At 42.3% G+C, this 107,439-nt stretch overlaps 1 protein-coding gene across 2 annotated transcripts; it reads right to left on the bottom strand.

Moving 5' to 3' along the window:
* Positions 1-31,836: 31,836 nt before the first annotated feature.
* Positions 31,837-103,537, bottom strand: CENPC (centromere protein C). 2 transcript variants are annotated; one of them, XM_039542080.1, is made up of 19 exons: positions 103,268-103,537; positions 96,832-96,878; positions 95,231-95,295; positions 94,803-94,900; positions 90,722-90,812; positions 90,330-90,612; positions 89,708-89,896; positions 83,640-84,049; positions 81,624-82,479; positions 80,323-80,361; positions 78,063-78,145; positions 77,641-77,709; positions 75,188-75,292; positions 67,380-67,466; positions 63,138-63,230; positions 62,605-62,759; positions 61,894-61,984; positions 56,839-56,911; positions 31,837-32,101 (listed from the first exon to the last, which is right to left on the bottom strand). In XM_039542080.1, exons 1-19 carry the CDS (start codon positions 103,280-103,282, stop codon positions 32,059-32,061), a joined length of 2,892 nt encoding a protein of 963 aa, XP_039398014.1. In that variant the 5' UTR covers positions 103,283-103,537; the 3' UTR covers positions 31,837-32,058. The 2 variants fall into 2 exon arrangements, with proteins under 2 accessions (XP_039398014.1, XP_039398013.1); XM_039542079.1 differs by having other exon boundaries at positions 81,624-82,482; positions 103,268-103,534.
* Positions 103,538-107,439: the final 3,902 nt, after the last annotated feature.

Raw genomic sequence — 107,439 nt, forward strand, 5'->3', positions numbered from 1 at the left:
TCCATTCTCCTCGTTCTTAAAAATGGCCGTGACTGAGTTTTTGTTTGGGAATTTTGCCCAGAGGCTAGGTTCAGTTCAGCCTCTTCAGTGAGAGTTCCAGAAAGTTCCAACACAGCAGCTTAGAACTGAAATGCTCAGGCAGCCTCAACACCACTAGGACTAACTCTTCTGCTATCACGATACTTCCCACTCAGGGGAACTTCTTGGGTCAAGTGCAGCCCTGGCGTAAGGCGATGTCATGCTTTAGCGCACTGCCTTCTACAGAGAGATGAAGCAAAGCAGAGAAGTTAAAGTCGACATTTTCAAAAGCATTCACCAATTCTGAGTGCCCAACTTGCCATGTAGGACTTGATCTTAGCATCCGCTAGGCCTGCTGGAGCTGTGGGAGAAATTTGTTTTTTTGTTGGTGGTGCAATTTACTATTATTATTATTTATCTATTTTATTATTTATCTATTGCAGAAGCTAATAACGAAATGACAGTCCCAGTGCTAAAGAGCTACAGTCTAAGCAGTGATAGGTCAATACAACAGAGAGATGGGGGAACATAAGGTAACACTGATTATAATTAGCAAAATAGGGAGCAGTCACCACTCACCAGCTGCCTATCCACTGTCAAGTGTTTTGCAGTTACCTTGTCTCCACGCAGGAATAAGAATCAATTATTGTTTAGTTGTATTACAATGGAAACCAGCCATGAACCAGGACCCATTTGGGCCAAGCACTGTACAAAGAGAACAAAAAGACAGTCCCTGCCCCAAAGACCTTACAATCTAAGTAATCAACATTACCCAACGTCAGGTATCTCAATGCAGGGCCAGTATGGATGCATTCTGCTGCCATGTGCAATTAGTCACCACAGACAAACTGCCAGAATGCAACACCTCAGGAATTCTGGGATACCTACCCAGAAAGCAATGCACTACACCTATGGCTGCACAGGAACAGTATGGACACACAAGCCAAAAACTTCACACCAGTGCAGCATTAACACTGTAAAGTCACTCAGAGTTAGACCAACTGGGTTAGTAGCATTGACTGATACTCATAACACAAGAACAAGGGGAACATGCAGTGAAACTGAAAGTAGAAAATTCAAAACAGAGAAAAGGAAATGTTCTGACAGTGCACAATTAACTGGTCAGACTGATTGCCACAAGATATAATTGAGGTCAAGAGCATAGCAAGATTTTAAAAAATGCACAGTCAACCTGTGGAACTCCTTGCCAGAGGATGTTGTGAAGGCCAAGACCATAACAGGGTTCAAAAAAGAACTAGATAAATTCATGGAGGATAGGTCCATCAATGGCTATTAACCAGGATGGGCAGGAATGGTGTCCCTAGCCTCTGTTTGCCAGAAGCTGAGAATGAGCAATAGGGGATGGATCACTTGATGATTACCTGTTCTGTTCATTCCCTCTGGGGCATCTGGCACTGGCCACTGTTGGAAGACAGGATTCTGGGCTAGATGACCCAGTAGGGCCATTCTTATGTTTTTATGGATTAGACATTTATATGGCTAGCAAGAATATCCAGAGTTATAATAATAAATACTACAAAAATTAAACACCAGCTTCAGAAGGATCTAACTCCTCAAGCTTCAGGGCAGGAGCCGACTTCTAACTAATGGGGGCCAGGAGGAAACTTCCTTGGACAGATTATCCCATAAATCCCTATGGCTGAATTTCTTGCACATTCTCATAAACAGCTGGTACTGGCTACTGTCACAGAGAGGATACCAGAGTAGGTGAATCTTGGGTCTGATCCAGACTGGCAAGTCCTGTGTAGACCAATAGATTTTTTTTAATATAGACAGAGTCTAAGTCTGCAAAGCACTTGGGGACCCTTTAGAATGAAGAGCTGGCCTGATATTGGACAGCCTGTTCCGTGATAAATTCTGAAATTAAAAAAAAAAAATTCAATCCGACACAGAGTGAAAACAGAAATTTTGGAATTTCCTGCACACGGATAATTGCAAAATTTCATTGTGATTTTTCGAAACATTTCTGAGGCTCCCCGAGCTGGCAGGCTGCTGCAGAGCCCCCGCTCTCAGGGCTTTGAGGATCTTGGCTCCCTGTGAGTCTGTCAAGTTGCTGGGAGCCTGGAAGCTTGGGATCCACAGTCCCGGGGGCCTTCGAAGGAGCGGCGAGGGAACCAGGCAGAGCTCCACTGAAAACCTGCCTGGTTTCCATCACCATTTTCTTAAAATCAAGATTTTCCCACTGAATGTTTCAGTTTTCACAAATCGACATTTCCAATGGGAAAACGTTGCGTTGAAAAATTTCTGACCAGCTCTCGTGCTACATAAACGTTGGCCACTCTCATTTTTGGACTGGTTGGTTGTTTGCTTTTTCAAGCAGGATTGTTGTCTCACATCTTTCCCCTTATATTCTCAGACATCCACATTTATTGCTTCTGCACAAAAATCTCTTTTTCACAGTTAATGCCTCCTTTGTGTGCTTTCAACGAGGTTGACTTTAAAATGTTCTACTCCAAGGCTTTCAAGGTATTTTGAGATTAAAAGTACTATTTCCTTTTAGATCCAACAAGGTAAAGAACCCAGGGAGAGTACTGAGATAGAAGAAAAACATTTCAAAAGCTGAAAGGAATTCAGGAGATTTAACCACTCCCCATCCAGCTTAAAATGAAGTTGCAGTTCTGTCCTTTCTAATGGCAACAGACATAAATAAAGCTAGAGAGAAAGAGAAAGATCACTGGTGGTTCTGAATCAGTGAAACTTGAGAAACAAGAAAACAGTGCCAAGGTATTTCTCTCAGTTCCGAATCCTGTCTCAGCTTCCTCTCCATTCCCTGTCACTCTCTGCAGAGAATGTAAATATACAGCTAATGGGAATCCATGTAAACGGGGGAGGAGAAAATGAGGAGATCTAGCTGGTGCATCTTGCTTGTGACCGCAGTCACACCACCCTCACACAGGTGCTTTCCGTCCCTAGTCATCAGTGAACTCAACACAGCTGTCTGGTCATGGGCCATACAGAGGTAGGCATGTTAAAGCCAGAACTTGCTTAGATGTTTTAACTCTTTGAACACTGCAGACAGATTCATTTGCTTTCAGACCGTTTACCAGCAGAAGCCTAGATGATGACCTTCTCCAGCACCTTCCTGAACAAGAGTCTCCTTCTGCTTCCCCGAACGTCTGACAACTGTCATCCAGCCAATAAACCCTCTGCTGTTCCCTGGCCACCTCCTTCCTCAATCCCCTAATCTGTGGTTCCCGCCCCGCCCCGTAGGTTTCTGGCCTAAGAGTTGGATGGAGAACCAGGAGCAGAGGGTGCATAACCCATCAGCAGCCTAGACCAGGGGTGAGATTGGACCTGAGGCAGCTGAGAAGTGGAAAGAGCCAGTGCTTGCTCCAGACAAGAGCCCTCACTTGCTTCGCTTCCCAGCTGCCAGACTACTCTGCCTTTTCCGCGATATGCTGTCGCCAGAAGATTCATAAACCCTCCCAATGAAACCCCTGCAGACTCCGGTGGGCACCAAGCACGTGCATGCAAGGCCATCACTGGGTCTATAGGAAAGAGCCATGTAGCACTCATGTGGATTGGACTCTAGAGTCGCCCAGGAGCTCACCAGCAACGCTCCCTCCTTGTGATAATATCAAACATGGCAGCCTCTCCTCTCTAATCCCTTCCTTTGGCCTTATTCCCTGGACATGTGCATGTGAGGGCGACCTGGACCGGTCGATTCAAATGCTCCCATTCCTGTTCCATTCTCCTTTCGCGCCACGCAGCACGCGTTCAGAGAAATAAAGACAATGTCAGCTGCAACCAGCCTTCGTAGATTACCCAGACACAGTTTGCTCTCGTAACGGCTCTCTTAAGGCTGCACCTCCACGATACATATTTAAGTTGCTCCCCAGCGCCGGGCTGCCTGTGTGAAAGAAACCTAGAAACTATTACTGTGAAATTGCCTCGAGCTCTCAAGCACAGGAGGCGGCAACTGGCTAATAGTTTCTTTAGACAGCATTGGCAGATGTGTCAGGTTTCTTCGCAACTGTGCACCTCGTGTGAGAGCGATGCTTGCAACGCTCCCTTTTTATTAATGTGCCCAGCTGTACTTAATCCATAATGTCAGGCGAGAGCGTCGGCAGCGCCATATGGACCAAGGAACATTCTGAAGGACTAACCATAGAGAAATAAGGACTCCAGGGAGATGGCAATTGTGGGCCTGATTATTCCCTAGGGTCACACATTATTTTATCAAGGGATTCTGGGAGTAGGGAGGGTTCTTCAAGTGACTTGGGTCTAGCAACCTGAAGTTTCCCAGCAAAGGTGCATGTTTAGTTTTTTGTCGGCAGAATACACCAGCTACATTCCCCCAGCAGAGTACCCCAACAGCTGCCCTGCTCAATCAGTACCAAGGTGCCGGTCGTAGGAAGCCTTCACTTGTAAGAATATTGCATTGCTGCCATCTGAAGCCCTTTACAGAGGAAGGATGGTCTCAGAGTTAAAGGCACAGGCAGGAGATTCAGGAGACCTGAGTTAAGTTCCTGACTTTGCTACAGACTTCCTGTGTGACCTTGGGCAAGTTCCTTAAATCAGCGGAGCTGTGCGGCTTTTCACCAGCTTGGGGAGCTAGCCCTGAACTGCTTACATCTCAGTTACCATTCGGCCGCCCAGGGTAACACCACTTCCTTTCCCTGCCCTTTTGCCTGTCTTCTCTAGTTAGATTTTAAGCTTTGCCAGGCAGGGACTTTTATTCCTATGTGCACATTCACACACAGCACGACGGAGCTGCAATCTTGGGCTCAGGCCCTGAAGTACTGCTGTCATACAAATCAGAATAATAAACCACGGTCGCCTCCCATTGTTTTAAACACACATGTCAATACAAGTCCACACGGTGCTGTTTAAACCCAGCTCTATGAGGAGAAAGAAATGTATTTAACGCACGCTCCTGAGGAACAGCAGCATTCAGAGATTTTGAGGTCAGAAGAATTCCACCTACCAATGCCTGCATCAAGCCCATATCATGTGGCTGAGCTAGTGTCCTGGAGAATGGCGCTAGAACAGGGAAAGGGGACGGGGGGAATCGGAAAGAAATGTTGGCTTAAACAAATTGTCCAAGAGCCTGCTTCCATTGTTGCTGTATTTTATAAGGCGATCACTCACCTACAATGCTTCCCAAAGTGGGATTCAGCTCAGCTAAAGTAGTGGGTGATTATGTGTCACTGGATCTGCAGTCAACTAAAAAGAATGGAGGGGAAACAAAGTTTCCATTGTCAGCAGAGCACATCCCAGATGAAAACCATTCTGTTATCAGTCCATCCAAAGCTCGCACAGTATTAGGAAGCAGCAGTGATCTGTTTTCCTCTATAATATTGTATTTTCAAGAAAAAGAATAAATTATGTGCAAAACCATGATGCGATCATAGCAAACATTCCAAATATCCTTGGAGAACAGCTGGTGACAATCTTTTCCCCCCACAAGGCGGCAAAACAGCATGAAATATCTCCCCTCTTGCTTTTATTACATCCTGTTATCTGACTTGACGCTTGTGTGTTTTATACAAGAGCATCAGCTGCTTATGCATCAACTTATGGATGCTGTTTGCTCATTTTTAATAACAGTGTCAGCCTGTGGCTTTATTCTATTTGTCAGGACAGCTGGAGATTGAAAATATGTTCATGCTGCACCAGTCCTTCCTCTTATGGATCATTTACATGAAGACTCTCTTCATGTAGACATCTAGATGGATTACAGCAGGTTAGTCACTGACTATACCTATGCTTAGAACAATAATATGCACTTCAACGGATCCATATATTCAAGGGAGTTACTTGCCAAAAATTGAAAGAGACAAGTTAGTGCCAATCACGGCACTGCATTGTTCATGAAGGTCCATATTGTTTACTGTGTGTATAGCAGGTTGAAAGTTTTGGGCTGAAAAAAAATTCCCATTCAAAAAACTGGAATTTCCCTGGGGAAACCGTTGGTTTTGACTAACTTTTTCTGATCAGAAAATTTGAAATAAAGAATTTCTAAATCAAATTTCATTTAGTTTGAACTTAAAATTTGGTGTGGTTTGATTTTCCATTTTGTACCAATTTTCCCACTTTTTCCATTTGAAGGAAAGTGCTTTTTTCCCACATTTTCACATGCAGTCTTACCTTTTCACTCGTTTTTCCAGAGGAAAAAAGGAGTCTGGAGTAAAAATCAGACAGGAAAAGAAAGAGAAGCCCCAACAATCGAAAACTGGAATTTTTCTGTTTCCAAAAACTAGAACGAAACAGCATTTAAGTCAAAAAACAAAACAAAACATTAATTTAGTTTCAAAATGTTAATTGGAAATTCATATTTTTGTTTTGTTTTAAAATGAAAATTCCTGTGGAAAACCTGCATGCGGGGGGTTTAAATGGTAAAAAGGGGATTTTCCTGGAAATTTCCTGTGGAGAAATTTTTTTTCTGACCAGCTCTAATTTTGCATAAATGCTGTAGATAGGGCCAATGTACATGACTCGCCGTTCCATAAAATCTGCTTGCCCAGCTTCCAATGACAGAATTCGGGCCACAGAAACCTTCATATGTTTCCAATGTATCATCTCTCACTTAGTCTTTCTATCCACTGCACCTTTATTGTCTGCATACATTAAGCCAGCATCTCATGTGGTATAACCCTAGATGTTCTATCGCACTGGTTTCAAACACCCCTTGGTAATCTTGGTCCCAGAAGCAAACCAACCAGAAAACGCCCTCAACGTGTTTTGCATCATGCAGTACATACTGAGCACGTCTCCTCTAACGATTCAGGCTAAGGTTTTCAAAGGCGCCTAAGGGAGGCAGGCACCCAAGTCCAATTGAAATTCAGACTTGGTGGTGCCTAACTCCCTTAGGTTTCTTAGAAAAAACTGATCCTAAAAAATGTTTGTATCTTTCACTTTCTGTACTGAGAAACACAGATGGACAAATAAACCCTTAGAATTAAACTTTTTGCCTAATTAACATTAACTAGTAGTATTTATTTGTATTGCTGTAGCACCTAAGGGGCCCCACTCACAAAGATAAGGGCCCCATTGTGATAGGTGCTGCACACACATGTAATTACAGAGATAGTCTCTGCATCTAGGAGTTTACAATCTAAACAAACGTTCTCCGTATAACTGTATTAGTACCATGATTTCAATCTTTCAGCCTCACTTCTTATTAGTCCACAAAGAACAGTGTGATCTTTAGTTGATGTCAAGCTGATTTATGATAGCATATAACTGAACATGATTTAGCGATATTGGTTTGCCTGTGATCTCAGTGTTCCAACAACATATATCCAGCATTAAACAGAAACATTTCAGAACTGTAAAGAAGATAAAAAAACTGGCACACATTTATTCTCACATGCCGCCTGCCCCAGAGCGGGGTACGAAACCGTCACATGTTGAACATGGAGCCCCTACTCTGTTCATTACAGCAGCTCCCATTGTAACATCGAGTTCAGTGGCACAGGAATCCTCTGGATGTGCTGCTCAATAAGCGCTCGCTCCATTTCCTGCACACTAATATTAGTGGGGGAGAGGGATAGCTCAGTGGTTTGAGCATTGACCTGCTAAACGCAGGGTTGTGAGTTCAATCCTTGAGGGGGCCATTTAGGGAACTGGGGTAAAAATCTGTCTGGGGATTGGTCCTGCTTTGAGCAGGGGTTGGACTAGATGATCTTCTGAGGTCCCTTCCAACCCTAATCTTCTATGATTTGCATTACAGTAGCATCTAGGAGCCCTAGGCACAGACCAGGACCTCTGGTGTTAGGCGCTATACAAACAGAACAAAAAGATACTTAAATTGTAACTTAAGACAAACACAGCACAAGAAAACAATGAGACAATATTGGTCAGCGTAGTAGGCTGAGGTCTCAGCACACTAGCAGTCTAATCATTGTCAAGTTTTTTTGTAGGCATCATGGCAAAGGAGAGTGTTGAGGGATTTGAAGGACAACACGTTAGCTGAGCTTATTCCATGAACGGACACCAAAAGTACATTCCTCCCTCATCCTTGCATTGTTCAACACAAACAAGAGGCTAATTGCCAAAGGAGACTTGTAACTGAGAAAGGAATCAGGTCTCCAGACACTGAGCATTACACTGGTGGGAGGGCTGGCTTGGCTTCTGGGGAACACAAGGCAATATTTCATGCCCCCAGTGGTGGTCAATAAAACAGGGTCAGCATCAGCTTTCCTGGAGTAGGATTGTGAGCAGGTGTGAAGAATATAAATGAGTGTTTCAAAGGGGGGGGAAAGCTACAAAAACAAATAAACAATACATTTTATTTTTTCTAATTTTAAACCTTGCCAGGAATTGTATTGTCAGTTCAGTACGGAAAAGGGGCGTTTATAATCCTTAAAAAAAAATTGCTTGTATTACACTATGTCTTTTAGAGTCGGTTGAAATAAAGCAGCTATAATCTCTGTGACAGTTGCTACCATTAATGCCTATCATAAAAGCCGGTAAGGAGGCAGATATGTTGATTTATCATGCACTGCTGCTCCCATATATCCACTTTCTAATAAAAAAAATCAGTGAAATTATTACTGACTGTGGGCTTAGTGCGCCCACATTTGTATTTTAACGTCAGCTACTGTAAGGTTTTAAAGCTTTATTTATGCTTTTTTGTGCGGGGGGGAGGGACGAAGTGCTAGCAATCGGAGTGTGCCCCATGTCAGCACCATGCTGTGTTAAAGCTTCAGACAAACTGATTCTTTGCTGGAGAGCCAAGTCCTTTTAACCGAGACCTAATTCAGGCTTAGAATCCACGTGCTACTGGACCTTGTACACAAGAGGTGCCATGACCCAGTGGGTGGTGTACAGGAGCCCGGAGACCTGAGTTCTGTTCCCAGCTCTTCCACTCATCTCATGTGTGGCCTTGGGCGAGTCATTCACTTCTTTGCACATCTGTTTCCCCTCCTACTCTGGCGATTCAGAAGTATGGTCTCTTTGGGGCAGCAGCTGTCTTATGTTATGTACATGTACAGTGCCTAACACGCCGGGTAGGGCGCCTGGAGGTGCCACTGCAATACCAAATATAACGCATCGCTCTCTATACATTCACCCAGGTAGGGTTTTCCCCAGCCTGATTAAGTGTCATTGGTCAGAGCCTCAACGTAGCTCCCTTACAGTCCCTGCAGCAGCTATGACGGCATACACCAGGGGTTCTCAAACTGGGGGTCAGGACCCCTCAGGGGGTCGCGAGCTGTCAGCCTCCACACCAAACCCCACTTTGACTCCAGCATTTATAATGGTGCTAAATTATATTAAAAAGTGTTAATTTATAAGGGGGTCACAGTCAGAGGCTTGCTGTGTGAAAGGGGTCACCAGTAAGAAAGTTTGAGAGCAACTGGCATACACCCACTGAGGATCGGGCCCTGTGTCTGTTCTTTCACATTTATTTTTCCCAACACATTATTTTATTGAGTCCATAAGTACAGCACACGCTGAGAAGATGGATACATAATTCTGAGCGGGGCCTCCACTTGCTAAACCATTTAGAATTGTTTTGATTCATCGCCACTTCACGCTTTTTCAGGGGTTGTAAATACATTCCATCAGCATTAGGCACCACATGAAGCGTTCTGAGTGTTATGAGGAAGCACTACAAGGAGCTGATACTGAGGGTTAAGCGTCATTGGGAGATCATACAGATGCCTTATATCAAAGACCTTTACGGGGGAGGGAGTGCGTTTCACCAGTATTAAAGGTCATGTAATTATGACCACATGGGGTGTGATTCTTGTGCAATATAATGCAGGCCAAGTACTGTAGGACAGGGTGAGTCACAGCAACATTTCCCTACCTGACAGGCAAAGGAAGCAAACAACTGCCAGGGAGTGTCTGCTGTGGGAGGCTTCCCAAATCGGAACAAGGCAGTAGAGCTGGTCAAAGATTTTCCGATGGAACCGGTGTCCATCGGAAAATGCTGATTCCAGGGAACTGACATTCTGCGGGAATGATTTGATTGAGTCAAAACATTTAATAGAAACCAAGCAGGTGAGACAGTGCCCAGCCTGCCAACCCATCCTCTGGTGGGTGGCCCACCTCCCAAAGTTTTTCATGAAAAGGATCCAGTTTTTCACCCATCTCTACAAGAGAGCAAGGTAGCATTCACCCTTCCTGAGGGCCCTCTGTGGCTCAAAGTACTGATAATAGAATTTCAGGGCAATGGCTTTAGATTGTAACTACTGGTTTTTTATTGGTTGATCAGTTGTGACAGGCAGCATCTTGTGACACGGGCCTGTACAAGTCAAAATCTGGGCTCTCTCTGGATCTTTAAACTGGGATTTGCCCAAGGATGTGGGGCACCTCATTCCCTTATACTTATTTCAAAATGCCACTCCTAACTCATACAACTGCTCTCTTTCAGGAAATGCAAAGGAGAACCTGCCAATACGTGTCAATAGTTTTTAGCCAGAGTTTCAAAATGGCTCAGCATGCAGTTTCTCTAAAGTGATGGATTTTCAAAACAGGTGCTGAGCACTTTATTTAGCTGCTTAAATGGGAGCAAAGCTCAGTTGAAAATCTTGCCCCAATTGTGCATGCTGCGCACTTTTGAAAATCTGGTCTATGACATAGGATGATAGGAATACACATTGGCACTGGAAAGCCAACCTTTCATCAAAAGCAGATCAGCACTTGGATCAGCGCTAGAACAGGAAAAGAACAAACATAAGAACAGCCGTACTGGGTCAGACCAAAGGTCCATCTAGCCCAGTATCCTGTCTTCTGACAGTGGCCAATGCCAGGTTTCCCAGAGGGAATGAACAGAACAGGTAAATCATCAAGTGATCCATCCCCTGTCACCCATTCCCAGCTTCTGGCAAACAGGCTAGGGACACCATCCCTGCCCATCCTGGCTAATAGGTCCATCAATAACTATCCTCCATGAACTTATCTAGTTCTTTTTTGAACCCCGTTATAGTCTTAACAGAAACAAGCAACCAGCATAGAACACTCGTTAATCTAAAGCAAAACAAGAAGCAAGCACATTGTTGTAATGTACGATGATTCCAACCACGGTCTTTCCAATATGATCGTATCGATGGTTGGACCTGCCGAGTGCAGGCTGGAAGCACTGAGCTTATAAATGCTAGGAAGAGAATGATGAGCAGGGAGCTCCAGGATCTGGCATGACGAGCACTAGTGGGATGTCACCACATTGCAGCTGCCTGGCATGAAGATTGAGGCTTAGGACGACCATATGTACCTTATGTGCACTGAGAAGCATGCCAGAGGAGCACTTTGGCCTGGTACAGCCCCGGGGCTGGAGGAGATCTCAGCCTTCCTCACTACAACGAACCCCTGGCTTGGCTCCCCAGGAATTCATTATAGCAAGGGGGTACTGTATAAATGACGATGCTGGCAGTACATGCTCTGACACACTAGCTGACCGCGTGCATTCCTCAAAGAGTGACTTTCCATTGCCCCAGTGATAAAACGCCAAAAGGAAACAAAGCAAGAGCAGCGGTGAAAGAGAATTTAATTTAAGTCCTTATTACGGTGCTATAGTAACAGGTATGATTTCTAGTCTCACCAGGCCCCTCCCTTTCACTAAGGTTGAAGCCTGGAGATTATTTTCCAAATGAGTATCATCTTCTGCTCCATTTCATGATCCAAAACCAAGCCACATGCCTCCCGTGGCTGCTGTTTCGTACACGAAAAGGGGAGGAGATCATTGCCAGCTAGGGGCACATAATACCCAAGACAAAACAAAACTATCCTTGGATCTAAAACCCATTAGCACTGGCTAATTAATTGTAAGTGCTACCCAGGTGAATTTTTCAAACCACTGACAAAAACAACACAGAACAAACTTGAATGGTGCTTGCTGGCTGAAATTAATAATGGAATCTAGGAATTAGAAATGCTTGGATGTTCCCAGGTAACCACAAGCCCAACGGTTACCCAAAGGTGAGATGTAAGAGGATAGTGACAAAGTTAAATTTGAGTCAAACTTTCTTAACTTAGCACCTGTGTTTGGTAAGGAGACTCGCTCTTCCTTGTTCCCACGAAACATGTTCTGGGATCGAAGGCTTGGGAAGAGGTTGCAGTCCCTTGATGAGGCCAGGGTACTGGGAATCGGGACCTGTCCATTCCTTTCTTGCCTCTGCCCTTGATTCTTGTGACTTTGGGCAAGTGTCTTACCCACTGTGCAGTTCATCTGTAGAATGACTATAACAATATTTAGCTGCCTTCATGCTTGTGTTTCCAGACCAGTTAGGTGTGAAGCTTGCAGCACGTATAAACTGCTCTGAGATCTTCAGACAGGGGCTATGTAAGTGTCCACCAGTAGTTTCTAAGAACATTTCTGATTAGAAAATGCTGGTAGCTGATTTGTTTCTTGTTATTTTTTAAAAAAGAAAAACACCTAACGATGCTAAAAATATTATTTAAATGATGGTAGCACCTACAGGTGACAACCCAGGTCAGAGCCCCATTGTGCTAGGTGCTGTACGTAATAAGAGCATCTCTGCCCTGAATATCAGACAATCTAAATAGACAACACACACAAAGGGGGGGAGGGGAAGTAGAGGCAGAGAGAAGGGAAGTTACTTGCTCAAGGGCACAGAGCAGGTCAGTGGTAGACCAGGAACAGAGCCCAGATTTTGATTTATTTCTTTTTAAATCAAGGTTACAGAATGCAATCCTGCCTGGTTTTGTCGTCAGATTAGAGCCAGCCAGCAGAGAACGAGAAAGGAACCAACATCCTTAATCCTCTTCCAAATGATGTGCATTAGTGGCCTAACAGTGCAATTGATGTGGAGGAAAAAGCTACCCAGTTGTTAAACAACAGGTATAAATTAGAGCTTTCTATGCCAAAGGCACAAAAACTGACTGTGTGCTTCTGCAGAAACTGTATAGAGTTCATGAACAGAAAAAGACCTGCTCCAAAGCCAAAAAAAAGCACAAGAACACAGCGCTGCCAAAACTCATTCAAATGAGACCTGGGCAGAAGAAGCAGGTTGTCACGTTAGGCAACAGAAGTTTGAGCTGGGGGCTTCTGTTTGGTCCATGAACCTGGAAAAATTTGTAAACCACATTAGTCACTGGTGTGTTCCCGCGAAACCAGAGCAGGGTTTGAAATTGGCCATGGTGTCTGACACATGCAAGAGGAAAGGAGAGGAGGTAGAAGGCATGCCAGTCCACCCTGAACGGCGAAATAGCCCTGTCAATTCACATTTAACATTTGCATCCCAGAATCCCAAAGAATTTAGCAAACTCAGGAACCACCCACCCCACCCTTCAAACACTTCCACCTCTGGGGTGGGGAATGCAGGAAGGAGAGATCAGCATCCCCCCACAGCACTTAGGATAGGAAATGAAGGATAGTGTATCCTTTTGAAACCAAAGAGTTTTAGGTACTCAGAGTTGGTCAGAAAGTGATTTTTTTCCTCCATGAAAAATTTCTATTGAAATGTTTTTTCTTCATTTTCATCACTATTTTTCCTTGAAATTTTGGAGGGGGGGCGGTTATTGAAAAAACTCCAAATTGAGTTTTTTGGGGGGTTGTTTGTTGGTGGTGGTCAAAATCTATTGCAATCTGAATGGGAAAAATTCCGTTTAGTCAAAAAGCCATTTTTCATTTAAAAAAAAACAAAAAACATCTTGGACTAGGGTGACCAGATGTCCCAATAAAATCAGGACTGTCCCGATATTTAACCCTTTGTCCCGCGTCCCAATCAATGTACGATCAGGACGCTATTTGTCCCGATATTCAGGAGGCGAGCGGGAGGGAAGCGCCAACTCCGTGGGTGCTCCAGGTTTGGAGCACCCATGGGGAAAAATTGTAGCCAAGCTCCCACCTCCTTGCCTCCTTCTCCCCCTCCAGCGCGCCACATCCCCACTCCTCCCCCCTCACGTCGCTTCCTGCCACCTAACAGCTGTTTGGCGGCACTTAGTGCTTTCCAGGTGGGAGGGAGGGAGGGAGGAGCGGGGATGCAGTGTGCTCAGGGGAGGAGGTGGAGAAGAGGCAGGGCAGGAGTGGGGACTTGGGGGAAGGGGGTGGAATGGGGCGGATGCTTGGGCGGGAAGAGGTGGGGGCTGGGTGAGCACCCACCCGGCAGAGGGGAAGTCGGCGCCATAGGGGTGAGCGGGGAGGGTGAAGAGGCAAGCAAGCAAGCGAGCGGCGGGTGGGCGGAGGAGGTGAGCGGTGGGTGGGGGACTGAGGAGGGACACAGCAAGCCAGTAGGGGGCCGGGGGATGAGGAAGGGTGCGGGGGGGCGGGATCTGGGGCAGAGTGGGGGCGGAGCCTAGGCAGAGTAGGGGTGGACTGTGGGCGGGGCTGATGGCACCCCAATGTGTCCTGATATTTTAGTGTTGTGATCTGGTCACCCTATCTTGGACACAAAGTTGAGTGTAATTGCCCAAACTGCAATTCAGAGTTCACATTCTTGCGGCAGATACTTAGGATCTCAGCATGATGGGGGTCTTAAGGCACGGGGAGAAAACTGGGTTCTATTCCTGCCTCTACCCAAGAAGACAGTGGGGAAGTCATCTAACCTGCCTAGGTCTCAGCACGAGCTCTGTGGTAAACCACATAAGTGTGTGCCCTGGAATAAACATTTCTAGAGAGCATGTACCAATGTATTAGCAATCAGTTAACTCAAGTTAAAAATCTCTAGTGCAGACAAGTGAGGATGGGAATTGTCTCCTACTATGCATATGTACCTTACCTAGCGCAACTGGGCCCTGATCTCAGGTGAGGCCTCTGCCCCTTACTATAATACCAATAAGTCTCAGATCTTTTGGAGAAGATGTTTTTATTGTGTGGGTGCCTATGAGCTGACAGGTAGAGGCAGTACACACATCCTAATGAAATATACGACTGAAGATAGCATACCTAGAGAACTCTACTCCATGGATTTTAGCCATTCAGTATAGTGGCCTACTTCCCCATCTTCCATGTGTCTAATGTGACTCTTTCAGGAGAAAGATAGGGGCAGCGAATGGGACGAAAATGTGTCTCTCTGCCATTTAACATGCTGATAGTGGATCACAGAAAAGCCAAACTACATAAGGAACCTCACACAAAACTCAAGTAAGTTACAAGCCTAAGGGCATCTCAAACTGGGGCCCTGGAAAAATTAAAGCACCAAGGATGAAATCCTGGCTTTGTTGAAATTAATGGGGCTAGGATTTCACCTCAAGTCATTTTGACAGTACACTTCACCTGCAACCCATTCTGTACTAGAAACTAGTACTGATGCCTTCCTGGTCTTTGAATCAGGACCTTGAATTTGAAATTTAGTCTGGAATTAAGTAGAGCTGGTCAAAAAATTGGCATTTTTCCCTGTGAAAAACGTGACATGAAGAATCTCAAAGAGAAATTAAATGAAAATTTCTTCTGTCAGTTTTCAAAATGCAAATCAATTCAAAAATTCTTTTGTTTTAAAATTTCCTACAGAAAAATGGAATCAAAAATGACATTTTTCCTGAGACATTTTCATTTTTGATTAAACCCATTTTTTCAAACAGCTCTAGGGTGAAGAGGATCATGTCTATGAAAAAGATGGGAAAACAACTTCCAAAAGTAAGCAAGGTTCGTAACGACCTTCCTTTATTACAGGCTAGTGAAGGCAAATGGTATGCTAAAAATGGGGAAGTGTTATTGCACAACAAGGAACATGCTATCAACAGCAAAGGGGGAAACTGAAATGTCCAGGTTTTACAGAGGGACACACTGCAGGGACATGAAGGGCTTGTATTAAAAATGCATAATTTAATCAAGAGAAAGCCACTAATTAGGTGGAAATAGGCAGACCTGATATTGGCTCTTTAATATTATAGTGTTCTTAGATTCTGCAGTGATTTTGTACAGAACCACCAAATGTAAATTAATATCAAAAGAAACAGTTAACAAAATTAAGGGATGAGATCAAACATTGCTGACTTGTGATATTAAGTACAGCGTAAAATGCTGAGAATAAAACACAACATGCATTCAGGCTTGTATTTTGCCCCTGGTCACAGTACCTTGAAATGAACACGGACGCACTTGTTCACCTAGTTAGTAAAAGAGGAGTTAGGGAGCCCATTACAATTGCCACAATGATGCAACGCTCTCAATCTCCCAGCTAAGATTAAGTGTTCACATGTGATTTGCACCACGTTCTATACTCCCCTTCTCCTCCCTCCCTCTTATTTTCCAAATTAAGATGAATAGGATGTTAGGACTTGGGGTAATGCCAGCTCTGTACTAATTGGACATTACCTCCAGGGTACCAGTAGTTTCCTGCTTGAGGTTTGTGGTGGGAGGGGTTCCTTAGCAGGCAGGCAAACATACTGACATGCAGCATAATAGATGTTTTACTCTGCCATAGACAACGGGTGGACTCATGGGCTCCTGTTCCTCACCAGTGGGCAGCTTTCCAGGTGCTTTTAGACTTACTGACAGCTATTTAAAACATTGTCTGCCCTTCTGCAGCATGTCCCCTGAGGAGCTCAATGCTTTTTATCTGTGTTAATTATGCCTCATAATTAGCTATCATCTGCATTTCACAAATGGGTAAAACGAGGTTAAGCGATGGTTCCAAGGTCACCCAGCTGTCATACAGGAGTCCCGGCTCCTAGCCCTCTGCTCCAGCCACTGGGCTCCATCCCTTACGCATACAATAGAAGGAAACCCTGGTAAGATCCATATGTTTCCAACCGGAACATTTTCTAAATCCAAGACATTAAAAATGTCCAGACTAACTGGTACTTAAACATAGATGAGCCATCCCATAATAAAAATGTAACCATGTCAGGGATGGTCTTCTAGGTGACACAGCAGGTCCCTGGCAGAGCTGGGACTAGAACCGGGCCTGATTTCCATTTCTAGTCTAGTGAGATTGTGCACGCAGGCAGTCGGCACTAGGAAAAACTGGAATGTACATTATATACTTCCAAAAAGCTGTCTTGGGGAAAACATCTAACTCAACTAGTCTCAAATACTGAAAATAGCCCACTCCCTTCCCCTCTGTCTAACTCACCATCCCAATTTAATATTTCCGATGTGACGACCAATATCAGAAGAAGGATGCGCTTGTTGTTAAGGCACTAGGCTAGGACTCAGGAGACCTGACACGTCAGCCCCTCCTCTGCCTCAGGCTGTCTGTGAGACCTTGGGCAAGTCACTTGACCTCCCTGTTCCTCACATTCCCATCTGCACAATGAGGGTCATATAGTTATTTTGCAATAGTGCCCTATTGTACCAGGCACTGTATAAACACTCAACGAAAAGACAACAATACTTTACTGCCCCTACCCATTTAGAGTGAAAGCACTTCAGGGAGGGAGTATTTCTCACCATGTTCGTACAGTACCTTGCACCATGATGTCCTGATCTCAGCTGGGGCCTCTACATGCAGCTGGAACACAAACAATAATAAAAATGGGAAAGAATAAGGAGAGTCTCAGAACTAGCAGAATTTGCACTTTACTATCTATATATAGAGAGAGAGAGAGAGAGAGAGAGGGAGAGAGTTAAATAGACCAACCTAAGTTAAAAGAAATGGAAAAAACAAAATTACAATATCAATCCTCTGCCTATGCAAAGGGGTACTCAGGTATTTTCTCAAACAAAACAAAATATTTTATTTACTTTTTGCATTATTTTCCTTTTTTATTTTTATTTTATTTCATTTTCTACATTAAGATTAAAGATTCATTATTTCTAAAAACACTCCGTTAAGATTCCCTCTCCTGCCTCTCTATTTTCTTCAGTCTCGGTCATCAGATACCTGCATCCGCACTTAAAGGGCTCGATAAATGTAACATTATTATATTACATACATATCAGCCATTGATAGTGTTATATAAGTGCTTGAGAGCAGTTATGGTTTCACATACACAGAGCCAGATTCTGCTATCAGTATACTCCAAATTTACACTGGTGTAAATGTGATCGTTATTTTCTTCTGTTTACAAAAAAACATTCAAATTTCGCTGCAGTTAGAGACAGCGAAGGAAAGATTTCCAGGGAGCATTTGCCGCATCCCCCAGTTGGTCAATGTTCAGTCCAGCAATTTACATATTCTTGCCTTAAAGATTCAGAGCATCACACCGTGCCGGTTGTTGAGGTGATGACATCATTTCCAGGTGGCACTCCTGAGAATGGTTTAATAGGGAGCCCAGCACATTTCTGAGTCACTTCTAACCTAATCGTTGCCGTGTATTTGAGGGAGACAGGAGACTTTCCAAGCTCTTGGTAAGGCCAGTCTCCTGCAATGTCAGTTGCGTGGCCAAAACTTGGAAGCAGCTCAAGTGAAACGACGGGAGAGTTTATACGCTCGCACAGTTGTTGATCTCGCCAGAGGGGCTTGGTAGATAGGAACTAAGAGCTCAAATAACGTTCTGTGTTCCTCCTGTGCAGAGGCACTAAGGAATGGGTCTGACAAGCTACAAAACACCTTTCAACTTTCAAAACCTTCCCATCAACCATATTGTGTCCCTTGATGACTGGTGACAGGAAACAGGGGTTCAATCCTCAGTTGTTTAGAACCTTTCCATGCCTCAGTCTCCTCCTCTAGCTATGGTACTTATATGGCCCCAATCACCATAGTAACTGAGCACTTCCTTTCTCTTCATAACATCCCGGTGAGGGAGGGCAGAGCTATTACCCCATTGTACAGATAGGGAACTGAGGCACAGAGTGACTAAGTGACTTGCCCAGGCTCCCACAAAAAGCCTGTGGCATCGCAGGGAATTGAACCCTGGTTTCCCAAGTGCCAGGCGACCATCCTTCCTTTCCGGATAGGCCTCTGTGAATGGGGATGGTAATGCCTGCACACTGAGCCCTATAAAGGGCCATTAAGTACTATTAATATTGAACAACAATCAAGATTTACACACACAATCCCACCTTTTCACCACCCAAACCATTTTCAGCTCAAGAAATCCAGACAGCTTGGCCGCTCCATGATGTTGCTCAGCAGCAGCAATGATGCAGGATGAGTCATCCCCAGAGAAGCTTGCCCAGCACCGTGCTGAAGGCAGCATGATCACGTCTCTTTCCTAAGCCCTAAATTCCCACACCATTTTGCCAAAAGACTAAAATCAGGCCGACAACAGAGAACCCGTGGATTGTCCTCACACCTGGAAATCAATCCCCCTTTCTTCATAACGACAGACCATTGTGCATATCGAGATGCACGACTGTGAACAGAGAATATGAAGCAAGGAAAATTACACCCAAACCACTGCTGCTTTGCTTACATTACGCTTATAACATTCTCCTGAATGTATGGAGATTATTCTAAAATGGCATTTATATCTAGTTATTACAAACAATGGGGATTTGGGAGGAAACCATGCATCGCCCCGAGCAACTGGAGAAAAGATTCTTTAGTTCATCAGAACTTGTTGCCCTAGGAAATCCTGAATGGGAGCATTGGCAATTGAATTGCACTTCATTGGAGTGTGAGGCATTTCCAAAAGAATAAAGAAACTCTTTCACTACCAAGGTGGAAATTGAACGTGTAAGCAACAGGTCTAGGAGGAAAGAAAGGACTTTTCTGCAGTAAGACCTCATTAGTTCCCTTACATCTTACTGACCTCTAGTGGTGATTTAGCAGAGTGGAAAATATACTTCTATATACACAAAAAGAACAGGAGTACTTGTGGCACCTTAGAGACTAACAAATTTATTTGAGCATAAGCTTTCGTGGGCTACAGCCCACCCCGAAGAAGTGGGCTGTAGCCCACGAAAGCTTATGCTCAAATAAATGTGTTCGTCTGTATCCGCAAAAAGAACAGGAGTACTTGTGGCACCTTAGAGACTAACACGGCTGCTATTCTGAAATCTATATACACAGTATATGCATGAGTGTACGCACACAAGGAATATGGGTCCAATATTCTGTATTAGACACGTGAGGAGTTTATCCACTACTGCCAATGGACAAGCCACGCTTGTAGGCAAGGTGGGGACTTGCCACTTATAGTGAAGAGGAGATTTTTGCCCTTCCTGGTAATAGAAGAAACAGCACCATCTCTCTGTCTGTACCCTTGACATTGAGACGCACTCATGAGGAGCGGAAACAGTATAAAAGCCAACACGTTCTTCCAAAAAACAAAACTGCAATCTAGTCTGGGAAGGAGTTTGCAGCTGACATTCAGAGCCGCCTTTCATAGAATCATAGAATAGCAGGGTTGGAAGGGACCTCAGGAAGTCATCTAGTCCTAAAATGCTCTTTTCTATCCACGTATCCCTTTGTTCCCATATACGTTTTCTTACTAACTGCTCTCCACAGAGGGGAGAGAGAAACTTTCCCTGTAAGGCGACCCCCTGGGTTTGATTATATTTGTATTGCTGACTGCATAGCCACTGGAGCTGTGTGCTCTAAATGCTAATGCCTTCACTGCTTGGGTCCCAGCAGCTTAGCTACTCACACGGCGAGTTAGCGTGTGGCAATGGCAAGCCAGTGTGAATCTACAGCACATTAGTATGCCGTGCATCAGCTTGACATGTGGACCCTGCTCCTGTGCATTAAAGGTTCTGCGGTGTACTTTGACGTACTCCGGTTTCGAACAGCAGTACGTCAAAATGCACTACAGAACTTTTGGCGCCCAGTATCAGAGTCAACACAGCGAGTTAGTGTGCGGCGACCTAGTGCACTGTAGATTCATGCTGGTTTTCTGTGCACTAATTGCTATGTTGACAAGCCCTGAGAGGACACCAAAATCAAGACATTAGTGTCTATCTGGTATCAACGCTCACCTAGTATCTAGAATTGGCAAACAGATGGGATAGAGATATATTTTTAAAACACTACACTCAGGGGCTGATGCGCACGTCAGGCCAACTTTACACAGTGTAGCATCGCTGACTTCAATGCAATTACTCCTGTTTGTACTGGTGGAGGTGAGTAAAGAATCAGGTCCAACTGATTAACTACTGGAAATAAGGGAGAACAAAACAGCACCTTAACAGGAACTAAGGAAGTGACCCCCAGAAAGAGAACCACGAAGTCAACCTGAGGAAGTCAGTCCAAGGCTTACAGGGGGTTTGAGAGATGTCAGGTTAAAATGAAATGAGCAGACCACGCATGGCTTTTTGGATAGAAAATCTCTCTCTCGAATGGAATTGGTTCAAGTAAAGACCCTATCCATCAGAACTCAGCCAGCCTCTGACACGTTGTCAGAAGATATAGCAGGAACTACATGGGGCCTCTCTAATAAAGAATCAGTGATGGTCACTGAGAAGTGCAGGCTTCTTAAAATTGTCTGCACTTTAGTTTGTGTATTGCCAGCAGTCCTAAAACAACGTTTGGTTTCATTGCCTCCTGTAAATTCTGGTGTACCAGAGTTAAAGCGCGTTGTCTCTAGCCCTGCTGAGGATTTTGCCTTGCTTAGCACCCCTAAGGTGGGCAAAGTAATCCTCACTTATAGCCCCAAATGGTGGAAGACGGGACATGTGCTCTGCAGCTTCTGGCTTTGTTCTGTGCAACTGAAGTGCGAGACCCGTCCCCAGGCCACAGAAAGAGCTGCGAGGAAGGACGTCATACCCTATGCCATCCGTAGAAACATCTCACGGGGTGGACTCATACACCTGGTAACCAGAACAAGAAGGAAATGGCAGATGGTACGTTGTTCACATGAACACCGAGAGAAAAATAGCAATGCAAAGCATCACAAAATGGCAATACACATTGTGGAACCAGCAAGCTATTTCCTGACTATGACTTTGTTCTGTTGCATCTCTTTTCCACCCTTTGTGTTTTGTTGATTTAGCCCTGGGTGCAGGGACCTGTCAATACAAGCTTGTGAAGAGCCTAGTGCGCCAATGAGAGCTGAAGAATAATAGTTGCCAACACGATGCACAGCTACTAATTAATTACACATCAGGTTAATGGACTTGCCTGGCAGGCACGGAGACCTAGGGGGTTAGGCTTAGGCCTGGGTGCCAGGTGACTTGGTGTCAAGTCCTGGATCTGACTTATTTGCTGTAATCTTGGTCAAATCACTTACCTTCCCCCTCTGCGCCATGGGGATTTCAGCACTCGCATACTTATTTCACAGGGATGCTGTTAGGATTCATTAGGAATATTTGTAGCCAGATTTTCTGAAGCACTAAGCAGCTCCCATTGTTTTCAAACATATTCCCTGCCAGCTGGTTGTGTTCGCAACTGGTGGGTGCAGGGCACTTTCCAAAATCTGTTAGATGCCCAAATGGGAGCAGAGCTGTTTTGAAAACCTGGCCCCCAAACTCTCTGTTTATTTATTAGTTTCTGCCCCTTCCCTCGGCCCTGAGCCTGGAGATTTTCAGGCCATAGAAGGTAAGGAATGGAAAGGATAATATGAAGCAATGTTTGGCACAAACCATCCCCTCGGTGAGAGAAGCCAATTTAAAAGGAAAATGAGAAAGTTCCTTGAGCAGCAATTAAGCATTTTGAACTGTATTGAGGGGAGGGAACAGCAGCAAAAGGAATAACCAATAAGGCCAATCAATCTCCACCCACATTACCCAGCAAGAAAGACAATTGTTTCCTGGTACCTCTCACAATTCTTCCCAGCGACCCTGAGGCCTCAAGTCAGGACACCAGAGTTTCTGCTAAATGGGTGCACAGCTAGCAATTTTAGGTATTCCCTGTGAAAATCTCTGGCCCTGGATGGTTCCATAACCAAAAACGCAGCTGCTGTGACAGTAACAGAAATATTTACCACACAAGACTGGGCACAAAGGTAAAGTCTGCCTGAGATGGACCAGACACACCACAGGTATCGGGCGCTGTCTGTGGCAATGGAGAAAGTACTGAGGCACCGGGGTGCGGGGAAGATTTACATACCCTGCAGCACCAAACATTCAACAGGGCGAGGAGATGCTTGTTCACCCCAATGGACATGGCTTAACACCAGGGGTGCCTCACAAGTGGGAATCCCTACAGGACCTTGTAAAGATTCAGACTGATCACCAAATCAAGTCAATGGCCGCAGCAAGCAGAGTCCCACCTCCTAGGGCTCATCTCCTGAGGTAACAAACTAGCTACTAACCTAAACTACACTTGCAATGAGCTCCTGAACGCAGCAATCTGGCAGTGGGTGTCCCAGCCTGGTGTCTTCCTCATTGCTGGTGGGACAGGCTAGAACACAACTCAGCTTACAGAATGCTCCAGCTGCAAGTAACCACTCTCACACCAGGGCTCTCGAGTTCCTCGTGGAAATCAGCTCCTCAGTTTTAAGCCATCCGAGGGCAGACAGCTGGGAGCAGCAGCCCTGCTCTCTTCCTTTTTCCTGGAGAGAGACTGCTGGGCTGTGGGGTCTATTGCTCTTCTTTGCCCTCCCAGGTGAGGAAAGTGTTGGAGCAATGATCTGCTCAAAGGCCAGCCGAGGGACCCAGGAGCCCTGCAGGCACTCATGCTCTCTGGGTCTTACTGGTGTTTGTTTTCCATCCTCTTTTTGTGGGGAGTCTCTGAAACCTGCAGTTAACAGCCCTGAGTCTCTGCATTATAAATACCAGGCTGTCGGTCCCTCACAACTTGATTTCCTTAGGCTCTGTATTGGTCCAAGACCACCTTCTACTGGAATAATGTTAAATGTGCTGAGAAGAGGCTAAAAGACACTTATTTTCATGTCATAAGTTTGCCAATAGTCAACCACGGGAGCTCCTGACCCGTTGTTACAAAGTGCTTGCCATACCGCCACCTGCAGATCTTATGCACTAAGTTATAGTATGTTTGTTTCTCTCATACAGGGCAAGCGAGAAAGACAGCAAGGAGGAGCAGAATCTGAGATCACTACACTGAGCAGGGACAACTCTCCTGCAAGACCAGTATAAATGCAATGCTCCTCAGACAATATTATAAGCTGTCTCCCTGGTCACGCTGTCAAACCAGAGCTGGGCTCTGTTTGGGCCCCTGTAAGGATGTTAGCTGTCAGAGGACGATCGCTCTTGGGTATAAGGCGAAGTCTGGCCCATACGCCCTGCCTGCCAGTTTTGGCACGGCTCTACTGTCCCATTGTCAGCTGCAGATTGTTAGGTTATCAAAGAGGAAGACTAGTGGGGAGAGAGTGCCCCTCAAATACAGGTGTGTGTGTGTATTCCAGCACATGCTTCATTACCAACAGCACAGGCAGGTGAAAGGCCTGGAGTCAGAATGGAGGATAAGGGAAAGTCTGACACAATACCAAAGGAGAAAGCCATCAAACTGTAATTGTGTCCACCTAGTCCTATCACTCTGCCTACACACAATAAAAAAACTCCCCCATCCTCTCAATTCCTCACATTATCAAGCCTGTGGTCTTGGTGTCCTGTGCATTCCAGCTAGGTGTGTCACACACAGACAGGGTACAAAAGCCAATTCAGAATAGTTAGCCAAGGAATATCTTTCACATGATACCCAATAATTATTTCATTAAAACTGCTTATTATCCATGAAACACGAATCTTGTTTTTGCGAGAGCTGAGTCCCACGAGAAAGCAATCAGACCATAGCGCTCCAGTGTACTTCAATCCAGTAAAAACGATATAGTGGCCTACGGGAGTGGGCAGATCTGATTTAAAACCAGATTAGACAACAGCCCTGGAAAAAACATACGGGATTGGCCAATCCCAAACTGCAAGGTGCATGGTTAAATGTGATCTCAAGTAATAAATCTCTTCCTTCTCTATCGGACAACAGAGCAGTCCCGAAGTCTTGCCTAGTGTGCTAAAAGGAGTGAAGTGTTTATCACACTGCAGCGTGCCTCAGAGAAGTGCAGCTTCTCCAACAAACATGTTCTGATGGCTCCTCTAGGGATGGCCAATGGCCATTATAGCCCTGTACTATAATTAAGTCTCCTGTGTGCACATGTACAAAGCAAGGTAAAGCGTTGGTCATAGTCTTGTTTAAACTAAGGCCCTTTTACTCTACTCTGCCAGTGTAAAGGGGCATTTGTGTGAATCAGAATCAGGCCCATTGTCTTTTCTGTGTAATATTACTCAAGAAAATATGCAATGCTTTTAACCAGGGGGAGAATTTCTCTCACTCTGCTAAACACTGCTAAATCTGAAACCAATTCAGCCTTCTACCCTTTTGAGCCCTGTGAAGAGCATTCCTTTGGGCTCCTTACCACTTCTCAATCCCTGCTCGGTCTAGTGGTTTCCAACCTTTCCATGGGTGACAAGAAAAACATGAAGCAACAGGATTGTGATCACTTGAACAACGCTGGAACCAGATACTGGAGGAAGGGCCAAGATGGGCTCCCTGCTTCCTAAATGAAGCAGCCATACCTTGTACTTTAGTTCAATGCATTGATTTGCCCCAAGTAATAGAGAATCTGTTTTCTCTTTTAAGAGTTGCTATCCATGGAAGAGATTTTCAAAAGTGCCTAAGGGATTCAGAAGCACAAGTCCCATTGACCTTCAATGGCCTAAGCCCATAAATACCACTGAAAGAGCCTTACGCTCTTTGGAAAATCTTCCCCTAAAATGTACAGAAATGTAGAAAACCCTTGTCTATTGCACTTAGAAAAACGTTTAGATGTTTGTGTTTGCAGTTCCTTAGTGCGAGCACAGTCGTGACGAGGATAGACAGAAGGCAGGCATTCCTGCTGCTTGGCTCCTTTGGATCTGCCATCAGAGAAGAATGGTCAGGACAACGCCTCATTCTGTCAGCAATTAAGTGCATAGTTCGCACCAGTTCTGAGATCTCTAGTCAGCTACCAAGGAAAGGGCACTGGGCTGTATCCATGCCACTGCTCAACTAGTAGTTCCTTTTCAGCCGAAAAAGAAGAAAAACCTAATTGCTTTCTGCACTGCAACAGGACTAAGAATATCACATTGCAATGAACAGCAAAGCCCATTAATAAACATGCAATGCTGGGGGGAAATTCCACTGAACCTCCTCCAGCTCATTAAATCCGTAGTTGTTTGATGGGCATTAAACAAAAGTGGGAGGCCGAGTGCAGTGCTGGTGTGGCTGGCAAACAAACAGACAGACCTCACAGCATCCACCAAGGAAAAGAAAAGCAATTACATATGACATTTAAAAAATAGATCATTAAAATATTTCATGAATAATTGGTTCGGAATAAAACAAAGGGAACACAGCACTCACTTCTTCACAGAATGGAACTAAGAGGAAAATTTTTATCAGTGAGGGTAATTAAACACTGGAACAGATTACCAAGAGATGGGACAGGTTCTTCATCATTTGGAGTCTTTAAATCAAAAGTAGATGGTCTTGCTCAAAAACATGCTCTAGTTCAACCACAAGTTATGAGCCCCACACAGGAATCACTGACTGAAAATCCATAGCCTACATTATGCAGGAAGTCAGATTAGATCAAGTGTTCACCACCGGGGGGTTGGGGCCAAACAGGTGTCAAGGGAGGCAAGCACTCTGCCCTTCCCATACTGCTAAGTTGGAGGTGGTACCATAATACAGTGTCCATAGTGGGACAGCCAAAGGTTGAAAACCCCTCTACTAGATAATCATAAGCTTTAAAAAAGGAAATAGTTACTAACCTTTCCATAACTGTTGTTCTTCGAGTTGTGTTGTACATGTCCATTCCATTGTAGGTGTGCGCGCTCCAGTGCACCGTTGTCGGAGAGTTTTTCCCTTAGGGGTACCCGTCAGGGCATCACAAGCACCTTCGGCTGCCTCACACACCATGCAAAGGCATAAAGGGGAGAGCTGCTCCTGACCCCTCTCAGTTCCTTCCTACCAGCAAGACCCCGATAGATAGGGGAAGGAAGGGGGTCATGGAATGGGCATGCACAACACACCTCGAAGAACAACAGTTATGGAAAGGTTAATAACAGTTTCTTCTTCAAGTGATTGCACACATCCGTTCCACTGTGACTCACAAACAGTCCCAGCCGGAGCAGGGGCTCGGAATCCATTTGAACAGATACGACAAGTCCATCAGTCCAAATTTAGCATTGTCTCTAGCTTATTAGGAGATAGAGTAGTGAAAAGTAAACGTATGACACGATGACCAGGTCGCCACTTTGCAAACATTTAATATGGGAACATGACCCAGACAGGACACAGAGGCTGCTTGGGACCTAGTCAAATGACCCCAACCTCCATCCAGACACTTCACATTAGCCAATTGGTAACATAGCTGAATACAACTGGATATCTAAGACAAACTCCTTTAAGTGGATACAGAACAGCCCTTCATTCTGTCTGCAAATGCAATGAACAATTGAGTCAAAGATCTGAAAGGTTTAATACGGTCTAAATAAAAGCTAAAGTTCTTCTAATATATTGCGTATGCAGCCTCTCCTCACCTTTATGAGCATGAGGCCTTGGGAAGAAGGTCAGCAAGATTGTTCGATTAATATGAAAACTGGAAAACACCTTGGTAAGAAACTTTGGGTGACGACGAAGGTAAACTTGGTCTGTGTAGAAAACGGTGTATGGAGGATTTGATACTAATGACCTCAATTTCCCCACTCTCCTGGCCAATATGCTGGCCACCACAAATGCCACTTTCATAGAAAGGTGCACCAGAGAGCAGGTCACTAGAGACTCAAAGGAGGGGGGAGAGAGGAGAGAATGGCGGCAGGGAAGCGGGACCCACCAACATCATCAGGACTAGATTCAGGCTCCATGGGGGAATAGGATTCTGCACCTGTGGAAATAGTCTGCCCAGGCCTCTTGGAACAGCAAGGCCAGAGAAGCCCTGTTAACTGATGCTGCAGCACTCAGGACCTGGGCCAAGGAGGACAGTTTTGATGGATGTTGTAGTGCAGATTCCAGATGCAGATACTTAAGCCTGGCTACCCTGTCCTCCTTCGAATGGGGCTTAAAGCCCTTACAGAAGCTGCATCTGTCATTTACCTGAGCCTGCCCCAAGAACTTAAGGCAGCTGGGATGCAGGTCACTAATAGGCATTGCCTTAACACAAGAGTGGAAGGGCTTGAAGCCTGGAGAGCACGGCGTATCTCCAGTACCAAGACTGGACGCACCATTTTTTTTTTTTAAACTAAGCTGTACTAACTAAACTACTCTAACTACACAGAATCTTTTACAGCACTAGAAGAGAATTGCAGAAGCAAGAATGGGAGCTCCAACCACCATCCCAGGAGACAGAAAGACACTAAGAGAGCTCAGGAGCAGCTTGACTCTTTATGCGTGCACATGGTGTACAAGGCAGCAGAGGGTGCTTGTGCCACCCCAACAGGCAGGGGCAGCTCCAGGCCCCTCCACGCCCCAGCACGTGCTTGGGGCGGCAAGCCGCGGGGGGCGCTCTGCCGGTCGCCAGGAGGATGGCAGGCGGCTCCGGTGGACCTCCCGCAGGCGTCCCTGCGGAGGGTCCGCTGGTCCCGCGACTCCGGTGGAGCATCCGCAGGCACGCCTGCGGGAGGTCCACCGGAGCCACGGGACCAGCGCACCCTCCGCAGGCATGTCTGCGGGAGGTCCACTGGAGCCGCGGGACCGGCGACTGGCACAGTGCCCCCCGCGGCGTGCCGCCGTGCTTGGGGCGGCGAAATGGCTAGAGCCGCCCCTGCCAACAGGTACTGCTAAGGGAAAAACTCTCCAACAACTGGCATTGGAGCACAAACACCTACAGTGGAATGGACATGTGCAATCACTCAAAGAAGAATCTATGCATCTAGATCCCAGATAGCTTTTAGTAAACCTGATTAACTCTGCTCTCTAATTAGAAACCACTACACCAAGGAGCTATCGTGCAGATTTGAAAGGGACAAATTGAGCAGTTAAGTTCCATGTTAGCAGAACATTGCAAGCGCCTTGATTTTGCTGAGTGATCAGTGCTATTTTAGTTAGTTAGTTTGTTGCTTTTAATAAAATGCTATTTAGGAAAGTTGGATCTGCTTGTATGCCCACTGTATTAGGACAAGAATATCTGCTTCCAGTAACTAAGCACACACAGCACTGATGTAGAATGATCATAAAATGTGAGAACATACGTCTTTGCAAAGGTTAATCCTCAATAGTATCTAAAAGGGAGGGAGGGGAGATGAAACCAAATGCAGAAAGATGTTAGACAGGGGAAGAGCCAGACCAAGGTTATAATATTCTGTTAAGGCAGCTGATCCATATCTGAGATGGATGTCTGAAAAAATGTGAGAAGTACAGGAGATCAGCATGCACAATACTGGATCACAAGATCAATTTTGTTGGACTGAAGTCGGTCGTACTGTGAGATTTATGACTGGATCTAATCAGCATAGGAAATGCATGTTCAGATTTTTCAGATCATAGTAGAGAGCAGAGACCTGCATATGAGATCTTGTAGTCCATCCCCCTACAGTGCAGGACTGTTCCCTGGAGTATATTTCCCAGTGCTTTGAACAAGCCTTGATAATTAGACACTAGATAATGGACAAAATTTTCAAACATGCCTATATGACATTCCATTTTCAGATATGATTTAGGGGTCGTCTTCAGGGCAGTGTCAGTTTGAGCTATAATTCAAATTTTGCCCTTAACCTGACTCCCGTTCACACACAAAAGTCTCTAGCTCAAGTTAAGTGGTGCTTTAAGCTCAAGCTAGCTATCTCATCCAAGGGGATTCAGCAGGGATTGGATGGAGCTCCAATGCTGCGGAAGCTTGAGCTAGTAATGCAGTGTGGATGTTATAATAATTCGCCAGCTGCTAATCCAATCACTGTGTCGCTCCACTGTTGTTTTGCAGTGTAGTTACTGACTCCCCTATCACTTGAGCTTGGTTAGATCCAGTGGAGTAACTTGAGTGCACTAACTGAACTGCTGCGGTGAATTGCAATGTGATTTAGGGAGACAAGGTGGGTGAGGTAACATCTTTTGGTTTCCCTGACCTGAAAAAGATCTCTGTGTAAGCGTGAAAGTTTGTCTCTCTCACCAACAGAAACTGATCCAATAAAAGATATTACCTCCCCTACCTTGTCTCTCTAATATCCTGGGATTAACAGGGCTACAACAACATTGCATACAAGGAGACTTAGGCTAATTTTGGAACTGGGAATTAAACGCTTTTGAAAATGCTACCCTATGGGAGTAAGTTAACCCCTTAGTGAACGGACTGATTTATTGTGATTTGATTTAGTCAGCTTTGAAAACACCATCACGTATCCTTATTTTACTTTCCATAATTCCTTGGTTTTTATTTCTATTTTGATCAAAAAACATCAGAATTCTTGATTCTGTACGTTGGATAAGCAACCCAAAATTCAGCGAATTCATCAGAACACAGTACTTGTAACTGGTCTATTAAAATTACTTCAGCTCCTGGGTGCTGTATATTTTCACACGAGGAAATCACTCCAGCTCTTTCTCCAATTTTCTATAAGGTGTATACTTACTTTAAGCAAGGAGTCAATTCTCCACCTGTGAGAGAGATCCATAGCACAAAGCTAGGCTTTAAGAAATAAAGCACATCCTCAAGTAGGCGTGATTCTTCACCACTGGCAATTACTTCAGTGGGCATGAGATCAGGATCTAACAGCACTGGAACAGCCTTAGCCAGAATTATGCATTGAGATTCTAGCTGGTCGGATGCCAACACGGATTTTCCTGCACAGTGTGAATGGAGGTGATCTGGGTACTAAACTAGTTAGAAAACCTTGCCAAAGGCCACAAGCTTCTCTACACCAATTTTATATAGTGGTGTGTAGCAGAGATCACCCTGTTCAGGGAAACTTTCCTCTCTTTTCCCCCCATTCCAAAAGCTCTAAGGTTTCTCTCTCTCTCCCCCCCATCCCCACGGTACATCTACACTGCAATCCTGGGCTGTGACTGCAGCTCGCACAGACATACCGACGCTAACTTGGATTAAGTTAGAGCAAGTACCAAAGCAGTGAAGCTGCGGCAGTATGGGTTTCAGCACAGGCTGTACAAGCCCACCCAGAATCCTATGTAATTATTTCGGTGACTAGTATGCCCTGAATGCTGCTGTGGTACCTGAGCTCACGCAATAAAAGCTAACTCAGGTATAGCCACACGAGCTGCAATCACATTCCTGACTGCAGTGTACAGACCCCTAGTTTGTCAGTGCTGCTCTAGACTCCCAGCTCGAATCACCTGACAACACTGCCTCAGCCAAGAGCACCCTCTTCTTATAAACTCAGAACTGTAAGGATGTTTTGTTTAAAAAACACAGCAGTATTCACAGTTTACCTGAATCCAATTCCGATTTTAAATGGCTCTGGGGAGACCTACTTTTATGACCTATAGTAAAGAGTTCTGAGAAGCTGAGCTTCTTGCTGTGGTATTAATAATAGATCTATGCAGATTGATATTCCTAGGAGATAAAAGGAAAGGAAAAATATTAAAAACTGATGCTTCTGGCAAATGAAAAACTAATGGACCATATTTTCCTGAGGGGATGGGAGGTGCTTTCGTTTTATTTCACTCTGATAACTGTCGGAGACCTGCCATAGTGGGTAATGCTCAGAGATCACTGTCTCCAGCTAACAGAGAATGTCTTGAAAACAAAAGGATGCTGAAGGAGATGCAGGTGACCTGTCAGATATTTCAAGATGAGAGTAGTGAATGCACGGGATTATGCAGCAGGCTCTAACTAAATTTGTAACCCAGATCAGCAATGGGAAGAATCCTATGAAGCTCACCTTTCTGTGTGGGACTCTGGGCTGCTTGTAAAACACACAAGACCACCTGGATTTCAATGGCAATTCAGCTCAAAACTAAAATCACAACAATTACAGGCAGGATTTACAAAAGCCCTCTCATTGAAGTCAACAATCAAACTCCCTTTGGCTTCAATGGGAGCAGACAGACCAGTGATGAGCACTTTTGATGAGACCCCTGAAAAGTTTCACCGGTGTAGCTCATATTTTAATGAATGTTACAAGTGAGACACTGCCTGTTGTCATACAAACATCTGGATTTTTCTGAAGAAACCCCATGAAGTGCCAGAAAACACATTCTTAAATGTGCTATAAGAGTGAAGAATTTAAGGCTCTGATTTACACTATTTACTCTTTATTGATACAAAACCAGAAATGACTTGTGTGACCACAAATGGTTACATAAATTTACAACTTACAGCTGACAAAGAGATCTGTTTCAATGTCCATGAAACAATATATTCCCAGACCTGAAGAGAATTCCAGCTGAAAAGTAACTATGGACTTCTTTAGAATCCCCCAATATCCAACGTAAGATGATCTCCAATTTACTGGACAGGTTATGGTGAAGAGGACTCATTTAATGAATGTTCTATAATTGGCCTGAAATACAAAAAAGGATGGAAGTTAGTTTATTCAAACTAGCAGATAAATCTTACAGCAAAAATTTACTGCTCACCCACTTGCCCATACCATGACCTAAAACCAGCCAGTGGACAGTAAGGCAAATTTTATTCATAACAGCAAGGAAATATATTGTCCAGATCAGGGGTCAGCAACCTTTCAGAAGTGGTGTGCTGAGTCTTCATTTATTCACTCTAATTTAAGGTTTCGCGTGCCAGTAATATATTTGAACGTTTTTAGAAGGTCTCTTTCTATAAGTCTATATTATATAACTAAACTATTGTTGTATGTAAAGTAAATAAGGTTTTTAAAATGTTTAAGAAGCTTCATTTAAAATTAAAATGCAGAGCCCCCTGGACTGGTGGCCAGGACCCAGGTAGTGAGAGTGCCACTGAATATCAGCTCGTATGCCATCTTCGGCACGCGTGCCATAGGTTGCCTACCCCGAATCCAGATACAACAGTGATTTTCACAAAAAGCAACAACCCCATTTACACTAAAAAAGCAGATTAGCCTCTACCAGATTAATGAAATCTGTTAAACCTATTCGATTTGACAGCTCCAAGATTTTATGGTTCCCTCAATCACTGTCAGTTGTCAGTACAAAATCACTCCTTGCTATGACATTGCATTTTATCTATAAATGTTGTTCATTTTATGCTTTATTTTGTTGATTATTGTGACTATATATTTTGTTTAGTCACAACAAAAATTATTTGAAGTGCAGAAATTACTGTTAGAACTTTTAGTACACATTTTAATGCACACACTATTCACTCTAGATGTACCATGTTATGTGGGAGTTGCAATGGGGTGCTGAATTTTCAAACTGCTCTAAAATCCACATATATAATCAGACTGAAAACTGCTATACTAGTTCTAGGCCTGGGGTAGAGTTTGTGGAGCAAGTTTGGAGGCATTTAATCAAAGCGTTCCTAAGATAAAATGACTTAAACATTTTAATTTTCTGCTAGTGCTTTTTCGCATAGAGATCAGGGGAGGGATTTACAGGCATTAGCCACAAAACATTTAATTGAACTTCCCCTGCTGAGATCTTGAGTCCAGAACCAAGAACCAGCACCAAAACATAACAACCTAAAATGTATTAGATTTTCTTTTTAGTTCTGCAAAGTTGCACTGGGTTTCTATGGGATACGTATGAGCTCTGTTCACCACCATGGTTTCATATGCCTACTGTAGCGGGAGGCAACATACATTTAGCTTGCTTTGCAAACGGGAGTTGCAGAGTCACTTCTAAAGCAGCTGGGATTAGAATCCAGGACTCTAATATGAAAGACCCAAGACACTTCAAAAAAATTATGGCTGAATGTGCCAGAGCTGAATTACCCTATAGCAAGAGGATGTGAGTCTGTGTATTAAAGAATTCAGGATGTTCAAGAAATTAAATATGGCCCATGTCCCTGTGGCTGAAACAATGGAGTGAGTGTGGGGACAGAGGATTCTGTTCAGTGGTCTACTCCAGACTTCGTTTGTGATGTCAGGAAGTCACCTGAACCAGAATATTTAAGAGGTGGTGGAAATCTCCCTCTGAGGTCTGTATGGAAAACACCACTCCGCACCCCATGAGAGGCAGGAAAGACAGTCTTGTGTTTAACACACTGGCCTGGGACTCAGGACTTCTCAATTCAGTTCCTGGCTTAGCTTTAGTCAATTCACAGTCTCAGTGCCTCAGTTTCCAAACCAGAAGGCTATTTTGGCTCTTCAGGGGACTGACCATTTTGGCTCATTTGGTACAAGGAGCCTTCCAAAGCTGTACAGAGCTTCTACATTAGGAATCACCCCCTACTCTAAGGCCTGGTCTACACTAAGGGGGGGGGGGGGTCAAACTAGGGTACGCAAGTTCAGCTAAGCGAATAGCGCAGCTGAACTCGAAGTACCCTAGTTCGACTGACTTACCCGTCCAGACGCGGCGGGGTCGAACTCTGCGGCTCCAAGGTCGACTCCACCACTGCCGTTCGGTGGTGGTGGAGTTCCGGAGTCGACCGGAGCGCACGGGGAGTTTGAACTATCGCGTCTTGATTAGACGCGACAGTTCGAACTCCGAGAAGTCGAACTCACCGCGTCGACCCGGACCGTGAGTACAGACCTACCCTAAGTGAGGAGCACTCTTTAGAGGTCCTGGAGGGCACCAGGAAGACATAGGAGGGCACCAAGACAGTGCTGTGCTTGGTGTAACATTTTTAGATTAGCCGTGGTTACTAGGATCTGTCTTTTGATGAAATGGTGGCACTTAGAGACCCATTGTCTTTGCAAGCTCTCCTCAGCATGGGCACTGTTTAAAGCTGATTCTGCAACTTCTCTAAAATCCATAGAGGTCTGGCCAACTGTCCCCTCTCCCTCCCCTTCAGTAGTGCATTTCATTTCCAATTCCCCTTCCCACAAATTCCTCCCTCCAGGCACAGCCTCCTCACATGCCCTCCTGAAGTTCACTGTTACTAGCAGGAACAGACCTACTAATTGTGACAGGTGGAGAAGAGACTCAGGACTTCCATTTCCTCTAGGAACAGGGAAGGGGAGAGCCATACCGCCCTGTCCCTCTATCAGGAAACCCCTGAGGTATGCAGCTGCACAGTTCCCAATGAGAAGGGATTCCAGGGCTCCTCTCTTCTGCCACTACTGGGGAAAGGAGAGTGCAGACGACCCACCCCCAGCTCAACTGGGAGGTGAAGTAGGCACGGCACAGCTCCTCTCCCTCCCAGTGTTGTATCCAGCTTGTAACTGAACTCCTTGCAGCTCCTCCACCACGAGCTTCCTTTCTCCTATTGGTCACTCAACCCCACCGGGTGGGCATGGAGAGGCCAGGAGAAGAGGAGGTGGTGACAGATGAAGAGAACTAGGGAAGAACCTTCTCCTCCGCAGTCATGCCCTCCCTCACTACCTCTGCTTTCTGGAGGGGCAGAGGGAGGAACAGAGGGAGGGTGTAAATTCGCTTGCTAAAATGCTTGTTGACATGGAGTTACAATTGCAGGGACAAAACAGGGCACTGTGCTCTTCCAGAATGTCAGAGTCTGGGTCCCAGAACCCAAACAACCTAGAAAAGCTGCAAGGAAATGCAGACTTAAGGTGACACAACACAATCACATAACTTAACTCATAGGAATACAAAGAGAAATTGGGAAGGTCACAGTACTTTACTGTCCCTGCACACAACCCCAAACCAAGACAATTATTCATAGTCCAATTGATCCTCAAAGTGCTCTGTGCATCAACACTCTGAGAAGTATTTGCTGCTTATTGGCAGAGACAACACAAATGGGCAAAAGATGCTAAGGGAAACATAAGATGCTGTGACCTTCCTAAGGACACCTCAGGGCAGGGACTACAGGGGTCAGAGCTAAGGTTGGGTAATAATTGGAGATATACCAATCTCCTAGAACTGGAAGGGAACTTGAAAGGTCATCGAGTCCAGCCCCCTGCCTTCACTAGCAGGACCAATTTTTGCCCCAGATCCCTAAGTGCCCCCCCCAAGGATTGAACTCACAACCCTAGGTTTAGCAGGCAATGCTCAAACCACTGAGCTATCCCTCCCCACAAATGGGCAAAAGATGCTAAGGGAAACATAAGATGCTGTGACCTTCCTAAGGACACCTCAGGGCAGGGACCATAGGGGTCAGAGCTAAGGTTGTGTGAGAACTGTCACCTTGGCACTGCATTTCTTGATTTTTCTAAAGTTTGTTTTCTGATTTTATAATGTTAACACTGTTGGTAAGGCATAGGTAGAGAGACCATATCTTTGCATTCTCTTGTTTTCTAACTTTTGGAACATGATGTTCTGGAAAGGCATAATTTACTCAAATTCTGCATATGAATATTTATAATAAACAAACTGCATATTCACTTGATTCTATTACTTAGAAAAATACTCTAAAAATATATTATATCTAGATATGTCAGAATGACAGTCTTTGGAGAGGGGTTTTTTTAACCCCAAAAATGCCTATATGATTTAGGAGCTGGCCTGTGCCCAAATCCCACAAATTTCTGCACAAGCTTAACTTTGCACAAGTGAAGAAGTTTAATGCCATCAATGGAACTATTTATGTATGTAATACTAAGCATATATTTACGTGTCTGTAGGACGAGGGCCCCTAGTTTGTTGTTGTAAAACAGAATATAACAAATTACAAATTAGACTAAGCAAATCCAAGAGATTTAAAATCAAGTTTGGCACTTTGTCGTACACTTACCTAAAATACAGAAAGGTAATGACATTGAGGCAGTAATTCTGATCCCCCCCAAGTGGATAAATTACAAAACCAGAATTGGATTGTTTTGAGGAAAACTGAGATGCAAACTGTATTATTGCTATAGTACAAATTTAATTGTATTTTTTTCTTCATTTTCTGTCAGGTTCAGAAAGCAAAACAGGTTCTTCATTTTGTATCTGGAGAGTGTGGTTAGTCTGGCCATTCAATGACCAAGTCATTTTACTGAAGCAGAAGACTAAATTAATGAGAGTAAAATGACATCTAGCCTAGACTGTGATTGGATGAGACTGATCCACCTACACTTTTCATTTGGTTTATTTGGTTTAACCAGGACGAATCAGACTAGATCACAATGGTCCATTCCTGGCCTTGGAATCTATGAGCTCTAAGGAGATCCTGAGTCAAAAAAACAAAAACAAAATAGGAACAAATAGTAAAACATAAAAGTAAATATTAAACATGATCAAAACTTTTAGCCCTTAAAATATACTGAGCCTCATTCATAAGTTAAAATATTTGTTCAGCTATGACAGATGGGTATTAACTTATTCCTACAACAGCCACTGCGCCTTAGCTATGAATTTTCATAAAAGTGTACAACAAATTCTAGTTACTCAAAAAGCAAGTGTTTGCATTTACCAATATTAGTCAAAGCAGCTACACTAATAATGAGGGTACATTTGCTGGGTGCAGCATGACCTCTGCAATTATCACTTAATTGTACTTTATGGGCCAATACTGGGAGCCTCAGACTTTCTTCTCAAGGTTTGTCCTTCCTTCAGCACTTTTTCCCTGCCAGGCTATATAATTAGTCCTATTTCATAAGCTTAATTGTAAATTTGTTTTGATTAATTAGCCCCAGAGCTGACTTGGCACTTACTGAGACATAAGGGAGGGTTCTTGGTTTATTCAATATACGGACTACTGCACCCTAGGGGAGTCTCCCCATCAGCAATAAAATTTCACAAATTGTGTTTGAAAAACTTTTCTATATTTAATTAACTTTAATTTCTTTAAATTGCCCATTTTGTGCTATAATGAAGGTGAGGTTAGCAAAAAGGAAGGATATAATGTATCAAGTTCAGGTATCGCATTCTGTTGCTTTTATGGAATAATTACCAGTTGACCACTGCCTTTTGGGTTGTTGATGAAAAAACTCAGTGCTCCTACATGAGTAATATAAGAAACCCAGTATAGGGATTTAAGTTACCATGGTGGCTATGTTCTGTTGAAAATGGCAAATATTGCACTTGCACAATCAAACTGTGTTCTGCTCTTCCATTTCAATAGACAAAGTTCCATTCAATGGCATATTTGACTTTGAAGCATCTAAAGAAACTGCTTTTCTGCAATCTTACCATAAAACCTTCTACCACGTTACTTAACTCTCGATGGGGTGACCAGATGTCCCGATTTTATACGGACAGTCTGGATTTTGGGGTCTTTTTCTTATATAGGCTTCCATTACCCCCCACCCCCGTCCCGATTTTTCACACCTGCCGTCTGGTCATCCTAACTCTTGACAATGTTTGTACTTTAACAAAAAAACCACCACACCCTATTTGTGACCTTGGCCCATTCAACTGCTTCTTTTCTATCACTCCCTTTGATTTTAGGCATGTTGGTTTAGGTAGGTTCATATACGGATAGCTGATAATCCCTAAACTCTCTTCATACAATTGCAGTATTGAACAGGAGCTTTCATGTTTACTACAGTTAGAACAAGAAACCACCAACTACTGAATTCCCAAACTTACTTTATTCAGACACCACCTTCTTAAAAAAACTGTTGTGAAATCAACAGAACATTCAGAGGACATACAACCAATGGTAATATGTGCCATAAAAATACTTTTATAACTTGTCTCCTATTAGGCAGAAAGAACTGTGATGTTATCACCTCCATTTTAATTTTTTACAGTTAAAGTTTTCATTTCATTTGAAATTAAAACCTAATGTTTCTAGTATCAAAAGCTCTCAGATGTGTCATATTTCTGTAAATATTTCAGAGTAACATGTTCAAAATAAAAAGAAAATTGGGCATGGTTATAGTATAAGGCTGTATTAAGACTATCAGAAAATACTGTGTAAATCTAAAGAAAAGTGACCAAGAATTAAGTCAAAGAGTTAAGTCAGATGTTAAGATGCCTTTCTGTGTTTTAAAGTATTTTAGAATTCCATTTAAATCATTCTAATGTTCCTTCATCTGACTCCTTCCAACTTGCAGAATCTGTACAGACCCAACATTGCACAAGGTCATGAGAGTAACGTGGAGTCTTTCAGGAGATGTATCTTTTAAATAAAAACCTACTCAGAAGAAAATCTTCAACTTTATAGTAGAAATTTTGTGCTCAGGCAGATCAGAGAGCATTTCAGTTGGCTGCCCTCAGACCTAACAAAGGACCACCACACCAGATGAAGTGTACACACACAAGAGATTTTACTCAGTGTTCTTTTACAATCAACCAACAAAGTGTCTTTGACAACAGGCAAGTGTCTGGTTCAATGGATCAGGAACGAACAAGGATCAATCTCTGTTGCCACACTAGTCCATAAACTGGGCCATACTTTGCTTCAGGGAGTAACAGAGACTTTCGATCCTTGATCTCTCTGCTAAGCCTACCAGAAGTATGGTAACTATGATATGCATGTGCCCAGGAAAAAGTAAAGTGATGTCACTATTTTATCTCATACCTCAAAAAGTACAACTAACAGAAAAACATTGATCTTGTTCAATACTAACCTAGCTCAGATCTGAACAAGTAACTTACTAGATAAAATGCTCTGTATTCTATTATCTAACTAGTCATCCAACCTCACTTTTATATAGCATTATACAATAGGTATCATTATGGTCTATCAAGTAAATAAAATGACAGGTTATTTCCCTGGATAAAGTTATTGTATCATGTAAATTATGTGCATTATATAAACCTCCTAAAATAGCCAAATACAGATGCTGAACTAAAAAATAACTGTGCTTAGAGTTCCACCTAGTGGAGTATATCGGAAACATTTCTAGTAATAGACTAGACAAGATTTATAAATGTAGGACTACATTTTTTAAAAAAGTGTTTGATTTTCACAACTACACCTCTACCTCGATATAACGCCGTCCTTGGGAGCCAAAAAATCTCACCGCGTTATCGGTGAAACCGCGTTATATTGAACTTGTTCTGATCCACCAGAGTGCGCAGCCCCACCCTCCGGAACACTGCTTTACCGCATTATATCCAAATTCGTGTTATATCGGGTGGCATTATATCAAGGTAGCGGTGTACCAGTATGTTTTTCTCTTCTGCCTTTCCTTCTCCCCTAGCGAAAATTTTCCATAGACTCTATGTCCTTAGAGCCAGTTTTATGTGCATTGCACTTCCTGTTTTAGGAAGTCAGACTCCCTTTTCATGGCATACAGCGGGACCAAGGAAAAGCCTACTGCTCTACTATCATCAGTTGGTTTAATAATGTATTCCATTATTTATCTCAGAATGAAGTCTGTCCAAAGAAGATTAAATTAAGTCTGTGGGCAGAACAAGAAGGTACAGATGTCCACTGAAGAGGCAAGGCACCTATTAGGAGATATCTGCACACCTTCTCCAAACTCTACACACTAGCCATAGCAGCTTTGGCTGGGACTGCATTTGAATATAACAGCTAGCACCAGGATCATAAGCAGGCACTGCTACTTAAACAAATAAAAACCAGAGCTTCTGAGACCTAACTTAGCTCAGATTTTTTTCTTTACAAGCTTAAATGCCTTTGTTGCTTGTATTATCTCAAGAACATTTGGGCTTTCTTGTTAAGGAAGCTACCAGAAAGAAGCTACCAACTTCTCCACTCCAAACCCCCTCTTTCAAAGGAATGATATTGTCGGAACATCCAAGCACTTTTGCAGATAGCTTTGAAGTTAGTTAGCAGCTAACGAACCAAATACAAGGTACTGCGAAGCCAATTCATCTTCTCTATTTTCATGTGTGCCAGAAGTTTAGCATAACAATCACTACCAAGACTTTCTACGAAGTGATTCACAGGTAGTGAGTGGATCATCAAACAGCTTTCAACTCCTATTCAGCTTTTTCTACTTCCTCCTTTTCCTGTGCAATGGCAGAGGTAATTCAGAGAAGGGGGCCTATTCAAATAGTTGTGGTTTATCCTCATCTTAGGCCATAATGAAATTTGACTAGCCTGGGAGGCTAACGTTATCCACACCATCTGCTGTCTAGACACTTGGCTTCAGGAGTACACTGTAAGTTCATGATTTTCCCAGAGGTCCTCATTACTATCCAGGAATTCATGGAGCATAGCAGAGGTAAACGTTAACAATTCTAATGCGGCTGGCAGTTGCCATACTATCAAGGTAAAAGGTGCAAGGTAAAATAAAATACCCACATATTCAGAACTAACCATACACTCATTCTGTAGTCTTCATATTGTCAGGGAAAAGTGACCCCCCCTCCAAGGCCTTAGGCCTACTTGGCTAAGCTGTAAAACTCTAGAGTAACAGCTAAGCTTGTTTTTCTGTATAAAGGGCATGTGGGGGCAGAAAGATGTGGTTGGGGCCCCGAAAAGAGGAACTGAAACTGGGAAAACGGGGAACCCGGGGATAGAACAGAAGGCCCCAGAACATGCCAAATTGCAACAGCTGCCCTTGCATAACCAGACCGCAAGAACAGGGTGTTAGAACAGTCAAACCACCAACTTGACAATAACAGGAAAAACCCTAAATGGAAAAAGCAATTGATCAGCTTGCTTATGATTAGCATTGTATCCCAAATAAGGTAATTATAGTGTGTAACGAGCGTGCTACGTTTTGCGGTTTTAACCTTTATAAGCTTGGTAAAATTTGTTGAGAGCAGAGCAGCTTGCCTCTTGCGTGGGGCCATGCTGTCTCTCCCTGCATATATGCCTGTATGAAATAAAGGAACCTCAGGCTGTCTGAACTAAAATCAATTGTGTGGTCCATTTTCCACAACAATATATATCTAAATGCATAGGATGAACTCGGGACACTGACAACCAGTCCAGCAGTTCAACTATCTTTGGTTTATTTAAGATGACAGCACATTCTCTGAAGGGCAGGCAGCAAGGCTACACATTTAAATAGAGATTATTTTGAGAACCTTGCTTGGTATCAGGTTAATAAATATTCTACATTCTAAGAAGTATTTTATTTGAAGATCTCAAAACACTTTTCAGATATTAAACTTCACAATTCTCCTGTGAGGTAGTTAAGTATTTTACCCATTGTATACGTGAGAAAGCTGATGGGTGGGAAGGGGGAGGAGAAGAGTGATTTGCCCAAGGTTTCACAGCAAGAAAATGGTAGAGGCAGGAATAAAAACCTGGAGCCCTGATTCCCAGTTCTCTTCTCAAGACACTAAAAAATATCCCCCCGTATACTTGGGAAATAGTTCTGGTGCTGAAAACATGGAAGTCTCTCCTCAAGAAATTGCTGACATTTTATACTGCCCTTGTCAAACAGGGTGATGTGCCTATCGAAAAGATCAGATATCCAGAGTGTGAAACAGGGACTTCCACAATCCTTTGGAAGCCGACTGTATTAGTAGAAACGTATATTCAAAAAAATATATAGCACATTCGGACACAAGGCTTAATATTGCACAGGAAGTGATATGCTCTATTTATGGCTCAAAGAAAATATTCCAGCTACTTGAATGGCAAGAAGTATGGTCAAAGAACTAGTGAAATCATTATTTTTTATTGAAAATCATGGGACCATTGAACACGCTCCAACATCTGACCCAAGACAAAGTTCCAAACCTATGGAACTCATTACCAGATAAGAATGACTGCTAACCTTGCAGCATTCAGAAGCAAATGCAAAATCCACCTTTCTATTCAAGCTTTCATGCAATATTATCTTTAATCATACCACCATTCTACGATAAAAGCCAAGCCTGCCCTCCTATCAACAGGAAAAGAAGAGACATGTCATTTGTACTCTTTGGAGATGCTCCAACTACGCTGATGAGCATTAGCATAGGGGAGGAGAGATTTATTTTACTTTAAAAACAGAGACTGACTTTTGTGGTTAAAGTGTGTTTTTTAGTAAGGCTGCTGAACTATTCTAATTTATGAACGGGTAGCTGTACTTTAAATGCAGGCTGTTCCCTTGCCATGCCTTCTGCTTTGTCAAAGCGAGTCTCTGCGCCAGTCCTAAACCAGGCACATCTCTTCCTTCCTAAGCATCTGTCTTTGCTTTCAACACCGCTCTTTCCCTGGGTTCAGCTCTAGCCCCTCAGGGGCTCTGCTCAGTCTCTCTGTCTGCCCATTCTTCACCCCTTGCCTTAGCCTGCCCTATTTCTCCTTCCCAGGGCCTCTTCCTACGCTGCCTCAGACTTTCTGGCTGCTCTCCCACTCCTTTATAGAGCACTGACTCCCATGGATGTTCTCCCTGGAATTCCTCCCTGCCTGTCTCTCCCACAGGCTGGTCTCAGTCCCCACCCCAAGCAGGCCTGGTTTATTCACATGACCCACCTGTGACCTGACTTCACTCTTTTCTGCCACACAGGGAGGCAAGTCAAGTGTGGCACAGGTGCAGCTGAGCCCCAACACTCAAAGGGCCAGCTCGCCCTGTGACACCAACGCAGCTGTGTCTGTCCCAGTCAGCAGACAGCCTGAAATGCTAGCTCTGAGAAGCATGAACTACTCCTACCATCTCAACCACACCACCACTGAAACAACTTACAAGGTCAATACTTAACCGTTTCACTACTGATTGAGGCCCGCAAAAAAGGGGAAGGATGATCGCTTCATGACTATATGAACAGTCTACTGCAAATGGCATCCCTATTAAGGGAGCAAGTCTTGAGAGCCCATGAAGTCCAGCAGAGGCATCTCATTACAGCACCACAGGTGGGAACAACTCAGAAGAATATGACATCCTTTTCCAGTTTAATTCTTGGATGCCATGGAGCTAAAAAAGGTGCCTCTAGAAGTAAACTGTAAAGCACAGCCGATCCTTAAAGTCACCAGAACCTCTCAGTCAAACCTGAACGCTGCTGCTTCTACAGAAATCACTCAGGGACAGCATTACAACACCTTTCATAAGAAAGAAATGTTTTTAAACAAATGTATAGCTTGGCTAAATGATGAATAAGATGCAATAGATATGTTAACTTTCTACTACAAGTTTCTGAAACCTGTAAACTCCAAGGATTAGGTTAATTAAGTGTAAATGAAGTTAATGGAAAACATATGCTTAATATTAGAACACTTCAGAGATGTGAAGGCTGAAGAGAAGGAAGGTAGAGCATGCCCTTTGCTTGTCTCATCAACAGGGTTGAAAGCTAGGACCTTTAGACCCACAACGTGAACTTATCATCAGTTGAGCTAATGGAGTAGCTGGTAACAATAGTAGGCTGTTACTCTCTCTGTGGACCAACCACAAGAGGGAGACAGTGACTTACCCAACTAGTTGCTATATAGTGGAGCAGGGGTCGGCAGCCTTTCAGAAGTGTGTGCCGAGTCTTCATTTATTCACTCTAATTTAAGGTTTCGCGCGCCGGTAATACATTTTAACATTTTTAGAAGGTATCTTTCTATAAATCTATAATATATAACTAAACTATTGTTGTATGTAAAGTAAATAAGGTTTTTAAAATGTTTAAGAAGCTTCATTTAAAATTAAATTAAAATGCAGAGCCCCCTGGACCAGTGGCCAGGACCCGGGCAGTGTGAGTGCCACTGAAAATCAGTTTGTGTGCCACCTTTGGCACATTTGCCATAGGCTGCCTACCCCTGTAGTAGAGGAAAGGTGGGAATCCAAACGCCTGAGTTCTATTTCTGGCTCAGAAAGGGAGTGTGTTTTAGTGATTAGAAACACAGATTTGTCACATTCATTCTGAAAATCAGCATGGCAAAGTGGAAGGGTAGGGTTTGTCACATTAGAGAGCTGCTACCTATTCCTAGCTCTGTCAGTTGTGTGAAAGTAGAATGAATTATAGTGTAAAAATAAGAATGGATTAAAGAAATGTTGTATGTACCTTTAAGCAGAAATAAGAAATGTTGAAATACAGGTGCCAGGAAAAGAAACATTAGGCATAAACAAGGGTGCTAATGGCAAAACATTAACTGAAGATCGGGAATAGTTAGTAAGGAAATAAGCTATGCATGTCTAGCCCAGGTAAATTTACCAGATTCTGCTTCCTTTGTTATCTTGTTAAGTGCTCGCCCTTTTATCTGTATAAATGAGATCGTTTGTGTCTTGCATGGTGCTCACATTATCTGGGTGTTATTAGCAGAGCGCTGTGCTAATAAAACAGAGTGGTCTGACAAACAGAGTCCTGAGTCTAACTTTGACAATTTGGAGGTCCCACCGAGATGGCAACCGTCTTCACTGGGGCTGTGTGATTCCTGACCATTTCTGTAGGGCGACTGTGGCAGCCGGCACCTGGGCATTTGGCCCGAGCGGTCCTCCACCAGAACGGAAAGGCACACGACCACAGTGAAGTCTACGCCATCTAACCTGTTGGTTCCCACTCTGTTTTGGTAGGGATCCCGGGATCCGACATCAGGAACCTGGTCAGGTAATTATTTCTGTGTTTTGTCCGGACTGAGGACTGTCCTGTCTCTGTGTCTATCCGTTCTCCTGTGGAGTGTTTGAGTCTGGGTGCCGTCTCCGTCTGGGGATCGGCCGACCAACGGGTTCCTGTCCCTGCGGTCTGAGTGAGTGGAATCTGCACAATCGCAGCCGCACCACACTTTGGGTAAAACCCTTGGTGTGAAAGCAAGGGCGATTGAGGCAGTAGCCTGTGGGCTCCTTTTGTGTGTTGCACCGGGCATCGCTCTGACAAACCCGAATTTCCTTCTTGTGCAATTGGTGTGTGAAGTCCTCCTGTATGGGTAACCAGACGTCTAAGTCGGGAGAGTTCCCTAAATGAATGCCGGCTCATTTATGTATTTTAGGATGGGTCCGGACTCTTGTAAAAAGGGTCCGGACTCCTGTAAATTTCTGGAAAAATGGTCTAGGCTAACTCAGGGGGATCCCAAAACTCAGTGGCCACTGTTAAAATCTTGGAACAAAGACCGAGTGGATGTCTTAAAGGACAAACTCGGCCAACCTAAAACTAAATTGGCTAAAGGAGAGGTTAATTGTTTCATGCAGTGGTGGGAAGAGGCAAATCGTAGGTGGACAAAATCAAAACTCGCCTCTCTCAAATATTCAAATAATTTAAAAGCTTTATTAAAAGCCTCCTCTCCCACCACCAGACCGAGCGCTCCCCTTTACCCCGTTCTCCAAACCCCGGATCGATCCAAACCCCTTATAATACTCCCATCTCATTGTAAAAAGGACAAAAGTCCCCTTGTTCTGTTCCCCTTTGTTGTCTGCCTCAGAAACTCATTCTTAATTCAGCAAAGGGGGTGGGGGGGTTTCCTCAACTAGTCCCCACCCTTCCTGGTCCCTTTCCTTGAACATTTCTTTCAAAATTGTGAAGTGACCACAATATCACTCACAAACGGTTCATTGGAAAAAAGCAGGATCGGGCCCAGAAAAGCAGGCAAGCAACAGATAAAGAAACTGAAAAACAGGTTGGAAGCCCTAAGGGCATAGTGTCAGGAGTAAGAAAAGCAGTAAGTGCCGGCATGAACCCCTGGAACAATACTTAAAATGGTGAAATCTGAGGTGATAAAGGTGTCATTTTGGGAGATAAACAAGTGATTTAAGAAAAAAAGAGTAAAAAGTTAACGCTACAGGCTGGAAAGAATTACGCAGTTAAACTTTGTGAAAATGTTAAAAAGGACCATGTTAAAGAGAGAGAATTCTTGGTTTCTTTGCAGCCAGTCTGAAGGGAAAATGGGCCCTTTTCCAGAAGAAAGCTTGTAAATAATCCAAATATATATACAGCTATGTAAAAACAAAGCAGTGTAAAGGAAAGTTAAGGAAAAGAAAATGTGTATGTATCTATTTGTCTGTGAAAATATGTAAAGTTCTAAGAATCTAAACCAGCACATCTGGTTTGTAAAACTCCTGTTTTGTAGGTGTAAGATAAATTGGTTTTGTTTTTGTTTTTAATGCCACTAAAAATTCATTTGACTCGTTAATTCAAAGTTGCAAAACTGACAGACCTTTTTGCAAGACACAGGTGATTAGTGTTGTTTGGCTTTGGGATTTAGCATTTAACCCTTAAGGGGTAACTTTATTTAAAAACATTTTAAATTTTGCAAAGAATCAAGACCAAGTCATGGCTGCAATAGGGCAGTCAAAATCAGGATAAAAGGGAGAGATTCTAGAGTCTTTTTGTTTAGTTGGTTGTTTTTTGGTAACGAGCAGATAAAAGCTGTAGTAAAAGAATAAAAAATTAACAGTGACCCTCTGAGGCAACAGCAGAGGTAAGGTGCACAAAACAAAAAGAAGCAATGTTAAAAACACTGAGCCTTAAAATGGCTCTGTGTAATTGATAAGGGTACATGAAAACTCTGTAAGAACAAAAGAAACAGTTACACCTTATGTAAAAATTAATATGGCTAATGTTTGAAAAAATTGTAGTATAAAAGGAATGTGCATTTTCCCTAGGACATGTGCAGTGTACATTGTAGAAAGGGATAAAAGAAATGCAAATGAAACGTGCTATTGGAATTAAAATCCTATTAGGGCTCCAAAAAGAGCAGCAATAGACTGTTTTTTCTTTTTCAGATCTGTGTGTTTTGTAAGCAGAAGTTAAAAGTGGAAAAAAATCAAAACTCTGGTGGAAGTTAATTGTGTCCCTTTTAAAACAGAGTCCCTGAGCTCTGCTGATGGCTTTGAATCCAAACCTGTGTTGATGCAAATTACCTAACTGATAAAGGAAGGTAAAAACTGCCAGCACAAAAGAAATTGCCTAAATAAAAGACCTGGTATAACAAGATCCCTTTAAGAGATTTGATGCTAAATGTTATTGTTAATATTAAACATTGAAATAAATTTAACGTATAGTGTGTATGATTTTTGAAAAAAATCCTTGAAGGTAATATGGTAATAATGCTTCTCAGCTATTACCTGTGAATAAACTTAAAGCTTAACACAGCAGAAAAAAACATTACAAACTTGGTCTGCTATATAAGAAGAAAAACTTAAAGTACACCACCTCATGAATTTAATAACTAAACAGTGGAATAATTTTCCCATAACCCTTAAAAAGTAAAACCCATTAAAATCTGGCCTGCCTATAAAACAAAAAACACAGGAAAATATGGGAATAATTCCTCTTTTTTGCCTGCAATCAGCAAGGGTACTTGTAAAAGAAATAAATCTTTTAAGCAATAATCAATGCCACCCTGAAAGGGGTAGAAAAATGTTATTTTTGTCTTTCAGAAAATCAGAAAAAGCTAATACCAGCTACAGAACAACCTATTACAAAAATAAATGAAAGTAAAAAAACATACTGCAATAGCTATAAAATGTACTGAAATGCAGATATTTAGAACATAAAATGTTTTGGGTAATATCAAAAAATATTAAGGTTTTGATGCATCTGTAAAAGCAAAGGAAAAATCATTGTTTGATACCTATCAATATAAATAAATGCAGTATGTCTCCAATACGGTGAGACAAAATTTGTTAAGTAAAGAAATTGTTGTTAAAATCGCACACCAACAGGCTCTGGAAGCAAAGATATGGAAGGTTAGCCCATTCCCCAGATTGCACCTGGGATCTTTCTGGCTGTCCTGGACCTCAAGCCAGTGGGCTGGGGAGAAAGGGAAACTATTGGACATCAGAGGCTGTACCAAGTGGACTCCTCAAAAGTGGGTATGCTTATCCATGCCTGTTGCTCCAAAGCCCTGTAGTAAAAACATCTCACTAGAATCCTGTATGTAAAATAAAATTAATAATAAGACCACAGTACTGTATAATGGGCTCTGTGTATGTGTTAATTCTTGGAAAAAAGTGTTTAAAAAGTGTTAGTAACCCACCAGAAGACAAATGTAAATGTAATATAAGTACTGTGTTTACCAATAATCACATTTACTATTTGCCACAACAACAACAAAAAAGTCTCAGCTTACTGTAAGCCCTGATTTAGTTAAGTTCTCTATCAATCTTGGCATTGAATGGCAAACAGTTACCAATCATCTGTTAAAAGGTAAAAAGGTAACATAGTTCCTAAAAAAAAAACTAAAAAAAAAACCAAAAACAAAAAAAAACAATGTGAAAAATGGGACCATTCATATTATACACGCAAATGGGGACATGTTAAAAATTGCCACTGCAGAAAAACATAACAGTTTACCATTGGTATAACATTTTCTGAATGGTCTCCCACAACTACTGGCATACTGATGTTACTACCCCTAATTGTTTTTTATTTTAAATTGTATGTGTTTAATTAAAATGTTTAAAATGTGCTGGTGGATAAAACAAATGTATGCAAAGCTAAAGCCACAGGCCCAAATCACCTCCCAGTACTTTCTATTACGTGGACTAAATAAGAAGTAACACTGGCGATTAATAATCTTAGTGTCAAAAGGGGGATATGTAGGAGCAGGATTTTATAATGTCCCATAAGAATTAAAGTATAATTTGATTTCATTCTGCTAGCCACCCTTTTTAAAGAGCAGAAAGGAATGACCCTCTGGGACTATAAGATTCTGTTTTCCCATATGCATTACAAATTGGGCCCTCTCTAACTCTTTGTTTTAAGATTTAGTTAGTAAGAGTCAGGATTCTCTATTGTGTCTATGTTAAGTAAATTAGAGAAACATTGAAGGCCTGGGTCTCAATGTAAATTGTCTTGGTTATTAATTGTAAAACTTAGCAAGGTTTAATTTGCAATGCCTTTTTGCTCGATATAAAATACTACAGTTTGTATTCTCAATCTGTTTGTGTAAATGAGAAATGCATGCATCAGGAAAAGATAAGGTGTAAAGGCCATTGTTATAGCCAGAGTCAAGGAAGAAGTAGTAAAGAGACTTAAAGAACATCAAAGAATCATCAGGCACTGCTTACTAGCCAGATGGCTGTTAAACTGCCTGGCATCGCAGAGTGGATACATGCTTCGCACTGTAAGAATGCACCACCCCCCAGCAAACCAATCATCACCTCAGGACCACGCAGAGTCAATTTTGACTCCAGAAAAAGACGTAGAGGAACAGCCTGCAATACCTTACAATCTACGTTCTCCTAAGGGTTGCCAGAAGCAGACAACAACCTAAAGCAAGGCCCAAGAAGCAGCAGTAGCGAGCCTAGCGCCTGCTGCCTGGTGGACGTAAAACCGTGACTGCAGTTTCCTCAGTTAAGGTTGTCAGAACCAAAAGGGCCCTGCCTCCAACATGCGCCTCTGGTGGCGCTTGTTCCTCGGCTGCTGGTGTCTTAAGGTCTGGGGAGTCCACAATGACAATTCTTTTATCCAGCAGCAAGTGTGGATAGCTCAGACCCTTATTATTTCTAAATGCTAGGTCTGCAGCCACATCCCAGCCCACTCTCAAACTGATGTTCCTGTCCTGGCTATCCCACTCAATTCCCCAGACCTCACTGGAGGACCTTGTCCGTTTAACACAATATGGAACAGTAATGACACCTGGGAAGAGGCTATTGGCAGTTCCTTTATCCCACTTGGGGGAGTAATACACCAGGCAAAAAGGCTCCTGAGGTCACAAGCAGTAGTTAAAATAATGGCAAATAAAACTGGAAAAAGTTTAAGAGCCCTGGCCAAAGAAACAGGGGCGATCCGACAGGTGGCCCTCCAAAACCGTCAGGCATTGGACATAGTGCTGGCGGCCAAAGGAGGGACCCGTGCACTCATTGGAAAACAATGTTGTGTGTTTATACCTGACAATACCAATGAGGTAATAGATCGCTCTAGCCACTTAGAACAAATCTCATATCTTCCCCATGAAGAGCCAAGTTCTTTATGGAAGTGGCTAAGTAACCTGTTCAATTTCTCTGGCATAGAAAACTGGTTGTTTCAGGGAGCCCTGACTATCCTGTTTGGAATCCTAATAATTTTTGTATGTTTTCAGTTAGTCTCCGGTTGTATCCAAAATTGTGTAAGGCATGCCACCCAGGTGACTGCCCCAAAACAGGGTGCTAATATGATGATTTTGAATATCGCTGATGAACAAAGAGATAAAGAACGGTTAATATGTGGAACCCAGTAAAATGTTGGTCATGGCGAAAGCCTGACCAAAAGGAGGGATTATGAAAGTAGAATGAATTATAGTGTAAAAATAAGAATGGATTAAAGAAATGTTGTATGTATCTTTAAGCAGAAATAAGAAATGTTGAAATACAGGTGCCAGGAAAAGAAACATTAGGCATAAACAAGGGTGCTAATGGCAAAACATTAACAGAAGATCGGGAATAGTTAGTAAGGAAATAAGATATGCAATGCTAGCCCAGGTAAATTTACCAGATTCTGTTTCCTTTGTTATCTTGTTATGTGCTCGCCCTTTTATCTGTATAAATGAGATAGTTTGTGTCTTGCATGGTGCTCACATTATCTGGGTGTTATTAGCAGAGCGCTGTGCTAATAAAACAGAGTGGTCTGACAAACTGTGAGTCCTGAGTCTAACTTTGACAGTTGTGTCCTGGTGCAACTTTTCAGTTATCCCATCCGCACAATGGAGAAAATGTTATTGACTGCCTCCTAAAGAAAGTGCACAAAATCTTACTCCGTAAGGGCTGCGAAAAGCATGGGATTCCCTTACCAGTTAGTGGAACAGCTGAAATTACAACTCATGTTCTCAGCCCAGAACACTTCCCCTAGGCCAAAGCATATTCTGCAGCTGCTCTACTGCCTGTTTACTCTGTGGAGGCAGGCAGGGACTTCAGTGAGGCCTTGGAGCAAGCTCAGTGCAATTAAAATGTTCAGAGTTTCAGCTACAAGCCACTAACAAGTTCTACTGAGCATAGGCAAATGGTGGTTTTCAGAGGCTTATAATTTGGACAAATCTGGATGGACTCTCACAAGGACAGAAAAAGGTATTTCTCTGAATCATCCCCCCGTCAAATTCAAACTCCTGCTCCAAAAGCAGGTGCTGAATCCCTTCACTTCATTCTCAGAAATGGATAAAATATTTTCAGAAAGAGAATTCAATCTGAAGCAAAAAGCACACACGGAAAATTTCAGCTCAAATGGTTAAACTGGCAAAGTTACAAAAGTGATTGAAAGTCTATTAATGAAAAGTGTTAGGCAACTAGAAAAAAAAGCCATTATATCTATTGCAACTGTTGTTCTCCAAGACGTGGGTGCAGACATGAAATTCTCTCAGGGCTAGTCTACACTTACCTGCCGGGTTGACGCAGTGAGTTCGACTTCTCAGAGTTCGAACTATCGCGTCTAATCTGGACGCAATAGTTCGAACTCCCTGCGCGCTCCGGTCGACTCTGGTACTCCACCACTGCAAACGGCGGTGGCGGAGTCGACCTTGGAGCCGCGGACTTCGATCCCGCGGCGTCTGGACGGGTAAGTAGTTCGAACTAGTGTACTTCGAGTTCAGCTACGCTATTCACGTAGCTGAACTTGCGTACCCTAGTTCGACCCCCGCCCTTAGTGTAGACCTGCCCTCAGATGTGTGCATGCCCACCAGGCCAGAGCCAGAGCACTTTATGTAGCATTATCTATTGGGGCAGCATATGCACCGAGGACCTCCTCATGGCCCCTCCTGAGGCTATGTAAAGACAGCACTGCAACAAACCCCTCAATTCCTCCACATGACTGAAGACTCCAATGCAAAGGGAACGGAGGGTGGATCATTTAATACATGCCTGCACCCACATCTCTGATAACAAAAGTTATAATATAGCTAAGGGACTTTTTTCTTCTTCGAGTGGTTACAGATGTGTATTCCACTCAGATGACTCACAAGCAGTACCATCAGAAGGAGGGGCTTGGAGTCTATTTGAATAGCAACTGCTCATCCAAAGAGCGAATTGGACCTTGAAGCAGAGGTGATGGCATACTGCTCAGTAAAGTTATGCACAGTGGACAAAGCAGCAGCCCTACATATATCCAATATGGGAACATCCCTGAGACATGTGACCAAAAGTTCTGACTATTCTCTTGGACAAACTCAGTTGGATGCCCAAAACTGCAGCCATCCTCCTTAGGAGGTCTTGGTAAGACTTAAAGTCTTCCAGAACCAAGGAAAATGAATCTGGGATTGTCGGCTCATCCAGTGAGGAGGATGACAATGGAGGAGGTGCAAGTGGACCCTCCTGGAGCAAGTCCTGTTCCTGTAGTAATGGGTTGCTTTGCTGTATCAAAGACTCAGTGAAGGTAATATCAATGTGTGCCCCCAAAACAGGTGGCTCAAGGAACAGAATGGTCTGCTGACCCTCCCTAGAGTGTGCCGATGATCAGGACCTTGGAGAGCTGGGAGCTTCCCTAGGGTTTCAAGGGGGCCAGTAAGGAAATGAGTAGGACATAGGAAGCCAGTATGTACCAGGCCATGACTCTCTGTGCCTGCTGTAGAATCGGTCTCAGTACCAATGCTCTTCCTCTGATGGTGGTTTAGAAGACTTCTGCAACTGACACCTAGGAGGGGATGGAGAAGTAGAGGATGACTCCAAAGCCTGCTGCAACAGGAAATGGACAGGCCAAACCTGAAGGGGTCACTAAGTGTCCTGCTCTGTCTGTAACCCATGGAAAAAACAGCATCAGTACCAGAGTCAGTACAGTAGTCAGTACCATGAGTACCGCATGAGATCGAGGATGCATAGAGAGGCAGAACCAAGAAGGGCTTTGGCCCCAGTGCCAAGATATAGGACACCATTGTTACACTGTTCAGAGAACAGCCTGATATTGAAACTGTAGAGCCAAGATGGAGGCTGATGTTGACGCCAAAGAAAAAGCCAGTACAACAGGGCTTTCTTCAGCAGGCTTCCTAGCCAGTACTGACAATTGTGCCAGTAAGTCTACACTGCAAGGCAGCCTATCTGGACAGGCCAGGAACTGCAGGGTCCATCTCCACAGCAGAAAACTCAGGAACCAGAAGAGACTCTGGGACAGAAAGGCACAGTAAGCCAGTTGCTGCCCGATAAGCCTGTGGCATCACTGGTACTGACAATGCCAGGACTGAAATCAAAATCATTGGTACCGGACTCAATAGCTGTTCCACAGATGGTACCCGAGTTGATGGCACAGTATTAATGTATTCTGGCCTCGTTACCGTGGAGCAGATGGACACTCCTGATATATCCTGGGTGCTCAGAGAGAGTCCACACTCATTTTAAAAGAGGAGAAAGTCTCTGAGCTGGAATGTCCCCAGTCAGTCTCATCAGTTCTCTTACCTAGAAGCCTAGAGGAAGGAGAACAATCTATTCTTCTCCAAGGGGAAGAGTCGAAGTCTAGAGGTCTATACGATACCACTACCACCCTTGAGGCAGTGTGAGGGGCCGGATGATCTGTCAAAGGCCCTGGTGTTTAAGCAGACTTCCTGGCTTTTCCATGAAGTGCTGTTTGTGATGCAGTTCTCCATGAATTTGCATTCTCTTGAATGACCAGCAGATGGACACAACAGAAATGTGCAGTTTCATTGACAGGGTTCCCTCCCCACTCTGAACTCTGGGGTACAGGTGTGGGGACCCGCATGAAAGACCCCCTAAGCTTATATTCCACCAGCTTAGGTTAATAACTTCCCCAAGGCACAAATTCCTTTCCTTGTCCTTGGACGGTATTGCTGCCACCACCAAGTGATTTAAACAAAAATTCAGGGAGGGGCCACTTGGAGCCTTATCCCCCCAAACCCCTTCACCTCATTTCCTGGGGAGGCTTGAGAATAATATTCTAACCAATAGGTTAACAAAGGGAGCACAGACCAAACCCTTTGATTTTCAGTGTCCTAAAAACCAATCACGTTCTTAAAAGAAGAGCTTTATTATAAAGAAAAAGTAAAAGAATCACACCTGCAAAATCAGGATGGAAGGTAACTTTACAGGGTAATAAAAAGATTCAAAACACAGAGGACTCCCCTCTGGACTCAACTTCACAGTTACAAAAAACAGGAATAAAACTCTCTTAGCACAGGGAAAATTCACAAGCTAAAACAAAAGATAATCTGACACATTTCCTTGCCTTACTTACAATGTTTGTAATCTTAGATGCTCATTTCAGGTATGTTTTTAGGAGATGTTTTTTCCTGCCTGGTCCCTCTCTCTGTTCAGAGAGGGCACAAACAAAGAGAGCGTAAACAAAACCTCCTCCCCCTCCGCCTACACATTTGAAAGTATCTTCTTTCCCCATTGGTCCTTCTGGTCAGGTGCCAATTAGGTTACTTGAACTGATTAACCCCTTACAGGTAAGGCAATTCAGTACAGCTACTCAGAAGGGAATTTATGCTACCCTTAGCTGTATGTTTACCCACTCATCAAGACACAGCAAGCACTGTGCGATCAGTGTGTGGGGATCACCCCACACTACTGACAGTGCTTAAACCTGGTGAGGGCGTATCACCAGATTTCTACACTAACTACTTAAAATGAATACAAACTAAGTAGTGGGTAACTAAACTACTACTAACAATCTCCAAAAACAACACAGAGAAAACTCACTGTGATGCAGTAACTATGAGGTAAACTGCACAGGGATCTCCGACTCAGGCTGTGGGTAGTAAGAAGGAACTGGGGGCACAAGGGCAGTGCCACCCTTTTATATAGCCTCAGGATGGGGCCTGAGGCAGCACAGGGCACATACACCAACCCAACAGGTACTATTACACAAAGTTCTCCAGCTATGACACACTAAGCATGTGCACACCTGAGTCCAATATACTCCTGTAAACACTCGAAGAACTATCGGCATTAACACTAGCTCTGCCTGTAATATTTTTGAGTTAAAAATATATTTTGAGTGCGAAAATTGGCTTAATTGCAATGAAAATGCTTTCCTATTGTCTTTGGTTAGTCATTTTAACAATGTACTTTTAAAACATTTTATGAAGATAATTAAACTGCTTATTGATAGTGAAACAGTCCTAACGCTAAATAGATCAAATTCATAGAGAAATGCTCTAAATGTGTACCTAGACAATTAAAATGTCTTATTTAAACCATGGCAAGCTGATAAGTATACAAAGCAGGAATGTGCCTAGCAATTCAATGACTCCCTTTGATCCCATTTACGTATCTGGTTTGTCAAAAAAACAACTGTCTCTAATGTTGATAAACAAATTTGAGATCTTAGATCTTAGCATTTTCCTGGTTTAGAATGTTAACCCCAACCCATTAAATAAAATTAGATAAAATTCTTGGCTTGAAAGTCAACAAGTCTGGTGAAGCCTCCTGGCCATGGAAACCTGAGGAGAATACTACTCTTTCTCTGACTGTTTCAACTTTCAATGTTAGGTGGCATTGCAGAAAAGGGATTCTAACAGGCCCTCAAATATTATAAACCTTTTGGATGGTCAACTTAAACATTCATATTTTCATCTGTAAAAGAATAATGTAAAAGCTGTATTTTATTTTCAGTTATGACCATCTAAAACTTGACAAATGAAACTATATTTGTTAGGCATTAAACAATAAATTGATAAGGACATGAAGATTCAGCATGCGGCGTGATCAGACTTCTAAATGATTAAAATGAAAATCTGTATTCCAATGTATACAAAAGACAACTTGGAAATGGTCCAGTATTCAATCTGATTGTTATTGAATTGGGGGAATGGGTTACCAATGAGGTGAAGGTTCATTAATTTCAATGAGAGGTAATTTGTCAAGCAACATAGGATGTGTCAAGAGAGATTACCTAGATCTCATCTTCCTTTTTCAAAAAAAAATGAAAGCACTGAACTGCCAGGAGAAAATATAGTTGTTACAAAGAGACATTCAGAGATAGCCAGAGCTGACAACTTTTATCTCTGCTGAAGTCTCGTCCCCTGAGATACATTACAGTGCAGTGACATCAAAGCTGGACAGACAATTGTGATTGCTATTATCAATGACACAAGGATAAAAAGAGGCCTGAGGTATCTGCAGTGACAAGCAAAATAGAAAATCTACCATAAAAAAATACTGTCCAAAACTTACCCAAATACCAACTTTCCATTGGTAGTTTCTCAAAGTGAGGCATTTTGCATTTGAAAAGGGCATGTGAAAATCTCAAAACTGTCTGCAACCTCTACTAACAGCCACCATATAGGACTTGAGGAGAGGGCACAGGACAAGGTGGTATAAGCTTTCAACCATACACTATAGTTCATTTATTAAAATATGATTTTTAAAAAATTAATACCTTTACCTGTCTGTTACACAATCAAGTCTTTATACTGTATACACACAGAGTTAATTGGTACAAGGGACCCTTTAAGTGTCTTAATTTTCTTAATTCCATAGGAGCTCAGGTATCCTATTTTTGGTAGTGGAAAAACTGCTTTGTATATGCACAGCTATAACATTTTAAAATGCGATTTTTTAAGAAACAGAATGTTCAGATGGATATAAAAGGCCCTTTTATATTCAAGAGTAATTGGAAAATAGAAAACCACACTGCATACAAACTTTAAATGTATTTTAGGTGAAACCTTTATGCACAAAGTTATTTTCCCCACCTTTCTCCTTTCAGCTGTGTGAAAAGAAGAATACTTTCCTCATTCAGGAGATTGCGTATGTTGTATCCATTTCCTAAGAGTAAAAGAATAAAAAGTCATCAGAAAGTTTTATAGCATTATGACCAAGTTGCTGTAGCATCACTTAACTTTGAACACTTTTCCTATAGGCATTTTGAACTCTTTGGCAGTTAGGGTAGGTCAGCAACTTAAACAGCATTTCATCCATAATTCCGAAGAACAATAATAGGCAAGCCACCAAAGTCTGAATGTGAATTTAAAATTTATTAATAGTTGGGAGGAAAGAAACTGCATCTAGGATTGTTTACTTTGATATAGAGTTAGACTAACCTTACGAAGATGTGTATTGAGGAGTGTCTTGAAGGGAATGCATAAGATTGGGCCATTAGCCCTCAACAGCTATAAGAAAACTTTAATAAAAGCTGTGATTTTCATACCAAGAAAAAAAAAATCAAGGCTATCCCCCCTCAAGGGGTTCAAACTTGTAATTAATTTGTATGCTCACAGCACCACAAACTTAGAACCATTTAAAAAGATGGCGAGTGAACACATACTTCTTCTAGAGTAAGGCTTTTGATGGGAGTTACACAGAGATCTACAGCCCCTACCACCTTCAATGCCTTTCCACTTATATTCAGAATACCAGGAGATGGACCCTAAGGATGGAAGTTAAGTATGGATCTGTAGGGGCCATACACAGAGATCTTACCAGTCATGGGTAAGTGGCCAATTTTTTCCCTTCAGAAATTGTTGCTGCAGATCCTTATTCTTGATACATTAAGAAGTAACAACCTCCTTAAGGATGGGGGGCTTGGGAGATTTGCTGATGCCTTTCTCTGTGTGATTTGTGAGTGGTTCAGGGAGCATTCATGCTATCTAGCTGGGCGTAGGGCATCACATGCTGTTGTACTGAGTGATGACAGCACCTGGAGGGGTTTGCTGCTGATCACTAGCAAAGCATTGTGAGAAACAGCGCAGGCTGGAGAATTAAGGGGACACAGTGAAAGCCCACTTCCAGGTTGTACCCCAGGGATCCCATTGCAATATTATGTAAGTTTCACAAAAGCTGCCTTCAATCTAGTGAAATTCACGGTCTACTTCAGAATCATCACTAATTAAAGTCATAAGCTTTAATACCATCTGATCCATTTACAGCAAACTTTAATATGGAATAGATTCCATTTTAACTATCTTGGAAGGAAAAAACTGGGTATTTAACAAAAAGTTTGCCCCTCTTAACATCCAACTTGTGTAACCTAGCCTGGACAGGTAAATTATGTGATTTCAGAAACCAAGCCAGAGGTGTCAAACTGATTCAAGTGGAATTTTATGACAATTTTAAACAGAACATTGGTGTGCAGATGCAAGACCAACTTAATGCTATAAATAATCAGCCGAAGTTGGTAACTTGCTGTCTTCCTTGCACATGTTATAGCTAGGAACAGTATTCTGGTGCAGATAAATGGAATACTTCAAGGGCTCAGGGTGTAACTATCACTCTACTCCTGGGAGACTCCAGACAGGCATTTGCCAGGCTGCACCACTACAGTAGGGCTGTGGCTGAATGTGAAAAGAGGTTAGATTGTAAATAATGTGTGTTGTGTGATGCCCAAACGTCCAATGGATCAGCGCAGCTTCAGCCTGAACCGTATCAGGGAGAAGACGCCCATAAGGGGGTGGCTAAGTAGGCTTTACCTTTTATGCCCGAAATGAGGGGGAGCAGTGCCTGCTGCTTTTCTTCTTTAAAGGAGGCTTTGAAAGTCAACTCTGGGTACCTAAAGAGCCAGCATTCACTAGATCCAGATTTGCTCAGTTGCTGGCTAACACTCACAACAGTAGTAATTGTTGGTTCTAGCTCCATCTAGTGATCTTACAACCAGATGGGGATTCTGAGACCAGAGTAAAAGACTCAGCCACACCAAAAATACCTGAAGCTCTTAGCCTCTGTTACAATGCACTGACATCTGGTATCTTCAGGTGGGTCCAATCAGTTCCAAGTGTCTCAAATCTGGCAGTAATGCCCCTTGCGCTACCTATAATTTTGCCTCTGGCGTGGTTGTGAATCTCACTGCTATTTTTGGCTCCAGAATCTGTTCTTGAGAAGCAGCCTCCATTGCTGAATTCTCTACAGTAAGTGGTAGGTGTTCCCAAAGCTCCAGATAGCCTGTGCGGACCTCTTATATTTCAATTTTGGGTCTGAGGCCCCGCATCAGAGAAGTGCCAAGGATGTAAGGGAACTGAAACCTCAAGGCAAATAAAATAGATGTTCATACAATCCCCAAAGTCTTCCACCAAGACTTCTTCCTTGCAGTGAAAGAGGTTCTTAATGTGAGCTTCTGGCAACAACTTGATCCTTTTTTCTGCCTCCAATCCTAATATTCTGAACTATTTATTTCCACCACAGACTGGGATTAATTCATTACTACTGAGATGAACTTTGCATGTCACCCATCTAAATGAGGGACTTAAGTTTTCGGTCCTTTACTGTGAAGAAGTTTAAGAAGAACCTGTTCTAGGTTAATACAGTTTGCAAACCTGCTTCATCACAGGATTTCAACTTGGGGCTAATGAGAAAGATAGCAACTAGAGAAACGACAATCTCCTGAACCTGCATTAAATTGGAACCAAATCCAGAACAAGAGATGAACCGATTAAAAGATTTCCCGAAAGCTGTGTATAATGGAATTGATCACACAACAGTAAAATAATAAATCTCTTCCCCCAAAAGGGACTGGGGGAAAAAATCCAACATTTACTTTTTTAGATTGCCTGGAAAAAGTTCAGACTGCTCCTGTATCTGATTAACTGAACAGGTCATAACTAATGAAACAATTATCCCTCCCTCAAATTATTACAGCAAACCAAAGAGGAAAATAATAGAAAAGACCATTTTTTACATGCTGCTAATTGGGTTTCTTTCAGTCCCATAATACGCAACTCAGACCATATTATAACTAAGGCTGTGAATCTGTCACGGAGGTCGCAGAAGTCACCGATACCGTGACTTTCCATGACATGTTTGACTTCCACAGCTGCAACAGCCAGTGTGGCTGGCCCCAGGGGCAGACTGAGAGCTGTCTCCGGGAGCCTCAGAACAGTGGGTGGACAGAAATTTGTGAGAAAAATTAGTCAGTAAAAACTGTTTTTTCCTAGTGCCTCTAATATCTAACACTTAAAATGCTTTCTTCAGCTTTGGCTACTCATTCTTTATAGCTCAGTCACAACTACTTTCCTGTATCAAGTTTATTCACAAAGTTTCTTTACTTCTGAAGTGGGAGATCTTTTTTACTCTTTTTCTCAATATTATGATTTTTTATCTCAGTTTGAGAACTCTCGCAGAACTCACCCTTACCTGGGTACAACTGATTTTCAGCTCAACTTCTCTGTCGATGTTTTGTCTTTCCTACCATATTTCAAGATCCAAGAGCAACCAAATCCTTTTCTACCTCTACAGGGACAGGAGACTGGATTCTTTGGCAATTTTAGTACTCTTGATCCAGTCACCTGCTGAAAGTGGCTACATCCAAATGCTAGAACTAAAAGTCTTCTGCAGATGAACAGAGCCTGCTTCATGGTTCTGAGCTCCAAGACATTTAGTATGTTTAACTCAATGACCTTGTCCACACATTAGGACTTTTCAGACCTATAATTCCTAAAGGGGGCAAACTCTTTTGATGGGAATACTGGTGGAAGCTCCAAGTTTAGACAAAGCTCATATTTAAACATGGTGGTAAAAATAATTGTGCCTGTCTGAACCACGGAAAGAATAGTCAAAGTGGAGTAGTAGCTCCACTTTGGTAGTTTTACCATATTTTTCGCACAGAATGTATAAGTCCTTGACAGTCAGATGTCTGTAGTTATTGGGTGGATAGACAGCTGCATAAGAAATTAGCATCCATGGTACCTATCACCAATAGAGGGCCAGTAGTAAGATTAAATGGTGAATTCACCAGGGGCTTTAGATGCTTGCGTTTAGTAAAAATGTACCTAATAGTATTTGTAGTGACAGGTGTTCTGGCAGGTGCAATCTAGACTAAATCCTGCAGGGTTTCAGTACATACCTTTAAAGATGCATTGTCCACAGCAATAGAGAGTACAAGAGCCATCCTAACCATGTCATCTCCAGCCCCTGAAAAGTCTTTGACCCTTTGCTTGGGACTACTAACCTAAAGACAGGAAATCCTGCTAAAAAAAGGAGCTGCAAACTAATTACACTGAAAGCCAAATAACTTAGTCCTTGCCTACAGTGGAAAGCCACACCGCTTTAATTATACCCGTATAATCCACCTAGTGGGGATGCAGTTATGTCAGCATAAATGGTATAGCCATTCCTGTACAGGAAGGGGAATAACTATACAGGTTTAAATCACCTTTATGCTGGTATAACTGCATCCACAATAAGGCTTCAATATGGTATAGCTTTCAGTAAAATATGTATCATAACCCTAACCAACCATAAAGTTATAACAGTAAAACTCAACTGAAGACCAATCCCATAATAAGCAAGCTGGTTTAGCTGACCAGAAAAGATCAAAGAACTGAACAGCGTCTGACAGTCTAGTAACTTTCACAGGTTGGAGATGACCTCACTATTTCCTTTTTCCTGCCTTCTGCTGGTAGCAAGATATAATAGCCATGATTTGGGCTAACATAGTGGGGATTTCCTCAAACCTTTTTCTGAAAACGTTAACACTTCAGGTAGTACTGCTACACCTTGTACTAGCTCTTCTTGAGTGACTGAAGACAAAGTCATAGCTTTTGCTTCATGGTGCACTTGAAGCCTGAAGATAACCAACATAAACACACACTGTTTTGTGTTACTGCTTACACACAAGGGACCATTAACTTCTCTCTGCCTTTGGGACTCATTCACCTCTTAATGAGGTTCTTATCCCCAGATTCAGCAAAGGTTGCCCAATTATTCCCTATCTTTCTCCTAGCCCTGCCCCCCCACCTCTCCTTCATCTTAGTTTCCACCACTTATACTCTCCCTTCAGCTGGTCCTTTTGCAACAAATTGTTTTTAAAATGTACTTACCTTCTGGGACATAGAAAAAATCTCCTGTAGTCAGATAGTAGGATGTCTTATGAAGGGTAACAATAATTTTGCCACGGATAACATGGAAAGCCTTCAGAAATTAAATCAAAAGCAAATATTCTATCATTAGTGAGATCGTAGTACTATCAAAGAAAAAAATCCTTTAGGCTGAAACTTTATCCTCTCATAGATACTAACTTTTTTGTACAAATAGAAATTAACCCCCCCCCAAAAACCAATAAGCCCCCAACTCCTCATCACTCCCCCCACCCCACTGCAAATTATGGTTGTGAAATCAAGCATTTAATAAAGACAGGTATTTGAAATGTAACATTTTCTCCTATAGTAAGACTTTTACATTGCTGCCTACATGTTATGGTATTTATTATCAATATACGGATATTTACCATACACCGAAGAACATAGGAAGGCTAACGTGTGCCAGGTGGCTGAGTTACTTTTGTAGAGCAAAATTTAACTTAGTGACTTTCCCTTATTTTTCAGTGTTTGATTCTACAATTTAAAGGTTTCATTATCATGTTTTCTACATGTATTCCTTTTTAAGAAAACGTAATAAAAGTTACAAATACAGCATTAACGTCAAGTAGTAAAATACTTCTAACAATACTAAACAGGTCTTTAAAGTATCAAAGCCTTTCAGTACATGGTATTTTGCTATACAAGAATATATAAAGAAACAGATGTACTCACTATATTATCTGTGAAAACAAATTGGTGCCCCTTTTCTTTAAGCGGTTTCAAGATCAATTTACCAGCAGCAAAAACAGATGTATTCAGGTTTTTATATATTTTCACTGACTCATCATTAAAGAAACAAGAATGACTATTTCCAGTGTTGACACACTCTACAGAAAAACAAAATTGACAGAAGCTGAGCAATAATATCCATGTGTATATTAAATATTTTTGTCATTAGCACAGCACATCATCCAATTTCTTAATCATATTAAGTACTCAGCATAGTACTTTGTTGTAAGATTCCAGGTTCAGCAGACTGAAAAATTCTAGAGTAGTGTGCTATCTCCCTACCTTTTCCCCCTTCTCTGGCTCCCCTGACTTTCTGCATGAGGAAGGAAGTGGGATATCTCAGCACCTCAAGAGTTTAGGTGAGCGGAGGAAGCCCTGATCAGCATACCTCCCTGTATGACCCCAAAGGAGGACCAAATTCTGTAATCTTGTCACAGAATTCTTCAGAACCTGGTCATGTCATTTCAGCAACTTACCTAGCAAAACTTCTTCATTAATTGTTGGGTCCCATACAGCAGTTGGCTTAGAAGTATCTGCTAGGGAGACATTCAAATGTTCAACATGACTCCCTGAAAAATAAAAGTATAAAAAAAACTAATCACTGTACATTTTTAAACCAACCTGAGATGATGTTATGCCACTATCATTTCTCAAATACTTTAGAATTCAAATGCATAGTGAAGGATTTAAATAATTCCTCAGATTTTAAATATTCAAATAGGTTGGAAGACTACTCCCTTAATAAATGGTAATTACTTTAATACAAAATTTTTGAAGCTATAATTTATCAGTGGGGTCACTCTCTTATGCAAGACAGGCAGGGACTTCCTAGAACAGTGGCAACTGCTCCTGTCACAACAGTAACAACAATACATCTCCAAGACCATCTACCTTCTAAAGTTCATTTGCTGCTTTAAAGACACTGAAGTTCCTGAAGCTACTTAAAATTTTAAACATTTTATGAAGTCCCAAAAAAGCCTTTCCCCTACCAAATTCTGATGGAGGTGACTAAGTGAGTGGGAATACTCAAAGATGAAACCTTCAAAGAAAAATTATTACAAGTGAAGGTTTTCTCTCTCTTTACAAGATTATAGGATCTTCACTTGGAGATTAAAATTTCAAGGGATATTTCTAAAATAAAAGGTAAATCTTCCAGCCAAATGTCAGGAAGTCAGTGTAACTTCTTGCAAAGTACAGAAAATTAAGACTCCTCTAAGGTAAAAGCTTCAGGATGAGTGCAGGTAACCAATCCAAAGTAAGATATCCCAACTCTCACACAACCTCTAAGGGGCAGGACAGTTTGGGCACCCTATAACTGGGGAGTAATTCCTACAAGCAGTCAGAACCTGGATTTCTTTCTTGATGTCAAATACAACCTATATTGCTTCATAAATACATGGAGACTACCACGTGGCAGCTTCGCAGATCTCCTACACAAGGACAAATCTAAGGCTGGAAACAAAGCCACTCTGCCTCAGATAGATAAGTTTTGACATAACCCTCTCTAAACTGCAGGCCTCTGTATGCTGTAGCAGTGACAGATGCAGTCAGACAGACATTTCAACATAGTTCTCTTGATTTCAATAGAACTTAGGGATTCATGTTAGAAAATTTACTCAGCTTTTTCATTTAAGGGATTTAGTCTGCATTAGCTAAAAACCCAGTGATGTTTTCACAGAGTTCATGAAAGAGTGCCTCTGAGGATGACTGGCTTATTAAACTGGAAAATTACTATCCCCTTTAGAGGGAAATTCAAAGATGTCTGAAGTACCAGCTAGTCTTATGAAATATAGTATAAAGTATGTATAGTATAAAGGTTTGGTCACTAGAACCTAAAGTTATTTTGCTACCAGCTGAAGTCAGAAATGACTTACCAGGTAGGAAACGTGACCCCAGAAGTAACGCTTATCATAATCAGGAACACATTACTATCCCATGATAAAGGGCTCTTTACTGGGGGGTTCAAATGCATGTCTTAAGTGAACCTGAAAAATGACTGCAGAAACTCATCTTCTTTCAGTGATTTCATGATAGGTCAAACCTACTGCCAAAAGGACATTTAGCCCCAAATTAAGGCTGTAAATTAATCGCAGTTAACTCACACGATTAACTCAAAAAAAATTAATCACGATAAAAAAATTTAATCACGATTAATCACACTGTTAAACAATAGAATACCAATTGAAATTTATTAAGTATTTTGGATGTTTTTCTACATTTTCATATATATTGAATGATGTGTTGTAATTTAAATCAAAGTGTATATTATTTTTTATTACAAATATTTGCACTGTAAAAATAATAAACAAAAGATAGTATTTTTCATTTTACCTCATACCTCACTGCCATCTCTGTCGTGAAAGTGCAACTTACAAATGTAGATTTTTTTTGTGTTACATAACTGCACTCAAAAGCAAAACAGTGTAAAACTTCAGAGCCTACAAGTCCACTCAGTCCTGCTTGTTCAGCCAACTGCTGAGACAAACAAGTTTGTTTACATTTACAGGAGATACTGCTGCCCTCTTCTTATTTACAATGTCATCAGAAAGTGAGAACAGGTATGTGCATGGCACTTTTATAGCTCGCATTGCAAGCTATTTATGTGCCAGATATGCTAAACATTCGTATGCCCCTTCATGCTTCAAACACCATTCCAGAGGACATGCTTCCATGCTGATGACGCTCATTAAAAAAATAATGCATTACATTTGTGACTAAACTCCTTGGGGGAGAATTGTATGTCCCCTGCTCTGTTTTACCCGCATTCTGCCATATATTTCATGTTACCGCAGTCTCAGATGATGACCCAGAACATGTTGTTCATTTTAAGAACACTTTCACAGCAGATTTCACAAAACGCAAAGAAGGAACCAATGTGAGATTTCTAAAAATAGCTGCAGCACTGAACCAAAGGTTTAAGAATCTGAAGTGCCTTCCAAAATCTGAGAGGGCCGAGGTGTGGAGCATGCTTTCAGAAGTCTTAAAAGAGCAACACTCCGATGCAGAAACTACAGAACCCGAACCACCAAAAATAAAATCAACCTTCTGCTGGTGGCATCTGACTCAGATAATGAAAATTAACATGTGTCGGTCCGCACTGCTTTGGATCGTTATTGAGCAGAATCCGTCATCAGCATGGACGCATGTCCCCTGGAATGGTGGTTGAAACATGAAGGGACATATGAATCTTTAGCGCGTCTGGCACGTAAATATCTTGCCACACCGGCTACAACGGTGACACGAGAACGTCTGTTCTCACTTTCAGGAGGCATTGTAAACAAGAAGCGGGCAGCATTAGCTCCTGCAAATTGTAACCAAACTTGTTTGTCTGTGCAACTGGCTGAACAAGAAGTAGGACTGAGTGGACTTGAAAGCTCTAAAATTTCAGATTGTTTTATTTTTGAATGCAGGTTTTTTTTGTACATAATTCTACATTTGTAAGTTCAACTTTCATGATAAAGAGAGTGCACTACAGTACTTGTATTAGGTGAACTGAAAAATACAATTTCTTGTTTTTTTACAGTGCAAATACTTGCAATCAAAAATAAATATAAAGTGAGCATTATACACTTTGTATTCTGTGTTATAATTGAAATCAATATATTTGAAAATGTAGAAAACATCCAAAAATATTTAAATAAATGGTATTCTATTATTAACAGTGCGATTAATCGCAATTAATTTTTTTAATCGCGTGACAGCCCTAATCCAAATTCACAAGTAAAAGCCTTTAGAGTTTTTGTTTTGTGCATTTTAAAATAGTTAAAGCAGATTTAGTGGGAGGCCTATCTGCCCTACACCACAAACCTTTTCCAAGTTAAAATTATATTTTTTTCTGATAGACTCCATTCTAGAAAGTAGGAAGTCTCAATACCTCTGCTCAGAAATAGCAGGCTTCTGGAATTATACCCATTACCAGATAACAGATTGACAAGGAGCCGGCTTCTTTACTGGGATGGAATATGGTGCTCTGGTTCTAAGTGATCATCTGCGGACCAACTCAATCATGAGATCAGTCACCACCATCTGTAGTACGGACAAGAACTCTACTTGTCTCATCAGCACAACCAGCTAACGTTTTTAAAACAACTGTCCTTGTCCACATTGAGGATAAAATCATACAACACTAAATTAGTTAAAACATGTTAGTTAATATGTCTAAAACAATGTGTTTTCCCAATATACATAAGACCTTTGTGCATTGCCTTTTGGTATGATATCGGTGATGCTTGAGTTCATGAAATGTTTGGTAGTTACAGAAGCTTACCTACACATAATAGGAGTACAAGCATTAATTTATATTATCTAACCAATAGGCTGATCAATGACAGAACTGCAGTTCACCTTCTTTACTAATTGCACTGAGTTTATCACCAACCTCTGATTCCCTCAAGTAGCTCCTCCTTTCTCACTACATGAAGTTCTTCTTCATCTAGGGTTAGCCATGACCAATGTTTTAAAGCCCAATGTCCTTGTCCACACTAACATGTTAGTTTTAATTCATATTAATATCAGAAGACAGGATACTGGGCTAGATGGACCTTTGGTCTGACCCAGTAGGGCCATTCTTTATGTTCTTAACATTAAACTTCTTACAAAATTTCCCCCCAAAGGAATACTGAGGCGTGTGAAGAGCTAGCACTGTGCATAATCTGAACCACTGCTCCATACTGCTATTGAAATAAAAAAAACAAAATAAGTTTCAAAGAAGTTTATACTTGTTTTTGGCGTATGTTTTCTCTTTACTCTAGCCTTCCTGCACGGATCCTTTTCAGGAGACACTATTCCACCTACCACAAACCCTCCTGAAACAGAAGAAAAGTGACAAACATTATTGCACAGTAGGCATTTTAAAATTATTTTTATGAAGAAGCATTTTTTTTTTTTTTTTAAACAGTGCAGTTCAGAATTTGCTCTGTTTGGACACATTGCTTTTTTGGTTAATTAAAAAAAAAAAAAAAAAAGTTATCATCTTTGTGAAGCAACCCAGACACATTTGGGAATACAATCCAAAAACTCAGATTCTCTCTCAAGGCTAGATCCACAGATCCCCAGTGTGGGTCTATAGCTGTGGGCAGGACTACTGCTAGGAACTAGCCCCCACCTTCCAGAGACCCACTGAGTTTTGCTCTGCCTCCTGTAACTGCTTGCAGGGCAGTGGAACTCAGTACCTGCTGTGAGAGAATCAAAAAACCTGAAGAGGCAGTCTCCTGCCTGGGATTTCCACAGTGCCCACCCAGCCCCTTGCCTGCCCAGATAACAGGCTCAGGGCGTGGTGAAGAAAGGTCCAAACAGGAGCCCAATGCTGCATTCCTCCTGCTCTGTATCCACATGGAGCAGGAGGAGATGTTTCGGTCCCATGTGCACTCCAGCTTCTTCACCTGCTGGGTTGGAGAGGCTTTGCTTTGGCCGCCTTACTCTGACCCAGGAGCCAGTTCCCCAGGCACACCCCATCAGTGGGGAGTCTGACAGCCAGGCTGCAAATGTATTGAAAAATGGCAAGAAAATGATGACAGCCCTTCAGCTACGAAAGGGGGTTTCATCAAAGGGCAGTGGCCCAGGGAAACCATAAGCAGGACCAGCGGAATCTGCCACAGACAGAGCCAGGAGCAGACTGGTTCAGACATGCACCCCATCACAGCGCAGGTTTCATCATCTCCCATCACTTCCATCATCGGACAATTTGGTCTCCTTCCTGCAACCCCAGGGAAAGTCAGGAATTCTGCATGGAGGAGAGGAGAAAGGAATCTCCCCCCCCCCCCCCCAAACAAACAAACAAACACCCTCTTTGGCGAGGGAACGCTTAGATTTGGCACGAAACATGCCTGCCATCTTGTGAGCCTCAATCAGCAGCTCCACTGTCCCATTACAGACCTTTTATCCACTCTTAAAGGGGCAAACATAAAGCGATGCCTGTTAGTGGAACAGGTTCACAGGTTCATCTGACTCAGGTTCCGAATCTCAGCTCCCCAAAGGAGTAAAATTTTAAAAAGGATTCAAGAAATTATCTCAGAAACTAAGGGTACGTCTAGGATTAGTTGGACTCAAGTCAGCTGACCTGTGTCAGAGAATCTTGGGCTTGAGCATCTACATTGCATTTTAATCCTAGGTTGAGGATTTTCTAACCTGCACTTGAAGCTAGGGCTCCGGCGTCCACACTGCAGTGCACAGACCCGAGTCAAAGTAAACATCCCGAAATGCTTAGTGCCTCCACCCCATGTCAACACTCTAGCCCTAAGAACGTGGTGCACTGTGGGAAAAGTCTACTGCCTACCCTGTTTCCTACCTGTGGCAGTGTTATTAGTGGGACTCAGGTGCCCATAAGAAACACCTGGGTACATAAACTTCATAAGCAGCTCCTTTTGTGCCAGTAGAATGACTGCAGTTTAAGAAGGCCTTATACTGAAGTACCATCTAACCTGAGAACTGGGCTCTCCATCTCTAGGCTGGGTCATGTTGGCAGGAAAATGCCCACGTGCAGCTGTTCTGAAGATAATTGGGATATCAGTCTCCAGGGCTATCAAACTATTAAAATTAAACTTTGTGATTCTTAATTTTTAAAATGGGATGTTCAGTGAAGCTGGTTTTGGTTGGTTGATTTATTTTTGCCTGTTTTGAAGTTTGACATAACATGTAGGTTTCAGGGGGAAAATACACACACGCATCCCAACCTGACTGCTGCCGGCTGCGGAGCAGTGAAGTGTATCCCCAGGGTTTGTAGTGCAGTGTGCTCCAGCACCTCTTGGGATCCCTTATCCATTGCCCCAACCACACTCCAGGAAGCAGGGCTAAAGGATTCCCTGGAGACTGCAGGGATGTTTTGAGGCTGGCTCCCACTCGCTGCTCTGAGAGTGCACGCAGCCTGGGTGCCCCTGCACATGCAGCCCCACGGAGGGCAGGGTGGGCCAGGAGCAAGGACCAGAGAGTGGAGCAAGAACCAAACAGATGCCCTGCAGGGAGAGGGAGTGGCAGGGCTCCCAGCTCAGCATGACCACGGGAGGGATGATTCCCAACATCCCGGAGATGCCTCCCAGCTGTCAGCTTTGCTCCCTGTTCTGGGCAAACTCCATGCAGCAGTGAAGATGAGCCGGAGCAGGAAGGAGGAGCACACATGACCAGGCAGCTGCTGCTGGGAACTCTGGGATACATCCGGAGGTCTTCCGGGACCCAAGTCAAGACAGAGCTTTATGCCCACAGGAAACCAATAGGGCTCAGACCCTAGGTCCCAGCTTAACACAGTGGAGAGATCAGTCTTCCCGCAATGAAACTGAAGACACCAGAAACAATGCCTGAATATGGTCAGGAGAGTTTGGACAAGCAACACCTTGGGGGGAGACTATTAAAATTCAAGGATCAATGGCCTCTCTGTACACCAGACAGATGGGTCCTGGATGTGGCTCGAGAAGAGTACATCATAGAATTCTCAAACATCCTGAATGATCCATTTCCTTCCTTTCTCCAGTATCCTCAAATCCACAAAAAAAAAGATAAATATGTTGAAGACCACAGATCATCTTTTGCAAATCAGAGACTGTTCCAGCCACTACTTAATCTTGTTTCTGGTCCCCAAGAGATCCAGGGAGGACTGAGTAGTGTTGGACTTAAATCACCTGAACAAGTTCATAAGGAGAATCCAATACAAAATGCAAACCTTGAAGTCCATAGTAGTGCAATCTGCTATCTTGTGTCAATCAAACTGAAAGAAACCTATTTTCATGTCTCAATTCACCAAACGCACAGATTTCTGCAATTCACTCAAGGGACCTATCACTTTCAATACAAAGCACTGCCTTTCAGATGGTCATCCATGCCTTGAGTGTTCACGAAAGTCCTTGTTGTTCTGTGGCTTTTCTCAGATAGAAAGGTATATAAGTATACTATTTCCTGGACGACATTCTCCTCAGAGCCCATCCAAGGAGGGGTCCACTCAAGCAACTGAGTCAACAATAAAAAAAATCCTATCCAAAAGAAGAGTCATATCTTGGAGTGTCGATAAAGACAGAGGTACACAAAATCTTTCAGTCAGTTGAAAGAGGAGCAAGATCAGATCAGCAATTACCCTCCTGAGGATGTCAGTAGGCACCTTCCTGAAACTTCTAGGGATGACTGTATTCTGCATAGGGATAGTGCTTTACGTAAAAAATGCATGAGGACTCTGTAGCATTTTCTGCTGTCCCTTCCCTGAAATGTTCTGATTTTCCCATCTCAAAAAGTAAACATTCCATCACTTGCGCTGAAATTCCTGCATTGGTGGATGAGTCCAGAAATAGTCCAGGGAGGGTTGGTCACGGCAGAGCCAGAGAGGTCTGTCATAAGAAGAGACACACCAGTCTCGAAGGATGTGGCATGTCCTCCAAGTCAGTGGCTCAAAAAGACACTGTCCTTGAAACAAAAAAAACAAATTTTCTACAGTTGAGAGCATTAAGTATGCTCTTTGACAACTGGTCCCAGTGTTGCCAAACTGTCATATTCTGGTAACGACACAACCAAGAGGGGAGTATGAAGTCAACAGATTTACAAGAGGAAGTTGAATCATTAATTCAGTGGGCGGAAACCCATCTACTGTCTAACAGGGCCTTGCATATCAAGGGCACCACCAATATGAAGGTCAGCTGTGTGAACAGAAAGAAAATTGATCAGGCAGAGTTGTCTTCACTACAAGTCCTTCAAATTGATCATCAAAAATTTCGGTGTTCTGAAGTGGATCTTTTTGCATTCAAGGCAAACTGGAAGGTTCACAATACTTTACAAGAAAAGGAAAGACAGGAGCTCTAGGCATTAATTAGGTAAAAGCTACAAATTTTAAAGTTTTTAATTTAACTTTTGCCTAATTAATGTTACTGCAGCATTCTGAGAATTCCCTGTACTTAATGTAAGGAACACCATAAATATTGTGTTAATGTTAATTTTCTTGCAATTAGTAATTGTAAAGATTGCTTTAATTTATCTATCTAACTAAATTACTGGACAAAGATGTAATATTTAGATGTTAACCACCATTTTTCTAATTCTAGCTTAAAATATACTTCATTCTGATTAATTCACATGTATAAAAAAAGGTTAAAAGCTGGTAAAAAAAGCATGAAAAAGGGCAAAATAACACATATCCAATGCATAAAAGAAATCTGGCCAACACCAATGGTGAAAGAAACTTTCTTTTGATGTGAGTTTGCAACTTCATACAAAAAGGTCAGTGCAATTTTGGCCAGAATGGTCAAAGGTATTTTATCATACACTGCTAAAAATAAGGTAATATTTTATACCTTTTTATATCAGGAACCTCACCTTCAGCTCTGAGCATCACATCACATTAACAGAAAGATAAACAAACTGAAGGTATTTGGACAAAAAAATCTCTAATAAATTCTTGGAATGTACCAGGGACAACTTTTTTCAGAAGGTAAAGGAGATAATCAGGGAGCAGTCATTTTAGAGTTGATTCTAACAGGGATTAATTGGTTGTAAATCTGATGATAGAAAGCAACGTGGATGAAAGCAATCATGAAACGATAAACAGATTTCATGATTCTAAGGAAAGGAAGGAGAGAGAGCAGCAAAAGAAAGACAATGGACTTCAGAAAAGCAGACTTTTACAATCTCAGAAGTGGTAGGCAGGGTCCCATGGGAAGAAAATTTTAGAGAAAAAGTTGTTCAGGATTGCTTCCAGTTTCTCAAAGAGACAATATTAAAGCTCCAACAGCAAGCTATTCTGATGTAAAGGAAATATTAGAAGAATAGCAAGAGGCTAATATGCAGCTGCATCAGGAGCTCTTTAATTACTTGAAAAATCAAAAAGGAAACCTACAAAAAGTGGAAACATGGACAAATTGCTAAGGATGTATACAAAAGAATAGCACAAGCATGCAGGGATAAAATCAGAAAGGCTAAAGCACAAAACAAGTTACACCTAACAAGAGACACAAAAGGCAGTATTAAGAGGTTCTATCAATACATTGGGTGCAAAGAAAGATGAAGGAAAGTGTAAGTCCACTACTTAGCAGGAAAAGAGAGCTAATGATGGAGGACACCAAGAAGGCTGAACTGTTTAGTGCTGATTTTGCTTCAGTATTCACTTAAAAGTTTGTGACCAGATGTTTAATACAATTAATATTATCTAGGGGTAAAGAAGGTAAGTTAAAATAGGAAAAAGATGGGTGAAAGAATATTTAGGTAAGCTAGATGTATTCAAGTCAGCAGGGCCTGATGAAATTCACCCTAGGATACTTAAGGAACTGGCTTACGAAATCTTGGAACATTTAACAATTATCTTTGACAACTCATGGAGAATGGTGAGGTCCCAGAGGACTGGAGAAGGGAAAACATGGTACCTATCTTTAAAAAGAGAAACCTGGGGAATTATAGACCAGTCAGCCTAACTTTGATACCTGGAAAAATACTGGAAAAAATTATAAATCAATTTGTAAGCACCTAAAGGATAATAGGGTAGTAAGTAATATACAACATGAATTTATCAAGAACAAATTATGACAAACCAACCTAGTTTCCTTCTTGGATACTGTTACTGGCCAACCAGATGGGGGAGAAGCAACAGACTTGATATATCTTGATTTTAGTAAGGCTTTACCTCTCAGGGGTCCGTATCCAGGGTCTCTTGAGACTGAAGGGTGCCTACTGAAGAAAGGCTTTTGACACAGTCCCTCACAATAGTCTCATAAGCAAACTAGGGAAATGTGGTCAGATGAATTACTATAAGGTGGTGCACAACTGATTGAAAGACCATAGTCAAAGAGTAGCTATCAATGGTTCACTGTCAAACTGGGAGGATGTATCTAGTAGGGGTCGCACACAGGTCTGTCTTGGGTCTGGTACTAACCATTTTTATGAATTACTCTAAGGTGCCCCTTCTTTTTGGATAATAAAGTGGAGACTATGCTTATAAAATTTGCAGATGCCATCAAGCTAGGAGGGGTTGCAAGTACTTCGGAGGCCAACATTGGAATTCAAAATGATCTTGACAAACTGGAGAAATGATCTGAAATAAATAGGATGAAATTCAACAAAGACATGTACCAAATATTACACTTTGGAGGGGGGAAAAAATCAAATGTACAACTACAAAATGGGGAATAAGGCACTGCTGAAAAGGCTCTGGGAGTTATAGTGGATCACAAACTGAATATAAGCCAATATTGTGATACAACTGTAAAAAAAAACAAATATCTTTCTGGGGTGTTTTAACCAGAGTGTCATATGGAAGACACTGGAGGTAACGGTCTCACTCTACTCAGCACTGGTAAGACCTCTGCTGGAGTATTGTGTCCAGTTCTGGGCACCCTAAGAAAGATATGGACAAACTTGACAGACTCCAGGGCAAGTAATACAAATTATAAAAGTTTTAGAAAGCCTGACCTAAGAGGAAACATTAAAAAATTGGGTACATTTAGTCTTGAGAACAGAAGACTGCGGGTGAGACCTTGACAACAATCTTCAAATCCGTTAAGGGCTTTTATAAAGGGGAGAGTGACCAATTGTTCTCCAAGTCCACTGAAGGTAGGACAAGAAGTAATCAGCTTAATCAACAGCAAGGGAGATGTAGGTTAGCTATTTAGAAAGGTTTTCCCAATATAAGCATCATTAAGTACTCCAACAGGCTTCCAAGAGAGGTTATGGAATTCCCATCACTGGAGGTTTTAAGAACAGGTTAGACAAACACGTATCAGGGACTGTTCTGGTAGGTTCTGCCTCAGCCGGGGAGGCTGAACTAGATGACCTCTCAAGGTCCCTTACAGTCCTACATTTCTATGATTCTAAAAGCAAGAAAAATAATCCAACAGCATGGAAGACTGATCTATCCAGAAAGACTAAAACCTAAGATATGTAGGCCAGACATTCAGAACAGTTTAGCACAGTTTGGGCTGATTTTCAAAACTGCTTAGCACTCTTACAGGACACCTAAAGCAAAGTAGACAGACTTTTTCAAAAAAAACCTCAGGATCAAGCAGCTCCCATTGAGAGCAAATGCAGCTGAGTTCTTTCAAAAATCTGGCCCCACCTCTAGGTATGTAATACGTAAGTAAGACAAGTCAACTATTTAAAAAAACAAGGATGGAGAAAATTTAATGCAATCACAGACAGTGTGATTAAACTAAGGAAAAATGTAGGCTGATGTGCAATGCAAAAGTCCTTGATAGTGAGATGTATTCCATTACTTGCGAGATTTTAAATTAGACTGGATGAATTAGAACAAGAGACACAGAAAAATAATTCTGCATTGGAAGAAGGATCAGAGTCAGCCTAACAGGTCTTTTCCTTCTCTTACCTTCATTATTCTATATTGTAGGAGAATACAGATTTAGAGAAATCACTTTATTCTCCCCTTTAGGAATACAACATTAACATACAGAAGTACAGAATGGGCAGCTTTGCTTTCTGAGGGTGTGTAGCAAACTTATGACATTAATTCTAGTTATTAATGTTTTAAGGAGAAGAATATGTCCCGATATATACTCTGATAATGCACTGACTTAAAATTAAAGACAAGCAGAAATATATATGGAAACAATACCTGAAGGTCTCATCATATAGTTCACACGCTCCCCTCGCCAATACTCCAAAGGCTTTAGTCGTATTCTTTTTGTCCGACGAACATTGGGTGTTTGGGACGGCATTACTAAAATAGATTCAAAGAAAAAAATAATTCATATTGGATAAAATAAACCCAGAAGTTATCAGTAGAAGTCCAACACACTCTAAATATTTCCTCTGAATCATTACCCCTGTTGAAGACAGACTCTAAAGTAAGCTGTCACTCCCCACAGCATAAGATATTTTACAAATTTTGTAGGGATTTGTTTTCTATTGTGCATATTTCAATCTGGTGACTGTAGCATAGGCTGAAATTTCACTAGCGTGAGAGACTGTTGCTTTACAAAATGTGCACTCATTTGCAAAATTATTGCATATTGTTTAGCTTTCAACCAGGCCTTTAAAAACAAAAAAAAATACAGCCAATTTTCTGGATAATATGCAAAATGCAGGTCTACTGGCAAGCATACCAGGACCGGCAACATTTGAATAGTGTTCAACAACTGTTTTCACCATCAGAAGCTCAGAGATTACAACATTAATTAACATGGAACTATTTATTAGTCAAGTTTTTATCAGAATAGTGTTTAACAGAATACTGATATTAAACCAATAGCACTATTTATTAGGCTAATACAGAATATTCATCATATCCTTAACACTTCGGCTATAACACATTGCTTTTATGACTGTGCAAGAAAACAAGCGTTGCCAATCATATTTCACATGCACACGTACCACATAGATATTTCACCCTATCTGTCCAATATTTCCCCATACTGGTTTTCTATTACATTTTATTCAATTTATCTCAGCAACCTTCTGAGGCATATCACAAAATGGGTTCAAATAGTAAGAGTAGTGAAGAGGCTATAATACACTAGAAGCAAGAGGATGACCAAAGAGAGTAGGTCCATTATTCAATGAGGAAGGAAAGACAACAGAAAATGCAGCAATAGCCGAAGTGTTAAATGCCTTTTTGTTTCGCTTTTAACCAAAAAGGTAGTGATGATCAGATGACTAACATAGTGAACATCAGTGTAAATGGGTAGGACCTGAGGCTAAAATAGGGAAAGAATAAGTTAAGACTGACTTAGACAAGTTAGTGTCTTCAAGTCAGCAGGGCCTGACCAAAAAAAAAAAAAAAAAACTATCCTAGAATACTTAAGGAACTGGCTGAAGAGATCTTTGAGCCATCAGCGATTATCTTTGAAAACTCAGACAGGAGAGATCCTACAGAACTGGAAAAGGGCAAATATAGTACCTGTCTATAAAAAGGGGAATAAGGGAATTATAGACCAGTCAACTTAATTTTGGTACCCAGAAAGATAATGGAACAAATAAATGAAGTTGTAAGCATCTAGAAGAAAATAAGCTGATAAGTAACAGTCAACATGGACTACTATAAACCTTGGACTATACAACAGGGAGTCAGAGCTCTCGCTACATCCGAAAGCACGTCATGGAGTGGGAACATAAGGCATTGGTTAAATGAAAAGAATAAATGGCCAAGGCTTAATTTAAAGACAAGAGGGTAAGAGCTTTAAAATATACAGAGAAGTTAGGGTATGTCTTCACTTCCTGTCAGATCGGCGGGCAGCGATCGATCCAGCGGGGGTCGATTTATTGCGTCTAGTCTAGATGCGATAAATCGACCCCCCAAGCGCTCTCCCGTTGACTCCTGTACTCCAGCTTGGTGAGAGGCGCAGGCAGAGTCTACTTCAGCTACGTTATTCATGTAGCTGAAGTTGCATAACTTAGATAGACACACACACACACACCATGTAGACCAGGCCTTGGAGTTAGACAACACAATTTATAATATTTATAACAGAAAGTGGCAAATGTTAAATACCAAAATCCACATGTCTAAAATAATTTTTAAGACATACAAGACCAGAGTTTTAAACAATGAAATAAAAATGAAAGGGGTAAAACAAGATAAAATAGTGATAACTAAACATTAACATTAGCATGGTGAGGCTAAAAAGAAAATTGTTGAATATAACCAAAAAAGAGAAAGTTCAGAATTTAGTCTATATATTTTTATATTTAAGGCCAGAGTTTAAATTTATTTTAAAAATTAGACATGGGTTAATTATGTTTTTAAAAGATGGAACTAACAAGTCTTGCCTATCACCATCATGACCACTTCTGCTTGTTTGTTGCATTCCATTCTCCCACCCTTGACATGTTTTTCATCTTGATGGTAGGCTCTTGGGGATTACACCTTTCTGTGTTTGCATAATGGGACCATAATCTGATTGGGATTACCATACAATCATAATATAAAAGAGAAAATGAACAGCATGCTACTTATTTTTCCCCACAAGAGTTTTTTGGGTCTTTATTGCACATAATAATTTATTGCAAAATTGAAAGCCTAGTTGTATTTCATGCATTTACATAAAGGAACTTAAGAAATAACCTTACCTAGTTTATGCTTTAGTTGTGTGTTTGACAAAAATTCACTTGCATCACCATCCAAGGCTATAGATTTATCTGAAAAATGCAATATAAATCACCAAATAGGGATTACCATGATCACATGCTATTTTTTTTCCACCAGACTCTGGCCTCATTACATTTACATATAATTCAAAACCAAAAATATTTCAAAAATTTAGGTAAAACCCATTTTCTGAAGAAGAAAAAAGCATTATATACATAAGTTTGCCCATTCATGGATGATCCCACAACTAAAGAACAGACCTTCAGCCTCTTGGTTCCTCCAAAACCTTTCATGATATTGCATGCAATTTTAAATTGAGTAGTTTAAATACTTTAAATTAAATTTCCAATATTCTCATGTATATAAAAAAGGAACTCAAAGAAAATGCCACCTTTAAACTTACCTGAAGATGAATCCTCCCACTCACATGCAATAGGCTCATCATTTTTTGAAGTAAATTTTACATAACGTTTCAGTACAGGCCCACTTAAAAAAAAAATAGCATTGGTGTGAAAATGTTAATTATGAAAAATAAAAACATTACAAAACGAATAGTATCAAATTTCAAAGTTTTTTTTTCATAATGCATTAACAATTTGTCCTTCTAAAGATGTCAAGTATTTGTCAATGTAATAAAAAACCATAAATGAGGGAAGAGGAAAAGAGGCTGTGGAAATGGATGTAGACATTCCATTGTACATTTGCAGCCTAGTCTGGGGAAATGGGAACAAAACCACATCTGGTATTTAAAAATTAAATTGATGAAAATATTTGTAGAATTGGAGTGGCAGAACATCTGTACTTAAGGGGCTTGGAAGATAGAGGACATGGTATCTATAGATGCTCCAGCACATTGTAAGTAATGCAATGAACTTGGCAGACTGCTTTGCCCAAACAACAGAAATGCTTGACTGACAGACAGCTGGGACAGATTAGAAGCCCAGAGCAGCCATAAAGAGAAAGTTTTGCACTTGCCCACAGAAGACTCCTGACCTAGAAGCAATAGTCTCCACACAACCCTTTCTAGCGAAACAGCTGCAAAGGCCATTGAAACCACAGACACTACTCTGGAGTCTTACTACAGATCCTTGATTTAGGGGAAGGAATTGAAGGGCAGTTGGGTCCATGCTCCCTCAAATATGGGTACAAAACTAGGCAGTGTGTGCACACTGCCCAACAGACATGCTAGCTACTAGCAGAATGCGTGAGCTTGTGTGCCAGGGAATACATCATTCTAGCATGTGGATCCATGTAGACAATTATTGAGGAACCAGTTTACTCTAGTAAACATCAGTTCTATACTTTATATGGCCCTTTTTATTGGTAGATCTCAAAGCACATTACAAACGTGTGTAAGTATTGTCCCCATTTTATTGCAAGGAAATGGAGGTACAAAGGTTAAGTGCTGTGTTTAAGGTCAGCAGCAGCTGGGAAAGGGAGGGACAGCCAAGCTTCCAGGACCTCTCATTGCCCCCATTTATACCAGAAACAGGGAGACCCATCCAGGTCCCACCGCCACATGGCTGCCAGCAGACAGGAGTTGAATCTGGACATTCCCCAGCTCTTCTGGAAGCCTTAAAGCAGTCAGCTTCTCCCGATGTCAGAGCTGCATTTCTTCAAATCAGCACTTCATTCTTTGACTCCTTCACTTCCTGCAGACAGACTTTTGGTGGCATTTACTCCATCTCTCTCACCACCCTTCCTCCTCTCCTCCTCCTGACAGACACCAAGAACCTTTCCCCACTCCCTTCTCTTCTCCATGCCAACACTCTTTGCTCCTCATCATTGTGCCTCACCGTCTTTCCCTTCCTTCCTTCCCCATAATGTTCCATAGGTATCTATAAGTGCTTTAAAAATGTTTTTAAAGGAGTAGGGAGGGGACAGAAAATACAGAAAATCATTTGGAACTTGGACTATGTTAAGCCCAGTCCTGAAACTTGATCCTCAATGGCCCTATAGCCTGCCTGCATAAGAGTCCCAATGAAGTCAGAGGAGTTCTCCACAGATCAGACTGCAATAACAGGGCTTCAGGGAGCAGTTTTATCATTTTTACACTCGTCCTCCCTTCCTATTGTTGGTTACACTAACTCCAGGCAGTTAGGACCCAACAGTCTGTGTTAAATTATGACCAAAATACTCTACAGCAAGCTGAACATAAAATTTGCAACTCCACCCACTGAACTCTGAGACACTGGTGTGGCAAACCAGAAATTCTGCAGCAGCTTCATTTAAATTAAAATATTGAGTTTCATTGAATAAAGATATGAAAATTAATAATACAATCAACAGATGAGCTCCTGTATTATTTATTTTGATATTAAATTCCCTGACTGAGGATATATGCATATATACAATACCTAGCACAATCCCAATCTCAGTTGGGACTCCTATTACCATTAATAATATACTCCTACATCAATAGTAATGTTACTGATACTACAGATAATAACAGTAGTACCAATAATACTAAGAGTAACAGCTATTTAGCAAGCAAGATTTAAAAATGCCAATCTGATTTGGGATCAAGGCAACGAGTCAGGAAAAAAAGCAAAACCCTGGTGATGGCTCATTTATCCTACTGAGAAGGCTTTGCAGCGCTGCTATGGTCTCTTAGTGCAGAGAAATATTAAGATGACAGTTCTACACACAACAGAGGAAATTACCTGCTATGATTCTTGTTTTTCTCGGGTGCAGGAGAGACTCTAGAAGAGATGCAATTGTTAGTAATCTTACTGAAAGTAATTCTTTATAGTAAAGAGGGGCATATGGAAGGAATTTTAGAAAAATATTGATACAAAATAAGAGTACAGAAGTTAGGTTGGCTGAATCAGAACGAGGCTTCATCAGCGTAATGACCAATCATAAATCTAATACTAACTTCACTGCAAGTAAATATTGTGCAAAAGTAAATATGACATCTCCTACTACATTTGTTAAAAGTAACTGATCAAAGTAACAGATTCCTTTTTTTAAATAAGTAATATCAGGAAGTCATAAAATTGCTTTTTCAAGCCCAACGCTAAGGTGAATAGTTTGGTCACTTCTCTTGATGTTTGTCACTCATATTTTGGACATTATTCTTGGTAGTTAGAATTAAGGTGAGTGCTAATTTTTAGACCGTAATAATGACTTATTAATGGAATTTACTTTTCATGGTCTCTTCTATTTACTATATAAATTCACTCACCTTGAAAAATATCAAACTAACCAATCTGATTTGTTTTTGAACAGTTTCTGCACTGTTTAATTTGTGTCTATGTCTTTCTAACATTTCCCTCCCCCATTATCTGGATGTCAGACTCGTAGAATGCTGCAATGTCTGGCTTAACTATATTATTCAACATAAAACCCTATGCATAAGCAGTTTCCAAAGAACTATTTCTATCAGTCTTGGTTGTGAAGAATTTGGTATTTTATAGGTCTAGATATTCATATGATAAGAAGAACTGTTACATTAGACAGAATAAAACATTTAGATATCAAGAAGGACGACAAACTCTCTTGGATCAGGGCATAAGTCAAACACTAACTAATAGGGTGAGGAGGAAACACCCCCTTATGAACAGGTTGTTCCATATTTGTCCACTATAGGGTTTCTTGCACCTTCCTCTAAATCATTTAGCACTGGGCACTGAGAGACAGGATACTGGATTAGATAGGCCCACTGGCCCTATTTGGTATAAGAATTCCTAGATTCCTATGTTTTGTAAAAGTATTTTACCCCACCCCCAAAAAAAGTGAGGTCCCAACTCAAGCTGATTGCATCCTTTAAAATGCAACTGATTACTTTTTTAAATTAACAGCCATGAATATAAATTCAAGTCTGAGTTTCCTCTTAAGGCTCTTCAGAAATTTTACTGAATTATTCTATACCTTAATAATGCCTCGATCTTGGCAGAAGATGTTTTATGAACAATTAAGTTGCACTGCATAGTCATTTAAAAAAGTACACAAAACCACTTACTGTGATCGGTGGACATTACTCTGTTTTTTATATTTTGTTTTCACAGATGCATTTGACTTCTTGTGTTTTTGTTGTGCCACGTCCTGGCCAGAAGAACCCTTGTGATGTGTTGTATTCCCAGGTTCAGCATTTTCAGGATTTGAACAATCAATCATATTTGTTCTTTGATTAATCTGACTAGCTGATGCTCTTTTCCCCTCAGAGTCTTCTGTATTGTCTATGAAAATCTGTGAAGGTTTTTTAGATTTTGCAAGAGTTTTGATATGTACAATACCAGATGATTCCAGTGAATGTATGAGGTTTTTAGGTTTGGGGGATTTATGGGACTTCTGTAATGCAGAAGTCAGTGATCCCTGTTGCAATGAAGGTGCAAACACTTCGTTTGACTTTAAAAAATCTCTTTCATCCACCTCTTCTATGGGCTCACTTTCAGAACTCTCCTCTGAGATTTGTACCCTGGATTTTCTACTACTGGATTTAAGGGCAGATTTTCTAACTTTATTTCTTCGGTTTTCTACCAGTTTTTTAGAGGATGCAACTTTTGAAAGTTTCTGCTTAGCAGTTTGTTTCTTGTGGGAGAGAGCAGTTTTTAAAATGGACTGGTGATGTTTTGGAAAATTGTGATCCTCTTTTGAAGACACAACCTTCTCTTGAGGCTGCTCAGTCATACTACAAGATGCAAACAAATCTTCATTAGGTATTTCTGTTGGTTTAGGTTGTTCTGTATCGGAAATATCTGTGTCTGATTTGGAAACTGAAAAAGTGAATTTTTTGGGCTGAGTCTGTTTCAGGGCTGTGGAATTTTTCTTGTTTGGGGTTCTTGTGGATCTTTGTCCAGGTGTCTGTTTTTTACTCTCTTCTGCCAACATACAAAAATGCACACGTTAATTTCCTTTTTTAATGCCACAGAAACAACTTATATATAATGATTAATAACTGAAATATCATGTAGAAGCAGCAAAGAATCCTGTGGCACCTTATAGACTAACAGATGTTTTGCAGCATGAGCTTTCGTGGGTGAATACCCACTTCTTCGGATGCAAGCAGTGGAAATTTCCAGGGGCAGGTCCCCTGGAAATTTCCACTGCTTGCATCCGAAGAAGTGGGTATTCACCCACGAAAGCTCATGCTGCAAAACATCTGTTAGCCTATAAGGTGCCACAGGATTCTTTGCTGCTTCTACAGAACCAGACTAACACGGCTACCCCTCTGATACTTGAAATATCATGAACATAAATTTTTCTCTGGTGGGTGATTTTCACTTACAGTTCTCAAAGCAGCACTATCTATTGAATACTCTGTGTACAGTGGTAAATATTCAGTGTACCACATTCCATTCATCTACTGGGTCCTAAACCCTAATCTAGAAAGATTTGCAGCAACTTTTGCTCTCCCACAGCTGCTTCCAAGTCAACTTTCTACTCTTCCTCTTAAACAGCTCTCCCCCATTATTCCTCAAATGCTGATTCCCTGCAGACACACCACATATCTCTAGCTCCTTCCCACAAAGTTGGGAGTGGAACACAGATGTTACCACCTTCCTTGGTTCCCATGACAACAGGGAAGCAGTGGGCAAGGGGGAAATGAGTCACCGTTGCCTCCCTTACTGACATATATACACATACACACACACCATACTTCCTCAGTTGATCCTTCCATCTCATTCCAAGTGCTGAATAATCACAGAGAGTTTCAGGAATAAGGGGACCTAGGAATATTTTCCTATGTTCCCCATTCCCTGATTTAACATTCCCTGGAATCAATCAAAACATCCCCAAGGAAATCAGCTCCCAGTAGAAGTACCACCATTCTAAACCAAAGGAAAAAGTCTTCGGTTGTTGACAGATTCAATTAAGAACAGGCAAATCAAGGGCAGAAGGATCTCCCATTAATAAGGAATGTGAAAGACTAATTGTTTTCATTCATCACAACAATTCAATTTTCAACATTTGCCTTTGCAAGTATAAAAATCCAAAGAGTCTTTACATCTTAATCTTTTTTCTAAATATGACTTACCCATGTGAGGACTGCTTTGCCTTACAGATTTAAGAGCATCTTTCTTTTTGTCAGATAAACCTAGATTTGTATTCGAAGCATTTTGTAACTCAGCTTGTATCCCTTCAGCAACGTCACATGTTTTCATTTTCGACTGTTCCATACGAGTCAGTTTAACAGGTACTTCATTCTGTGCCTTTCTATCCTTGCGTTTCTTGCTTTCTTGTACAACTGCCTTTTTCCTTTCGGAAGGCTGAGATTTTGGCACAGGCTTTGATAAGGCCTGTTTCTCTATTTTTTTGTTCTTTTTGGGAATTGAAAACCAGGATGTAAAAGAAAAACCGTCCGATTCATCAATTAAAAACTCACAGTCATTTTCCATTCCTAAATCTTTTACAGGAGAAGGTGGTGGTGGTATTGAGGCTGAATACCTAAGGATAAAAATACAAAAAAAGGGTTCTCTCATGTAATTTGGTTTAGCAAATATAGAAAACAGTTTTAAAAATAAATGAGACAAAGTATTAAAGGAAAGATAAATGCCTAGAATGCTTTGGGTTATTTACCAACTATATAATATCTGAGGGGGTGGAGGGTGGGAAGAATCACCAGAAATTTGAGCATTGTCCTACTATGGACAATGTAACAATCCATACAGCAAAATAATTTTAAATTTAACTTGTTCTTCCTGGAACATTCTTCCATACTTTAGACTTGTATGTACAAGATTTTAACCACCAGTAAACATTTTCAGAAATTGTTTTATGCCAACTGGGACTAATCCGCTTCTGTTTTTCACTCCAACTGAAAGGAAGAGGATTTCATTCAATTTGAGCTTTCATCTCTGAGCAGTATTCAAATGCTTCCGTTTAAAAACCCTCAGAGTTTAATCCTGAAAATCTAACAGTGACTTTACAACACCTGAGTATGTTACAAAGTACTGCTCAAATAACTGCAGCATTCATGAGTCAACAGTGTGCAAAAAAAAGCAAACATGATTCTGGGATGCATTAACAGGTGTGTTGTGAGCAAGACACGAGACGTCATTCTTCCGCTCTACTCTGCGTTGGTTAGGCCTCAACTGGAGTACTGTGTCCAGTTCCGGGCACCGCATTTCAAGAAAGATGTGGAGAAACTGGAGAGGGTCCAGAGAAGAGCAACAAGAATGATTAAAGGTCTTGAGAACATGACCTATGAAGGAAGGCTGAAAGAATTGGGTTTGTTTAGTTTGGAAAAGAGAAGACAGAGAGAGGACAAGATAGCAGTTTTCAGGTATCTCAAAGGGCGTCACGAGGAGGAGGGAGAAAACTTGTTCACTTTAGCCTCCAAGAACAGAACAAGAAGCAATGGGCTTAAACTGCAGCAAGGGAGGTTTAGGTTAGACATTAGGAAAAAGTTCCTGTCAGGGTGGTTAAACACTGGAATAAATTGCCTAGGGGGGTTGTGTAATCTCCATCTCTGGGGATATTTAAGAGTAGGTTAGATAAATATCTATCCAGGATGGTCTAGACAGTATTTGGTCCTGCCATGAGGGCAGGAGACTGGACTCGATGACCCTCGAGGTCCCTTCCAGTCCTAGAATCTATTAATCATTCCATCCTGTTTTTTCCCTGCCACTTGACCAAATGGGGACACAGCCCCCCTTTTTTTTCCTATCTGTGGCCACATGTTTGTACCTCATCATTAACTCAGACACTTTGGAGAGCCATAACACTGCTCCCATCTGATCCTCATCCCAGCTAACTTCCTCTCCCATTAAGTTAAACTCCCTAGAAAGCAATATTCTACCTCAGGCTAAGAACCATACAGCCAACTTCCAGAGAGCATAGCTTCATCATAGCTCTTAAAAATCACTCCCACACAGCCTTGCCCCAGCATAAATCCACCTCCATCCCACTCAGACACTACTGTTTTTGTATTGAATCCACAAAAAACTAGGAGTTATACACTACTTTGGCATATACAAGCAAGAACAATAAATGTCAAACCACAAATGTACAAAATTGGTTAGGCTGGTTGGTTAGTTCTAATGCTATCACCTGGAGAGCGCAGAGGCCACTGAATGTGGTATGCACCTCTATGATATCCTACCCTGAGCCAAATCTGGCACATTACAATGTAAAATACCAATGAGGGACAGATGTCTGTTGACACCCACCAGCCATCATGTTCTAGATTTTCCCAGGGGTCTTTTCCTCCCAGCTTTCATTGGGACAAAGTTGAAGATTATTCTCTCAGGGAAGTCGGTAGGCATTCAGAGCAGATAACGATACTACCATAAAGAGCACTGGGCAACCATCTGAGTGAGTGGAACCTGTTTAGTTAGAAAATAAATCTCTTCATTTGACTTGAATTCGTACGCTTTAATGTTGTCGATAGTTCGGAGATGCTTCATCTGAACCGTGTCCAACTTCTTTTCAATCTTGACAGGGAAAGACCATATTTCAGTAAGACAGGTCAGAATACTGACCACCAGCTTCGCCTCTCTACTTAAACAATTATTCAGTTTGCAAAAGACATTCTTGATAAGGTGCCTCATTACTGGCAACACTTCTGCAGTGCAGGTTTCAAGTTTTCTTGATATCACTCATTTTAACACCAGAGCTGAGGTAGGTGAAATCACAGATGATCTCAACTGGATGCTGGAGCCCGCAGTGCATATGAAATTGCTGACTGCTAGAATTTTGGTTTTTACTGCCAACTAATTTTCAGGCTGACATTTGCCACTGAGCTTTCCAGAGCTTTAAGTGCCTCAACTAGCTTGTCCGTTGATAAGATGACTAGTGCTATGTTGTTGACAAAATCAATGTCAGTGAGGTTCTTGTCATCAAGGCATATGCCTAAAATGCATTTACTTAGTTTCTGGTCAAGCACAGAGCCTATAACGGCACTGGAGAGTTCTGGGCAGCAATGTATCCTTGTCAAATGCCTGACCTAATTCAAAAGAAGGTGGCTTTTTCCCCCATTTAAAAGAACGTAGCTTGAGGAGTCATCATCTAGAAGATGGAACATTCTACAGAGCTTTTAAGGAAGGCCTGCAAGTTTTCAAGTTCAGCCAAAGCAATACTTTGTCAACAGAGTCCAAGGTGGCCTTAATATCCACAAACGCAGTGTGAATGAGGCATATCTTCTCAATAAGCTGGTACAGCATGAAGATTTGCTCCGTCATGAAACTGCCAGGACTAAAGCCAATTTGCTATAGTCTTCTCTTGCTCCTTAAAATATAAGCAGCTCAGGCCAACAAAACAGAAACAAAAATTTTCCCCAGGACAGACAGAAGAGTAATGCCACAGTAATCTCATTTGCTGCCTTTACATTTCCAAAGCAGAAAAATAATGCCTTTTTGCCAGTCAGATGGGACAGACCGTTCTCCAAATGATATTAACAGTGTTTGCAGCCAGGACATTTTTAACAATTCTGCAGGAATTCCAGTTTTCTGCCACCTTATTTCCCCTTAACCTTCTTTACATCTCTTTGGATTTCATTAATAGTGAATTTTCTAGGATCAAATTGTGCGAAATGGGTCAACTCAGCAGCAGCCTTCATGTCATTTTAATAGGCAGCAGATTTAAAAAAAAACAAAAGGAAGTATTTCTTCACATAATGTGCAGTCAACGTGGAACTCCTTGCCAGAGGATGTTGTGAAGGCCAAAACTATAACACGGTTCAAAAAAGAACTAGGTAAATTCATGAAGGATAGGTCCATCAACGGCTATTAGCCAGGATGTCACAAATGCAAAACCATGCTCTGAAGTGTCCCTAGCCTCTGTTTGCCAGAAGCTGAGAATGGGTGACAGGGGATGGATCACTAGATGATCACCTGTTCTGTTCATTCCCTCTGAAGCACTTGGCATTGGCTACTGTCAGAAGACAGGATACTGGGCTGGATGGACCATTGGTCTGACCCAGTCTGACCATCCTTATGCTCTTCTGTCAGGGTCTAAAGAAACTGTGGGTGCATTTAAGCAGTGGCCTGAAATGTCGCGCACTCTGCTTCTGTACTGATTAGCTGACAAGAACTGGAGTTGACCTCACTGAGTGATTGATCCTTTTTGTCAGCGAGGTCACTCAAGCATTTAAACACAAAGACAATGTTGCTCCTGGTAGAAGTTATCTCCAGTGCGATGGCTTTGGCTTTCCTAAAAGTTTTGCCGTCAGCATGTATTGCTGTCCCCACCCACCTTCTTTCTTTTAAGGAAACACCACTTAGCTTACAGTACATAACCCTATCACCTCTCAAATGACCCGTGTGACACTGGTCAATGATGGTTAAAGTATTAACAGACCTAGGGTTTGCTGGCTCTTTTTCTGAGACCAATGACAGTCATAGTGGCATCAATTCAGCATCAGTATTCTCTGCCAGAGTCTCAAATCAGTTCAAGATTTCAACTGCACAGCAGTTTCAAATGCTACCGATTTTTATGTTAGATAACTCAAATTTTGATAACCCAAGAATCATAGATGGAAATAAATATACAAAACAATTACTAAAAGGTAATGTCAGATTTAAGACTTAGATTCATAGCTTTGGAGGCCAAAAAGGACAACTTTGATCTAGTCTGGGAGCTCATGTTCAGCTGATTCTACCACTACCCCCAAATCTTTTCCAGAATCACTGATGAATGATGAACAGAGTCCCACATCCCATAAGTATGGCCTACATACGTTCTTTGTTCCTAAATGTATATATTTACATTTAGCCACATCAAAACACATCTTGTTTGCTTGCACCCTGCTGACCAACAGATCCAGATCGCTCTCTCTCAATGACCTGTCCTCTTCATTATTTACCACTCCCCCAAACTGTGTCATCTCAAACCTTATCAGTGATGATGTTATGTTTTCTCCAGGTCATTAATAAAGATGTAAAACATAGGACTAAAAATGGAAACACACCTGTTCAATGATTCCCCATTTACAAATACATTTTGAGACCCTATCAGTTAGATAGCTTTTAATACATGTAATGGGTGCCATGTTAATTTTATATCATCCTAGTTTTTTTTAATCAAAGTGCCATGTGGTACCAAATCAAATACTTCACTGAAGTCTAAGTATATTACATCGACACTATTACCTTTATCAACCAAACTTGTAATCTCATGAAAAAAAGATAGTTTGATGAGATCTATTTTCCATAAGCACATGTTGATTGGAATTAATTACATTACTCTCCTTTTATTCTTTATTAATCGAATCCTATATCAGCTGCTCCATTATCTTTCCCTGGATCTGTTGGTAAGCAGGGTGCAAGCAAACAAGAGGTGTTTTGATGTGACTAAATGTAAATATAATGGGATCAATGGCAGACTAACATATCTATCCGTCACCCTATTTGCCCTTTTTTAAATATTGGCACAGCAATCTCTTTCTTCCAGTGTTCCAAAAATTACTGAAAATCAGCATTAATGGTCCAGGAATTCCCTCAGTCAACTTTTAGAACTCTTGGATCAAAGTTATCTGGACCTGCTGATTTAAAAATGTGACTAACTTTAGTATCTGCTGTGTAACACCCTTCTGAGATACTAATGGAATGGAAAGTGGACTACATCAACTGTTTTTCCCCCAAATACAGCACAAAAATATTTATTGAACACTTCTGCCTTTTTTGCATTACTGTTAATAATTCTACCATTTCCATCTAGTGATGGACCAATACCCTTGTTAGGACTCTCTGTTCCCAATATAATTAAGAACTCCTTATTGTCTCCAACTCTGCTGGCCATAGATTTCTCCTTTGTGCTCCTTTGCTTCCCTTATCAATTTTAAACCATTAGTACCTTCTGATTTATATTCACTACTATCAACTTCCCCTTCCTTTCATTTGTTATACATCACTTTTTTATAGCTGTCTTCACTTCCCCTCTAAACGTTGTCCATTTTTTAACCACTGGCCTTTTTCCTCAATTGTGGCTTTTGGGGCACCTTAAAAACACTTTATTAACTGCCATTATTTCCAATTATTTTTTGATTACTTTTAGTAATCAGATGGACTTGCTCTAATACATCATTCAGTATTAGGTAAATTTTTTGCTACAGTTCTTCAGATTGTGTTAATTATTTGCTAACAATTACGTTTTACTTCAATGCACCTTTTTTCAACAGTTCCTGTTGTCACAGCCACTAAGAATGGTGAAGAAAGCGACTTCTTTTTCTGTTCAGAAGGTATAGTAATACATTTTGCTCTTTCCACTGGAACTATCTGCTCTTCCGTCCTTGCCTGAAGACCTTCTGTCTGTCTCTTCATCACTGCTGGAGTTGCTTTTTCATCAAGACTTAATCTATATGTAAAAAAACAGGATTTAGATCTGATACTGTTAATCTCTAAACATACTTTAAGTTTCTTCCTAGATCCTCCTCCAGTTTACATGATGTTTCTTAAAAAAGTTATGAAAATATATCATTAAGCTAAGAGTAAACTTCTGTCATGCAACTTAAAATATAGTTTTGCAGGTGACTATTTTAGCAGCTCTATATTTCTATTTCTGTGACACTGCGATGTAGTCTAACATTAATTACTTCTACCATGTCTGATAACTTGAAGTGGGCTTGCAAAAAAAAATTTGGAAGGAACCAGGGCTATCTAATACGCAAACAAAAGTCTCGTTTTAATCATTACCACCTGATTTAAATTTAACTGTGAGCACTGAAAACCGCTATACAGTAGAATTTTCAAACATTTCTTCTGTAGATTTAGCAAGTGAAGCAACTTACAAGTGTACAGATGTTTCTGCTTCCTCAACAAGAAGAACAGGTGATCCAATGACCTCATAATTATCCTCATCAGTATCAAAGATGCCAGGAGGGCTTTGGCTTGATCTTTCAACAGCTTTTAATATACTATTTGTTTTTTTGTTAGAACCAACAGGATCATCGGCATCAAAAAGATCATCTTCACTTGAGTTTGTATCTTCTTTTAACACACACCGCTCTTTTTTGTCAGAACTAACTATGTTGCCAAGTGCTACAGATTTCTGATGTGCTTCAGTTGACTGTCCTGTTATACATATTAAACAGCATTAGTGTTTTCACCTTAAAAAACAGTGTAAAAATCCCAAGAAATATTTACCCCAAAAATTTAACAATTCAATGATAATAGCACCAACCTGAACAGCTGATTGATTTTATTGGTGATGCAACTACAGAGGATGTAGACTTAAATGTCTTCTTCACAGAGTTAAATAAACCTGAATTTGACTGTGTGACAGTGAACAGCAGGAGAGGTAGAAAAGAAAAAAGTTTGTTATGATATAGCAACAGTAAAAATATTAACAAATATAAATCCTTACATTACATGCCTATTTTCTGATCATAACCTTATTTAAAATCATTTAAAAGCAGATTCTCATCACAATTTAATACTTACATTTCCAGTCAGTAACGGTCAGTAAAGTGATAAAACATTCAAGTAATTAAACCACTTCAAGCCTCTCACCACAATTCAGTTCTTAGTCCTATAAGATGCTGAGCAAGTTATTTAGCCTCTGCATCAATGTAGGTTGATGTAAGTAATTGATTTAAATCACTTTTTAAAAAAAAGAAAAAAATCTCTCATGAATCACACTGAGGCTTGTAAAAACTAATTTGAAAATCTGTGCTCTTGAAACTTTAATGCATAATAAACTGAATTATAAATGCTGAGGAAGAGGAGTGTTAATACCACTGCTGATGGAGTATCATTTGATTTTTACAAAACTGCATAACCAAAACAAAATACTGAAAATTAAGGCCCTGTCATAAACATACAGTTAAGGGTAGCATAAAATCCCTACTTAACTGTAAGAGTTAAGAAGCTCACATAACCTGGTTGGCACCTGACCAGAAGGACCAATGGGGAAAGAAGGTATTTTCAAATGGGGTGGGGACGGCTTTGTTTTGTGCTCTGTGGGTGTTCTCTCCTTTTGGCTGCTTGAAAAGCAGGGAGGGTATTTTTGTTCTTGTTTTTTTTTAGCTGAGAGCACCTAGAGTTTCTTTCTCTGCCTGAGGGTAGGGTAGTTAACTTCCTGCAGGGGAATTCGCAAGTGTGTTTTGGTTTTTTTTTCCCCCTCCTCTAGCTCTTGGGTTAGGCTAGGTTAAGCACAGGAAGGCTAGGATGACGGATAATGAAGTCCAAAAGAAATCAGAATTAGCCAGATTCAAAGCTGAAGAGAGACAAAAAGATCATGATAGACAGATGGCATTAAGGCACTTGGAGACGGAGGCAGAAAGAAGCCGAGACGGAGGCAGAAAAAGCCAGGGAAGAGGCTGCCCACAAGAGAGCTGTGGAGGCCCAGAGGGAGACCCAGAAGCATGAACTCGCTGTTATGGAGTTGAAAATAATTCTTCAATAATAATTCAATAATTCTCACTGGAGTTGAAAAGACAGAACCCTTCAGCAGCTGGCTCCACTTCTCCAAAAATCCACAAATGGGAGCAACTAAGTCCACCGTATGATGAATTCAGTGATATTGCTGAATACTTCATCACCTTTGAAAGGCTATGCACCCTCCATGCACTTCCTGACTACCACAAGATGACCACATTAGTAGCAAAACTGACTGGAAGAGCTCTGGACATATTCGATAAGATGCCTATTGATGATGCTTCTGACTATGGTAAATTTAAGGATTTGGTTTTAAAACAATTTCAAATTACCCCTGAAATGTACAGAGTGAAATTCAGAGCCCTTAAGTAAGGGGTTGGACTAAGGAATCATAGAATATCAGGGTTGGAAGGGACCTCAGGAGGTCATCTAATCCAACCCCCCACTCAAAGCAGGACCAATCCCCAGACAATTTTTCCCCCCAGATCCCTAAATGGCCCCCTCAAGGATTGAACTCACAACCCTGGGTTTAGCAGGCCAATGCTCAAACCACTGTAACCCGCCCAGACAACTATCCCATGCCACACACAGATGAGCTATTGGAGAAACTGGGATGTGCCCAGTTCATCTCTACCTTAGACTTAACCAAGGGCTACTGGCAAGTATCGCTAGATGAACCCGCCAAGGAAAGGTCAGCCTTCATCACCCATTCAGGCCTGTATGAATTTAATGTGCCCCCTTTCGGGCTACAAAATGCACCCACCACCTTCCAGAAACTTGTAGGTGGTCTCCTAGCAGGATTGGGAGAATATGCAGTCGTCTATCTTGATGATGTGGCCATTTTTTTCTGATTCATGGGCAGAACACCTGGAACATCTGCAAAAGGTCTTTGAGCGCATAAGGGAGGCAGGACTAACTGTTAAGGCCAAAAAGTGTCAAATAGGCCTAAACAGAGTGACTTACCTTGGACACCAGGTGGGTCAAGAAACTATCAACCCCCTACAGGCCAAGGTGGACGCTATCCAAAAGTGGCCTGTCCCAGTGTCAAAGAAACAGGGCCAATCCTTCTTAGGCTTGGCCGGATATTACAGGCGATTTGTACCACACTACAGCCAAATCGCCACCCCACTGACAGACCTAACCAAAAAGAAAAAGCCAAATGCAGTTCAGTGGACTGAAGAGTGTCAGAAGGCCTTTAACCAGCAACACTCATGTCTGACCCCGGGCTAAGAGTCCCAGACTTTGACAAACCTTTCCTAGTAACCACAGATGCGTCCGAGCACGGAGTGGGAGCAGTTTTAATGCAGGAAGGACCAGATCAAGAATTCCATCCTGTCGTGTTTCTCAGCAAAAAACTGTCTGAGAGGGAAAGCCACTGGTTAATCAGCAAAAAGAAATGTTATCCCATTGTGTACGCTTTGGAAAAGCTACAGCCATATGTTTGGGGACGGCGTTTCCACCTGCAAATCAACCATGCTGCGCTGAAGTGGCTTCCTACCGTCAAGGACAATAACAAAAAACTTCTTCCGTGGAGTTTAGCTCTCCAAGATTTTGATTTTGAAATACAACACATTTCAGGAGCTTCTAACAAAGTACCTGATGCATTCTCCTGTGAAAGTTTCCCAGAATCAACTGGTTAAAATCGTGCTTGAAATGTGGAAAATATTGTTGGGTTTTATATAAGCAGTAGTATATATAGAGGTGCATGTGTCTTATTAATTCTGTTTTCTCCTTTTTTTTTTTGGACTGCAGACCAAGCTCCATGAGCCCAAGTCACCTGATGCAAGCCGGCTGTGGGTCTTTTATTGCAGTATAGGTGTACCCCAAGAGATTGTAGCTTGACCCCTTTGGTAGCAGAGAGTACCCAGACAGGTGCAATCATAGGGCAAAGACTTTCTGTTTCGATGAAGCCAGCTAGAAAGTGAACTACTCAACCTCTTACAAACAACCAAAGATTATGAGCTAACAAGCTCCTTTTAGACAAGTGTCATCCGTCAACGCCTCAATTATACTACTTCCATTTGATTGCTGGGAAGAAGAACACAAAGAAAGATCTAACAAACACAACTGAATTCTTTTCCACTAGGGCGCAAGCTAGCTCTGCCAACCAGCAGCAGGTGGGCAAGGAATCATTCATTGCTTTTTGCAGTAGTGGAAGTTTTAATTGTAAAAGGTTTAGTGGGACCAACAGATGAAGCTGGGAGTATGACAAGAGGAGCCGAAGTTCAAAGGAAGTTTGAACCTGAGAGACTACCAGGGAAAGTTATCAGGAATGAAAGCTGGGTAAACTATTATGAGAAAAAGGATGGGGCAGGGAGACAGACAACCTTTGTTAGAGAATATGCTCAAATTGTTTTACCATGACAACTGAGGAAAATAATGTTATCAACCATTACAGTAGAGCAGCGGTCCTCAAACTGTGGATCGGGACCCCCTTTGAATGGGGTCGCCAGGGCTGGCTTAGATTTGCTGGGGCCCAGGCTTGAATCCCGAGCCCCACTGCCCAGGGGCAAAGCCAAAGCCTGAGGGTTCAGGTTGCAGGCACCATGCCTGGGGCTGAAGCCCTTGAAGTACAGCTTTGGCCCCCCTGCCCAGAGCAGTGGGGCTCAGGCTTTGGCCCCCACACCCGGGGCAGTAAGGCTTGGGCAGGCTCACGCTTCGGTCCTCCCTCCTGTGGTCATGTAGTAATTTTTGTTGTCAGAAGGGGATCACGGTGCGATGAAGTTTGAGAACCGCTGCAGCAGAGGGCTAAATTATGCCACAAATATAAAGAAAATGTACAGACTGTATACGTCAAGAGGTACATGTATAAAACTGTCCAATGGGAACAAAAGGGAAACTGTTCCCCACACCAAACAGTTACACAGCTATATTAACAAACTGACCTCTTTGCTGAGTAATAAATCCTCCTTTTGCTTTAAAATGACAGGGGTTGAGCAATGTGATATGCTTGGAGAATTTATTGTAGAATCACTAACACAATCTAAAAAGAAAAAAGTAAATGTAACGAGATAAATGGAATAGTACATAGCTTGCATGTTTTCAAAAATATGATTTACTCAAAATTAATGAGAAAATATCCAGTCAACAGGGAAAGATAATGTTTATGTAAAAGGTTATAGTACAGTGTCCATGTATTTTTAGAAAGATCATTGCATCTTTTTTGCATTATGCTATAGACATGCTACATGAAAAATTAAACTGCTTATACAACTACTCCTTTTCCACGAGGTGAAATTAAGGAGAGTGTTACGATTTGCTCATAAAAAGATAAATCAAAGATACTAATTACAGACAAAAGTTTGAAGCTTACTTTCAAAACAATCTCGTATAATTTTCAGTACATTTTGGCCTGGCTGTACATTAATCTGTTGTTTTCTAGAGGGAAGAAGGAAAAAATACATTGAAAGAATCATTTGCAGTAAAAAGTTACCTACTTTAAATTTGCACAGAACCTGTTTATCTCAGCATATGCAGCAGCATGCACTATGCTTAACCTTACATAATGGTTGACAGTGTAATCAGTGTTTACATTAGTTCATAACTTCCTGTAAACTTTTCATTTACCATGCTTAGTTTTCTTCATGGAGTGTTTTGGGGTTGTTGTTTTTTTAATTCAAGGGAAAACAACCAATGTTGTGTGTGAGGGGAGTGAAGGAATGTTGTCTTCCCATAGAACAAAATTTACAACTCTTTTCCTAAACTGCCGTACAGGTAAAACAGTTTGAAAATGAAAGGTGAAATCTTGCTTGAGAGCATCCCCCATTGGGTATCACTGACTAGTGGATAGGAAGAAATTGTTTTTTGATATGAGTAAGTTACAAGGTTATAAAAATCAGATATTAGGCAAGTACAGTAGATTTTTTCACTAAGCCAATAAAGTGTGCACCTAAAAATGGACTCCCAGCATATGCATGTGTGACTTAGATGCATAGTAAAAATAACAAAATGTATTACTGCAAATTGGCAAGGACAACTGCAAACAGGGAAATGGCTCCTACAGAAACTAAGGTATGAAGGGGCTGAATAAGGCCCCCAGTGAAACTTGCAATGAAGGAATAGATTGAGGAACAACTCCTGCAGACTGTTAAAATGCACAAAGGCCAATGAAGCATACTTGAAAATTCTGTAAAGTGCTTTATCCAGCTGGTGGGAGTGCACAACTGTAACCCCATCCGCACTGGAAGCTAGGATAGATGGGGAACGGAAACAGAAATTTCCCCCCATCAAGTAACAATCAGTGAAAGCACAGCAGGTTGGTCCCTGAAGTGAGCACTGAGCTTCCTGCTCCAGAACTGCCAGCATCCACCCCCTTCCAGTAGCTCTTTGACAAATAACTTGGTAGGAGAGGCCTGCAAGTCCTCCATCCTCACCACCAAGATCTCTATCCAACCTGTGGTGGCTGAAATCAATGCTCTGAAAAGATCCTGGGACCTGAGGAGGGAGTATCAACAGGCCCTACCTTCACTCACCCTCTTACCCAGAGGCAAATCAAAGGGGTTTGGATGGGGTAACGTAGTAGCTCAAAAGCAAAAAGCAAGATTAAGGTTGTTTACACAACCTAAACACTGGCATTAACTGACTTCTGAGTGACCAACCATGCACTCGCTTTTCAATGTCCATCTTCAAATATTCTATTTAACTGAGAGGATTGCTCAACTGTCCATGACATCCAAGAGAAAAAAAATGAGAGGCTTTCAGTATCCCTTCTTCAGTATTTAACATCTTAACTTCCACATAGCCACATCACAAAAATAAAAGCAAAACACTAGGCAAATCTGATAACCAATTTAAAGGGATATAGCTGATAGACTGCAATTATGATATTATCCTACTGATATAAACCAACATAACTTTCACAAGTGGTCAGTGTCTAAGAATTAAAAATTTAAAATGCAAACACAAATTAATTACCCTCCTCTGTTGCAGAATCTTGCTCTGTAGTCATTTTTCAAATGATTCTGTTAAAAAAAACAAAAGTCAATTTCTTATTATCAAACATGATACTATTTGGAAAAGAAATGGAAATTAATTTAACTAATTCTTGTTCCCTGAGTATATCAGTCCAGAGGATTCCCAGGCTTTGGTTTTGTGCTGGTGTGAAACAGGTAGGAATTCCCTTAGCTGATGCTTTCTGGCCCTCTACAGTACTGGTAGCTGTGCCCACACATGTATACCAATAGCCAGTAACACCATTTACCTCTAAAATAGGGGTGTAAAGCACCAGACAGCATGATTTAATTACATGGCACACATGACATTCAGGTTCTACAAAATCTAAGCTTCCACTTTAAAACTTTCTAGTCATCATGACTGCATAGATAATTTTTCTAAATGAACAACAAATGTAACTGATGCAGTCATGTCTCCCCGAGTCTGCAGACTGCCTGAAACAATGACTCAAATGGGTGAACTCCCATGTCTTCTATCAATCTGATTAGTGTCAACATTAAGGTGATGCTCCAAAGTGTCATTTAAATAGTTTAATTCAGAAGGTCTAGAAAGTGTGGGACACATCCCTCTAGGGGGGCATGAAAGAACATTCAGAGGGGCGCAGCGAGCCGGCCCCAGCTCCTGATCCCGCACCCAGTCCTGCTCCCAGCAGCAGGTTTAAAGGGGAGCTTATTTTCTCACTGATGATTAATGCAACAATAAAGCACTGAACAAATATAGTATTCTTCTCTCGAGCTATAGAAATCTCCTGCGACCATCAGTGAATTCTACTGTGTATTGTGTAGAGGGCATAGTTCTGAATGTATACCATAAACAAACAGAACTCGGCCCTCTCCTCCAAGTAAATCTGGCACCCTGCTCTAGAACCTTCCTACCTAGATCCTTTTTAAGCAAGAAGCAATGGCTACAAACAGTATTTCAACACGGTTCTTTTGGTAAGAGAGGCAAGCAAACACACACACACACACACACACACTAAAGGGTTTGATGACTTTATTCCACTAAATAAGCCCTTGGGGTTTTTAACCTTGAACTTGTAACATGGCTAGGATGGGCATGCAGGCCACTGAAAAAAATTGCCAGAATATTCCTATGATTAACAACACAGGTATATTGTCATGGCTCTGGTCCTGCAGTTCTTCTGCATTGTCTTCAGCACTATTTGGACTGAGTCAGCTCTTGTGTTGCCATTAGATTTTGAGGCTTAAGGCAGAGTAGTCAGAGGCTGGTTGAGATGAGAAGCTACTTCAAAGGTAGCAATAATGATATATTAGAGAGCTACTGGATATTTCACTACCTCGGAGCACTTAGGCGGGAGCTGTCACAGCTTTAGTAGCGTGCCTCTTCTTGGCCACACACCAGACTGTTGATAAATCCCCTATCTAGCCCAGGCCTGCACAACTCCTCCAAAACAGGTGAGGGCCGAAACCTCCTGGTCCCGCAGAAACACCCCGCCCCAGGGCCGCCCAGCCCTGCGGAAACAAACCTTCCTTCCCCAGCGCCACCCCACCAAAACAGCTGTGGGCCAAAAAGGAAGGTTGGGGGTGGGGAGGTGATACTTTATTTTAAATCAACCAGGGGCTCCCAGCTAAAGAGGTGGCTGGGAGCCCTCAGGGGCAAATTAAAGGGCCCGGTGCTCCGGCGGCTGTGGGAACCCGGCAGGGCCGGCCCTAGGTTTTTTTGCTGCCCCAAGCAAAAAAAAATGTGGCTGCCCCCCGTCCCAGCCCTGGGCTCCCCCCTGTACCTCCCTGCTGCCCCAGTCCTGGGCTCTCCCCCCACCCACAGCTGCCCCAGCGCTGGGCTTCCCCCTTTCCTCCCCACCAGTGCCCTCCCCCCACCCCGCTGCTGCCCCAGCCCTGGGCTCCCCCCCACCAATGCCCCACACACACACCTCCTGCCGCCCCAGCCCTGGGTCACTGGTAACTCGCTCCCAGGGTGGGTCATTCAGCAGGAATTTTGGATGTGCACAAAACACAGACAGGATTGGTTCCCATATGGTTACAGAGCTGCAGTAAAGTGGAACAATTTTCAGCTTGTGTGATTGGAGATCTGGATGCATATTATAAGACTGTCCTCCATAAATGAGGAAAAGTTGAGGTGCCTTTATTATTCTTTTGTTCCACTCTTTCTTTCTATGGGGAATTTGCCAATGCAATATCACGGTCTTCCTTTTAAACAAACAAAAAGGCAATGGCTGTTGAAAATGGCAATTCCAGTCCTAATAAGCATTTCTTGCTCAATTTTATCCTACTTTTTCTACAGCAAGTTACAGTGGATCAGTATATTTGATTTGGGAGAAATGAAGTAACAGCTGCCCAAACTGAGCTTGAGCACTCCTGAATTTTGAGGTGTTCAAATCTGGAAGGCAGGTGCTGGGGGGGGGGCGCTCTGCGGGGGAGCATGGCAGCAACGTGTCTGGAGCGGCATGGAGCCAGACACGCTGGTCTGAGTGGCACGGTAAGGGGGCTGGGGGTTGGAGAAAGGGTAGGGGGTTCCGGGGGGCAGTCAAGGGACAAGGAGCAGGGGGGCTTGGATGGCGCAGAGGCTCACGGGGGCAGTCAGGGGCCTGGCAGCAGTTGGATAGGCAGGGGAGTCTCGGGTTCATCAGGGGACTGGTAGGGGGTGAGGTCATGAGGGGAAGTTGGGGATCTCAGGAGGGGGCAGTTGGGGACAAGGAAAAAGGAGGCTTAGATAGGGACTGGGGTCCCAAGGGGCAGTGGTCTCGGGAGGGGGCAATCGGGGGACAGGGAGCAGCAGCATTTAGATAGGGGGTGGGGTCCTGGGAGAGGGGGACAAGGACCAGCGGTGTTAGATAGGGGGTGGAGGTCCTGGGGGGCAGTTAGGGCAGGGATCCATGGAGGGGGCAATCAGCGGCCGCGGCTGGGATATAAAGGGCTCTGGGCTCCCCGCGGCTGCGAGCAGCCCAGAGCTCTCTGACTCCCGGCCGCGGCTGAGATTTAAAGGGCTCTGGGCTCCCCACCACTGTGGGCAACCCAGAGCCCTTTGATTACCCGCCACCGCTACGAGCACCGCAGAGCCCTTTGATTCCCTGCTGCGGCTGGGATTCAAAGGGCTCTGGGCTGTCCGCAGAGCACCGTGTGCGGGGGATTCAGAATCCCCCTGCGGGCTGCACAGTGAGGCTCGGCCGTATGTTGTGCAGGCCTGATCTAGCCCCTCACTTCTAAGAGCTGCAACAATGTTACCACTGCCCAGTCCCTAGAACCAGCAGGGTCCCTCAATGTTTAATGTTAGACAGTTAGAGAGTGATGTTAACACCTCGATTCCATCTAAATTAACACAAGTCCCTTCGTCCTGGATCAGCCTCTTCAGGTGATCCCAGACACTTACCAGGTCACTTCATTGATAGGTGATCTCTCCTCTGATAAGCCAGTTCTCCTGGACAGTAGTCAGCCAATGTTTTAGAATGATTCAATGTCAATGGGAGAGCACTTAAATCAAGGACCATCTGTTGTTAGCCCTTTGCCATCAAACTTTGGAATTTAAGTCCAGCATGGAGTTAACAGGACAACAGACAAGGTAAAAAACATCAGAAATGGAGTCTGCAGTCTGATATTGTCACAGCAGCAAAGCCCCAGTGCTAATGCAAAAAAAGCTATTCAAATGAGAGATTTTTAGCTTGTATGAAGATACAAACTGTTTCAAGACAAGCTTCAAAATGGCACTGCTGGGATTATGCCAACCTGAATAATGCCACTGCAGAGTACCCAAGCACTCAGCAGAGAAACTACAGGTTTGTGCTTTGAGGTAGACAACTTTGAAAACAGTTTAGATCAGCCTCAGGCCAGCTTTTAGCAGAGCATCTCTCAGAAGACCTAAGATAGAATTTCAGGTATTCCTGTCTCAACCTAACGGGGTCCTTGATAACATCTGCTGGCACATCCAACACTCAACGTCACACTATACTTGACTCCCAGACACTGAACACAACTCTCATGCCTAGAGGTAACTGAATACGAAACTGCACTCAACGGACACTTTAATGCCTCTGAACTTCCATTCTTCCACCAGCTAGACAGGAACAAGGATGACATCCTGTGAAGAAATAACCAGAGCAGCCATGCATCAAGACAAATCCAAAGGGCTCTGCGATGAAGAATACATCAAAGCCCCCACTTAACATGAAGCAATCTTCCTCAAGCATCAAAACCCAATGACAGTACAAGAGCTGATTCAAAGGAAACAGCGATCATGTCAATGGAGAAGCAACTGCAGGACCAGAGTTTTGACCACAAACTTATTTGTTGGCTATGACACCAGGCAACAATGAACCCCCAGGACTATACTGTCAAGAAAAGCAGTAGCAGAGAAGTCATGGAGGTCCAGATCATGTAATCCAATACACACATGGATCAAGAACAAGTTCTCTCTTAAATAACAATAAGTGACTAGAATGCTATTAATCTAAGACATGGAACAAAGAATGGTAAAATCAGAAAGCAGGAACCAGCAGCAGAGGTGCAGATCCAGCAGGAAGTTCCATTGCTTGAACATAGTCAGAAAGATAGCAGTTGGGAAGCATGTAGAGGGAGCTGAGATACAATGGTCAAAATGTGATTCTGAGTGTACAGCTACTGGTAACTCATAGTCATCTTTAAGATCTGGAGCAGATCCCACCTGTATCACATTGAGAAGCAGAGGACTAAAGAGTTACAAGCCTATGGACATAGTATTGCTTGAGTAAATTTTACTTGTTGCTAGTTCTGTTTCTCATAGTCCTTAGAGGGCCATGTCTAGGACCTGCTACCAGAAAATGGAGATGGGAATATTTAACATTTATGAGACTCTCCAACTGCTGAGGAAAACTGCCTGAGAAACTTTAAACACAATAGCACAAAGTTCACACAAAATCCAACTACTGTAAAACTAAGTTTGATAGGAACTCATGTATTACATTGTGGAAGCCTGCTTAATAACAGTGTTGTGGTGAGAGAGCAAGTTTAAAACACATATGTAATGCACATGGTAGAACAAGCTATTGGTAATTAATCTACAAACTCTTACGTAAAAAGACTTCTTTTGCCCCTTTGCAGGTCACTGTTAACAAGTCAATATTTGCCATTATATGCCAATTATCATAGTTATTTCCTATTATAACTACATAGAGAAACTTCTCTAATAACCCCAAAGCACAGTAACTGCTGGGAACTGTTCAGTTTAATGAGGATCCTGCTGCAGCAGGGAGTACTAAAAAACAGATTATCAAGTATATTAAGATTTCTGGATGATAAGCACTTCCTAAACATCCCCTTGTGTGAGACAAAGGGACCCAACACAAGAGACCGAGGGCTTGTCTACACAACCACGCAGGGTCGATCTAAGATAGGTAACTTTAGCTAAGTGAATAGCACAGCTGAAGTTGACATACTTAGATCTGTTTACCACAATGTCTTCACAGCGGTAAGTTGACAGCTGACACTCTCCCATCGACTCTGCTTGCACTTCTCATTCTGATGGAGTACCGGAGTCCACGGGAGAGTGCTCAGCGGTCGATTTATCGCATAGAGACCCCCGCTGGATCAATCGCTGCCTGTCGATCCAGTGGGTAGTGTAGACAAGCCCTAAGAAGCCAGGAAAATCTACCTGGCTTGCAACACAGGGCAGCATCAGCCCACTTGCAACAGGAAAGAGACTGCAGGGAAGATGTGCTGGCCTGTGCCACAGGTAGAGTGGACAGCCCACACCACCTTAACACCCACATGTTATTGGCTCCACCCACTGTCGTATGCTTAGGCAGGCAGCTCCATAGGGCATGGGGGGCGAGCTTTGTATCTGTACAATGCCTAGCACAATGGGGCCCTGGCCTATGGGCGCTACTGTAATACACCTAAATATCGGCCCCTGGGGAGGGGGCACCTGGGCGCTTCCGTAACACACCTAAGAAATAACTACCCCCGGAGGGGCTCCTGGGTGCTACCATAAAATACCTAATAATTACCGCCAGTGGGGCTGCTGGTCATTACCGTGACACACCGAATAAATAATTATCCCCAGTGGGGTTCTTGGGTGCTACCGTAACACACCTAAGAAATAACTATCCCCCAGGGGGAGCCTCTGGGCTACCGTAACACACCTAAGAAATAACTATCCCCCAGGGGGAGCCTCTGGGCTACCGTAACACACCTAAGAAATATCTATCCCCCAGGGGGAGCCTCTGGGCTACCGTAACACACCTAAGAAATAACTACCCCCAGGTAGGATCCCCACATTCACCCTCCCCAACCCCGCCCAGCATCCTGCCCTGGAAACCACCCCCCGCCCAGGATCCTCGGCTCAGCCCCAAGGCGGGAGCGGGAGCCCCGCAAGCAGTAACCAGGCTCGGGCCGAGGCACCCCCAGACCCTCCCCCCGCGGACCCTGCCCCTCCCCCGCTCTCTCACCAGCGGCTCCGCCATGTCGGCGTCAGCGCTGCCCCAGGCCTACGCCGCTGCCGGTCCAGATCGCGCCCGTGCGCGCCCGCGCGCGCCGCCCGTCTCCGCTCCGGCTATTTGAAAACTCGGGTCTCCTCCGCTGCGCACGCGCTCCTGCTGAGGGAGGGGATAGGGAACGCTCATTGGTTAACGGGGGCGTGCGTCATAGAGAGCCGTCCCCTCCTCACCGCTTGCTGGTGGGTGTTGCGCCTGCGCACGAGCCTCTGTTTCCCACAGAGTGTGCGGCCCTAGGCGGGAGGGGTGGGAGTAGAGACAGGGAGCGACTTCGCACCCCCGCCTCCCGGCCCCGCCCTCCGCGCGCACCCGCCCCCCGGCACACCTGCCTCTACCTCAGATTCCCGCGCGCACGTCCTCACGTATCCCCGCCACCCTCCGCGCGCGCCCACGCCCCCAGGCACACCTGCTCGTACCCCCGCTCTCCGCGCGGCCCCGTGCATCGCCCCCCCCCCCCCCCGACAGTCATATCCCTGCCGCCCTCCGCGCGCCTATCCGCCCCGGAGGCACCCATTCTGCCCGGGCTGCGCGCTCCTGCCTCGCCCCCTTGTACACGCAGCCCTGCCGTCTGGGCACACCTCCCCCCCGGCCTGCCTTCTTGCACACCCAGCCTCCCTCACACTCGGCGCGTTCGCGCCCCCAGGCTTGGTTTCATTGCGTGCCCGCTCCACACGCCTCTGCTCTTCCCCACCCACTCATTGCTCCATGTCTCGCTGCCTCACAGACACCAGCCTCCCTCTCTTCCCCGCCCACAGCCCTCACACCTTTCAAACTATGCCCACCCTTTCCACCGTGCCACTCCCTTGCCTGCGCTCACCCACCCGTTTTACTCACACTTGGCTGCTTTTGCACACACTGCTACCCCATGCCATGCCCTTGTGCAGTCATATGCCATCCCTTCGCAAGCTCCTAGACCTACGCCCCACTCACCCTCTTGGTGCCTCACCCATGCTAAGCTAGTCTGGCGTGAACTCGCAGCCCCTCTGAGCTGGGTGGTAAATAGTAAACTACCGCAGCAGAGCCAAGGCTAGAATCCCATGGCCAATGCCTGACCCCCTCAGTCAGTGGTTTACGGACCGGTTGTAGAATCTCTGGGTGGCTGCGTCAGCCCCCTGGAGAAATGTGGTTAATAGACTGTGGTTTTCATCTGGAGAACCCAAAGCAGTTCACAAAGGTGGGTAGAGTTGGTATGGCAACACCCATTTTTTCATCTTTGTATATATCACTCTTCCTTCTGTATTTTCCACTGCATGCATCTGATGAAGTGGGTTTTATCCTATGAAAACTTATATCCAAATAAATGTGTTAGTCTCTAAGGTGCCACAAGAACTCCTCGTTCTTCTCTAAAGATACAATACTTGCTGTGCAAGATTCTCACTCCTGCGTATTGGCTGCCTAACATGGGACAGGTGCTATTCTAGCTTTGAGGCCCATGTTTTTATTATTTGTTTTGTTAAGTGCTGTGAAATGTGTGTCTCATTTTCTGGGTGCCCAGCTCTGGAGACAAGGGCCTGACTTTTTAGGAGCACTGAGCACCCATCACTCAAATTGAGATTCAGAGAAGCTGCTGGTGCTTAGCTTTGCTAAAATCTAGGCTGTTGGTGCTAGAAGCGAGCACCTAAAAACTGAAGAATCAGAGGCCATTTTTGAAAATTTGGCCCATAGAAATTGGAGGGACAGGGAAGATCTGTCATTTGACCATTGTGGTCCCTTTTTGGCAACAAGCTGTATAGTCTGCTTATGGCAGAAGCCACATGCTCCAGCTGTTCATCCATTCCAGCTGTGTGCTGCTGAGTACATCCTCTTTTCTAGTGTGCCTCTCTTATGGTCAGGCCTGGCTTATTTTTAAATTCACAGTCTAACAGTACATTACTATTTTGACCACAAACATCAACCAGACATCAGCCCTGTGACTCTGGCAGTCGCTACCATCTTTCTCCATTGGCATAACTGACACACAATCACATCAAGTATTCAGATAAAGGCAATTTCTCAAACATTTTACTTGACCCAGAAAATTGCATCTTGCTTAAAAATGTGTGTTGTAATGGGATTTGCATAGGTAGATGTACATATAGACACACTAGACTTTGGAAAAAAATTAAAAGTAAAGACATTTTGAAGTCTTCTAATTTCAGCCTCAGAGATACTCTAACTTGTCTGAGGCTGGAGTAGCCCATTGGGGTCCTTCCGGCAGCCAAAAATAGCTGGATTTCAATGGCACTGTGGTGATAGCCCTGGCATTCCTTCTAAACTGGAGTTCAAAGGGAGCTGCAGAGAGCCATTATAGTGCCATCCGAGAAACATCTGTGCTAGTGATATTCCCTGGTAAAAAGCTCTGCTGTCTTCATGGTACCTTTGCTCCACTGGAGTGGAGTAAAATGGCTGTAGGGCGATGCAGAATAGGTTAGTATCTTAACAGAGGTTTTGAGGGGATCCTCTAGACCCAGATGCCTCAAGTGAAAAATCTAAGTTTTATGAAAATATAAAACAATATTGCAAATGTGCCTGGAATTTATTTGGGGTTTATTTGGTTGCTGTTTTGTTTAGTTTTATAAAAACAAAGTCACAAGAAGTTTTTGGGAACAGGCTGTAGTTCTTTCATTGTGAAAATTACCTTCCCTAGTGGAAAAGGTATCATGGATGACATTTCATCATAAATGGCACATCTCAAAAGAAAGGGAAGCTTCAAATAGGTCTAAATGTCACCTCTTAAATGGTACAACGTATGCTACAGTTTGTGTGTTCAAAAAAAAAAAAGATGAAAACTTCGAAAGGGAAACTGTCACACTGCTGTAGAGCTGGGAAGGCAACTCACTGAGAACAAACAGTCACTTTAAAATACAACCAAAAAAGTAATTTAAAAAAAGAGACATTATTTATTTATTTAGTTAAGAGGTTTACAAATCCTTGTTATTTAAATATCAGTGACAAAACAAGATTTCCACAGCAAGCTTCTGTTTAGAGAAACATCACACATTGATATACTTTAATATGGTAACACCCTGTTACAGAGATGTGGTGATTAAAGAGTCAGAATCTTTACACTATATGTGACATGCTATTTCTGGTGATTTTATTAAAAAGAAGCATTCTTAAGAGTTAATAAACAAAGGAACTGTTTCTCCAGCACCCTACACTTTATACAGTCATTCACATCCCTGCAATGTGAGTATAATGCTCCCATTCTGATTTACTAGCATTTGACATCCGTTTTCCATTCATGATGTACAGACAAACACCCACATAAACTGCAGCACAGTGATCGGCCAGGTCTAGTATTATTTAGATAGTAATGCTTTAGACCTCAAGGGTCTACCTCTGAGTGGAAATATAAAATCTTATGGGGTCAAAACCTTCACTAAATCATTCTGTAATCTGTCAATGTAGTAAGACTGCATCAGTTATTACATGTTGATTTCTGTTTTGAACTGATGGTGGGTTTAGACTGTGCTGGCTTTCCAAGGCTGGGAGTATAGTAACTGCCCCTCTTCAGCTACTGAATGTCGCAAAAATGGTGTATATCTTGCCCCATTGCTGAATTGTCCTAGTAAAGTCAAGTTCTGCCATTTTACTACAAAAATATGCCAAAAGTAGCACAATTGGAAAAAATTTGCCATCTAATAAATTCTTACAAAAAGTTAATAATATGGACTTTTCCAAGAAGTCATTACTTGCAGAGTAAAAATAGATGTTTTACTTTCACATAGTTCTGAGAAGTACGAGATTTTCTGTTATTCTTGCCTAGCAATTTCACAGTCTACAAGTTGCCTTGCAAGCAGATCACATATATTAAAGCCCTATTGGATCTGCGTGAAAGTTGCAGGGAAGCAGAAAAGGACCCTTGAAAGTAACCCATAAGAATAAGAGGAAGAAATGTGTTCCCTTTTTATAGAGCACGCTTTCAAATACGTTTTGCTTGTTTGTTACCTATAGAAATCTCCCAATGTCTTGCTGTCCCTGTTCTTTCTTGAGGATTTCTGGAAGGGACACAGACCTGAAGATAAATCCTGGCCCTGTTGAAGTCAACAAGAGTTTTGCCATTGACTTCAATAGGGCCAGAATTTCACCTTGGGAAAGGGAGCTCTCCCACACCCTGTCTGAACTTTTGGGGAAGATGGATTTTT

This window comes from Mauremys reevesii, linkage group 5, assembly GCF_016161935.1.
Source record: "Mauremys reevesii isolate NIE-2019 linkage group 5, ASM1616193v1, whole genome shotgun sequence".
Classification (NCBI taxonomy): domain Eukaryota; kingdom Metazoa; phylum Chordata; order Testudines; family Geoemydidae; genus Mauremys; species Mauremys reevesii.

Bases quoted from the DNA above. Each gene is read 5' to 3' on its own strand.
- CENPC (XM_039542079.1), bottom strand. The intron at 61,985-62,604 runs GTGAGTACATCT...TAATTTCTGAAG, and splicing joins TTGTTTTCACAGATAATATA to GCTTTCCATGTTATCCGTGG. The intron at 56,912-61,893 runs GTAAGTACATTT...TTTTACTCTTAG, and splicing joins TTTTTTCTATGTCCCAGAAG to GAAATGGATACAACATACGC.